The sequence below is a fragment of the Nuphar pumila genome, chromosome 7, assembly GCF_984573655.1.
Source record: "Nuphar pumila chromosome 7, dmNupPumi1.hap1.1, whole genome shotgun sequence".
NCBI classification, from domain to species: domain Eukaryota; kingdom Viridiplantae; phylum Streptophyta; class Magnoliopsida; order Nymphaeales; family Nymphaeaceae; genus Nuphar; species Nuphar pumila.
This window is the reverse complement of record NC_143255.1, coordinates 14,917,917-15,062,095: the sequence shown is the minus strand read 5'-3', so window position 1 is coordinate 15,062,095 and position 144,179 is coordinate 14,917,917. Positions and strand designations below refer to the sequence as shown.

Sequence of the window (144,179 nt, the reverse complement as noted above, 5' to 3'; positions counted from 1 at the left end):
AACTGATGACTATCCATATCAGAACTTCAGGAAACTTAGATGGACCCATATCCAGATCTTGAGAATAATGGCCTAATTGTTTTGTCCCAAAAAAAATCATCTAAAATGGATTGGACCAGGTTTCTGCATTAGAAATACCCAGACTGGATCCAAGTGTATTCTGGGCACCTTCTTAATTACATGATCCAAAATTTTATATTGCCAATATAGCGAGCATCACACCGCATTTGAACCGATTTCCAGCGCTAATCAAGAATGCAGATAGATCAAGTACTGTTTGAGGACCAGATCCAAGTTTGAATAATTGTTTCAATCAAAAGCCTGCATGTTTGAGTGGCAGTAAGTCCCAGTTTGATCCAGGACATTTACACAGAGAAAGGGTCCAGGTCTGAGAGTGGGCTTAGACCCTACAACCCACTATGCCCTTCCAACTTCTGCTTGGAAATATACCATACCACATCTCGCTGCCAAGACCGAGGATGCAGGACCTGCCCAGTGGGTCGGAATAACTTTGTTAGGTTGAGTATGAAAAGGATTTAGGCCCACTAGACCCAGTTTTTATTCATCATTGGCCCATATTGGACTTGGATTTAGACCCACACAAATCCGACCAACTATTTAACTTCTATCTCTTTCTCTCTAAAACATTTGGTATATCTCTAGCTTAACTTTGGGGAAACATGGCATACTTGAATTGTTATTTTTTCTTTAGCCAGAGAAGTATGCAACCAGAAAATCATTAAGGGAATCATCATTGATCCTAGCTGAGCAAATGTAGTTGGTCATGAACACAACATAGTGGACCAACTGATGAGAAACTTCAAAAGACTTAAGAGAAACTTCAAAAGGACAAACCTTAGTGTGATCACTGGCAACATCCAACCAAAGTATGATGAGCACCAATCCAAGCAAAAACCCTATAACCCTAAAAACCCTAGAAGTCCCAAGAGTCAAATCAGCACCAACCAACCATTATCCTTTTCTCCCTTCCCTCCCAAGTCTCTCAAGAAGCCCCCTCCATTATCTTTAATTCTTTGCAGAATGTGGGGAAAGTTGGGGGGAGAAAAAAGCAATTGACTTTTCTATTTTTCAGAGGTTGACATACTTTCACTATCAAAAGAGGGCATCCCAAGCACAAGCTGTCTGCTTAGCTTGGCTTCTCCTCAATACAATTAATGGGTTATGATGGGTTTTCCCAAGGAGTCAAATAGGCTACACACTCTGCATCAAGTAATAAGAGTGGTCTCCTTGTCTCCTTGCTGTCATGATGAAGCTTGGGGTCCTTTTTCCTCCCCTTTAACCATTACCTTTTCCCTATACAATGCAAGTGAGGGTGCTTCTATAGCCCCACCAAGCCTATGACAAAGTTATGACAAAGGGACCCAAGGCATGCATGCCTTTAGGCCCACCACATGATTTTGTGATACTAGCAGGGGTGGGGGTCACTCTCAACTCTACAGGCTCAATCCCCTGGGTGGAGAGTGGGCTCACTTGCCAATCTTCTTAGAGGGTATGGGTATATCTAGGAGTGGGTCCATGCACTCATGGAGAGAAAGGCCTATCTTACTAGGAACATCACCTTTACTTGCATCTCACACCACAACAGCTGCATGTTACTTTGACTCCCCTTTTCTCTCTCTATCTTGAAAGCAAATGTAGGGGAAGACGTAGTATTCTTGATATGGACAACTACTAAGTAGCGTATATAAGCAAAATGAATTATGTGGTATTTCTTTCTTTGGTCCCCGGTGGACCCCACGTACTAGAATTAATTGGTTAATTGAGATGTAGAATGATAAGCTAATCCATGCAGACGTACAATTCTTAGAACTAGTTTCAAATTCATAACTACAAACTATTGCCAAGTTAGAGGTCAGTCAAGGTCAGTGTGAAATGATTTCATGATACCGATTAAGATCAGAGAAATCTGTGAATAGATTGAGGGCGGTGACTTAATGGAGTTTATCAGGCCTTCTAACGCCAAACAAATTGATCAAGATCAAGGGCATATGGTCAAAGATGGAACACAAGATCAGGATACTTTTTTTTTTGTACAATCCAACGAAAAAATCCCCCATCACGGACTGCGCTCATTGGCTGGCCTCCCGTTGATAAAACCTTTGAGACCCCCTCTGCTCACCGGAGAGTACACTCAGCCTCGACCTTGCAGCAAGGAACGCCACCCATGGTTTCAAACTTGTGATGTTCGGTCAACTTGATGACATTCACAACTCGCCCCTACCAGATGAGCGGAGACCTAGTGGGAAAGGTCAAAATATACTTAACCAAACAACCACACAGTCTACTATGCAATGGGTCAATGGTGTTTCGACATTGTCATCATTTGTTTCCTTCACCACCGTTCATCGTACAAATAAGGGGCTCACAATGCTGGGCCCTGCTGTTGATCTCTTGAAATGACAGTGGTGATGCCAAAGCACCATTTATTCATGATCTAAAATATCACATCATCTACTCGCACATACGTGCATACACACAAAGTCAAATGCATCTCACCATTGGGTGGTATCAAACTATGCCTACGGTGTGGAGGGTATGGATGATTCTTGTGGGATTTTTTGTACAAACATAATATGGAGAGTATGGACTATGATTCTTGTGGTATTTCTCTCTACAAACATAATATAAAAAATGATCGAAGTGTAATGATAAATTTGACATGTTTTTCAAAATGCTCTATAATTTACCAAATTGGTCAAATGAACAATTTCGTAGGTTTTTAATTTTTTTTATGCTTTTACCCTTCTCATGTGCGAACCTCATGAATATCGCAACCCCATGCGAATTTTCTTATAAATCTACAGAATAATCTCTGTTCTCGTATTTATATCTCAGTCATCTGATATCGAAAACCCACATTTTTATAACCATTGAAAAGCTGAGACACATATTGCAAACTTTTCTGTTTTGAGTTAAAACCGAAAACCCATCTAGGGTTCTTGTTTCTAAGATCTAAAATCAGAATAAAAAACTGTTTTGCAGACTGTTATAACTGAACAGTCTGTGTTTCAGAAGGTGTTTCTTTTCAACTGTTCATCAAATCAATGTAATCTTAGTAACGTTAGAAAGTTAACGTCTTGATCTTCCTCCATTATGTTTTTCTATTTTCTCGAATTCTTGGCACAGGTGGCCAGAAAATAGCATATAATCATCGGGATAAGCACAACTATGTTTGTTCATCTCCTATTTTAAGAACGTTCTTGGGGTTGTATCTCAACAACCATTCATCATTTTTCAGTGAATAAAATATCTTTGAAAAAATATTTTCGTCTAAAAGCTCTATTCTTTTTTGTATTTTTTATATCCCTTCATTTTTTGGGGTCAAAAATTAGTGATAAAATAAAGTATCACCGATAAAGTGTTGTTGATGTGTGTTTCACCAAAAATAGTCATCGGAAATGAAACACCACATTTAATGCACCAATAATTTTGCATGCTGAAAAAGAATTTTGTATCATCTTACGCAAAACTTTGTGAATTCCGCAAACATTTCAGAAATTTCACAACCAACAATGTGAAACTGTTTACAAACTTCAAAGTAGTGTTGCAATTTTTGTGCTATAAATGCAAAAATCGTAAGGAATTTCGCAACCCCGTGTAAATTTCTGAATTTCACGCAATGGTTGCAAAATTTTCTATAAATTTTGCATATGGGTTGCAATTTTTTTTTCAAAATTTCCTATTCGCCTGACCCTATACATGGGAAGTATGAAATATCGTAATAATGATAAGAGGTTGATCAATTTGTTCCCTAGAAGTTTGAACAAAGAGGCCTTGAAATGGTTTGCCACCGAACCTCCAAAATGTTAGAAAGTTTAAGCAGGTCATCAACCTGTTCATGGAATGGTTTCATTTTAACGTTGAAGCCCTCCCACCATAATCCAGTTGTATGACCTAAAACAAAAAAAAGAAGAAGGTTCCCATGAGTTCATCAACAAATGACAGTCCATGGCCAACCGAATAAAAGAGTCAATATCAGACTCTCATGCCCCACTAATAATTATGATTAACTTCTCTCAACCTCTAAGGAGTCTAATCAGCATGACTGAGATTGAAACCTATGCTAAACTCATCAAGAAGGCTATTGACTTTGAGCTAGACATCAAAAGAGAAATGTTTAACGAGTTTCTAAAGCACATGGACAACAACGTCTACAAGAAGTCAAACTCATCCAAGGGTCAGGTCAATGTTGTTTGAACTTCGAGACAAACCTCCTAGAAGAATGACAATCTACGCCAAAAGTCAGGCCACGCCACAACAAAGTCGTGGATTAGCGACGACCACATTCCGTCGCTAACAGGCTTTGCGACGGATTAGCAACGACTAGGCAACGGTATGCTTACGTCGCGAATTTTTCGACGCTAACTGGCGACGGAATAAATTCGTCGTCAGGTTCGTCGCTAATTGCGACGGAATAACGAGCGATATATTCCGTCGTCAATCCGCCGGTACTAAACGACGACCACGGCTTGGCGATGGATTTACGTCCGTCGCTAAGCCATCGCTATATTTATATGCATAGCGATGGATGGTTCCATCGCAAACACGAAAAAAAATAAAAAAAAATTATTTGAAAATTAAATACCGAGAACGGTACAATTTATATTATATTTCCTATACAATTTATATTTCCTATAAATAAAAAACAAACCACACAAAAAATTCCATATAAAAGGAATCTACAACAATTAATCGTTCCACCTTAAAATTAACAAGTTCAATTAACTACAATTCAATAATTACATTTAAGAAACAAAAAAAATAGAATTTCAACACAGTTCTCTAATCATCGCCAAGATTTTGTGCGTCTTCTTCTTCATTGCCTTTATCTGTCACTTCAGCTCCGCTACGCTGATTATCGCTAGCAACCTACACAAGAAAAGAACAGTCAGTATTGATAAACAAAATATAATGAAATAAATTACACACTATATGTGATTCTATCATGTGCTCATATGTGTTCTAAGGCAATAAAAAAACTTTATATGTGATTCTATCATGATCATATGTGCTCTAAGGCAGGCAAAAAGCTATATATGCGATTCGATCATTCTCATATGTGTGATAAAGCAGTCAAAAAATTGAATATGTGATTATAGCATGCTCACATCTGTTCTAAGGCAGACAGAAAAACTCTATATGTGATTCTATCATGCTCATATGTGCTCTAAGGCAGGCAAAGTAAAAAACTTTATATATGAATATATCATGAATGATATATGTTCTAAGGCAGTAAAAAAATTCTATATGTGATTTTGGCATGCTCATATGTGTTCTCAGACAGTCAAAAAACTGAATATGTGATTATAACATGCTCGTATGTGTTCTCAGGCAGTCAAAAAACTGAATATGTGATTATAACATGCTCATATGTGTTCTAAGACAGTAAAAAAAGCTATATATGTGATTCTATCATGCTCATATGTGCTCTAAGGCAGGCAAAAAACTTTATATGTGATTATAGCATGCTCATATGTGCTCTAAGGCAGGCAAAAAACTCTATATGTGATTCTATCATGCTCATATGTGCTCTAAGGCAGTCAAAAAAACTTTATATGTGATTCTATCATGCTCATATGTGCTCTAAAGCAGACAAAAAACTTTATATGTGATTATAGCATGCTCATATGTGCTCGAAGGCAGGCAAAAAACTCTATATGTGATTCTATCATGCTCATACGTGCTCTAAGGCAGGAAAAAGTTATATATGTGATTCGATTATGCTCATATGTGTTCTAAGGCAGACAAAAAACTGAATATGTGATTATACCTAAGAGGGATCTGCAATCGAAGATCCCCTGTTCAGCACAAGATTGTTGATCTCATCTCGGAGAAAGGGGGCGATCGTGTCATGGAAGTAGTCACTCAGTGTGTCCTTAACGATCTGGCGTACATCGTCACCAGAAAGAATATGTTGCTGCTTGGAGCTTATGTCGGCGAAAGAAGTCTGTGAGCCGTAACTGGAAGAAGCAATAACTGGTGAAGTGTTCAGATTACTCCCAAACCCGAACACGCGACCTTTTTTGGGTTCACCTGCTGCAGTCACCCATGCTGCAGGATCAAATGATGGATGTTGAGTAGCGTCATTGTCATATCGCTCTACCATCTGTTGTTCATATGCCTCCTACAAAATAATGTTTAAATATGCATTAATAATTAATGATAACATTATGATAACTTGCATATTGCAATGATTATTAATAGAATAAATACATACCGTTGTCGTTCTCACCTTCTCTGATACGAAGACTCCCGTGGTCTTCCGTTTATGTGTTTCAACAAACACATCCTTATATGATACAATGTCTCCTTTTTCTGCTTTCTGCGAAGTTAAAGGACAAAAGATTTAGTTCACAAGTTTGCAACAATACTTATAAAATTAATATGATATATTGATGAGTTACCATTTTCTTCAGGTGGCTCCCAAATGTCTTAGATCCACCTGTGTGTAGATGGGCTTCAGGCATTTTTGCTCCATTTTGTGCAGCCTTCGCAGAGCGATTTCGAAATGCATCTCCCGCCCACTTATCGCACATTTCATCCCAATAATCTCTCCTGATAGTAATATGGCCATGGCCCTTCCACTGTAGTGGATCATCTATTACGCCAGATGTTTTTTTTGTTGCAGTCTTCATATTGTGCAACATGTCTGCAAATCGATTGACAACCACCTTCTGCCACACCTTCCTTGCATTATTTTCTTCCACCGTAGTTGCGAAGCGATTCGAAGCCTATAAATATTTTCAGAAAGTTTGTAGACATTACTTAAATAAATTAAATATGAAACACATTAACTATGAGAAACAACTGTATACCATGAATGAGGACCACAATCTGTCTAACACCTCCTTTGGGTACTCTTTCCATTGAGCCACTGGTCCTGGTAGATGTTGAAGAAGTGAATTCCTAATCTCTCGTACTACTTCTTGTGGCTCAAACCTTGTGCTGCACATGAATTGGTACACAATAAATATCAATATAAAATATTTATAAGATATGCAATAATTGAAAACGAAATACTTACGGTCGATTATCGATATACACTATTCGAATGGGTCTTCTTGTGCCAGACTGAGAAGACCCTGCTTCCTGTGTTGGCTCATGACTTGTGTGATCAACTGGTGTAGGTGGGCCGTGTACAAGCGAAACATCATCTGTAAAAAAAGCTATTAGACTTTCTTAGAATACGCATTTGAACTAATCAAGCATCCAATTAGTTAAATGATATATCTATCACAGGAGCCCGTGAAGATGAAGGTTGGGTCTGGCTACTACTGGATGAGCGACCACTGTAACCTCCATGAACCATATTCTAACAAATAACATATGTCATACAATACATTAAAATAATTATATCAAATATTACAATACATTCAAGTCATTCACATCAAGTATTACAATAATTCAAATCATTCGCATCAAGTATTGCAATACATTCAAATGATTCACATCAAGTATTACAATACATTCAAATCATTCATATCAGTTACTGCAATGCAGTCAAGTCATTCACATCAAGCATAACAATGCATTCAAATCATTTGCATCAAGTATTACAATGCATTCAAATAATTCACATCAAGTATTGCAATAGTTCAAATCATTCATTGCATAAATTACAATACATTCAAATAATTCAAACCATTCATATCAAGTATTGCAATACATTCGAATCATTCGTATCAAGTATTGCAATATATTCAAATAATTCAAATCATTCACATCAAGTATTACAATGCATTTAAATAATTTGTATCAAGTATTACAATACATTCAAATAAAATTTTTAATCATTCATATCAAGTATTGTAATACAACTCATTCATTCGCATCAAGTATTACAATACATTCAAATAATTCTAATCATTCACATCAAGTATTGCAATGCATTTAAATAGAGGTTTGTATTACAAGATTTTGCTCACTAGCTTGAGAATTCTTCCTCGTCACTTGTTTGACTTTCGTCTTCTTCTTCTTCTTCTTCATTGTTTGCCCATCTACTTGGTACATCATTTGGATCACATTCCTCTATGAATGTTTCATCGGTCAATGGAGAAATGACATGCATATCATGCGCAACATCGTGACCATAAGCGAAGTCATAGACATCATCTGATTGATAGTAATCGCTGTCTTCAGCTAACTCATCTTTCTGTAACTGATCATACTCAGGGTATAGTTTGGACTTCACCTTGCAAACTGCCCACTATTCATTTCTATCTGACTTTTTTATACTCGGATATGAAGTATAATAAACTTGTTGAGCTTGCGAGGCTAATATGAATGGTTCATATGTTCCAAACCTGGATTTATGATTCACCTCCACAATGCATGAAGCTTTGTTGAGTCTTGTTGCAGTTGGATCAAACTAATGACACTTGAATAAAGTTATCATATTATTTATGCCTAAGTAAGCCAACTCCATTATTTCCTCTATAACACCGTAGTAATCATGTTCATTTTCACCGTAGCTGCTACCCTTGACACACACGCCACTATTCATCGTTGATTTGTTTATACCGTAATCTTTTGTATGAAATCGATAACCATTTACGATGTACCCGTTGTAGCATTGTACAGCTTTGGTCGAACCATTTTCTAAATCACATACTCTTTGATCTTTAACATCACCACGACGGACCTACAAACAGACATAAACAATGATTGTGATCACGATCAATTAAGTAACTTAGTGTTGTTTATAAGTACAAAATTTATGACAACTTATTTACCAATTGTTTCAACCACTCCACAAACATAGTTTCACGTTCTTTTTGTACTTCTGCATCAGTGAGATGTGAAACTTCTCTTTGCAACCCCAGATCAAATCGTCTGCAAAGCACATATACTTATATTACCGAGCCATGTATCCACATATAAAACATAAAATGATTTATAATTGAGTTGCGTCTACATATACTTACTCGATGTATGGATCGATCATTGAGTAATTAAAAAGAATATAGATGTGTGTTGTGTCTTGCTCTCGATCTGTCAAGAGCCTTGATCGGCAACTACCAAATGCATGCCCAAGTGGTTGAAATATCAACAGCTTGTAAGCTACAGTTACTTGTTCTCCATCATCGTTACGGGGCGGGCATGTGTAACGTGTTGGAATATGAGGTTCGAAGTACATAGATGAGAAATTTGAAATCTCTTCTAAAGTGTACGCCTCACAAATAGAGTCTTCTACTCTTGCTTTATTACGAACCTTTTTTTTTAGGTCGAACATGCATCTGGCAAAAATATACATTTCAAATTTTAAATATCTGTCATTAAAGAGACAAATATAAAAAAACATATACATTTGAAATGGGTACATCCATCGATATTGCATAGGGCCACCAACCCTTAGTTCATATGGCATATGTATGATCAAATGTTCCATAACATCGAAAAATGTTGGCGGAAATATCTTTTCTAGCAGACAAACTGTGGTGATGACAGAGTCCTCGAGATTCTTTACATATGATACTACGATCTCCGATGCGCATAATGTTCTGAAAAATCCGCTCAACTCAGACAATACCCCCCATATAGGTTTGTCTAACATATCATGGAATGCTAGGGGTATCAATCGTTGCATAAAGATATGATAATCATGGCTCTTCAACCCATATAATTGTCCATCGTCAATCTTCACAGCCCAAGCAATGTTAGAAACATATCCATCTAGAAATCTCAATTGTCTCAACCATTGACATACATGTTTTATTTGCTCAGGTCCGAGCACGTACTTTGCCTTTGGTTTCAGTACTTTGCCATTATACTCTTTGAGTTCCAATTCTGGTCTTTTACATATTAGTTTTGAATCCATACGGGCCTTCGGATTATCCTTCATTTTTCCTTTAACATTCATTACTGTATTGAACACATTATCAAACACATTTTTCTCTACATGCATCACATCTAAATTATGTCGTATCAATAGAGTCGGCCAATATGGTAGTTCCCAAAAAATAGATTTCTTCGTTCAATTGTGATCCTTCCCAAATCCACGAAAGGGTGTAGGACTGCGGGCATCTGTTAATACATCTGGAAAATATCGCAATCTTAGAATCTCTATGCCAGACAATCTTGAGGATGGACCTTCTGTTTCAGTTTTGCGTGCTTTAAACGCATTCTCTTGTCGTCAGAACGGATGGTCGCTGGGTAGAAATCGACGATGGCACTCAAACCAGCAAGGCTTCCTTCCATGCCTCAATCTAAAAGCTTTGGAATCCTCCATGCAGTACGGACATGCCAACCTCCCATGTGTGCTCTAACCAGATAGCATACCATATGCAAGGAAGTCACTGATTGTCCATAGAACAACGGTCTTCATGTTGAAATTTTGTTTTTTGTGGGCATCATACGTGGTAACACCGTCATCCCACAATACTTTTAGTTCATCAATCAATGACCTTAAATATACATCAAGATTTTGGCCAGGTGAGGTCGGACCGGGGATTAACAGAGACAAGAAAAGATTTGGACGCTCCATACACAAGCTTGGTGGAAGGTTGTATGGAGTTACAAATACTGGCCAACATGAGTATGGAGTTGATCTACCCCTAAATGGATTAAATTCATCTATACATAGACCAAGTCTAACATTTCGCACTTCCATTGCGAAGTTGTAATGAGTACGATCAAAGTGCTTCCAAGTTTCAACGTCAACAGGATGCGTGATCTTGTTTTCATCATGTCGAACTTTATTTGCATGTCATCTCATGTGTTTAGCTGTCCTTGAAGACATATATAATTGCTGCAATCTAGGAGTGATAGGAAAGTAGCGGAGCAACTTGTATGAAATTTCCTTTGATCTCGTGCTACCATTGCCTCTTGTATTTGGCTTGAACCGAGGATGCCCACATGACGGGCATGATATGTTGTTTTCCTGCTCCTTGAAATACAACATGCAGTGATTTGGATAAGCATCAATCTTTTTATAACCCATACCCAGAGCGTTGACCATAACTTTCGCACGATAGAAATTTTGTGACTATTTCTCATCTTTGGGCAACATACTCTTCACAATCATGCACAAATGGTCAAAACATGATTGACTCAAATTATACTCGGACTTCAAATTCATTAGTTGAAGAACTGCAGATAAGATAGTGTGACTCTCGCAACCGTTCCAAAGTGGCTCATCAGCATCTCTAAGTAAATCATAAAATCTACTAGCTGCATCGTTTGGTGATTCTTCATCTACGGCAGTTCTTACATCACTAGAACTCATAGCAGAACCCAGTTCTGTTTCTGCAACATCAAATATCAAATCCGTATATGGATTATTGTGCACCACATTCACCCGTGCATCAAAATCGCTTCTAAATTCTTCTCTATAAAACGTTCAGTTCTGATAATCACTCACAAAACCCTTCCTGTATAGGTGATGTCTAATGCTATGAGGTTCTACAAATCGATTATTCTTACAAAACTTACAGGGACACCTAATTTGACCTGTGGGATCCACTGTACTGACACTTGCCATTGCAAATTCTATAAAACTGTCAACACCATTCATATATTCATGCGATAACTCATTGTCAACTATCCTACGGTACATCCATTCACGGTTTGCAGTCATTTTCTTATGATATTACGAATAATAGCCTAATGAATTAAAAGAGAACAATCAGAATGCTACGATGAAGAAAATATCAAATTTATCATACAATATATGATGTTATACAATAACAAGAATTTTGATGCATGCATTGATAACTTAATATTTTCATGTGCAAACTATTAATGACACAATACAATCATTTGAAACATGTATTCATTATATAATTTCACATGGAAGTCATAATCAAATTGAAAGTAACTACATGCAAGCATGGATACAATTACATCAAACATTGCAATATATCGTAATCATTCACATCAAACAAATGACAAACATGTACCTGCAACAAACACACTTCAATATCTCACTAACTACTACCATGCTAAGCATGGACTCCGTACTCCAAAAATAAGAACACTTCAATATTCATACATTAAAATCATGGTCAGCATGATCTCCGAACTCCAACAAAGCAACTCTAAATATCAACAACTAAGTGAGTGTGTGAACAATAAAGTGTTATACTTAATAAATTAAATAACATGTGATACACTTGCATCACTTACTTACCATGGGTATTTACCCAATTTGCATTGTTTTTGTCACTTACTTACCATAGGTGGCTAAACACGAGCTAGTTCCGTTGAAAAATTTGCACAAAAAACACAGTTTTAAAATGAAGTCACCACGAAAAAAATATATTTATATGAAGTCACCACGAAAAAAATATATTTCTATGCAAAAAACACAGTTTTAAACCCATGCCGGAAAAGCAGGGGGTCGATCCTCTGCCGGAACGGCAGGGGTTGACCCCCTGCCAGAAAACTCTGTCGTGGGTTAACCCCCAGCCGTTTCCGGCAAGGGGTTAACCCCTGCTGTTTCAGCAGGGGTTAACCCCCCTGCCGAAAACGGCATGGGTTAACCCCCTGCCAAAACAGCAAGGGGTTAACCCCCTGCCGAAACAGCAGGGGGTTAACCCTCTGCCGGAAAACGCAGGGGGTTAACCCCCTGCCGAAACAACAGGGGTTAACCCCCTGCGTTTTCCGGCAGAGGGTTGCCCCCCTGCCTGAAAACGCGGGGGGGGGGGGGGGGGGGTGCCTTCCTTTACCTGTCTCCGGGGGTTGGGACCGGCGGACGGTGGGACCGGCAAACGGCGGGAGTGGGACCGACGAACGACGGGAGCAGCGATAGAAGAAAAAGAAAAGCTGCCTGGGATTAGGGTTATTTGAAAGTTAGCGATGGCTTAGTGACGGATTAATTCTGTCGCTAAGCCAACGTAAAATCAAATTTACAGAAACAGCGATGGACGATATTTTGTCGCCACATCCATCGCTAAGTAGCGACGAACTAGATTCTGTCGCTAACGTCGTCGGTAAATGGTGCGACCGTAACGACAAAACTGTACGTCGCAAAATCCGTCGCTAAGTAGCGACATACTGGGCGACAGACTATATTCTGTCGCTATTTTCGTAAGCTTCATTAATTATAGTGATGGGTTTTTGTTGCTCGCTAATCCGTCGCTAATGAGCGACAAAAAGATTCCGTCGCTAACAAAGTATTTTCTTGTAGTGCCAGTTCTTTAAATTCTGCAGGTCCCGTCTTATAAGGTGCAATGGAAATGTGTGTCGTGCTAGGAACTAGGTCGATCTAGAACTCGACTTTTCTATCTAGTGGAAGTCTTAGTAGTTCTTTAAGAAAAATATCTACAAATTCGCTTACAATATCAGCCTCTACGATCGTAAGGTTATCACTAACTTCTTTTTTCATATAAGCCAAATACTCAAGGCAACCCTTTTGTAGGTAACAGATGACCTGAAGACATGAAATAATTGTTGGTTTTACTAGTTTTCTAACACCCTAAAAGGTGAATATCGGGGTTTTGGGGTGTTGAAAACTGACATTTTTTCTCTGACAGTTGATAGTCACATGATGGTTAGATAACAAATCCATGCCTAAGATAATGTTCATTCTCTTAAATTCTAATATCAAGAGGTCCACCAAAAAAAGACGTTCTTCAATTTTCACCATGCATCCTTTGGTAACCTTATCCATATAAACAGTTTTCCACAATAGTGTTTCTACTTGGTAATTTATGTCTAGAAGGGTAGATGAACCATGTAATAATACAACAAAAGTAGGGGTTGCAAAGCAATGTGTTGTTCTTGAGTCGAAAAGAACATGAACACAAACACCAGAGACAAGAAGTGTACCCTTCACAACGTTCGGACTATCTAGAGTTTCCTACAGAGTTGCCACATAAACTCGGTCTGGAGCGACTGGTTTGTCTTTGGGTCTTGCTCCATCTCCTTGCATTGGTTGGGGATACTTCCTAGCGATGTGTCCTGTCTGTCCACAATTATAGCACTTTATATTTTTCTCATCACAACGACCTTTATGCTTGAGGTCGCAAGTTCTACAATCGCCATTGTTTTTAGAAGGTGGCTCTTGGTGTCAGAACCTAAATAAAAATGGGTATGGTGAAAACCCGAAATAGACTAGAGAGCGAAGGTTCACAAAGTTTAAACAAGCTCGGTCACAAGTCTTAGATCTTCTATTACAAGATAGACTGATAACGTTGCCAGAAGTGTCAGAGCCACCACAGATGAAGGGTAAAGACTCATCTAACTACTACTGATATCATAGGGCAACATGATATGATATTGAAGAATGCATCGTTATCAAGCATATCATACAAGATAATATCAACAATAACGAAATCTTTGTTGATGAGGAACAACAAAATCAGAGGAACAATGGCATGAGCATCTTTAAAAAGGCATTCTCCAATCACAATATAAAAGAGGAGGTGATCCAAGCTTGTGAACAAAAAGAAAATTGGCTTCCATAAAGGCCATTGGGCAAGAACCACCTACCAACTCAGTAATCTGCATTCCCCGAGCCCTCACAAGTAATATATGTCCTCAACAACTGCTTATGGTTCGACAATTCTGTTACTAAGGAGGGATGAGGGTATAAGAAAGGCATATTACATAGAAAATACAAGAAACCTCAAAAAAGTCTCCTCAAATAGGAGTGATTTGTCTGGACCCAACAGACAACAATCACACAAAGGCTCCTCCCCAAGCATCCAAGCACAAAAACTTCATAACAAAAGAAGACAATTTTCTTGTATTGGTTACATTGTCCAAACCTATGAGGCAGACTTACAGGCCAACTGCTTGGCCAAAGAAAGAAATGATTTCATCATCAAGATCGGTCATAGTATGGCATCATTTAGTTCGGGGCAAGTATCAATCATATACTTCTCTAAAAGGCTCAAGGTCTTCAGGCTTAAAGAAAGGATATATGACTTTCAAGAGTTGCCCATCATATCAGGCTTAAAGAAAGGTTTCAAGAGTTGCCCATCATATCAATATATACAAAAACGTGTCAATGGATAAAAAATTGCCCTGCTTATAGGGTACCAACCTTCTGAGAAGTTGGGAAAAATTTAACCGGGCATAAAAGAGCCTCTCCTAGCAGTGCCAAGAGCGGAGACCCAAGGTTTTCTAGGCTATAAAGCCTTGAACCTCATAAGTTGAACAACAATCCAAGTCCTTCCTTCTCTCCTTCTAAAAAAGAACAACATGGTAAGAACAAGGAAGGCACAAGTGAGGGCAGAACTATAACAATATGGAGGAGAAAAGACCTCTTGCATGGGTTATCATCCCACAACCCTAGGTAATCCTTCAAAACCTGAACTTTGTATATAGATTTTTTTAAAAATCCAAAAAAATCCAAATATTTCAAAAATAAAAAATGTGAGAAAATCCAAAAAAAACCAAAACAATTTTCTCTCTTAAAGTCCAAGCTATCCTCTTTATCGCAGGAGCATACTATTTCTGTTGACAAGATTAAGGAAGCTCTTGTCTAACTCCCTTGATTTTATCTTCTCCAACCTAGCCTATGATGTCTTTTGTTATCAAAATCATGTGAGGGCATGTTAAATGAGTCTAAACCTATCTAAAACCCAGACATAGGGCATCATAAAGTCATCCAAAGTCAAAATCTTTTAAATAAGAAGAAACCTTTAACAACCAAGCATACAAACAATTGCTCCTGAACTTACCCAACCTCGTTCGATGAAACTCAATTGGTCTTGAAAGCCTGATTTACCTTTGGACACTAGCCTGACCTTGTTTGACAGGACCCACAATGGTCTCCATAGCACAATTGTCCTAGACATTGACTCAACCTCATTCAGCGAGACCACAAAATGGTCTCCACACCCCCATTGTCCTTGAACTAGTCCAACCTCGTTCGGTAAGACCTAAAACGGTCTTGACAATCCAGTTCACCTTGACTCCAACAGTTATAGAAAAAGAAAAGAATTTCATTATGATGCAACACATATCATTGAAATATCATTAAAAGTCAAGGATCTTGTCATAAAATAGATTCAACTATCTTCAAAAGGGTCCTTTCCTCAAGTATGTCCCTACACCCAAGAGTATACCATATAAGATATCCAAGTTTTAGGAAAATATAAGGAAGCGAGACAGTGAAGCTAAGGTACTTTAATCCAATGATTCTATCCCATGAGCATATAAGGATGAATGATTGGGGCATGATATCATTATCGATGCATAAATATAGAGTGAAAACCCACCTAGACAACCAACTCTCTAGGAAAAGAGTCAAGAGCTTAATACCTCTAATGCCGATCTGCCTTATTGGTTGATTCTCTAAAAGACCTTTCTTTTATCCTGGTAGGAGAAATATTGAAAGAGCAAAAAAAAAGAGAGTAAAAAATAAAAGAAAAAAAAGGAGACAAATATTCACCTTTGGATCTATGATTGCCTTAAGGATGGAGGTTAAAATGAAAAAATGAGAGCTAGGAGAAAGTTGATACTTACCTCTAGATCTATGACGATATGACAAGCTTCGATCATACGAATTTTAAGAGGCAGAGATTGGACAAATAGTGGCATTCCTCATGGATTGGGTAGTCATAAAACCCATTATTGTCAGGTCTCAAGTCAAAGGATGACAAAAGTGAAGAATAAGTTTGTTTTGAGATAAAAATAAAGACTTCAAAAAACTTACCTAGAGGCAGAAAATGCATCTAAATGTGTTCTCATTAAACTCTAGTCTTTTAGAGTTCAAGTCTTAGTGAGGACTATTAGACCCAACAATAATGCCTTGACACTTAATCTCATGCCCTTATAACTAGTCCTCTAATGCCAAGACAGAATTAGAAGAGAAAACTCTTAATGAAGTCGAGTTTCCCTATCTTATCTGACTTAAGAACAAAAACATTCTTAAAGGTGAGAATCTCGGGGGCATGAATTGTCTTTTGAGGAAGCATCCGATAGCCATGGGCCTCTCTCTCTCTCTCTCTCTCTCTCTCTCTCTCTCTCTCTCTCTCTCTCTCTCTCTCTCTCTCTCTCTTTCTCTCTCTCTCTCTCTCTCTTCCTTTTCATAAAGGACCCCAATGCTATGCGCTCGCTCGATCGCCCCTATGTCACAGGACCAATGCTTCTTGATTGAGGGGAGAAAGGGAAAGACTCTCTCTTTCTTTCCCTCTCTATTTTTCTTCTCTTTTGAGGGGAGAGAGGGGAAGACTCTCTTTATATCTTCCCCTCTTTCTCGTTCTACTTGATTGAGGGAAGGGAGGGGAAAACTCTCTCTTTCTCTCTCTCGTTCTTCCTGATCAAGGGGTGAGAGGGGAAGTCTCTCGCTGCCTATTGAGCCGAGCCAGCTCGGTTGGTTGTGCAGTAGCAGTGCGAAACACTGACCCGGGTTTAGGCTCAGGACAAGCTCGAGCTGAGCCTGTACATGCCAAACTTGGCTTGAACTCGACTCGTGTGCATCCCTACATTCATGTTTTTTTTTCACAAAGAATTGGAAAACCACCCCGAGATCAGAAACCTAGTCACTCTGGCTATTCCTGTCGTACTTATAGTCACTTTCGTATAAACCCATAGCGCACCCCTTACCCTCGGGGAGGCTTTGGGTATGACTCAATCCCAACCCATACCAGCTCTGATAAGATCCAGGTTGGAAATAAAGGAGACCCAATTAAGAATTTAAGTTGAACCCATAGGGTCCAATTACAATTCATAGCCGTATCTGGTTTATAAAATTTCATACTAGATCCGGACATGAGTCCCCATGAAGATCCAAAATATCTAATGTAAAAAACATACAAAATATTATTTTACTCATTGTGGATCAGATCTGGTTTATGTAGAACCCGACTATAGTTTTCCCTATAATAGGTCCCCATGGACACAGGTCCAGACCCTGCAGCCGCACTATAAAGCCAAATACGGGTTAGACCCACGTGGATCTGGTGAAGGTCAGACCTGTTGACACCCATAGTTAGATCCATAACAAATATATTAAGAAATAAAAAAGGAAATGATAGAAGAATAGTCTCGGCATTTTAAAATATATAACTTAGGTTAAGTTGGTTAACTGAGTGAAGCAAGGTAGGTTAGACCAGGCCTTTATTTTACCATTGTCAGAAAAAGATAGGTCCATGTCAGAAATATTAGAAAGGGTGGTACCTGACATGAAATTTTTGGTAAAATATGGGACCATAGTTACTGAAAGCTTCATCTTGCATGGGAAAACTCGCTTCCTGTAAGCTGGCTTCAGAAGCCAGCTTACACTTGGTTTCCCCGTCAGGGAAGCTTTGGAAAACCTACTTTTGAAATATAAGAAACTCAATTCTCTTTAGTGGGAAGCTCGCATCCTTTTCGTTTCTCCAATCAATTCTTATTCTCTTCTTTAACATTTCCCTCTCGCTTTTGTCACTTTCTACTTCCTTTTCCCTCAATTATTATATTTTTCATATTAGAAAACTAGAATTTTTTATGACAAGCTTGCATACTGATTATATATATATATATATATATATATTTTTATGTTTTGTGTTTGACGTTGTTTCTTATTTGCTTCTGCCCACACTTCATATTGTTCTTTGTGTTTTTTTTACGTGTTTGCATAATCGCTTCACAATCATATCCCGCTTCCCTCTTCATAATACTTTTTAACACTCGCTTCCCCACTTCTGCTTCACGTTTCCATTTCGTTTCCTTCAAACTATGAATAGGGCTGTATCAGGAAATTACCCTTGGTATTTTGTTAAAAAGTTCAGCCAGGATATTACCAATTTTGTAAGATTTATTTTGGCCCTTTACCTCACAAAATTTGGCCAAGATTGTAAATCTCCATGTCAAGAAATAATAAATCAGAGTTTACCCAAATACTAACAATTTGTAGCAATCCAAAAAATTAAAATTTTGATGGCTGGAGGCCTGAGGGTGGGGAGGGAGAACACAAGGAAAGAGAGAGATTACCAACAAAACAACAAGGAACAATAATCAAAAGTAAAGACCACCATATCATCCTGCCAAAATATGGGAACTGTTGAGTATTTGTCAAATCCAATCGAATGAATCCAGTTTGATATGATATCCAAACCAAACTCAAATCTAGTCAAGTGATCTTTTTTTTTTTTGAATTTATAACCCGAAGATACCACACCCGACACGAAGACCTGGTCGCACTGGCTCACCCCTGCTACACTTTGAAGCTAAGACCCCTGACCCTGGGGCCTATGCTACACATTGGCTTTCGCAGAGGGCCAATGCCCATGAGAATCGAACCTTGACTGCCTGTCTAGTAGGCAAGGCCCCACCCCACTACGCCACCCCCCCCTTGGGGCTAGTCAAGTGATCTAAAAAATGGGATCTTAAATGGTGTCTGGGGTTTAGACAAGTCTAGTTCAGCTTAACCCAAAATGGCAGGGCGAACACTGGATCAGGCTACGTTGGCCCCATTAAACCAGATGGTTTGGAGAGAAAGCCTGCCCGTCGCTAGCCCGGCCCAGTCTTATTATGCTGGAGTGATGCCCAGGTCTTATTGGGCCAATACCCATGACCTGGGCAACTTGGACTGGGACCTATACTTGGCCTAACCTAGATCCAATTGGACATGTTCCAAAATAGTGCATGGGACTTAAAGTTGTATTCCTATTCATATCCTGCACCCAGGTCGGACATGTTTATAAAGGACAGCCCAACCTCAAAGGTCCAACCCAATGTTGTCAGAATTGGTTTTATACCGGAATCAATTTTCCAAATGAATTAGACTATGTTTGGGATCCTTGAATCGGAGGTTGTGTTGTGGTTTCCCCCATGCTCCTATACTCTCTTACTGTTTGCGAGTAGTGGCGACTGGTGTTGTCAGGCCAACACCACATTTCCACACCTTTCACCAGAGGATGTTTTTGACAACTCCATCTCTCAACATCACACATTGGCAAAACAATATTTTGGCAACACACAGGAACCGCGTTTCCATCCCATTGCAAGGCTCCCAAACCTAGCCTTAGAGAATTAGCCAATTCAGGCTTGAATTGAATCTTGAATCGGTCAAGTTTTTTTTCTTGGATGATAAAGCTGGGATTAGGCAGACCTTGAATTGGTTAAGTTTTTAATTTAAAAAATCACAAAAAAATAAAAAATAAAAAATTGAAACAAAAAGACTAATTCAACCTCGATTTTGCCCAATTTTAGTTGAATTGGGTGTCAAAAGGGTTTGATTCAACCTGAAGCAAATTGTTTTTGGCCGATTCAATTCGAATTGACCGATGCTGATCCATTCGCTTGGATTCTGATAACATTGGTCCAGCCCATTTGCTTATGTTTTGGTACAGGATATGGAAACTGTGCATGTAATTGGCTGGGTTCGGATTTTTCGAAAATGAAATCTCAATCCTGGATCTGTATAATTTCAAAAGTTTATTTTTACTTAAAATATATATAAAACACTCGGGTTGGGTCAGGTACCTGACAAAAATCATAACCAATTAAAACACGGGCCGCATATTGAGTAGGTCGGATTTGGATCTTTTTTTTATGCCCATACCCAAAAATTGGGGTTCTGGTTGGGTTGGGTACCCAGTACAAACCTGACCCGTTAAACAGCCCTAGTTGAACTATCATGGTCTATAGATTTTGTGAATCAACTGTGACACAACATAGTGACAAACGTTAAAAATGGCAAAATCTCGTTCTTCAAAAACTCGCGAGAATTTGAAAAAATTTCATTTATCGCTCATTTTTGGCAAAATCTCAGCAATAAAAAAATAAATTTAAAAATACAAAAAATATTTTTTATAAGAAAATATTAATAAAAATTATTTAAAAATAAAAATACATGAGTTTTTTTTATGATAAATAGCCATTTAAAATGTAAATATCACATTTAAATCATGGTATTTATGTTTTTTCATAAAATATTGGGATATTTTGAAAATCTCGCAAGAAATTGCCATTTCAAACTTTCAAGCAATTTCTCACTATCGCAAGATTTTCATAAATCTCGCGATATTTGTCACTATGTGACACAAATGATTGCACCCCGATATTATTGATTTAGCCAATGAAATGTTGACAGATTGAGTAATCAAGTAGTTATCTTTTGTAATTGCATTTGAGAACGTTCCAACTTATTTCCCTTTTATCTATTTTCTATATATGGTATTATTCAATTTTTCTTCAATTAATCCATACTTGTTTATCATTGCAACAAACTGTTTTGATTGTAATTTGCTCATATTAGAAAATGTATCATGGTGATGCTTAGGGATGGCAATGGACCGGGGCGGGGGACAGGGTCTCCACCCCGCCCCATCTCAAGATTAGAACCTCCATCCCCGCACGGGGATGGATTTTAACCTTAATCTCTGTTTCATGTCCTCCATCTCCGGTTCAAACGGGGATGAGGCAGGGCGGGGCCCCATTTCCCTGTAGTCTATTGCCATCCTTTAGGATTGGGGATGGGGCGGGGCGGGGAAAAGTGTAAGTCCATCCCCGAACCGGGATAGATTTTAACCTTCGTTCCCACCTCCATCCCCGTTTTGTACCCTTCATCCCCGGTCCAAACGGGGTGAGGTGAGGCGGGGCCCTGCTTTCTCCGGTTCCACTGCCATCCCTAGTGATGCTTAGAGGCTCCCTCTCTTCGGCCTAATATGGAAAATTTGTTTCATATTATGAGGGGAAAAAAATATTAGAAATGCCATGTTTTACAAGTATGTTTGCCAATTTTGCTTTTCTTTCATATCAATTAATTACCATAATATATATGCATCTACCTCATCAATGCTGCGATATGCTTAGAGGATCCAATAACACTTTAAATTTTTTTTCTTTTGCTCATATTAATCTTAAATATCTTCTCATGTATCCGTTCCTAACAGTACTTCTAACTACATAAATACATCTTTTCAAACAAACAAACAAAATGTTTTCAAAATATCTACAACAGCCCATGTCATGGATTTAGGAAATTAATTGACCTCACCTCACCTTCCATCCAGTTATTGATGGGCTTGATTACAACAGCCCATGTCAAGCATTCATGAGTGTTGGATCATGAAAGGATGTTCCTGTAGCAGTGAGTCTATTAGAGGATGACATGAGAGTATTGATGGGCTTGGCACCAAGCATATTGTCCGATGTAATAACTCTGATACATATTTCTTTCGAGAGATAAGGAGACCACCATGTGTTCGAATTGCTTCGAAACCAAAGAAATAATGGAGCAGGTCGAGATCCTTTAGGGCAAAATTCTGACTTAACCTTTTAATGATAGACCGAACAAAAGTTGTAGAGCTCCTTATTATCAGTATATCATTAACATACACCAAGACATATACAGTGAGAGTAAGAGTACGTAAGATGAACAAGGAAGCATTTGTAAGTGACTCTTTAAAACCATAAGAGATTATAGGGGTACTCAAGGTTTGATACCAAGCATGAAAGGCTTGTTCGAGACTATAAAGGGTCTTGTTGAGACGACAAAAGAATCTTGAAACCCAAGAGGTTGATCCATGTAAACCTCTTCAATGAAGAAAGGTGTTGTTAACATCGAATCGATGGAGTGACCAATTGTTACTCAGAGCGACAGTTAAGACAACCCAGATGGTAAGTGGTTTGATAAATGGGCACAAGGTTTTGAAAATAATTGATTCCTTCCTTCTAGTGAACCTATGGTATGTGCTGAGTATTAGGGGGAACAAAGGAGCAATTGGTGGTGGGGTTGGGTAAGGGAAAAATGGTAAGCTTAAATCAACAACTAAATCTGGAAAGGTGGGGAATTGGGTGTAAGAAGGAGAGAAAATGGGTTGAGTAACTAAGGTAGGAGAGGGGGAGGGTGCTGGCTAACTGCGGTGTCTCATATAGTTTTGAAAAGAAACATCACCTCATCAAACACGTGTCGAAACACAATGATAGTTTTGGAATTGAGATTGAGATTGAGATAGAGATATCCATGGTGTGTGGGACTATATCCAAGAAAAATGTGAGGATGATTTGAAATCCAGTTGTGTTTGCTGTATGAGTTGTGATAAGGATAACAGACACACCCAAAAACCATGTAAAAAATTGTAGTAAGTTTTTTTTGTTAAAAATGACTTATATAGGGGATTTAAGATTAAGATTAGATGCTGACAATCGGTTAATAAGGCAAACGGCAATTGAGAAGGCATATAGCCAATATTGGATAGGAACATGAGTGTGAGCCATAAGTGAGAGCCCGATCTCCATAATATGTCAATGCTTCCTCACAATGGTCATATTTTGTTCTTGAGTGAAATGATAGAAAATTCTATGTCCAATGCTCATTTTTTGAAAAAATAAGTCCAAAGCTTTGAATTCACCCCCTCTATCTGTTTGTAAAAATTTGATTTTCTTTTCCACAATATTTTCAACATGCACCTTAATTTTTTTAAAAATCTCATACACATTAGACTTGTTACTCATCATAAATATCCAAGTAAATTTGGAAAAGTCATCAACAAAATTAATATAATACTTAAAACCTTTTATATCAGACTGGGGCAGGTCCCCAAACATCAGCAAATATCAATTCAAGAGGTTCATAAATTTATGCATGCTATCAAGAAATGGTACTTTATGATATTTCCCTTTCATGCAAGCATCACACATACCAATCAGTTTCATCAAAATAAAGTAAACTAAGCTTATAAAGGACTTCTTGGACAATCTGAATGGCTGGATCACCTAGACAATAGTGGCATTGTCGAACGGTGGTTCTTTCAGCCACATGAGCTTCCTTGATGCCACATTTATTTAAACTGACTTGATAAAGTGCATTCCTACTTGGCCCTCACAGAAGTTCTTTCTCTATTGTCAGATCTTTGATACAACAAAAATATGGATGAAATTCAAAAAACATATTATTGTCCTGAGTAAACTTCTGTATCAATAATAGTTGCCTTTTAATTTGAGGTACATGTAAAATTTTACTCAATTTAAATTGAGATCCATCATAAGAATAAACTAAATCACCAATATAAGAGATAGTCAAACATGTACCATTACCCATTTTAAAGGTGTCGCTACCTTGGAAGCATGAGTAGAGAGAAAGAGAATTCAGATCTTGTGTTATGGTGAGAAGCACCAGAATCTGAGGATCAACTATCATTGGAGTAGTTGGTTGAATGTTGAAGCATGAGTATTATCAATAGTATGTTTTTTTCCTTTGGAGGAGATAACATTGTTGATCATAGTGGCTTGGTTTGTCACAGTATTGACAAATGACATTTTGGTTATTGTTAGAGCCTTGATGATTATAAAATCAACATCCTTGTTGACCATGGTCTTTTCCTCTTGAACGACCTTGAGAAAGGTTTGTATTAAAACCATGTTCATAACCTAAATTGTTAGGTGCTCGATGATTGAAGTTAGCTTCGGGAGAAACATCATGGTTGTTCTCATTTGACTCAGCTAGGTGTGCTTCTTGAGTCAACAACAAACTATGTAGGTCATTCATAGTAGTAGGGTCTCTACGAGTAGTGATGATTATTCTAAATGCATGATACTCTACAAGTAATGCTCTAAGAATATACATCACCAAGTCTTCATCCAAGATAGGTTTATCAACCATAGATAATTGGTGTGAAATAGTTTTAGCCTTTTTAAATAGTTCATCAATGGATTTATCGCCTTTCTTAAGAGATAACAATATAAAACTCAAGACCGAGAGTGGGTTGCATGTGAATCTTTCAACGCAATCCAGACTTTAAAGGAAGTCTTTAGTTTGATAACTTGTGTATAGATAGATTCAGTTAGGGGTGAAATAATCCAGCATGGGAGAAGTTGATCTTATTGTTGCCATTTAACAAAGTCTAGATTAAGGACCTATTTATTCATAATATGAATATGTTTTCGGTAAAAGATCTTGATTGACCGATTCATGTTATCACCAAATTGGTCTGAGTCGTGTTGATTAAAAATTCTTTAGACCATATTAAGATTCGTTATTATGATTATGTGTAAGTTTATGAAACATCTACTCTACCCAAAGGTAGGTCGTTGTATTCCAAATTCACTAAGGGTGTTATAGTAGATGTGTATTACAGTCTATAAAGCATGTTCGTACCCAAATGTATAATGTTGAATTGCCTCTAATTACATGATCTACTAATTTCACCAACTGAAGTCAATTCTTTGAGAATTGAAAAGACGAAGCAATTATGAGTATTGTCATTTCCACCAAAGTGGAACGATAATGACTCAACTATGCTTGTCTCAGAAAATGCGAATAATAACAGGTCTCATATTTATCTTTTCAATATAAATCTCGTATAGAGCGATTTATCTTCCACTCATACAGAGAATAGAACAGTCGTTCTGAAGGCTGTTTATGAGAAGTGAGAGTATTTGAATATTTTTAGCCTGTTATTATTTGCAATCTCGAGTGGATCAAAATAATTGAGCTGTCATCTCTCACTGCAAGACAGTGAAGAAATTTCTGAAATTCATTGAGACAAAAATTATTGATTTTATACCAGATTTTATCTCAGGCCATTTGGATAAGAAGCTTCATTATGGATCTTGAGATTATAGATTCTATTGAGAAACTACTAAAGATCTTTTGTGATAATGAAGCAGATGTGCCATTTTCAAATAATAATAAGAGCTCAATATTGTGTCGATATATAGAGTTAAAATACTTTGTTGTTAAAGAAAGAACTGAGAATCTTCTGATATGTATTGATACAATTGGGATGAAGGAAATGACTGTGGATCTTCTTACTAAAGGGTTAGTACCGGGATTGTATTCCCAACATGTAAAGGGGATATATCTTTTTTATTTTTTCTTATGTATGACAATACATTATGTGATCACATTTAATTCTCTATGGCAATTTATAAATTATTGATTTTGCATAACGAACTCTCATATGGGTTAGAAAAAATGGCAGAATAACAATATTAAAGGACCAATAAAATAGGTAAGAGACCAACCTATTCATAAAAGTAATTTCAACATGCTTAAGCACTGAAGGTGAATTATAGTGTAGTACATGGAAATATGATATTTCATAAAGAAGTGTTCATCTTCATGACACATATGATTCATCCTTGTGATAAAGGGTAGCATGTGAACCAACATGAAAAATTGAATCGAGATAACGGTATAAATCTCGATTTAATGCACTTTTGGTGTCAATGGATCAAGTGAAAGAATGTTGGACATAATGGAACTGGGTTCAACCCATTTGGGTGACCCGATTTAACACCATTAGTGGGTCACATTAGTGGACCACATAATGGGGAGACAGTGACGGCCACTTTTCTCATTATATAAGGGGGTTGGCTGCTACGAAGATGATGAGTTTTTTCGTTGTAAGCCTACCCAAATTACACATGCAGATTACGTGGTATAGGGTCCTGCTCACCGTCGATTTAAGGTCTGGGCTCATCGTGTGTGTCAATCGGATAAGAAAAATGCCGAACACCCGCACGCGCACTCTATGGCGTCTTCAGGTATGCTTTCTGTGTATGTTGATACAAAAAACGCCAACACAGTAATCTAAGGGAGAGAGTACAGTATATTTTTTTCAAGCATGTGACAGACCAAATATGCAAATTGATAAGCACCATCTTTTTCTCTACATCTGTTTTACGTATTGTCTCTAATATTCGTCTCTCTCAACATGTTTGACAGACAAATGGAGGAGATCAGGCTGAGTTTGTAGAAAATCTTTTGCGTAAGAATGAATTCCTTGATGTAAAAGTAGTCCATGATTTTGCAGGGATCCCACGGTTTGTTACAGGATTCCATTCATAGTGCATTTGCACCACTGAAATACTAAAGTCCTGCTTGGTGCGTGCTTGAAGATATTTTCATTTTCTCCTGGAAAGCTTGTAACTTAGTTTTATTTTGTTTGTCAATTTTTTGTATGGATATAAATTTGTTAAATTTCTTTGTACATGCAAACTAGGAGAAAACACCACATTTTCACATTTTTTCCATTTTTTCAGATCTAACCTTATAGCTTCTATAGTAAAAAACAGGTTTTGGGTCATGTTTTTTAACATGTAAGTTGGCTTTCCAAGGGCTTCAAAAATCAACTGCCCACAATATACCAAAATTGCACGACTTAAATAACTATATTTTTGCAGTAAAAAAAATGACCCAAAATGGGATTCCTAACTAACAAACCGTGCTAAACACATCTATGAGGTAAGATTAGCACTTATGATTTTTCAGCTAGATTGTACATACAATAGATAATAGTATGTGACAGAGGTCGTATCTTCGTTTTATCTTGTGTGTCAATTTCTATATTCTACGTTTAACAGCATCAACGTTTATTTGCCAGTTGAGAGAGAGAGAGAGAGCATTCACCATTCAACATTACCAAAATACATCCAACAGAATATTGGATGGGAGAGAAACAAAAGAGACATAAGAGCAAAACAGCCACAATCTAGATGGTGATTGTGCATCAACCCCTCCCTCCCTTACTATGTAATTTAAGAGCCAGATACACATCAGACATGACCCATTGTCGAAGCCTTCCGAAATCGAATTTGATGCTCCTGAAGAAGAAGACGTTTCTTTCAGTCCATATGACCCACCATGCTGAAAGCAACCAAACCCGCCACAATAATCTCCATTTTTTTTGCATCGTACAATCCTGGGATCAAGCAAGTGGTCCCGAATAACGGAACACGGATGAGTTTGAAAAAATAAGTCTAGAGAGAGAGAGAGAGGTTTTGATCAGGTGTGATAACTGAGCAGGCTAAGATATTGGGGTTTTGATTTAATTATAAAAAAAGGTGTAGGATGTAAACAGTTGTTCATTATGGGCATCCATTTCTCTATTCTATTTGTAGCGAGGCTTGGGCCTGCTAAGACTAGCTTTTTTGAGTTAAAAAGGCCTTTTTTTTGCTACTTGTAATGGGGGAGAAACAGCCATCAGGATCATAAAACTAGCCATGTTGGCTTAGTCTGTCATACTTACGGTCATCATCATCTTAGTAGCATAAAACTCTGTGGGTTTACCACTTGTCCTCCAAAGAATTATCTTGCTTCGGCATATGCCAGAGAGTGATGCCCCTGGGATCTGAACCTTGACTGCCAGTCTAGCCGCCTAGGTCCCTTACAGCCGTGCCAAACTCCTTGGGGACTTGGAGTTAAAAGGCCTGCAACAATGCTCAATTTACTCCTGAAATTTCATAGAGAGCAGTGTCACAAATCTTTGTATGAGAATCATGAGACCTAAAAATTTTATTTTCTCATAAATTGATATGAAGTAATTATGATGTTCTCGAGATGGTGATATTTTGAAAATATCATGATATTTTCGTGATTATATCAACTTTTGAAAATTTCATCATAAAAAATTATGACCTATTTCAATATTTGTCATTTTTGTTATACTGATAGAGAAGGCTCAATCTTTGGGGTGGCAATCGGGTCGGGTTAACGGGTTGGCCGGTCAGAATACCTCAACAAGAACACGACCCGTTTATTAAACGGGTCGGATATAGCAAACACGAACACGACCCATTTATTAAATGGGTAACCCGACACGACACGGTTAACCCGTTTAATAAACGGATCAGGTCAACACGACAAGGTGACCCATTTATTAAACGGGTCGACCCGATAACATAGACACTATAACCGACCCGAGTAACCCGAATAACACAATTAGAAACACAAAAAAAAAATACATATTATATTTTTTTTCTGCAAATCTCAATATGGAATTCAAGCATATAAACGGGTTGCGGGTTGACGGGTTTGTGTACACGGGTTGACCCGCCCGCCTAACCCGTTTATTAAAAGGGTCAAACGGGTTGGTGGGTTGGCATACCCCTAACACGAGTATGACCCGTTTAATAAATGGGTTAGGCGGGTCGACCCGTTTATGACACGAACCCGTTTAAGCAAGACCCTAACCCGGCTAAGAAGCGGGTTGGCGGGTTGGGTCAGATTTTGCCACCCCTACTCAATCTTGGTGTAGCACTGTAGCTATCATTCACGCACAATTGTCCCCACAAATATGAATCCGAGTGTAAAAAGAGAAGCGGTTAAATGTGATAATGAAAAACTTGGGTTCTTCTTTGTGAATAGATGATAAGCAGTTTTGTTTATTTGCCCTTTTCTATTTGATTTTTTTTGGAACGTGATTCTTATTTCACCTTGATGGATGGTTGGCTTTTGGTATGATCCAGATCTGAATCTAGACTTTAAGCATTAAGTTTAAATCCAGATTCAAAATAGTTTTGACCATGTAGAGTTGAATCAAAATCTGGACGTTATATGATAATATCTTATCTAAATTAAAAGTCAGAAATATGTATTTTTTCATATAAAAAAAATGTACAAACAGGTAGGATTTGATTCGGGTCCAAATATAGATCCGGTAGAAGTTACTGATTTGAATCTAGTTCGGAATGGAAAGAGTCCGACAATACATGTCTGAATCAGATTCGAAAGCACATTCAAATTCTATTTTGAGTCAAGATCCATATTCAAGAATAATGCATCAGAATTGGATCGGAGGTCCAACTGAATCCAATCCATTGGTGAACGTGAATTAGATTAGGTTGGACACCTAACGGACCCAAATCCGATTACTTAGGTCTGACAAGCCCTGCTGGTTAGCCAAATGGTTGAACTTGGTAGCGAGATTAAACCCAATCCAAATATAGATCTTGAAATTGTACACAGTAAAAATGTAATGTAATGATGCGATTTGCGTGCAAATGAATTGGATTTGGATATACTAAAGGACCTTCTCAACTGGGCCTATATGAGATGATGTTATGTCCAATTAGGTAAGATTTGGTCATACCTGAACTCCCAACTAAATCCAACAACCCCAGCCACCACTATGCCGTGTCCTAGGATTATATGATCTGGGTTACCAAACTAGACAGTTCTTCCCTCCTTTCTTCTTCCTTTTTCTCACCTAATTCCCCATAAACAGCATTGGATCCACATTTATTTTAGTTTGTTCATCAAACACACCTATTACATAAATGCTCAAGGCGAGTCCAATAACGAACTCAAAATATCCATACCCGATAAAGATCCAAACATGATGCAAATTACACAAAAAAAAAATAGATTTGGATTTCGATCTAGTAAAGAGCATTTTAAGCTGGATCTAATATCCAAGGATTTCTCCTCCAATTAAGAGTCCAATGTTGTCAGTATTGGTATTGGACCTGAATCGATTTTCAAAATCATTAAGAGAATCGGCCCGATTCAGATTCTGAAACGAATCAAGCTGGATCGGACATTTTTTATTTTTAAATATAAAAATCATTAAAATTTAAGAAAAATATTGAAATATCAAAAATGGATTGAGGGCCGAATCAGCTTGTTGCGAATCGGTTTTGGGCCCAATACGAATCGGCCTGATACTGACTGCACTGCATGGGCCCCACCCTACGGTCCATGATCTGATTGTCATAACGAATCATATTCGATTGTTTTACTCGCGGCTCTGCTTTCTCACGTTTGCAATGATGTGAGAAAGCGAACTTTGTGAGAATAATTTTCTCACAGATACGAGAGAGAGATTTCTCAAAAGGGACCATGCAACCGTGAAATAGATGTCATAAAATGTGGAAAAAAAAAAGAAAATAACTATTATGGGCCGGGCTATGAAAGGAAGCAGCTTGCCTGACCCATTTTTTTAATTATTATTATTTAAAGAAAAATAGTCGTACAAAGATATTGAACTTTTGGATGAGACAAAACAGCTACTGTTCCAACGACCTTTTTTTTTTTACAATTAATTATTTAAATATTATTTTAATGGTTTTAACACGGGTCATGTTCTGATTGACATGTAATATTTTTAATTAGTTCTTGGCCGATTCAGAACGATTCACTTGAGAATCGGTATCGGCCCGCCTTCACCTGAATTGTTGGCCAGACGATTCGATGCCCGATACTTAAATAGATGTATCGTATGATACACCCGACCCATATCTCAATACGGATGTATATCATATCAATTTCTCTCAAAGTTAAGGTATGTATGATACAGTATGATGCTTACAACACTGATGTACATCTTTTGTATGTATTGGTTTTTAATATACATATTTTTTTGCTTGTTTTAGATATAATTTTAATCTTAGAAACATTTCTTGTTTCAAGCATCGCTACTTGATGATGCAGATCAGATAGATGATTCAAGCTGGGTCTAAAACTGACCCACTTGCACTCCTAATGCATCTTGTGATTGTGGATCAGGTGCAATGCAATATGATTGCACCCCTAAAAAAATGCAAAAAAGTGTCGGCCACACATGTAGGGGTTGGGGTGTCAATGGGTCGGGTTTGGTTTGGATTCAAGTAGAACTAGATACACCTGATTTGAGATGCCGATACCAAATCCAGACCCGGTTTCAACCGAGCCCACCATAAGAGAAACTATACCTGGATCCTATAAGGAATACATGAATCAGACCCATATCATACCCGATAAAATAATAATTTTTATTTTTTTTACATTGAAAATTTGTGGTTCTTAGCTGAAACTCGCGTCTGGTACAATGTTTCACAAACTATACCCGGGATCATATAATTGGACCCTTCGGGTCTGAGCTGAATTCTAATCGAACCTTCTTATTTATCACCAAACCCTGATTTGGTGCAAGTCAGGTCTGGGTCAAACCCAACCCGTTGACACCCCTATGTAGGGGCATTCTCAGGAGGATCAGGTGCAATGTGATTGCACACCTTTAGTCCCTTATCACACATCTATGGGGTAAAGCTTGTTAGCTGTGGGGCTCAACAACAGATGGTGGGTGATGAAAGGCAGCAGCACACCAAAAACGTGCAATTGCAATACACTTGATCTGCCCTACCACCTGTCCCATTAGCTTTGGGCCCACGGTCTGAACCAAACACGTGTCACCTGATCCGCATGACAAAGCTCTGTTCAGGATCCAGCCAAGATTTTAAGTATACTATCACTGCCTGATGATGCAGATCAGATATGAATCGAGCTAGGTCTAAAACAGACCCAATTTCAATCCTAACTCATCTAGTGGTCGCCTATCAGGTGCAATGCAATATGATTGCACAGAAAAAAGTGATGAAATACCAGCCACTTATGCAGGGCCACACATCCCGGAAGGATAAGGTGCAATGTGATTGCACACCCATCATCTTTGGGATACAGCCAATCAGCTGCAAGGCCCATCAGCAGATAGTGAGTGATTTCGGAGCAGAGCACAATAAAAGTGTGCAATCACATTGCACCTGATCTTGCCTCCCACCTCAGATTCACTTAAGAATAAGGTGTAACCGGGTTGAGTTCATCTGACTCGGGTCTAAAAGTAAGACCCAAATCCGACACAATCTAATTCGCGTTCGGGTCTAAAAGTAAGACTCACTTTTCTTTTGTTTTTTCACTCATATGTTTTCTTCTTTTTTTTCGCTCTTCTACAATCACTTCCAAAACGAATCTCGCTTCACGCTTCACGCTTCCTAGTAACTATCATCATGATCGGTTAGGGATGTAGAAATGCTGGAGTTCATACTCCGGTTCTGAACTGTATCCGGCCCATATTATCCAAGCCAGATTTTCTGAATCTGGGTCAAATTCAAAACAAGTAATGCTAGGTTTACCGGAATTTAGGTTGGGACCGGATAAACAAATAGGTTCAAAGCCCGGCTGGAATGAGATTTGACCCAAACTGTTTTATGTATTTTAAATGAAAACCAATATGCTTGACCTATTTCCTGTGGATGCAGTATGAAAGGAGGTCAAATCCCATCCTGATCCAAATGCCATCATGTGGTTTGACTTGGATCCAGATTTGTATACCGGCCCGCTCATTGAAAGTGAGATCCAGTGTTGGGCCAACCCTGACCTGACCCATATTAGATTTGGACCCGTTTGAAACAATGATTGCACACCTACCTTACTAACCCACCCATGGACCCATGTTCTGGGTAGATAGGGCTGCAAACAGATCGAATATGGTTAGATATCCAATCCGAGTTCAACGCTTTTTTTCAGATATGTATCCTTTAAGTAAAATTCGAATGCTGGTTGGGATCAGATTCAGAACTTTCAATTGGCACTTTCAGATTTGGGTCAGATTAAGATCAGCATTTTAAGTTGGATCTGAATCAAAATTTGACCCCAATACATTTTTTACATGTAAATAGCTTGTTTTTTTTTCAGATTCAGTATTATCACATGCATTTCAGATTGGGTTTCAGTCTAACCTTTTCGGATCTGATTCGTATTCGGATCCACTGTATGCTGTTTGCATTTCGGGTTAGGTTCGGATCTAACAAGATTCGTCTCGAACCCGACCCGTTTGCACCCGTACGTGCAAGGGAGTTGTTTGTCTTTGATCATGAAGTTTAGTGGCACTTTAGTCATTCTGACAATCCATCAGTTCCGGGAAACATTGGTGATACTCGTGTAATTTTAAGTAATCTGGCCGATAATTTCGTCCTTCCAGTTTTGCTCTCTCTCTCTCTCTCTAAATTCATGCGGACGCTCCATTTTCTTGAAATCGTCGATCTTCGATCTTTTTCTCCTGAGTTTCGCTGCTGAATTTTCAGGTCAGTAGTTCATCATTCCGATTCAAAGATGTCGCGATTTCTTCTTTTTCGTTATCTCGATTCATATTTTTCGCTTTTATTTTTCTTCGTGGGAGGCGAAATCTCGCATCTTCAGAAATTTCCCGGATCTATTTCTCTTCGCCCGTAATTTCATTTTTCTTAAAGCCCGTTTTGTTTACTGCAGATTATTTCTGCGTTTTTCATCGCTTCCCGTTTTTAAGGAAATATCTCTCTTTTTTTAAAGTTCTTGATGTCTTGATCTCACTAGTAGTATCCTAAATTGTTATTGCCGCCACGATTTGGGATTATGGTTTATTTTTGGTAATCCGAAACTCTTCTGATTTCCTGGAATTTTTTAAGAACTTGAACAAAAATGGGATTCGAAAAGCACCTTTTTGGGGGATTTTGGATTTGTTCCTTTTCTCTCTCGTTTTTGTGAAGTAAAAAGCGTTTTTTTTTTGTGTGTGTGTGGGGGGGGGGGGGGGGTTGACGATAATACTCTGTTTTGCTATCGATCCTTTGGGATTGGGGAGATTCTTTCGATTCGGAATTATTTTCCGGAAATCTGGATTCTTTTTGGATTTTAGTGTCGTTTGGATCAAAGGAACTCGTTCTAAGCGTAATTTTGATCGGAATTCTCGGTTCTGGTGTGGAGAGGCCACCCATGCAGGCGTGAACCTCATATAGGAGTGACGGATTTTATATTTTCCCGCACTATTCTAGATTATCTTGTTTTCGATGGTCTTGTTATTGTTGTTTTCCGGAAGTTTCTGTTTTCTCTTCTGAAAGTAGGTTATGTTTGGAATCGGAGAAGTCATTCACTTTTAGTGGAGAATTTAAGTTTTTCTTCTTAGTGGGGCGCTGGTTGTTTCTGAACTTGATCGATCTGAATTCGGATTAGGATTCTCATATTTAGTGTTGAACCAGTTTTTAGATTTTGATTTTATATAGAATTGGCACTTGATTTCGTCCTTCTGATCGTAGTCGCATTTCGTTGGTCTTTTGGGGTTTTTGCTGGTTCAATATAGGAGGAATTAGATTTTCAATTGTTTGAATTGCATGAATCTTATTTTACATTTTGGTAGCTCACATTCTTTTGAGTTTGGCCTTTACTTATCTTGTAGATAGGTGAAATTGGGTCAGCTTTGGATGATTGAAGTTTTGTAAGAAAGACATGAACCATCATCGCACGGCCTCCCCAGGTATATTAAGTGTGAAGCTTGAATGTTAATGGTGAATTGTTGATTTGAGAACTTGTGCATTGCCGTTATCTCTGAGGATTTTGGTTATAGTTGGTCGTAGAATATTACATCGTGTGTCGGAACTCTTGTTAAAAGACTGTGATTGGATTGTCATAGAAAAAATGTATACATGAAGTATTTGTATTTTTACTATGCTAGACATTTATCCCTGAATCTGGCTGTTGGTTAACTGTGCTTTGAAATTTCTGTAGTTTTTTTTAGTGCTAAAGTTAGAACTTTGAACATTTAACTGAACTGATTAAATGTTGGCTCTCTGGTTCTTTTTCTTTTCCCCTTTTTCTTTTGTTAGTAATAAAGATTTATGCTTTTCCTTTAGAAAAAAAAGACCTTATCTATTCATTTGTTTGTTCATTCACTCATTTCTACGAGTTAAGATTTCATATACCACTATCTACAGCAGTCACTTCTGGTAACTTTCCAATTTATTTTTCATTTACTGTGTTTGCATAGCAGCTTTCAATTTCAGTATTCTGATAAGAATGTGTTCATAATCATTCAAGTATATCTGCTGTCTGTTAGGGCATTGGTTATCCTGTGGGCTTTGATCTCAAAGCTGAAGGTTTGCTGAATTGTCCTTGTTTGTTCTGAAGGACCAAATGTGATTATTTCTGTCAAGGAGTCAGAGATCAAAAGGAATTTGACGTTTGATGTATAAACCATGGATGGCGTGGATACTTATGTTTTATAATGAATAATAAAGTTTCCTGCTCACTTAAGATAGTTGTAAATCATGTGGAAATACTTAAAACCACTGAGTATTGCATTTCTTCCTTTTGGGAGGGGAAGGCATTGTGTCTTCTACAAATGAGAATCTTCATTTTCATGGTTGGCCTCCAAAGGTTTGCATGGCATTTTTACTTTCTGTGCTGGTGCATGCATGCATGTATGTGTATGTGAGGCATCACATTTTGATTCTTGGTTAGTTTATATGTTTGATGAGTTATATGTATTCTGATCATACGTTTAACATTTTTAGTGACTCAAATTTGATCTACTTGGCCATTTTCCTGTATAAGACTTCAAAAAAAGGTCTTCAGTTATTTCTTGATCATTTGATTTGTTTTATTTTTTATAGAAAATTCAAGGAGATTGAAGGATTTTTTGCTTAGAAAGGATAATCAGTCTTGTGCGGATTGTGGTGCACCAGAACCAAAATGGGCGTAAGTGCACTTAACTTGAAGCTAAGTGTCTTGACATTCTGGTCTTTCTTTTGCAGTTATGCAACATAAATTCTCTTTGTATTAGAACACTTTTACATGCACTATGCTCTTGTTATAAAAGTTGTTGAAACTTCTGAAATTGTTATTTGGTGGGTCATGTAGAGCAGTGTTGTTAAAATCAGTTCACTAGGTGAATCGGTTTCTTAAAAAAAATGAAAAATTTGAATAGGCCTTGAATTGACCCCTTTTTACCATCAGAATTTGAATCGACCTTGAATTAGTCCCTTTTGAATCGTCTTTGGTTAAGAGTATTTTTTATTGGCCTATTTATTGATGAAGAAATTTAAGACTAGTAAATTCCAAATTGTGGAAGCACCTAATAAAGAAAGAATAGAAAAGAAACAAGAACAAAAATAAAGGATGGATCATATTTTTGGCTAGTACATCACATAATCAAGTATGTAGTTGACTACAAACCTAAAGGATCGTAACTACTTAGTTTGTCTCGTCGATGTCGTTGTTGTTTCTATTGTCCACTCCTGTAGTCCATAATCTTTAAAGGAGGTAAAAGGAAAAAGAAGAAGGCAATAACTGAATTTAACATAGTTTCATGTTAGCATCATCACATTCTGAGGCAGATGATGAATTGAGTTTACTATGGATTGTAGGCAAACTGTATCTACCTTATTATTATGATTAGAAAATGTTCTATTATGTCCTACTCAAAGTTATCTACTTGTTATCACATTCAAAAGATAGATAGTTTATTAATGATATTGAGTGGAATTCCATGCTTTTCCAAGTTTGAAGTCCGACAAGCATGATCCTCCTTATTCTGGTTCCCTTTCCTAGTTCCTATGTATTTTTAGGTGATCTCCCCATAAGCTCAGCGATACCAAGATTCTCCCTTCATGCTCCTTTCTTTTGTGGCACATAAACATTAGCAGGTTTTAGACCATAAAATCATCAAGCCAACAGTGTACAGGGCATCTAAAGTTTTTTAGGTGATCTATATTGATTTTTGGCTACTAGAATACCAGGAATCTCTTGCCTGGTAATATTGCAAACAAATTAAGAATGTGACTTAGGCAATGTTTAAAAACTTGTTGAGTCAACTCGATGACTCAGTTGGATCGGTTCGGTATGGCCATTCACCTCGTCAGAAAATTGAATGACCAGGTTTTCCACAAGACTTGGCGGAGTCACAAGTTGACTCAGCAGAGTCAATGAGTTTTCATATGACTCAGATATGACTCAGTCGAGTCATATGTATGTACATTTATGTAGTTGTTTATATATAACATGAGTTTACAATGTATATAGATTTTGCATAAATCTATGTACACTTATGTATCTCTGCATCATATATTTATATATGTCATTGATTTGACTCACTGAGTTTTGCGAGTCAGTCTCTGCAGAGTCGAGTCCCAAATAACTGGGTTTTAAAAAATTGGACTTAGGGGCCCTGAGTTTAAGTCTGCAGTTGCCACAAACACTACCCCCAAGTCCTCAACCACCAACAAGCACACACCCTAACCTAATGAGGAAAGATTGCTGAAATGGAACTTGTTTGCTTGACTTCTGTGTTGCATGCTAGAGTTGGACTATGGGAGTTTTGAAGTTCTATTTATCATATGGACCATGGTGGAGCATTTTTTGCCAATTTTCTTTGGTTAGCAGTTTGCTATTTGTTTTTCTCCTCATTTTCTTTGCTTAAGCTGTTTGCTACTTATATTCTTGGTTGTCACCTATGCAAATTTTCTGCATGTTTTTCCTTTCTGCAATTATATGCAGTTGTGATTTGGTGAGTGCTGGGCCTTTTCAGGTCTGCAAATATTGGAGTCTTTATATGCTTAAAATGTGGTGGTGGTCACAGAAATCTTGGTGCACATATCTCAAAGGTAGCCATCTGGAACTTTTATTGATATTAGTTTATTTCAGAGGTAGCCTTTCTGGGACTCTATTGGTCTTGATTTCAGGTGCTATTTTTTGCACTCTCCTCTGCAAAATTTCTGGATTTTCTGTTTGTTAAAAATGTACTTTCTTTTTTCTTTGTTTGGAATAAGCAGCAAACGTTCAACCTTTTTAAATGGATTTTGTTAATAGTCACAAGATGTAAAGCTTGGATTTTACATCCATTGCTAGATGAAATTCAAGGAATATCATTCATCATCAATTTTGAGGGAGTTCAATATGGCTCAGATATATGGCAATTGACTCCTTAAATTATTTTTTCCAGGTACTGTCTGTAACTTTAGATGATTGGACGGACGAGGAGATTGATTCTATGATTGAAGTCGGTGGGAATGTTTCTGCTAATGCTATTTATGAAGCTTTTATACCTGAAGGTTTTTCAAAGCCTAGACCTGATTCAACTTATGAAGAGCGGCTGAAATTCATAAGGTGGATTAATATTAGTTTTGATTCAAAATGTTTGCTGCTGCTGGCATGGACACTTTTTGAACAGGAATTTTGTGTGTATGTGTACATCTTTTCTGCAGATCTAAATATGTCCTGCAAGAGTTTTTGAAACCCAGCTTACGGATTGTTTCCTTTTCCAAGAACTCGTCTGCACAGCATTGTGATTCTGTAAAGGCATTGGATCCGGTTTTAGAGTCAAGCACATCAATGGAGATGGTACATGTTTCTCTTCAGAGTCATGTCATCCTTCAGCGAATTGGCATTGCTAGAGATATTTCATGTTTGGAATTGAATGTTCAATGTTTAATCCTGTTTATATCTTGAATTAATATGGTAACTGATTTGCGAGGTTGTGCTTGCTTTACTAGTCAATTTTTTGGCATGATGGCAGGCTGGCATGGTTGAATTCATTGGATTACTTAAAGTCAAGGTAATAAGAGGCATACATCTGGCTATTAGGGATATGCTGAGCAGCGATCCTTATGTGGTTGTATCTATTGGCCAGCAGGTGAATTGTGCATGCTAAGGCCCTCTAATTGCATAAGTTCTCATCCTGTTGTATGTCAGTATGCTTGATTTTATACCTGTGCACACTTTTGCAGAAAGCCCAGACTAAAGTAATAAAGAGTAATTTAAATCCTGTTTGGAATGAAGAGCTTATGTTATCAGTTCCAGAGGACTACCGACCCTTAAAACTGGTAATCCCATCAAACTATTATTTGCCTCTTGCTGATCCACCAGATAAGATATCCTGTAACTGATACATATATGTATTTGTTCTAATGTTTGACCAATTCTTTAGATTTAGGAGCCTACAACTTGGTGTACATGACCATTATAATAGGAATATTGCTGCATTTGGTGGTTGTGGTTGTGGCTATTATTGCAAATGAGCACCAAGAGCCTTTGAGAAATCAATAATGTTCTAATTAAAATGATGGCTTTTATGAGTCAAATGAAACCATTGCATCATATCATGATGTACTATCTTCTCATCTTTCACCAGTTATGGAGACATCTTGATGAGTTGTGGCAACTGTCATTTATCTGAAATTTGGCTAGGGTTTCATAAGTCATTTATTCTTTATGCAAAAACTAGTGGTGATTGAGTAGCAATTACACGTATTGCTGATAAATTAAATTTGAAATTTGTATAAAAATGTGATGAATCCAATTTGTTGTTATTTTTAATTCATTATAATTTTGTTGGCTTTATTAAGATTCAAAATAAGTTTGTGATTTTCAATGTTCTACAAGTATTTTATGTTTGTGGAGTTTTCAACATTTGACTGAACATAGAAAAATGGAAAAGACTTCATTTCAATTTTATATCAAGAATAAACATTTTTCTTTAAACAATTCAAACTTTAAAGGCCACTTTGAGACTGGGCTTAAAGAAGATGTAGATGTGATGGACAAAAGACAGCTTGCCTTTCATGATGTAGGACTAGAGGACTGATGTCTACTCTAAAACTAAAGAGGGGACAGAACATGTTTTAATCTCTCTCTCTCTCTTTCAGAATGTGCACCTGTTTGACCCCTCAATTTTCCAGCGGTTACCTGGAGAATTCTCTAAAGTGAGGGTTCTCATCTTATCTCCCCCACCATCATTGAATATATTAATTTTAATATAAAAATATGTGAATTCTGTGCATCGCTACCCCACCATATCATTTAAGAAATTAATTTTAATATTAAAACATGTGAAAGAACATATTGTGTTTTGTCTTAGTCTTTGCATGGATGTTTTTAGCATTTCCCTTTTATTAATTTGGTTGAGTTTTTTCAAGAGAAACAAGTTACCAAAAATATCTCAAGATATTCCATTGCCGAGAATATCATGAGAGCAATATTTGTGACTAGAATGAGTAGTCCAATAGCATATAATGTGTGATTCCCTGTTAACGCTGATCCCTGTTTTATATTGAAAAGGTTATTAACTATGTCACATGGGTGCGGGTGCGTGGGTGCGGCAAAATATATATATATATATATCCAAAAGTTGGTCATAAATGACCCTAGGTGTGTTGACCACATCGGGTGCCACACCAGCATCGTGTCGCGTCGACGCTGGTGCGGCACTTGGTTTGCCGAACCCGAATCCTATTAATATGTTGTTTAGCAGCATGAACCAAATAGGTGGGGCAGATTTCTAGGATAAATGGCCATGTTGATGTCTTAAATCCTATATAACATTGGTGCTTCTACAAGAGTGTCATATCCATATTGAGCCAGGCTGACACTAGTACTGGTGCTTCATGGGTACGGGTCAGGCCAGTTTCAAATTTGACCTCATTCATACCTAAGCCATTATTTTAGATCATTTCATCTATTCTTGTGTGTATATATATAGGGGGCGGGGGGCGGGTTGACCAAATCTGACTTCATGGATGTGTTTGGCATGGTCAAAATAGTAGGAATCAACTCTTGAATCATAGTTTATGGACATACAAACATGTTTTTTTAGGTTTGAAAATTTGGTACATTGTTGGCCATTGATTTTTCAAGCCTCACAAGTTCTGACATATGCATCATAAAAACATGATCCAAATGTCAGTTTCTACTAAAATTAATATATAGATCATATCTGGAAGGTTGGATGTGTAAAATAATGAAAATATTACATTTTTTCACTAAGGGGTTCCTTACCCACGAGGGTAACAAACATTACCCTTATATATAGGGTAAAATTTTTATGAGGTTTGAAAATTGATGGTGTAAAATTTTATAAATATCATAAATATCCAAGGCTTAAAAAATAATATTTTTTATCAAAAAAATACAATCCAGGTGTCTTTTGCTAGCAAATCGACCATACCGAACGCATCTGCAAGGTCTGATTTGCGAATCTGGAAATCCCCCATCCGCTCATGGTAGGTTTCAGTAGGCACAAATCGGTGTACGCAGCTACCCTCTACTATATATATCCTCATAACCATGCTTTGGATTAAGTCAATATAACAAGAAATCTTGATTTTTAGTTAATCAAGTTTTTAGTGTAATATGAACCATTGATTTTTTTTGTTGAGCTAAAAACACATCTAAACATAAAAAAACCTTTAAACCAATACATGTTTTCTACTAAATAAAGTATAGAGATCACATCTACATGTTTAAATTAAGTAAAAAACACATGTAAATATGTTTTTAAAGGGGTCTGAGACAATCTGGAAGATAAATGGTATATAACCTGCACATTTCTCTCTCTCTCTCTCTCTCTCTCTCTCTCTCTCTCTCTCTATATATATATATATATATATATATATATATATATATATATATATATATATATAAGGTAAAAAAAAAGAGCGATGTGGTAGCCATCTAGAAAGCTCCATTGGAAGAAGATGAACTTTCTTCCTTTTGGGATTGGGATGTGGTAGCCATGGCTAGCAACTTCTTCCATTTTGAACAAACCGGTTTGATATGCCCCGGTTTCTTACAAAAGTGACACACAATTTTGCTATAATCTCTTTTTCCGCCTTGCCCACTATTTTTCTTTGTTCATTGATTTTGATTTTTGAAGTGGAGAGGTTTGTAGGTTCTCAAATTGTTTCTCGGTCTTGAAACGACATTAACACCTTCACCTTCTTCTTGGTTGGAAGGTGTAGCAAGAACATTTGGATTATTTTTGCTTATACCCATATGAGTCTTTTCCCACTTAATTTAATAATTATATCTTCAAAAGAAGGGGAAGTAAATGCGGATAGAAGGGAGAATCATATTTGTTCAAATTCGGGTCTAAGCCCATTTAGACAATTAAAAAAATGATCATCTTCTAATTGTTTATGCCTAAGCTCAATGGCTTCACCACTCTATTTGGGCTCAAGCATGACAAGTTCATCCCAAATAGAGGACAACTCCGCGAAATACTCTTTAATAGTCATTTTGCCTTGTTAGAGGGTCAAAGCACTTTTTTTGAAAATAGTACTTGTGGGACAAGTCTCTTGAAGTGTACATTTTTTCAAGATATTGTCATGCTTGTGAGGCTTTTTTGGATTTGATAATGTTGGCATTGATTCTTGTTTCAACGAATGAGAAAATCCAATATAGGATTTTAAAATTTTTCATCTCCCATTCTTCATGTTTCTTACTATAGTCTTCAAGCGCTTTGATTCTCTCTTCACCTTCAAGAATCTTTATTTCTACCAAATTAATCATTGGTTTTGGTTTCGGTATTGAGCCTTGAACATATCTCCAAAGCCCTTTACCCTTGATATGAGCTTCCATATTACCGGCCCAAATATGATAATTTGAGCCATTGAGTTTGAACCAAAGAGAGAAGTGAGTCTTTTTTCCCCATTTTGAGAAGAAAAGAATATAGAGTGAAGAAGATCTTACCACAAGTTAGTCTTTAGAGCTTACTTGATGTGGTATGATTCTTTCGATATATATTGCAAGTGGTCGTCACGCCGAAGATTAAGAGAAAGGTAGGTGCATGCTTTTCGCCGCACACGATCTTCTTTAATAATTCTCAACCTTACTATGATACCATGTGAAGAATCCTTGCAAACAATCAAGTTTTCAAGTAACTTGATACTTCAAATACTCAAAACACACAATAGCATTCAAATGCTTTACACCACAAAAGAAAAAAAGTTGTATAAATGCACAATGTTTATAAGCTTAAGGAGACAAAACTCCTTAATGTAATAAGTCTATACAATGAGCTCACATAGCCCTTATTTATAAGGCTTTCCAATTCTTAAAGAGACGTTGGGCTGATTCCCAACAGCTTTAATAAGAGCCATTGGGAATAGCCCAATGTCTCTCATTTTCAAACTGTGTTGACTGTTGTACACTGTACACAGTACAAAAATATTACATAAAAAAGAACAAAAATAAAAATAAAAAATTACAAAAATAAGAAAAAATTAAAATAAAAGATAAGATTCGGAACGATAAAAGATAAGATTCGGAACGAAGAGATACGTAAGAAGGTAGGTGTTGCACCCATTGAAAATAAGATGCGAGAGAATCGTTTACGGTGGTTTGGACATATTCGGCGAAGGCCTAATGATGCTCCAGTTAGAAGGTTGGAGAAATGGGAAAATATATTAGTTAAAAGAGGTCGGGGTAGGCCTAGGAAGACTTGGATGGAGATGATAGGAAAGGATATGAATGCTTTGAACCTCACCGAGGACATGGCGTTGGATAGAAATGATTGGAGGAAAAGGATTCATGTGGAAGACCCAAAATGAATTTCTTTTTTGGTTCATATCGTTGACCCCAATTGTTTTGGGATGAAGGCGTAGTTGTTGTTGTTGTTGTTGTAAGAAAAAATTAAAAATGAAGAATTACAATCATATTAAAAAACATGAATGTGTAAAATGTAAAAATGACTATAATACCCCTACAGCTAATACAAGAAAGAAATGTATATTTTATATATATAAGTAGATGAATACATGTACATATATATGAAATATATATGTATATGTATCTTCTTTTATATATATAAAATATATATAAAAAATACATTGTCTTATGAATTACAATTTAACATTACAATTTAACAATATCACGCTGACCTAGGTGAATCAACCTGATAGAATGCTGAGTGTATGTCAATTAGGATACTGTCTAGCGGTTTCTGATACACCATCAAATGTTGGTTTGGCTAAAACTAGGGATGGCAGTGGACCGGGGGAAAGCGGGGCCCCGCCCCGCCTCGCCTCGTTTGGACCGGGGATGAAGGGTATGAAACGGGGATGGAGGCGGGGGTGGAGGATAAAATCCATCCCCGCCGCGGAGGCGGGGCGGGGGTGGACGTGCACTTTTCCCCGCCCCGCCCCGTCCCCGCCTAATCCCCGCCCCAACCCCGCCGCGACCACTTTTCCCCGCAATATCCCCGCCCCGCCCCGCCTCATCCCCGTTTGGACCGGGGATGAAGGGTATGAAACGGGGACGGAGGCGGGGGTGGAGGATAAAATTTTGAGGCGGGGCGGGGGTGGAAACCTTGTCCCCCGCCCCGCCCCACTGCCATCCCTAGCTAAAACCAAGTTGGATGGTAAGTGGACAGCATCCAATTAGGATCTGTTCCTATAGCTTACTATACTCCATCTACTCATTGCCTACCTACATTGACTGCGTCTCTTGTTGGCCTTATCCAACCTAAAACTGAACCCTTGATGTGTGAGATTCATGACTGCAGTGCTAACCACTATAAACCATTTGGAAAAAGTATTTATCCATGTTGCATCATAATTGGATGCAGTGATGATGGACCATCAATGAAACATCAGTGTTTCTTCCTTGCCCAGTGCTTTACATTGTGACCAATATGCAGAAAAGTAAATTTCATCTGCTAGCAAAAATTCATGAATTTCATATTACTTTTTACACACGTGCAAACTTTGTTGGTGGTTTTTCTATAAGATAATGGGATACAGTTTATTCATTTCAGTCGCTGCTTTTCTTATCTGATGCAGTGGTGAGGGTCGGCTGCAACTTACCGGCTGGCAGGAAGAGGAAACGTGACTCTCACGTTCAACAATGGGCAGAAATAAGAGAAACAGTCACCCAAAATGATGGTGACTGTGTTAAACCTCCTTTTATTGAAAAAGAGAACTTCAATGAACGAATAACAATATAAACTATAAATGAAAATAGCAACAATGCAAAGGAATGAGACAAAAGACTTAATACTGAAAGAAGAAGACAAAGAGGGGAATAAAAGATATGCTGAAAAGGAAAAACTGCAAGAAGGGAAAAGCTGCTGGAAGTTTCAACGTTCTCTGCCTTTCACGAAACCCTAGGCAACTTATTTAAAGGGCTTCAGTTTGGATCCGGGTCTCGGGTCCGGACCTGGACCCGAAACAATGCCTGGGTGTTGTTGGGTCTGTGATGCTTGGGCCTGCTCTGCATCATTCTCCCCGGGTTGGGAAGAAGTCGGCTCCGACGACTTGTTGTCACCACACTGTTTACAATTCCATCTAAAAGTTTGGCCAAGTTTTGGGCATGAACATTTAAAAAAGTACATTCCGCCTAAGATAATGTAGTGCTCAACGATATTCTTTGCAACTTGTAAGTGATCAAAACTCCTTCCCATAATCGCCACAAGGTATGTAAAGAGATCTAGTAGCTGCAGTGCCATTGAAGTCGCTTGAATCACTGTGGCTCCCCATAGTTGCATACTGTCCTCCAGAAAAAAAAACTCACCAGCTGATTCACCCCATAAATTATGAAAAAACTTATTCAGCTCATTTGCAAATGGATTGATTCTATCACCAAGATGTTCAACGATCAGAGATACCAAGTTTGAAACTACCACCTTCAATTCAAACATTTGCACCGCTCCAAACAACTTGAAACACAGACTCCAACACATTTGGAAACAACCAGAAGGACCTAGTTCATAATAATTATCATCATCAATAAGAGAATACAACGACCAAATTGTTGCAAGTTCAACTGCTAGATCGTTATCCTGGAGCAAGATAATCAAAGCATACCACACTGGTTTCCTTAAACCGCCTTTGATCTCTTAAACCCATTTTCCAAAAATCCATGCAACTTTTCGATGTATAATTCGCTGATTAGGATGGTTATTTGAGAGTTCAAGAGACAAAGCCCCTTCATACCAAGTCTTGAAGCTGTGATATTTTGACAGTTCGTGATATGTATGTCCAGCAGAGCCATAGGCAGCTTCCTTGAGAAACAAGGCAGTCGGTATTTCAGGTTCTATTGCTGAGAATCCAATCATTGCTGTGTGGATCCTCTGATTCGTCTGGAGCGGAGGAGGCAAATCGGAGTGGGGAGGGAGAGCCGAATTCGGACCTTTGTCTTGTACAGGCTGAACATGCATCGGCTGATCTGGGTCGACTGTCGCAACTTCAATGAGGACGACAGCATCGTCGGCCACTCTCGAACCCCTTTGACGTGTAGTCACCGTGTACGGCTCCATCCGCGACTCGATGACCGCGATCCGAGTTTCGACCCCATCGAGTCGTTTGGACATGCTAGCTACATCCCGGCTGACACACAATAGATCTTCGTTCATTTGGGTCATCATCTTCATCATACGTGACATTTGATCTTTCCTACCGGCGTCCTCCTGCTCCTTTCCGGTTACCGGATCGTTCCTCACATTTGGCAACATGCTGCCAGCGACGGAGGATACCCGGTGCTCTGATACCATTTGATGCAGTGGTGAGGGTCGGCTGCAACTTACCGGCTGGCAGGAAGAGGAAACGTGACTCTCACGTTCAGCAATGGGCAGAAATAAGAGAAACAGTCACCCAAAATGATGGTGACTGTGTTAAACCTCCTTTTATTGAAAAAGAGAACTTCAATGAACGAATAACAATGTAAACTATAAATGAAAATAGCAACAATGCAAAGGAATGAGACAAAAGACTTAATACTGAAAGAAGAAGACAAAGAGGGCAATAAAAGATATGCTGAAAAGGAAAAACTGCAAGAAGGGAAAAGCTGCTGGAAGTTTCAACGTTCTCTGCCTTTCACGAAACCCTAGGCAACTTATTTAAAGGGCTTCAGTTTGGATCCGGGTCTCGGGTCCGGACCCGGACCCGAAACAATGCCTGGGTGTTGTTGGGTCTGTGATGCTTGGGCCTGCTCTGCATCATTATCTCATGGTAACCATTGAAAAAATATGGATATTTTACTTGCCCCAATTAGTTATATATCACTTGGTAAATGTGACATCTTTGAGATACATGGTTGTGTTAAATTGTAATTCATAAGACAATGTATTATATATATATATATATCCATCTACTTATATATATAAAATATATATTTCTTTCTTGTATTAGTTGTAGGGGTATTTTAGTCATTTCTAAATTTTACGCATATTCATGTTTTTGAATATGATTGTAATTCCTCATTTTTAATTTTTCTTATTTTTTGCAATTTTTCCATTTCTTATTTTTGTTCTTTTTATGTAATATTTCTGTACACTTACGCTGACTGTGTACAGTGTACAACAGTCAGCCACTGACTGTTGTACATAGTTTAAAAAGATAGACGGGCTGATTCCCAACGTCTCTAATTAGAGCCGTTGGAAATAGCCCAACGACTCTTTAAGTGTGCCTTATGAACAAGGGCTATGTGAGCCCATTGAATACATGTATTACAGTAAGGAGTTTTGTCTCCTTAAGCTTATAAACACTGTGCATTTATTGCACTTCTTTTGTGGTGTAAAGCTTGTAAACACTGTGCATTTATTGCACTTCCTTTGTGGTGTAAAGCTTATAAACACTGTGCATATATATATATATATATATATATATGTGTGTGTGTGTAGGGCTAATGTTTGCTACCCTGTAGGTAAGGAACCCCTTAGTGGAAAAATGTAATATTTTTATTTTTTCAGTTTTTTTGGACATCTGACCCTCCAGATGTGATGAACATACTAAGTTTAGTAGCCTTTGGATCATGTTTTTCCAATGGATTTTATAAGGGTTGAAAAATCAATGGCCTACAGTATACCAAATTTTTAAACCTCAAAAAAACATATTTTTATGTTGAAAAACTACAATCCAAGGGTCGATTCCTGCTATTTTTACTCTGCTGAAGACATTCATGAGGTTAGATTTGGTCAAAACAACCTCTCCCTGTGAGTTCCAACTAGGAGGTTCTTCCTTACCCACGAGGGTAACAAATACTGTCTTGATATATATAGGGCCAATCGAATATATTAACTAGAAATATTTGAAGTAGAGTTATTAAACCAAGATTTTGATGGGGTTTTTGTTTTTCCTTAAAGTTCCATCTTATAGATGTGATGCATTTTTGGTTTTATAGGGAACGGCTCTTGGGTCATTCAATTATGATGCATAAGCATGATCTTTTAAGGCTTGAGAATCAACGGCTAAGGATTTCCATAAATATTCAAACATGCAAAATCATGCTTTTTAATCGAAAAATACAATCTCACAGTCAATTCTTGGCAAATGGACCATGCCGAACACATCTGTAGGGACAGATTTACAAAAAAAAAGTGTCAGAAATGCCTAGTTCACACTCACATATTTTCAATTAACATATTTTAGTAGCCCTATATATATGTTTAAAATTTATGTCTTACCCTACACACCTGCACCCAGACCTATCTGACATAGATTTAATTATTTTTTTCTAACAGTGGCAGCTTCTGGTAAGAAACTCTAATATAATCTCTGGAAAGGTGGTCCTTTCTTTTTGGGGGTGGTGTGGGTGTTGTGTTGGAGAATGGTGGTATTTGAACCTAAGAGCCTTTAGTTAGAATTGTGGGACGCTATCCAGTCAAAGCATCTTATTTGACCCTACAGCATGACAATTTCTGCTATGACTTCCCTATTAATTCTTTAGATATGCTTCTGGTATGCCAGACTATGGGCATTTAGAGTATTAATGCTAAAAAGAAACCAATAGTATTAACACACTTTTTCTATTTTTAAATTTGCATGTTAAAAATATACACAGTTTGAAGATCCTGTTCACATGAATTTATGCCTTGTGACTTGAGTGCAGGTATTGCAGGAGTGGATTATTTAGAATTTATCAGTCTTAATCATATCTCTTTCATTTCAGCCTTATTAAGGATGGAGGTTTTACTTTCTTCTATTATAAATAGGTTTTTCGATAATTTGAAGTGTGGGATGGATTCTGATATTGTCTCTTTCATTAGCTTGATTCCATTTAGAGTGTTGAACGATTTTTCCTTTTCTAGACTTTTTTCTCTTAGGCTTTGATAAATTATCTCCTTCGGACAGAAAATAAAAGTGGGAATTGAGGCTTCAAGTCCACAAATTTGTAGCTATCCTTTTACATGGAGATTTCGTAAAATGATAGATCCTATGCATCTTCCTTTTTTAATTCATCAATCATTCTTGGGGTTTAATTACTGAGAATTCGTGCAGAAAGTATTTGATTATGACACGTTCTCTGCCGATGACGAGATGGGAGAGGCTGAGATCGATGTGCAGCCACTGATCACAGCTGCTACAGCTTTTGATGACCCAAGTGCTCTTGACAACATGCAGATCGGGAAGTGGTTGGCTTCAAGAGACAATGCGCTTCTCGATGACAGCATCATAAACATTGTAGATGGGAGAGTGAAGCAGGATGTCCATCTGAAGCTTCAAAATGTGGAGTCTGGGGAGATAGAATTAGAACTAGAGTGGATTCCCCTGGATCAATAGCATCATGTCATGTGTAGGTGGTCTTGAATTTATCCAATTTTAACTATCCTTTTGTAATATATAATAGCTTTATTGTCAATCATCCCTGTGATGAATTTATCTTTTTCTCTCCCTTTAATTATTTTTTACTTGTTACTGTGTCTTGCCTGCTATTTTTTCTCTTGTTTGATAAATGTTCGTCCAATTTCCCTTGTATTAAATCGGTTACTCCTTTACAATGTAGTTGGCAGCAATTAATACGACTGTGTGTGTGTGTGTGTGTGTGTGTGTGTGTGAGAGAGAGAGAGAGAGGTGCTCACAAGTGTGTGTTCGGACCAGGAGTCCTTGGCTGATGGTGGGACACAAATTCAGTTCAAACCCATAAACAACAATAGCTTTTAGTTTGAATTTCAAGTTCATGATTGAATTTATGAAAAATTGGGGAAAGGGGAAAAAAACTTGAAATGATGTTTTGCTATCTATCGCCAGTACTATGAAAATTCTGACCTCTGGAAAATATTTCTGTTCACAGGAGCCATTTTGATGCTTTTGACAAGGTTATGTAGAAACCTGTACTATCAGTTTCAAGGGAAATGTCTATGTTTTTTAACATGTTTGGTCACTCCCTTGAGCGTTTAGGCACAACCCATTGGTGGTAGCTGTGGGAAACAATCTAATGAATTAGCAAACTGGAGAGCTCGTGGCATTGGATGCAACATTCTCTATTTGTACATGTTTTTATCTTTCCATTAATCTTTAGAATTTCTCTATTTTTACAAAGGGTAAAGGTTTGCTACAAGGATTATATTTATATTCGATCTGTCTTAACCTGTTTGTTCAGGTTCTTTTTTGTTAGAACAAACCTTGTAGCTGCCATTTAAATGTTCTTTTTAGCAAGAATAGGCACTGGCTTTTCTACTTAAAAAAAACATGATCCAAAGGTCGATTCGCACTAAATCAAACGAAGACATTTTGCAATGTTAACTAGGTCGTAGGTGCATTCAACTGTAGCAAATGTACATCTTTATTCAGAGGAAGATGGTTTTTGTCAGCTCCACACCCAACCTAGCAGGGCAGGCACCAAAAATGGGCCCAAACAAGACCAGGTAGTGTATACTTGATGGACTGCTCAGACCAGTACATAGTCATACTAAGCGTGTATCTTTTCTCCAAAGTCTGCTATGACAACTTGTAAACAACACCTGAGCTGGGGAAAATGATTGGCTACCCTCGAGTCTGCTAAACACAACTTGTAAGCCCTGTTCTATCACACCTTTTTGGTGGATGAAGCTTTATGAATATGATCTATGCTGTTTGTTTGGTCAAAAACATGTTTTACAGCGTCCGATCATACTGTATAAGTAGATTTTTTGAGGACTTCAAAATTCAGCAATAATGTGCAAAATTTTCACAATTGAGAAAATCATGGTTTCATGTCGAAACTACTTGATCAAAAGTGTATTCTCTAGTAAATGGACCATACTGAAAGAATCGGCTGGACCATACTAATGCAGAACTGTTCAGATTTTAAATAGTCATTTAAATCATAATCATACTAATCTTATTCTGTACAAATGGCGTCTCTTCTTCAACATTGTATAGGTATGGGCATAGACAATGGAAGCCTATGGAACAGCAATTACTTGCTTGTGAATTTTTTGTGAGATTTTCAAATTTCTTAATTTCCTGATCACTATCATCATCACCACCACCACCACCACCACCGCTACTTATTCATCACCATCACACCGTTACCATCATCACTACCACCACTACTTATCCTCCACTATTTACTACTTATCTCTGTGTGTTTTTTCATTATAGTTTAAATAGTTTGTAATCTAAACACACTTTTTTTTTGAGAAATAAACATTCACTTCATTATCAATAGAAGCAAGACTCCTCTTCTTTATAAAATGTGCTTTTGTTTATGTTTATTAAAAATAAACAAAAGCACATCCAAACACGTCGTGAGATTTTGAGGGAAAAAATAACAACAACAACAACAACTACGCCTTCATCCCAAAACAATTGGGGTCAGCGATATGAACCAAAAAAGAAATTCATTTTGGGTCTTCCACATGAATCCTTTTCCTCCAATCATTTCTATCCAACGCCATGTCCTCAGTGAGGTTCAAAGCATTCATATCCTTTCCTATCATCTCCATCCAAGTCTTCCTAGGCCTACCCCGACCTCTTTTAACTAATATATTTTCCCATTTCTCCAACCTTCTAACTGGAGCATCATTAGGCCTTCGCCGAATATGTCCAAACCACCGTAAACGATTCTCTCGCATCTTATTTTCAATGGGCGCAACACCTACCTTCTTACGTATCTCTTCGTTCCGAATCTTATCTTTTATTGTATTTCCACACATCCATCTAAGCATCCGCATCTCAGCTACACTCATGATATATTCACTTAACCAATAAAATCATAAAAGTTTTCAATGTGTTTCAATACATTAAATGTTTAAAACTTCTGCCATATATCGTGCTTATTCGTAGTCAAAACATCAGTGATATTTGTCAAAGTGGTTATAGTTTGCAAGATATATAAGCTGTTCATGGCTCGGCTCACATTCGTTTTGGAAAGAGTTTCTTCAAACTCATGAAATAGGCTCGGCAAGCCAAACATAAACAAGTATTCCTTATTTCCTTCATGTATTTCAAGGTGTTCGGTTCGTTCACCAGCCCTAATGTTAGGCAATCCACGATGCTTGTGAAAATTTTCATGTATTTGGCTTTCGTGAGATTTCATTTGAAGACCTTACTCCTTTATTTTTTTTATTTCCTTTCATATGAGATAGCTCAGTTACACCATGTCATCTGATTTGATTATCGCATTGAAAGTTTAGCCATAATGATTATATACTATCACAGTCTTGCAGTGCTTCCTATCCCTTAAGGGGGAGTTTGATTGCCCGCAGGATCGTGTAGAAAAATCCTGTCTGGACACTACTATCAAGGCGCATTGGTGTCCTAGACAAGCTGAGATCTTGTCCCAAGTGTTCTGCAAAGGTATCCTGCTGGATGCATGGAATGCCGTGTTCCAGGCATCCCATGCATAGACCGTTTGCGTAGGGCATGAACAATAGCAACTCACATATGCTATTGTCCGCGCAATCAAACACCCCCTTAATCAGATTAGATTACTAACGGTTTGGGATCAATGTAACTAACTGTTTGGGAAGTCCAAATAACCATACTCTCCTTGTAAAATGGTGTGCTTCCCGAAATGCCTACCAATTTGCCAAAATCCACCACTTATTCAAAATCTCCGATTTTTAATTTTTTAAGACATTTTTGCCATTTGCAAAAAGGAACATGCTAAGGTTCACGTGATATATAGGTACATTGTAGGAAGTTCACAACCTTTCAATAAAAAGGAGATTTGCACAATGATTTTGCGGACCTCATGAATTTCGTATAAACAAATTTGTGAACCTTCATAATTTTCATCCCAACAAAGGAGATTCACATATCAAATGTCTGCATCTCCTGAGGTTCGCAACCCTTATACGAACCTTTTTAATTGAAAGGTTTTAGCTCGACAGGTTTGCTCCATGCATTTGCGGCATTCTCAAAATTCACGTGTATGTCATGTAAACCTTCTTTAATTGAAAACTTGCGAACCTCCAAAAATATAGTATAATCCTTGCGTATATAATATGACAATCACAAAGATATCATGCAAACCTCTCTTAAGTAAATACTCCTCAAGAAGTTTCGCAAATGTGTTGACATTTGCAGTTACCTGTTACGAATGTTCTTGACTTTCACACTCTGATTCAACATTCACAAATATTGTACGACCTTTGTAAATGTAGTATGACCTTCGCAAAGAAAACCTGCGAACCTCCTTTAACTAAATAATTCTCACATACATCTGCAAATGTGTGCTAACATTCTCAAATACTTGTTGTGAATGTTCTTACCTTCACATGTTTGTTGATTCATATATAAAGTCATTGCGGTCAATTTTTCATTTTTTATTTGTTTTTCATTAGAACCCTAACACTTTTTTATTTTTCCTATAAAGTGATTCCTGTGAAATCATCTTGTAGCATTTCGATGAGGTTACAAGATTCTTTTGGTCAACTTTTGTAATGCCTCAAAATTTTAACCTAAAAATATACTTGGATTTTTTTTAAATGAATGATGCAAGAAAGGCCTTATCAATGGCAATGCCCCAACTGAACTAGGGGCATGCCTGAGCATAAGTGTGAGCGCATATTAGTCTACTATAATTAAGTTTGCAAATGCGACAACCAAGCACAAGAACATTTTTTTTTAATATAATGAAAATATTCATTTTGACTTTGGTTAGAATTTCGAGCAGTTTACAAGTATTCTAGCTCATCATTGGACTAGATCCATTTTTCGTATCAGACTTAAGTTATGGTACAAATCATGGATAGGTTCCGATCAAGAATTTGAATCTGAGATATAAATGAGACATTTCAATTTATGAACCAAATTTGAACCATTCATCAATTAAATTAATAGTTTATAAACAATTGTTAAAACAAATTAACAAGTCTTTATATTCAAAATACATCTTGGATCTAATATAATTGGTTCTTGGCACTACTTGCATTATCTCGTCATCGCACCATCTCATTTACTCATTACCCAAATATTTATAATATAGAGATCAGAATCATCAAATCTCAATAGGAACACAATAACAATGCATATATGTACAAAACTAAACATACATGAAAACATGTATTCTTTCAGAATATGTACAATACAACATAACAATCATAATGTATTGTATTGGACACTTATAATAATCAAATTCATACAGCATATTTCAAAACATGAATATATCCATGATTAAGCATTTGAATTATTATGCATGTTTTCAATATAAGTTTAATACAAAATTAATCTACTCAAATATATGGTTTTGTTTCTCTTTTTACCCTTCATGCGGGTAGTCGCAGGCCATTGTCACAAATCAGATGAGATCACTCGAGTGTTTATTATGTTATGTATTTTAATTCTTTGAGTGACTTACTGAGACAAATCCACTAAGAGCAGTTCATGACCGAGAGAAATCCTACCAATGCCCACTAAACAAAACATGATGCATCCTAAACTTCTGCAGAAGACATGGATATAACCTCACTAGGACAATAATAGTAGTATGAGCTCCTAACTTCAAAGAATAGAGACCAAATGAACATTTCTCGCTAGAAACATATAACAATCGAATAAAATTTTATATCACCTGCCCTCTCCAAGGTAAGCTCGAGTCTAAGTGGGTTATTAGGTGTTTTTATTAAGGGTGTCACTGCATTTTATCATATGTGACCCTTCTTGACCAAGTAATATGCCTGGGTACCTTTAAATCAGTCGAGCATTTATACCCCTACATCTATTCTGAGATCATTTTTAAACATTTCATTTCTTAGCATCATATCAGTCATTCTTGATTATTTTATAGTTCGTTAGCACAATTATGTTAATAATCTATTTAGTATGCTTTAGTACCATTAACCCAGTCGAGCATTCTAACCTTCGTATTGCTCCGAGGTAACTTTTTGTTATGTATGCATGTATAGTTTTTATATTATCACGCCTTAAGGCAGCACATTAGTTTTTTTCAACCATTTGCTCACTTATGAGCATTCATGTGTACATGCATGCTTTTCATGACTTATTGCACACAACAATCACATGCCACACAACATATTCATGTACTTATGACACTACATTAATTCCTTTAAACCACAAGCTCTTTCATGAGCATCCACATGTGCATGCATATTTTTCATGCCTTATAGCACATCATAATCATATTATAATATCATGACAAAATTTATACATTTACATTTAAGAAGAATTTATAAAAGATAACTTCATACCTCAGTAAGCCTACATGTTCTACATTAGTATGTCACATGTCCATCTTGTTTGCACACACTACAAGAAAATTGTCAATTAGCGATGGATATTGGCGATGGATTTTTTCTGTTGCAACGTTACGGCGGATTAGCGAGAGAAACTAATCTGTCACTAAGTCGCAACACACCTGATGCACTCTCCGGCTCGCTGCCTGTCGCTCTCCGGTCCTCCGTCCGGCCCGTCGCCCCCCGGTATGCCACCCCTCGCCCGCCGCCTGCCGCCCGACGTCTCCCAGGTAAATCCCTCTTTTTTTTTTTGGCAAGAGGGCGCCTACCCCTTTTATTTTTTCCGGCAGGGGGTCGCCCCCCCCCCCCCCCCCTGCCTCGTTTGTTATTTCTGGCAAGGGGGCGACCCCCTGTCGCGTTTTGTTTGTTATGGTAAGGGGGCGACCCCTTGCCTCGTTGTTTTATTCGAGCAGGGGGTTGCCCCTCTGCCACTTTTTTTTTCGGTGAGGGTGGGGGGGGGGGGGGGGGGTTGACCCCCCCTGCCTCGTTGTTTTAATCGGGCAGGGGGTCAGCCCCCTGCCAACTTTTTTTTTTTTTGACAGGGGGGGGGGGCGACCTCCTGCCTCATTTTTTTTCCGGCAGGGGGGCGCCCCCTGCCTCATTTTCTTATTCGGGCAGGGGGTCGCCCCCCTGCTTTTCTGGCAAGGGGTCGCCCCCTTGCCGAAAATAAAAAGAGGCACGGGGGCGACCCCTGCCTCGTTTGTTTTTTTCGGCAGGGGGTCCCCCCCCTGCCTCATTTTTTTTTTCCGGCAGGGGTTTGCCCCCCCCCCCCCTAGTTTTCCAACAGGGGGGAAGGGGCGACCCTACCTCGTTTTTTTTTTCGGCAGGGGGTCGCCCCTCCTGCCTCATTTTTTTTCCGGCAAGGGGGGCGACGAACCGAGTGGTGCCTGACAATCGTCGGGTTCATGAACCACGGCATCACCCCATGTTTGCCACTTCGGAGGACGATCACTGCCTCTGGAGACCTCATGTTGTTGTCGTACATTGCTGGCCTACTAACTGGTCGGCCAAACTCGAGGGCAGTCGGGCCAAACTGAGAGGTCGTCGATGCCCGAGAGGCGTTCTACCTCGCCGAAATCTCGTCCGACTTCGATATTTATTCAAAAAAAATTTCTTTCGGCAGAGGGTGACTTTATTTTAACACAGTATCTCTTGCAGATTTCTCAATAGATCCTGCTTGTGCCCTGTCACCCGTGGTAAGTAAGTGACAAAAATAATGCAAATCGGGTAAATACCTGTGGTGAGTAAGTGATGCAAGTGCATCACATGTTATTTAATTTATTGGATGCAACACTTTATTGTTCACACACTCACTTAGTTGTTGATATCTAGGACTGCTTTGTTGGAGTTGAGAGATCATGCTGAGCATGATTTTTAATGAATGAGAATAAAAGTATTCTTATTTTTGGAGTACGGATTCTATGCTAGGTAGGGGTGGCAAAACCTTACACGACCCGCCAACCTGCCTCTTAGGCGGGTTCGGGTTGGGCTTAAGCCAACCCATTTAATAAACGGGTCAACCCGCCTAACCCGTTTATTAAACGGGTCGGGTTCGGGTTGGGGGTATGCCAACTCGCCAACCCGGCTGACCCGTTTAATAAACGGGTTAGGTGGGCGGGTCAATCCGCCAACCCGACCCGACAACCCGCCAACCCGTCTACTAACCCGTTGACTCGTCAACCCGACCCGCCAACCTGACCCGCGAACCTCAGAACCCGTTTACCCGACCCAACCCATTTATTAAATGGGTTGGCGGGTCGTGTCGGGTTACCTGTTTATTAAACGGTCCGGGTTCGTGTTTGCCACAGCCGACCCGTTTAATAAACGGGTCGGGTTCGAGTTGAGGTATGCTGAGCCTCCAACCCGTCGGGTCGACCCACCAACCCGACACGATTGCGACCCCTAATGCTAGGCATGGTAGTAGTTAGCGGGATATTGGAGTGTGTTTGTTGCAGGTACATATTTGACACTTTTTTGATATGAATATTTTCGATGTATTACAATGTTTGATGTGATTATATTCATGCTTGCATGTAGTTACTTTCAATTTGATTATGACTTATATGTAAAATTGTATAATGAAAACATGCTTCAAATGAATGTATCGTGTTATGAATAGTTTGCACATGAAAATATTAAATTATCAATGCATGCATCATAATTCTTATGATTGTATGTCATCATATATTGCATGATAAATTTGATATTTTCTTCATTATAGCATTTTGATGATTCTCTTTTAACTGGTTAGGATACTATTCGTAACATCATACAAAAAAATGACTGCAAACTGTGAATGTATGTATCGTAGGATAGTTGTCAATGAGTTATTGCATGAATATATGGATGTTGTTGAAAGTTTTATTGAATTTATATTGGCAAATGTCAGTATAGTGGATCCTATAGGTCAGATTAATTATACCTGCAAGATTTGTAAGAATAATCGATTTGTAGAACATCATGGCGTTAGACATCACCTATACAAGAAGGGTTTTGTGAGCGATTATCAGAATTGGACGTTTCATGGTGAAGAATTTAAAAACAATTTTGATGCATGGGTAAATGTGGTGCACGATAATCCATATATGGATTTGATATTTGATTCCGCAGGAACAAAACTGAGTTCTGCTATGGGTCTTAGTGATGTAACAACTACAGTAGATGAAGAATCACCAAACGATACAGCTAGTAGATTTTATGATTTACTTAGAGATGCTGATGAGCCACTTTGGAACGGTTGCGAGAGTCACACTATCTTGTCTGCAGTTCTTCAACTAATAATGAAGTTGACTTACTTAGGCATAAATAATAGGGTAACTTTATTCAACTGCAACAAGAGTCGACAAAGTCTCAGGCATTGTGGAGGTGAATCATAAATCAAGGTTTGGAACATATGAACCATTCATATTAGCCTCACAAGCTCAACAAGTTTATTATACTTCATATCCGAGTACAAAAAAGTCAGATAGAAATGAATAGTGGGTTGTTTGCAAGGTGAAGTCCAAACTATATCCTGAGTATGATAAGTTACAGGAAGACAAGTTAACTGAAGAGAGTGATTACTATCAATCAGATGATATCTATGACTTCTCTTATGGTCATGATGTTGTGTATGATATGCATGTCATATCTTCATTGGTCGATAAAACATTCATAGAAGAATGTAATCCAAATGATATACCAAGTGGATGGGCAAACAATGAAGAAGAAGATGAAGAAGAAGAAGAAGAATATGAAAGCCAAACAAGTGATGAGGAAGAATTCTCAAGCTAGTAAGCAAAATCTTGTAATACAAACCTCTATTTGAATGTATTGCAATACTTGATGTGAATGATTTAAATGTATTGCAATACTTGATGTGAATGATTTAAATGTATTGCAATGATGTGAATGATTTGCAGGTATTCGAATGATTTGAATGATTTGAATATATTGCAATACTTGATGTGAATGATTTGAATTATTTGAATATATTGCAATACTTGATATGGATGATTTGAATGTATTGCAATACTTGATGTGAATGATTTGAATATATTGCAATGATGTGAATGATTTACAGGTATTCCAATGATTTGACTGTATTGCAATATTTGAATGTATTGAAATGTATTGCATTGATGTGAATGATTTGAAACAATTTGAATGAATTGCATGACATTTTTTATTTGTTAGAATATGGTTCATGGAGCTTACAGTGGTTGTTCATCCAGTAGTAGCCAGACTCAACCTTCATCTTCACGGGCTCCTTTGATAGGTATATCATTTAACTAATTGGATGCTTGATTAGTTGAAATGCGCATTCTGAGAATTTCTAACGTATTTTTTTATAGATGATGTTTCGCTTGTATATGACCCACCTACACCAGTTGATCATACAAGTCAAGAGCCAACACAAGATGCAGAGTCATCTCAATCTGACACAAAAAGACTCATTTGAATAGTGTGTATCGATAATCGATCATAAGTATTTCGTTTTCACTTATTGCATATCTTATAAATATTGTATATTGATATTTACTATGTACCAGTTCATGTGCAGCACGAGGTTTGAGCCACAAGAAGTAGTACGCGATATTAGGAATTCACTTCTTCAACATCTACCACGATCGGTCGCTCAATGGAAAGAGTATCCAAAAGAGGTGATAGACATATTGTGGTCCTCATTTATGATATACAATTGTTTGTCATAGTTAATGTGTTTCATATTTAATTTTTTGTTATAGACATGTCTACTAACTTTCTGAAAATATATATAGGATTTGAATCGCTTCGCGACTACGATGAAGGAACATGATGCAAGGAAGGTGTGGCAGAAAGTGGCTGCCAATCGATTTACAGACATGCTGCACAATATGAAGACTGCAGCAAAAAAAATATCTGGCGGAATAGATGATCTACTACATTGGAAGAGTCATAGCCCTATTACTATCAGGAGAGATTATTGGAAGAGAATGTGGGACAAGTGGGCAGAGGATGCATTTCAAAATCGCTCAGTGAAGGTTGCACAAAATCGAGCGAAAATGTCCGAAGCCCATCTACACCAGGTGAATCTAGGACTTTTGGGAGCCACCTGAAGAAAATGGTAACTCATCAATATATATATATATATATATATATATATATATATATATTATCAATTTTATAAGTATTGTTGCAAACTTGTTAACTAAATCTTTTATCATTTCACTTCGCAGGAAGCAGAAAAAGGAGGCATTGTGCCATACAATGATGTGTTTGTTGAAAAACATAAATGTAAGACCACAGGAGAGTTCGTATCAGAGAAGGCGAGAATGACAACGATATATAATTATTGTATTAATAATCATTGTAATATACAAGTTATCATAAACATTGTAATTCTTAATTATTAATGCATACTGTAAACATTATTTTGTAGGAGGCATATGAGCAATAGATGATAGAGCGATATGGTGATGACTCTACTCAGCATCCATCATTTGATCATGCAGCATAGGTGACTGTAGCAGGTGAACCCAAAAAGGGTCATGTGTTCGGGTTTGGGAGTAATATGAACACCTCACCAATCGTTGCTTCTTCCAGTCACGGCTCACAGACTTCTCTCATAGGCATCCGCTCCAAGCATCCTATTTTTTTTTATGATGATGTACGACAGATCGTTAAGGACACAATGTGTGACTACTTCTATGAAACAATTGTCGACGTTTTCCAAGATGAGTTCAATAGTTTTTTGCAGAACAGGGGAACTTCGATTGCAGGTGCCTCTTAAGTATGAAAGTTTCATGAATATATTGCATGTCATTAGATTTCATATAACTTTGATTGCCTTAACTTAGGTGCATTAGATATAATTTATTTCAGTATATTTGGTTTATCAATACTGACCTTTTATATAATATTTCAGTATAATATTTTTACTGCCTTTGAATACATATGAGCATGATAGAATCACATATACAGTTTTTTTACTGCCTTTGAACACATATGAGCATGATATAATCACAAAAACAATTTTTTTACTGCCTTTAGAATACATATGAGCATGATTGAATCACATATAAAGTTTTTTAACTGCCTTAGAACACATATGAGCATGGTAGAATCACATATACATTTTTTTGCGTGCCTTAGAACACATATGAGCATGATAGAATCACATATACATTTTTTTGACTGCCTTAGATCACATATGAGCATGATAAAATCACATATACAGTTTTTTGACTACCTTAAAACACATATGAGCATGATAGAATCACATATACAGTTTTTTTTACTACCTTAGATCACATATGAGCATGATATAATCACATATATAGTTTTTTGCCTGCCTTAGAACACATATGTGCATGATAGAATCACATATACAGTTTTTTTACTGCCTTAGAGCACATATAAGCATGCTAGAATCACATATACAATTTTTTTGAATGCGTTAGAACATATATGAGCATGATATAATCATATATACAGTTTTTTGCCTGCCTTAGAACACATACGAGCATGATAGAATCACATATAAAGTTTTTTGACTGCCTTAGAGCACATATGAGCATGATAGAATCATATATAAAGTTTTTTTTTCTACCTTAGAACACATGAGCATGATATAATCACATATTCAGTTTTTTGACTGCCTTAGAACACATATGAGCATGATAGAATCACATATACAGTTTTTTGACTGCCTTAGAGCACATATGAGCATGGTAGAATCACATATAAAGTTTTTTTAACTGCCTTAGAACACATATGAGCATGATATAATCACATATATAGTTTTTTGTCTGCCCTAGAACACATATGAGCATAATAGAATCACATATAAAGTTTTTTGACTGCCTTAGAGCACATATGAGCATGATAGAATCACATATACAGTTTTTTTGACTTCCTTACAACACATATGAGCATGATATAATCAAATATACAGTTGTTTACCTGCCTTAGAACACATATGAGCATGATAGAATCACATATAAAGTTTTTTTACTGCCTTAGAACACATATGAGCATGATATAATCACAAAAACAATTTTTTTACTGCCTTTAGAATACATATGAGCATGATTGGATCACATATAAAGTTTTTTAATTGCCTTAGAACACATATGAGCATGGTAGAATCACATATACATTTTTTTGCCTGCCTTAGAACACATATGAGCATGATAGAATCACATATACATTTTTTGACTACCTTAGAGCACATATGAGCATGATAAAATCACATATACAGTTTTTTGACTGCCTTAGAACACATATGAGCATGATAGAATCACATATACAGTTTTTTTGACTACCTTAGAGCACATATGAGCATGATATAATCACATATATAGTTTTTTGCCTGCCTTAGAACACATATGAGCATGATAGAATCACATGTACAGTTTTTTTACTGCCTTAGAGCACATATAAGCATGATAGAATCACATATACAATTTTTTTGAATGCGTTAGAACATATATGAGCATGATATAATCATATATACAGTTTTTTGCCTGCCCTAGAACACATACGAGCATGATAGAATCACATATAAAGTTTTTTGACTGCCTTAGAACACATATGAGCATGATAGAATCATATATAAAGTTTTTTTTACTGCCTTAGAACACATGAGCATGATAGAATCACATATTCAGTTTTTTGCCTGCCTTATAACACATATGAGCATGATAGAATCACATATACAGTTTTTTGACTACCTTAGAGCACATATGAGCATGGTAGAATTACATATAGAGTTTTTTTACTGCCTTAGAACACATATGAGCATGATATAATCACATATATAGTTTTTTGTCTGCCTTAGAACACATATGAGCATGATAAAATCACATATAAAGTTTTTTTACTGCCTTAGAGCACATATGAGCATGATAGAATCACATGTACAGTTTTTTTGACCGCCTTAGAGCACATATGAGCATGATTGAATCACATATAAGTTTTTTTTATTTCCTTAAGAACACATATGAGCATGATAGAATCACATATAAAGTTTTTTTACTGCCTTAGAACACATATGAGCATGGTAGAATCACATGTAGAGTTTTTTTTACTGTCTTAGAACACATATGAGCATGATATAATCACATATATAGTTTTTTGTCTGCCTTAGAACACATATGAGCATGATAAAATCACATATAAAGTTTTTTACTGCCTTAGAGCACATATGAGCATGATAGAATCACATATACAGTTTTTTTGATCGCCTTAGAGCACATATGAGCATGATTGAATCACATATAAGTTTTTTTTACTTCCTTAAGAACACATATGAGCATGATAGAATCACGTATATAGTTTTTTTACTGCCTTAGAACATATATGAATATGATTGAGTCATATATAAAGTTTTTTTACTGCCTTAGAACACATATGAGCATGGTAGAATCACATATACATTTTTTTGACTGCCTTAGAGCACATATGAGCATGATTGAATTACATATAAGTTTTTTTTACTGCCTTAAGAACACATATGAGCATGATAGAATCATATATACATTTTTTTACTGCCTTAAAACACATATGGGCATAATAGAATCACATATACAATTTTTTATTGCCTTAGAACACATAAGAGGATGATAGAATCACAGATAGAGTATAATTTATTTCAATATATTTTGTTTATCAATACTGACCTTTTTTTTCTTGTGTAGGTTGCTGGCGATAATCAGCGTAGTGGAGCTGAAGGGACAGATCAAGACAATGAACAAGAGGACGCACAAAATCTTGGTGATGATTAGATTCATGTGTTGAATTTGTTCTACCTTCTTTTTGTTTCAAAAATATAAATGTTAAATTGTAAATAATTAGAACTTGCGAATTTTAAAGTGGATCGATTAATTGTTTTAGTTTTCTTTTATATGTATTTTGATGCGTACTTTATTTTTTATTCAGAGAAAATATAAAATGTATCACGAGAAATTTTTTCTCGATATTTAATTTTCAAATATTTTTTTTAAATTTTTTCCTTGTTTACGACAGATTAGCGACGAATATATCCATCGCTAATTAATATTAGCATTGAATATAGCAACGGATTAGCGACGACTATAAATCCGTCGCCAAACCAAAGTCGTCGTATAGTAACGATGGCCTTGTGATGGATATTGGCATTCATTATTCCGTCACAACTTAGCGACGGAACTGGCGACAGATATAGTCTGTCGCTACTTAGCGACGGAATGGGCGACGGATATATTCCGTCGCAATTTAGCATCAAAAAAATCGTGATGAAAGATATCCGCCGCTGATCCGTCGCTAAGTTGTTTAGCGATGGATTAGCGGTGGATTAGCGACGAATTTAGGTCGTTGCTAATCCACAGGTTTCTTGTAGTGTTACTTCTAAAACCATGTCATGCATTCAAATACAATATTCTAATTCAAGACTCATCACAAAATTTACCTATCATTGTAAATTCTGTCATGAATCATCCAGAATGATTTAAGCTCTCAGAATTTAACATTAGATTCTTACATATGTTACATGCATATAGGCAAAAACCTAGACCATAGCTTATTATAAAACAAAAATTTAAATTTCTATAACATATATTGTTTTTTGTTCACAAAACAATCTTATTAAAATCTCTCTCTCCAATAAAAAATCAATTATAAATCATACAAAACGAACTAGATATTGGGATTCTTACTGTGACTGGTTTGATATGTCTGACTCAAGCCTACAAAACCTAGAATTAGATTTGATTCTAGCATAGAGCTAAAAATCCCCTAACATATGTTGTTTTTGTTATTTGACATAATGTGTTCTAGAAATTTACATATTTTGGAACAACTTCCTTGAATTTTTGCTTCTAAATCATAAAGAACCAACCTCCAAGATTTTAAGTGTACATTCTTTCATATCTAAACTAACAAACTTTAAAATCTCAGCCTAAGGTCTTAAGTATTTTGGGAGATAATTTTTACAAAAATCTATTGTCTTCACAAACTCATTATCATGGCGGGATTTCTCCAGAGAGCATATCTCTCAGTCCATGATTAGTCTAAGTTTGAGATATGAACTATGATTACTTTTATGTGTATGAAACATTCTCATAATTTTTCAGGATTTATGGGTTCACGTTTGGGAGAACCAAATTTATCATTATGACAGATCGAATCAAAATACAAAAAAAATACAGTTTTTCTTTTTCTTGATTTTACGGGTTTTGCATGATATCACTCATTTAGGAACTCCCCTTGACTTCAGAATAAGGGCACTTAAGAGGAAGTTTTTTCCCATAAAAAGACCATTATAAGAAGATTAGGCAAAAAATAACTTGCAAATTTCTACCAAATAAGCAAGTGGGGCAGAACTGATTTATGAGGAATCTAGAGACCTAGATCATGTATTTTCGATGAAAAAAGTTATATTTGGAGCCTAAAAAATTTACAAAAAGTTTGAACCATTGATTTTTCTAACATATAAAAACCACCCATGTGTCAAAATCAAACACTTCAAAAAGCTTATCCCTAAAACATCAAGTACATAGATCACATTTGTATGGTCATAATTTAAAAAAAATGAAAAACCCGAAAAACTCATTTAGCACATACCCATTACTATATATGTGTGTGTGAAAATGAAAACCTCCACAATGGAAAACCCTCCCAAACCTCTCCAATGAATGTTTTATTAGATTTTTTATATTTTTTCTTAAAATTATTACCGTACAGATTTGATCTATATGCTTGTTTTTATAGGAATAAGTTCTTGGAGCATTTGATTCTAATGAATGGATAGTTTTTTATAAGTTTCAAAATCAACGGCATACAATTTTCATAAATTTTTGAGGCTTCAAATACCATTTTTTCTATCCAAAATTCATGATCCAAGTGTCGATTTATAGTAAGTCAATCATGATGAACACATCTTTACCGTCAGAATTTTGAAAAAAGCATAAAAAAATGTTCATTGAAGAGGTTTGGGAGGGTTTTCATTGCGAAGGTTTTCATTATATATATATATATATATATATATATATATATATATATATATATATATATATATATATATATATATATATATATATATATATATACACACACCTGTGTCTAGTGTCTAGGGAGTTCAAGCATTTTGTTAAATGGACCCATTTCATTAACCAGAACCTAGGTTGATCAATTACGCTGCATCATAAAGGCAAAGTCACCCATGGGACATGCAAATAGCAAGTGTCACAACTCACAAGAGAGCCCAGCATTCCAAGGTACCAATCTGGGATTCCCTGATCTTCTAATTCATATCTTATATGTGCGCCAATCATGCAGCAGCATTTCCATTGGGGGCCCACATTTTGTTTCTGTGGGCCCATGAGATGCTGTCAATTGATTGGCTCTGTAAACACAAAAGAGATGAGTTCTTAGATCAGTGGATCCATGTTAGAGATGTAAACGGTTCAGATTCCGGTCAGATGTGTTCAATACTAGATCTGACTAATCGAATGTTGGCTAAATGGATTAGGATTCAAATTCAGATGGTGAAAAGCTAATACCATTTCTGGTTTTGTACTTGTAACTGGATTCAGATATCCATCGGATTTGGTAGCAAAAAAAACAAAACCATATCCACAAGCGACGGATATGGTTTTGGCTTATCAAATCCTACTAAATGGAATTGGTTTCAATTGGATATCAGATAAATCTGATCCACTGACATCCTAAATCCAGGTTGCCAAAGTCCAAAAAAACGGTGTTGCAAAATGATATCTTTACCGGGTCATGTACTTGAAGAGTAAGTCCTGGCAGCTACATTTTACCAACTTAGATGTAGGGATGTCAACGGATTGGATTTTAACTGGTAAATCGGACTTAGTTTAATCAGATTTGGTAAGCCAAAACTATATTCGATTATAATCAGATGTGGATATAGTTTTGGTTTTATTGCTACTGAATCAGATGGATATGCAGAGATCATGGATATCCGAATCTGTATACATGTAAGAAAAAAAACAGATTTGGTATGATCTTTCCACTACTCTAGTTGGAATCCAAATAAGAATCAGTTTAGACAACATCTGATTAGTAGAATATGATATTGGCGATATCCAATCCAAATCGGAACCGTTTACATCCCTATTTAGTTGTTCACAGCATGTGAGGGGCATGAATAAAACCACCGCTATGGTTTGGACCAGCGTTGTCAGTATCGGCTGATACGTATCGTATCGCCAGAAAATCGATACAATACTGACCTGAATTGGCTATTTTTAATAAATATAAAAAATAGTTTAAAAATAATTTTTAATATTATTTGAAACTCTTCATGTCAACTCGGTTGCTTTTATCAATAAAATCGCGACAGTCAATTAAAATTTTTGTTTCAAGGAAAATCTGAAGAAAGAACCGCATATATTAAAATAAAAAATATGTAAAACTATAAGGAAATTATGTTTCGGCTATAAAGGGGTGAAAAGATCAGGTGCAATATAATTGCACAAATATTTGTGCATTAAGTACCTGCTCACCCTCCATCTTGAGGACAGGCCTGTCATTTGTGGGGCCCAAGGCCTGATGGAGGGCAATCAGGTGCTTAATTCACAAATTTTGTGCCATGTGATTGCACATGCCAAGTCCTTTGTCTTTTTTTTTTTACTTTTATATTTTTTTCTATTATTTTGGCATGTGTGCCAGTGACGCCCCCCATTCGGATAATGAATCAAGCCCGCCAGCTTTCAATCCAGCCACCTGGATTCGATATTTCGTAGTATTTGATTTGGTGGAAAGCACTTGGATTTTTTACTTTCTATTTTTTTTGGATAATCCAAGGAAGAAAACCCCTCATCAACTGCTGCACATTGGCTGACCTCTGATTGGTAAAACCACCAGTGTCTGCTCAGGGTGGGTGAGTACGCTATCTTCATAGGCAGTTGGTCGGAGGCCGCCGAGATCCTGGCTTACATCGACAATGGCATACTGTCGTCCCTAGACATCGTCGACGAGGCCCGCTAACCGGATTGGCTGGCCTCTAATTGGTAAAACCCTTGAGGTCCTCCGCTAACCCGAAAGTACACCCATCTTCGGTCACCTGTGGATTTCAAACTTGTGATGTTATGTCAACTTGGTGTCACAAGTCGTTTGTCATTTTTTCACTATTTTAGCCACTATTGAATTGTAAAAGATTACATAAGTACATGTTTGTGTTTCAATTATTGAATTTTATAAAAAAAAATTCCATTGTGTTGTTTACTTGTAAGGGACTAATTGCTTACATATGTGAAACTTGTATAATTACAACGCTTTTCTTTTTTCTTTTTCTTTTTCTTTTATGGGTTTTGCATGATATCACTTGTTTAGGAACTCCCGGCTTCCGAATTAGGGCACTTAAGAGGAAGTTTTTACTTCACAAAAGGACAATTTTATGAAGATTTGGCTAAAAATAACTTGCAAATTTCTACCAAAATAAGCAAGTGGGGCACAACTGTGGGCACCTTTTTTTTTTTTAAAGGCAAGTTGGAGTTAGGCGGGTGTCAACGGGTCGGGTTTAGGTGGAACCAGACTTGGATCAGATTTTTGAGTATGGTATCGGGTCTGGACCTGGGTCTAATCAAATATACTATAAGAGAAATCATACCCAGATCCGATAAGGACTACAAGAACTAAACCCAGACCAAACCCAATAAAATAATACTTTTTTTTTATCATTTTTACATTGCAACTTAATTGGAACTTGGGTCAGGTCTGGGTCTGGTATAAAATTTCACAAACTATACCCAAGTCCATCTATTAATCGAACCTTCGGGTCTGGACCCAGGTCGTAATCGGGTCTTCTTATTTGTCACCATACCCGGACCCTATAGGGTTTGGTCCGGGTAAAACGGACCCGTTGACACCCCTAGGCAGATGCCTATCAGTTATACAATGATACCATTTGGGATTTGAGCTTGCAAATCCCCAACACAAGGTGACGTGCACTAGCTGCTCCTACCAGACAAGCGGAGACCCCCTTGGTACAATTGTGCGTACTTTTACAAAAATATACCGAATAAACTTTTATTATTTAAATTTATATCCAAAAGTTTTGGTATTTTTAATTCATACCTCATTTATTTATGGTTAAACAAAAGCATAAGAGGGGTTAGTTTCTAAGTTGGCTTTCATATTTTCATTCAAATTCATGATTTTAACCTTTTAAGGAAACAGTTTGTTTATCCTTTGTGGAGAGAGAGAAAATAATGAGGGTAAAATGAGCAAAGACACAAGTAAAGATGGCAGTGGGGCAGGGCGGGGGACAAGGTCTCCACCCTTGCCCCGCCTCAAGATTTTATCCTCCACCCCCGCCTCCATCCCCGGCGAGGAATGGATTTCATCCTCCATCCCCGGTTCAAACGGGGATGAGGCGGGGCGGGGATATTGCGGGGAAAAGTGGTCGGGGCGGGGTGGGGAAAAGTGCAGGTCCATCCCCGCCTCCACCCCCGGACGGGGATGGATTTTAACCTTCGTCCCCGCCTCCATCCCCGTTTCATACCCTTCATCCCCGGTCCAAACGAGGCGAGGCGGGGCCCCGCTTTCCCCCTGTCCACTGCCATCCCTAGACACAAGGATAAAACTGGTTAGTTTAACTTTATTAGCCATTAACTATGGTTAAAGGGATAATAGTTACCAACTGAAAATAAAATTACCAACAACTTTGTGAATTTAAACTGTAAAAAAAAAAAAAAAGTTTTTTTTTGTAAATGACCCTACATAATGTGTGTATGTCCATAACTATAAACTACAAAAATACCATCAGGGTTGGGAAACAAATTAAACAAACCAACCAGAGTGTGTTCAAGCTCGGCACATTTTTATGATCAACAAGCTGAGCTCAAGCTTATGGTAAGCATGAACTAAAAAATGCCTCTGCAGGATCTCTATGGTGCAGTTGTTTTGATCCAATATAATCTCATGGATGAAATCAACATGTTCAAAATAGTGGGAACTTACTTTTGGATCATGTTTAAAAAAAGAAAAGAAAACTGTATGACCTAGGAAAGTATCACACATTACAGCGGTTGATCTTTCAAGTCTTATAAAAACCTATCTATAATAGGATATTCACGAGACATTTCTCACTAAAAAAACATGTAGATTACATTGGTAAGGTTTGTTTCATAAAAAAAAAAAGAGGTGTTTGTATATAATGGTGTCATTACCAACTGTTATTCCTGTTCTATTGAAATTTTTTGTTTTGGAGGTGAGATTTCTTTTTTTGAGGTTCAAAAAACAAATCATTTGATGGTTTACCTTCTATTGTCACTTTTGGCACGTAGGACCATTGTTGCAAGAAACGGGTATGGGTATGGGTATGGGTATGGGTACTGGTACAGGTACATGAGGGCTAAAAAAAGTTTTGGGTATGTTTTTATTTAAAACGCATATTGATACAATTCCAAAAAAACTGTTTAAAACGCATATTGCATTATAGTTTTTGTAACAGACCTCACGGTAGGATCCGATGGCCATCTCCAAATTTTTTATTTTTTTTTACGACGAAGAACTGGGCCACTTAATGAGTTGATCTTCCTGAGAATTAAACCCCAAGAAGGGTCATTGATATCCAAGCCCTTATGGAACCCATCAGTTAATGACGACACCTGCACACCCGGTGGGGTCTTGTGTTTGGGTCTCACATATGGCCAATGGATCCAATTTTGTCCGACAGGTGGCCTGAATCCAACACATTATCCTAAGAGATGGACCTTAAAAACAAGATCCGAGTCTATATTTGAATCAGATTCAGACTTGATATGCTTGGACTTTTCTGTATCCAAATTTGGACTAATATACTCTGTAAATTCTACATTCAGATCTGTATTTGGTCGGATATGTTTGCACTTGTTACATGTAAAGTTCAGTGTTTTCAACCTTTTATTGGATCCATCATTATGTTTTATTTATTTTTTATCTGGATTCAACTTTATGAATACAACCCATTTAGTGGTATAAAACAAAGTTGTCAAGTAGTGGATCAGGTTAGGGCTGAAAACTTGTCGGGTCAGGGTTGACCCAGACCTGCCCATATAACTAATAACCGGGTTTGGGTTTGAGTTCAAGTTTTGTAGGGTCACGAAAATAGAATCCCAAACCCGGACCCAAATAATTTTAGATATTTAATTTTATTCAAAATATATATAAAATACTTGGGTCGGGTACCCAACAAAAATCATGACCCAAACCTGACCCACATATTGCTCGGGTTCGGATCAACCCGAATATTATTAGGGTCAACACTTTCCATGCCCATACCTGAAAATTCGGGTTCGGGTTGAGTCGGGTACCCGATACAAACTGAACCCGTTGACAGCCCTAGATGAAGTTTTTGTATTCACATTCTGAACTGCTGTACGCAATTGGAAGAAGTAATTAGTAATCATTTTCGTCACTGCCTTATTGTGGAAATTAATTTAGCTTGCTAAAATTTGGCATCAAACCACCTTATTTTTATTTTTTGCTGTGCATTAATATGATTAGGTGGACTTGTCTAATATAGTCGGGTCCACACAGGCCCTAGATTCGTATATAGAAACTAGGCAATAAGAATCTGGCTAGAACAAGCAATTAGTTTCGGATCCAAAAATGATCCGACCCGTATACGACTGGGTATGGTTCTTTGGATTTCTAGTCCGCATCTTGAAGGGCAGATGTTTGCTCAAGGTGAGTCGGTGAGGCTGAAAGAGCATGAATGGGACCCAGGTTTTGGCAAAATAAACCGTGGATTATGGATTCATTAGCTGATTCACACATACCCTGATTCCCGTGTTTGGATACAATGGAGTTGCAACTCCTTGCATTATAGTGTTCCTCCACTGATGAGATATTAGGGGGAATTCCAAGACCAGATCGCTAGGAGATACCAACTTTCCAAAAACTCAAATGGAGGTCAATTTTGGTAATATGAGAGGGACCGTCCCTGATTTGGTAATGTTCCGTTAGGGATGCAAATGGTTTGGATCGAGAACAGCTAAATACATGAGAATTCGGATTAGATTCAGATGTGTAACAACCAAAATTGTAAAACCTCCATCCTGGATCTGATCCAATTGCACCCCTTAGGGCGTGTTTTCTAGACACAGATCGGACCCCCAACGGAAAATGTTTTCACTGAAAGGCGGGTATCTGACGTTGAAAGGGATCCCCACATTTGCATTGCCAGGGTGGGCCCTCCAGTCCTACATGTGGTACCCACTAGGAATGGCAGTGGACCGGGGGACAACGGGGCTCCGCCCCACCTCGCCCCGTTTGGACTGGGGATGAAGGGCATGGAACGGGGATGAAGGTTAAAGTCTATCCCCATGCGGGGATGGACTTACGCTTTTCCCCGCCCCGCACTGTCCCCGTCTCAATCTGTAATAACCTCAATTTTTGATATTTTATTCGTTTAAGAATATGGGCATTTTTACTAATTTTGGGCCTCGGATCCGTTACCATAATCGGATCCATAAGAGAATCCGTAACTAACCCACCAATGGGGGTGTTAAATTTTGCTTAGAATATTAATTATTAATTAAATAAACAATTAATAGTATTTATAAGAAAAAATAATTTAAAATAGATTTTTATGCATAGGGTCGGACCCACAGTTGGATCCAAATGAGGATCCATCACTCGTAGGCAAACTGGGTCCATTTTAATAATGGACCCAGCGTCGCGGGTCACGGGCTCGGACCCGGACCCGACCCTCTCGATTTTAAAAAGAGGAAGTTGGGTTTTATTAAGGCAACCCTATAAGGGTTGCCCGATTTCTGTAGCAGGTGTTAGGGTTCTGAGAGAACCCTAACCCCGATCACAAGTCAAGAAAAGGGGCAGGGGGGGTTACGCAGGGCGTAACCGACCCCGTGCCTCTCGGCATGAGGGGAGGAGGTTAGCCGATAAAGGGGGAGTGGAGAGGGGGTTATTGCCCTCTTCACTCGGTCTCTCTCTCTTGGTGTGCACGCTGGAGGAAGGAGCCATCAGCAACAAAGCTTCGGCCATCCGCAACCTTCAAGGGCTTCTCGAGCTCCCTGTCACGGTAGCAGGGAAGGGCGACTCCAGCCTGCTCGTTGCTTCCGCCACGGCAGCCTCTGATCGCCGGAAGGATCGCCGAAAAAGCTCCAAAAAGGTACGGTGCTTCTTGGATTTCGGGGAAGGAATCGAACAAGGGTTCGATTCCGTGCGATGATTTGAGATGGGTTCTTGAGAAACCCTTTTCTGGGGCTATTCTTTTTCTCTAGAATCATGGGTTTTCAGTTTTTTTCGATTACTGGGGAGAATACCTTTGATTTCGTGAAAATCCAAATACGCTATGGGGTGTTTGGATTTGTTATTGAAAAAGGGGTTTGGGTAATAACCATACTCAGGTTTCAGATTTCTGTCTTTCTATGTATTAGATGCTTTGGCTCTGTTAGAATAGGCGTGAACAAATCTTTTTTTTTTTAGTTGATGTTGTCGATGGGTAGGGTGCTAATGAGATACATAAATTTCTAGTAATAAGTTTCTGTTGAATGTGCATTTTTGTGGGACAAAAGAAATCCGTGGTTCTATAACTAAAAGCTAATGTATGCATACTTCATTTGACACTTTTGGTTTAGTATTGCTACCTGTGAGCAGGAACTGTACAACAATTCTCATTCGGGTGTACTGAGTTTTTAGAAATAATCTAGAGGTGCGCCCTAAGACAGGCTGATATGGTTGCTCATGTATATAATACTTGACCTGTATTATATACATACTTTTAAATTGTAGATTTGGCATTGGAAATACATTTTTAAATTTTTCAGCTCTAGCACGATCTTAACATTTACTGTTGGTGGTATGAGTTTTGACAGCAGCTAGTATGGATTGAGTTCAATGACAGTGAAATTTTTCATGCACTGATCGTAATCAAGTTCTGTTTTGAACCCAAGAAATGCAGGGAGTCTTGTTCTGTTGAGTACAGGGCAGAAAATCCTTCGGTTCCTTTCCTCTTTCCTTGATGATATTAAATAGCATTATTAATGTAAGTAGCCAGAAAGATGTTGATAGGGCTGCAAAGCCCATTTTGTTCCTTAGCCTCCTGCAGGATTGTGAGGATCAGTAGTACATACTTCAACTGCTATCATGCTTTGGCCTTATGTTTACATACAATTTTATGGTCTTATATAATAATTTCATTTGTGTCTTGAAATGGTATATTCATGATGATAAGAGTCAGATTCTTAAGATGAACTTGAACTACAAATCAGGTTGTTGGGAACTGCATTGTGTACCCCCTAAATTAAACAACCTGTTTAAGATAATAAGATGCTAGATCGATGTTGAGTTAAATGTATCACAGGTTCCATTCTGTTTTAAATTCAGAATTTGGGTATAAATCATTCTAAGAAACTCTGGGTTCTGTCATTAAACCAGAGTTTGTATTATAATAGAAAGACTATGCTAATGTATCAGTTATACCAAATATACTCCTGTGTGATTATTAATTGATATTCAACATGAATACATATGTCTTAGTTACCTGTTATCAGACTTGAGTTCTATTCATTTTCTTAACTATTGGAATCAAGTTAATCCAAGTTCATGTGGTCATGTATGGTCTTACATAGTCTTATATCATTGAAAGCATGTATATTTTTAAAGAATGTCCTGATTTCTGTTAGAAGGGCTGATTCCCATATGTTTCCATAAGTTAGCTAAATGATGTTATTCAGACTTCCTATTCTCATAAATGAATATACAAAATCCTAAACCATTAAAACATGAATAGTGTAATACACTGCTGCTAGGTTCATGAACGGTTAAAGTCCGATAGAATCTTGCATGCATTACCTAATGTGATGTTGTAGGTTGTCTATTGACATAAGATGGTGCTTGAGTGCGGTTAAGCTCAAAGTTTGTAAGATGTAGCGTGGGATCATTGCAACATAGCCTGAAAATTTCAGTTATGCGTAATAGTGCTCATGTCACACGGGTTAGGGAGGATGGACACCTAAAACTGAAATTTTATATATAATGTATCTTGCTTGGATGTCTCTAGCTGAACATTATATTTTTGTCTAGAATCCATATGTTACTTAAAAGCCGGTGTACTGGATTATATGGAAACACTTGTCGTGGAGGTTTATGCTTTCATTTGACTGTTATGATTATGGTACTCATGGGTGTGAGCATGATTCAATTATTACTAATTCTTCCTGAACATGTACACTTGATTTATATGTGAAATTGCACATGTACACTCATACACTTAAAGAAACCATGGATTGGTTAATACCCATATGCGATGTAGGTAACACACACATATTGAAAATGCATATGAATGAATTATGACATGCATATGTTTGGGTTTATATTTGCATGAATATATATGCTTTTGGCATTTTGGCCTAGTGTTATAAATGAAACACTAATTTAGTTTTATTATGTGATGCACCGATGGCCAAATTGGACCATCATCGGCCTGAAGAGCCGTGGGTTTGGTATTCTTTTATTTATGTTTTTAAAAGCATCACTTAAACCACATAAGATGGTTTGACACATTACTACACTGTTCTAGTGGTTTATACGGGCTGGAGTCTCGAATGGTTTCCGCAAGGGAGGATGCGGGTTTTTCACTTTACTTTTGCATATTGTGTTGCAAACTTAAAGAAATGGACTTAATTAAAAATATAATGAATAAGAACAATGTAATTTACATTCTGGGATATCTCATCTGGAGTATGAGAATCCTGGATATCCGGTCTTGGGGAGACTGTGAGGATACAAAAACTCTGTGTGCGTTGTTGCCCATGAACCCGATATTGAGGTTTTTCTCCTGGCCACGGTTTTAGGGAGAGCCCACCACTTTACCCGGGAGTGGTGTGTTAGTCACAACTGTGAGTTTATGATACCAAGGAAGTGGCACTTGTGGGCGTGGGGTGTCCCTTGTGTCCCCGACATTAGATGTGGAGGTCTAATGTTCCGATGGATGGTGTTGTTTCCTGATATCGGTCGAGGGCTAAGTTGGAACCCAGTAATAAAATACAAATTGTGTGTTAAGCTACCCTGGGAACCTACTTGACCTCGAGGTTTGTACCCGTTTGGTGTATCCGCGGGCCACGGTAATTAAAAAGAGGAACTTAAAGATGTGTGCATCTAATAGGGCATGCATATAGAAAGATGGAACTTAAATGAAAGATAACCGAAGAAATCATACATTGCACATAATCATGCATTTTTTCTGTTATGCATTAGATCATGCATGTTTGAATCATTTTTTATATCATTTGGTGGTAGCATATGATTTACTTTGTGAAATCATGCTGAAAGGTTTGATTGTTTAGTTATTGATATATGACACTGTTTATTGTTATTGACTGGTGAGTATATGCAATTATTGGTAGTTATGGATATTTAAATGTTGCAAATTTTATATTTGTACTCACTCAAATCACTGCATGAAATCTTATCCATGTTCTTTCTCTCACTTGGTTTCTTTAGAAGTAGCTGTGCTCAGAATTTCGGTTCTGACACCCTACTTTGTTGGTTTTTCACAGGTAATGGTGAACAGTGAAGTTGGACATGCATCTGGGGATGGATGAGTTATACTTGGGCTTGTCAGCTTCAGTAGAGGGCACAGTGGATCTTTATTTTGTCTTTTAATTTCTGCAATTGTGGCTTTACTTTCAGTTGAAGAAAACCTTGTCTTTGAAATTTTCTTACTCATTAATACAAGAGTTTTAGTTGGTTGAGATGGATGATAATTGTAACTTCGTTTGTGGTGGATGGGCTATCCAATGAAAAGTGGAACTGTGAGGACCCCAGATCTCTGGGAGGGTTTCCGCAACTCTTAGAAAAAAAAGTATTCCGCATTTTTAAAGGGTCTGGATTAGGGTCGTTACACAATCCCCACCTAGCCCCGCCCTGTCCCTAATCCTTTAAGGGATGACTATAAATAAAGGGTAAACAGGGCCCCTCCTCGCCCCCGTTTGAACCAGGGATGGAGCCAGGGTGGAGGTTAAAATCCATCCCAAATGCATGAACGCCTATCCCAGCACCGAGATTCCAAACAGGACCATCATTTTACCTCAGGACCACCAAATGCATAAACGCTCATCCTATGGACGAGATTCCAAACATGCCCTTGGATCTGTTTTCATTGTTCAATCCACATTGCAGGAAATCAATGTTAGAAAACAGGAAATTGTGTTTTTATGGTAAAGTTAATAGCCACAGATCAGTTTTTTTAAGAGCTCACGATATTTTTTTTATATAGATTTTCTCGTGAGAATGAAGGAAAAATCTTGATACATTTATAATTTAAAAGTACAAAAAAATAAAATGCAAATCTTATAAATTTTTAAAACTTCGAAAATCGGGATATATTAAAACTTGGACAGTATCAAAACCTATGCCAAGCCTACCTGACCTAGCTTGATTCTTCTCGTCGATAGTAGATGGACCAATCGATTGTTAGAATCGGTATCAGCCTTGAATCGATTTTCAAAAGGATCGAATAATCGTCCGATTCTGATTCTAAACTGAATCGGTCATTTTTAATCAGCAGATGAAACGTGTCACAAAAATATAAAAATTCAATTTAAATATTTTAAAAATTCAAAAGTAAGCCAATCAGCCCTCTTCCCTATCGTTTTGATTCGCAACGACACTGACAACATTGAGATGGAGTCATAGACTACTTGCGTTGGAATTCCGGGGCAAAGAGATCCAACAAACCCAGATCCGATGAGGTTGGGTTACGGGTCTTTCATCAAAGGATCCGAACTGGGCTCGGATCCAAATGAATGGGATCCTGTGGGCCCCGGGATCACGGCCTGGTCCACCGTGGAGAGTCGTTGTCGCTAATCTATTACAGCCCAGGCACAGCTAGGACGAGACGTCAGAGATCGAGAGAGAGCCAGCGTGCCCATGAGCGGTTTGTTGCAAAGAAATTGACGTGACGTTTCGCAAATATTTGAAGAGTGGACGACGACGAGCGGGGGAACGTTCGAAAGGAAAGCTTGTTACGGCAAGGGCGAAGCTTCTCTCTCTCTTTCTTCTTCTTCCTTCAAACCCTAGCGTGCCGTTCCTAGCCCGATCCAGCGGTCACCTCACTCTGTGCTCCGGCGTGTTCCGGCACCGGAACAGAAGGTATGCTCTCTCTGGGACGGATCTAATAGAAAAAAGGCTGAGATCAGGGAAATCTGGCGGGATTTTGAGTTTTCCTATCATTTTAAAGCTAGATCCTGGTCAGAATTGGCAATCTGAAGAGAGGATCCGAGCGATTCTTGTTCATTTGCTATATCGAGTAAATTTGGGCGTGAATTGTGATAATTGTGGTCGATCGGTGGGTTTTTAGGTAATTTTAGATCGATTTTGGGCTCTTTTGGATGATGTACGCGGTTTGGGTGCAGAAAGGTGGGGTTTTGACGGGATTGTGAGTGTGGGGATAAGGATCGGAAGGAGGGAGAGGGGCAGGGGAGGGGGACGGAGATGAGAGGGGAAGCTGCGGCCGTGGAGGGACAATGACTGGAGGGTCATTGGGTCTACGCACGGGAAGTTATGGATCATTGCAGCAGCAGTTGCAGAACAGCGTTGTCAGGACGAATCAGACGTCACCTTTCGTCGTGCGTAAGCCCCTGAAGATGCCCCCGTTGGGTGCCAAGGAGAAGGAGAGGCGCCTTTCCTGGATATGGAAGATGGCTGGACGGAGGATGCTCCTCCTGGCTGCCGTGTCGCTGCTTCTCTTCGTCTCTCTGTTGTCCTTACTCAATAAAGGTTCGTGCTGTCGTTCCTGGAGATCTTTCCTTTTCCTACTTTGTTCTAATTCTGCTTGATTTTGTTCGTGCCAATTGCAAATTGATCGAGTAATTAATTTCACTGTCTGATTTTTTTTAGCATTTCACCGGCGGAATTGAGTGCACAAAATCGAGAATTGTGTTTTGAATTGTGAGAAACACCGTATCTGAAACTCTACGGAAGATGATGAAATGGTGCTCTTTGTTGTTAGTTACGGGACTCTGTTCGGGTATTATTTTGTCTAGAATTTGAACCTGTGGGTGTTTGAATTTGCACAGGCTGATAATGATTCTTGGCCTAGAATTGTAGCATCATGTCATTATTACCCCCTTTTCCTTTGCTTTTTCTGTTCAACTATATGGTACAACGTACACTTTTTCTGTTTGGAAAATACTGAACTCGGCAGTTCTGGTTGTGTTTATGAATTGGTGTTTCATTTCTTGGGGATTTAGTTCTTTTCCATCAACATTATTTGAACTCTTCTACAATGTTGCATTGTTATTCTTCCCTTGTTTTTGTGTAGTTTGATTCTCTGTCTTCCTCGAAAAAGGCTGCTGATAATAATTGTGGTGGTATGAATTGGGTTGTACTATTTGTCTCCAATCTTACTCCACCTTCTTGTTTTTTTCTTTCCCTCTCTTTTCCTTATTAGTTTGCTTCCTGTTATTGTTCGAGGATAATTCATATTCTTAATATAGTCTGGTTCCTGCTCGAGAAAGGCCATCCATGATGGTGGTGACTATGATTTGGGTGGTCAATTTGTTCAAATTTGGGTTGGCCTTTTTGGACAGATTAATATTGCCTATAATGGGGCCAAGAAGGTCTGGTTTGGTGCAACCACCCTTCCTGTTCTAAGTATATGGTGTATGCATTGCATGAGAACTGAGGGGGAGATTATTTTGTAATTGCTTATTTAAAGGTGTCATATGGTGTCAAAGTTACACTTTTCTTTCAGGAACATGAACCCTTTGTTTGTAGAATGGATGATATTTATCAACCAGGTCATATTTCTTCAATATGGCATTTTTTTTTTTCATTTGCTTATGTGAATTTCTGTTATTGGCATTATCTGTTTCTCCAACCTCTTCAGAAGAAGATGCTCAGGAAGTTGTCGATCCACGCAGAATGTCATCTCAACCCATTGCAAATTTTAGACATGATGACTTCACCATGATTGATTTCAAGAAAACCATGAAGGAACAAACAAATACAGCAAGTGACGAGTTGACATCATCAAGAACACTGTTACCTGCTCTTGAGAGTGACAAACACCCGACTTTTCCTGCTTCTCCTCCTCCAATTGTTCCAGCAAATGTGTTATCCACAGTCCATCCTTGTGACAAATTTGTAGTACCACCTCCACCAACTGATAGAAGAAGAATTGGTCCTAGGCGTAAGTATCCGCCTCATGTTTTATAATTAACATGCTTCTACTAACTTAATGCTCTCAATTTGATACTCATAACCATTTCTTCTCAGCATGTCCAGTTTGCTACATTCCCGTTGATCAGGCAATGGCTCTTATGCCAGCAACACCTTCAATATCTCCTGTGCTTATGAATCTGACTTATGTTGTTGAAGAGGGGGAAAGTTTGGTCCAAAACAATACATTCGGTGGTTCTACTTTTGGTGGATATCCTTCTCTTGTACAGAGAGATGATTCATACAATATAAAAGAGTCGATGACTGTCCATTGTGGGTATGACTTCTTATTCAGCAAGATCAGGGTTGAGAAGAAATTAGACTTTTGTATTCAGTGAAGGATGCAACTTTAAGTATTTATAAACTGGTTGTAGGTTGGTGTTTTTTTTAAGTTATTCAATGTCTATTGTATTTCAGATTTGTGAGAGGAAGTAAACCTGGTCACCATACTGGATTTGATATTGATGCTGATGATCTTCTTGAGATGGAGCAGTGTCATGGGGTGGTAGTTGCTTCTGCTGTGTTTGGTAAGGGATTCATAGAAATCTCAATTGACTTTTTCATGCTTTGGATCTTATATGTTCCATGCTATTTATAATTCTAAAACAGGTAACTATGATGAAATTCAACACCCAAAAAAAATCAGCGATGCTGCAAAGAGAGATGTTTGCTTTTTTATGTTCGTAGATGAAGAGACAATGTTCTTTATTAACAAGACCAATGCTTTGAATGGTACAAAGAAGGTTGGGCTGTGGAGGCTAGTTGTTGTGAATAACCCACCATATACAGATGCAAGGCGCACGGGCAAAGTAAGTCCCTTTTCTTTATACAAACAGCTTTCTATCTCTATTTAACATTTACTTTCTTAAACTCCGCTCACTTGCATATATGGGAGAAACGAGTTCTGCTGCAACATACCCATGATAATGCATATTATATATGTGCAACAATGCAATTTATCTGACTGCATGTAGGGATGACAGTGGACCGGGGCGGGGGACAAGGTCTCCACCCCCGCCCCGTTTCAAAATCCGAACCTCCATCCCTGCCTCCATCCCCGCACGGGGATGGATTTTAACCTCCACCCCCGCCTCCATCCCCGTTTCATGTCCTCCATCCCCGGTCCAAACGGGGGTGAGGCGGGGCCCCATTTCCCCTTAGTCTATAGTCATCCCTTAAAGGATTGGGAACGGGGAGGGGCTAGGCAGGGATTGGGACGAGGCGGGGCAGGGAAAAGCGTAAGTCCATCCCTGCCTCCATCCCTGCACGAGGATAGATTTTAACCTTCATCCTCGCCTCCATCCCCGGTCCAAACAGGGCGAGGCGGGGCAGAGCCCCGTTGTCCCTCTGTCCACTGCCATCCCTAACTGCATGTGGTTTTGTTAGGCATGAAAGGCAGGAACATATTTGAACCTTAAAACATATTCATGTTGACAAACTTGAAAAAGCAGTCTAAAAGTGGAGAATGCCAATGTGTAAATACTAGAGTTGCTAGTCGGGGAAGTATGAGCGAAAAGCGAATCGGGAAGCAGAAGTGGGAAGCGGGAAGCGAGGCACTTCCAAAATTTTAGGAAGCAGGAAGCTCGGGATGACTTAGAAGTGAACCAGGAATTGTCTCGGAAGCGAGAAGAGAAGTGAACCAGAAGCGACCTATGAAGTGAAAGGGAAGTGAAAAAAGAGAAAAAAAGAAAAACAAAAAAAATGAAAAAAGAAGGAGAAGCACACTTCTCAATTTTTTTGGCGCTACCCAGCCTGTTTAGGAAGCGCCACATTTCACGCTTCTGAAATGCGACATGGGGAAGCACGCTTCCCCATGTCCTATGGCGCTTCCAGTAACCCTGGTAAATACACGAGGAGAATTGTAGAGGAGCATATAGCGTTGGACTTAGGAAAGAAGTGACTTGTGAGAAATAATATGGGAAAATCTATTGCAGTTCAATGTTGGAGTAATTGATAGTTTTTTTATAAGGGTGTAAGTGGTTTGGTTAAACCTTAATAGAACTGAGGCACTAGATCGATTAGACCCGAATGATCTGGTCTGTTATAGAACTTGGACCCATTTAAGGAGCATGTCAGTTCTTGGGTATGAAATTTGAGACCTGATCCTTTTGTCCCTGACCATTTTCTATACCTAACCCAATTGGTTCTTTATAATACACACCCAAACCAACTTGAACACAAACCCAATTTATACTTGAACCATTTTGTATATAAACTGATCTATATTTATATATGTAATGCCGACATTGCTAAATAAAGGTAGAAGATTGGGAAATCAATCATGTAAAAATTTTGGCATGGTTCATGAACAATGTTGACTTAAATATATGTGCCAACATTGCTAAGTTTAGAAGCGACAATGAAACTTGATTCTTTCTTAAGGGTATGTATACCAAAAAAGATCTTGCTAGACAATATTTTTGTCACGACAAGATTAGAACCACTAAAAAATAGGACATGTGTGTTCGTGACTATTTTAGTGACTTGTTTTCTCTTTGAGACAAATTGACAGTACTTGAGCCAAAATGGATGGCTCCGAAAGATGTTGAGCTTAGAAGAAAACAAATTGAAAACGAACACTTTTTTCAATTTCTCCATGGTTCATGATCAAAATTTGAACAAGTGAGGTCCTCTCTTTTTCATAGGACCAAAGTTATACATTTTGAAAGTGCTCCTGCCGAGGTATGCCAAGAAGAAACTCGTTTTGACATAATTAATAAGAGTGATGATGTTTTGGTCATTACAAGGCCAGGTACCAATGTACGGGCTTATAAGCCCACCCCATTTTGTAAAAAATAACTATAATAATGGATATAGGAAGGGTGCCATTTATCACTATTATAATGAATTGGGACATATTAGACCGGTTTGCCCAAAGCTTAAAGCTAATATCACTTCCATTGGAGAAATCACACCCAAGAAAGAAGAATCTAGCAAGAATGAAGGAGATATCAAAGACACTCTTACTCAAATATCGGAGACACTTCAACTTCTCAAATCTTCTTCTACTTTGAGTGCTGCCATTGCATCTTCTTCCTCTCCTCTAGGTATGTGGATTCTTGACTCGGGTGCATCCTTTCATATGATCCCTCATAAGAATACCCTTTTCGAACTTTGCACTAATTCTATTTCATCTTATGTTTCAACCGTCGATGGAACTTCTTCAAAAATAAATAGTATTGAAACTGTTTATTCTAAAAATTATCAAAAGTTTCTTGTTCTAAAAATAAAGTTTGTTCCAAAATTAAATTTAAATCTATTTTTTGTCTCTCAAATTTTTTATCATGTTTGCAAACTTTCCTTCTCAACTAAAGATTGCACCGTGTCCAGTCAGGGAAGTTGACTGTGCAAGGCAATAAGAGAGACAATTTTTACTTTATGGATTTTTTGACACTTCCACCAAAGTCATTTTGTAATTATATACAAGACAAAGATATTAATACTTGGCATAAAAGACTTAGACATCTTAGTTTTTTGAAGATGTATATTTTTCGTTTTTTCGAAAATATTTGTATTAAAAAAGTTATTTATAAAAATTGTATTTTTGGAAAAATAAAAGCTATTCCCTTTCCTCATAAATCTTTTGTTTCTATTCGACCTTTTAAATTAGTGCATTCAGATGTACGGGGTCCTTCACAGGTCATATCAAAAGGAGGATACTCCTACTATGTTATTTTTGTGGATCATTTTACTAGATACACATGGGTGTATTTTCTAAATCTTAAATCTGATGTGTTCTCTTTCTTTAAAGAATTTCATATAATGATTAAAATTCAATTTCTTATTAACATATCTATACTTAGGTCAGATTCGAGAGGGGAGTATATGTTAAAAGACTTTCAAAATTACTTAAAACAAAATGGAATTTGTCATCAAAGATCTTGCCATAGAATTCCTCAACAAAATGAGTTAGCAAAAACAAAACATAAATATATAGTAGAAACCACTAGAACCCTTCTTATTTCTAGGGATATTCATTTTTTTTTGAACCGAAGTCATTTTAACTTCAACTTAATAAATAGGATACCTTCATCTTCTTTAAAAAATGTCTATTCATTTGAAAAACTTTTTAAAATGACTCCTAATTTTAAAAAACTAAGATTTTTTTGTTATAAATGTTATGTGCTTATTCATAAAATGATAAACTTTCTTCAAGAGCCATTGAATGTGTTTTCTTAGGATATGAAAAAAATAAAAAAGGTATTGTTGTTTTGACCCAATAAACAAACTCTATATTTATAAAGATGTCACCTTCCATGAACATGAAAATGGATTTAATAACCGAGGAACTAAAGAAGAAATTGATTAATGCTTTTTATTTGGTATATTGCCAAGGCATGATGAGTCTAACTCTATTGATGTGATTGACTCTTGTTTGAATGATAACTCTAGTATTGAACATCTGGTTGTGGTTGAAGTTAGTCCTCAAAATGAAAGTTTAAATTGAAATGCATCTAATGATATGTATGTATATACTCAGTGTAGTCAAGGTGACCATCAATGTTCTCTTGACAAGTTCTCCCAAAACATACCCTAAGTGGAATCCCAACTTAGGACATCTAATTGAATCTCTAATGCTCATAGTAAATTTGTATTATATGACTCATTTTCTCCAAATGTTAGAGCATATTTAATAACTCTCCACTCCTACTATGAATCAACTAATTATCTTAAAGCCAAACAATATCCTTTGGATCGAGGCAATGAAATTGGAACTTAATGCTCTTGGGAAAGCAAATACATGAGAAATAGTTGATCTTCCTCTAGGCAAGAAACCTATAGGATGTAGATGGGTGTTTATAGTCAAAACTAAAAGTGACAGATCTTTAGAAAGGTATAAAACAAGATTAGTTTCCAAAGGATATGACCAAGAATATAGAATAGATTATGATGAAACCTTTGCCCCCCATCACAAGAATGACTAGTGTTTGCACCCTAATTGTCATTGCCTCTATCCAAAAATGGTACATCTATCAATTAGATGTTAAAAATGCATTTTAAAATGGAGAACTTGGTAAAAAAGTATACATGGACCCTCCTCTCTGGGTTATTATAAATAAAAAAATTTAAAACTAAAAAAGGCCTTGTATGGTCTTAAACAAGCCCTATGGCTTGGTATGATAAATTTAGTAATGTTTTAATTAATTTGGAATTTACATCTTGTTATAATGACACTGCTCTCTTTGTCAAGAAAACAGATAAAAAAATTTGTGATTCTTCTTCTATATATTGATGATATGATCATCACAGGAAATGACAAAGGAGTTATTGAAATTAAATCTATTTTAAAGAAAAAAATTTATATGTCTGACTTGGGGGTTTTGAGATATTTTTTAGGAATTGAGGTTGCTTACTCACCTAGAGGGTATATTCTCTCCCAGATGAAATTGGCTACTGACATATATGCTAGGGCATGAGTTTCTGATGAAAAGGTGGAGACCCCAGAAGTCACAAATGCCAAGATGGTGTATTGCTCGAAGATCCTACTCCATATCGCGAATTAATTAGATCTCTTACTGATCTCTCTATCACCCGACCTGCTATCGCCCATATGGTCCACGCAACAAGTCAGTTTCAACATGCTTCTACCTTAGTGCACATTATGAGGATTGTTCGTTATATTAAAAACACAATCTCAAGAAAGATTTTCTTATCCTCTTCCTTAAGCTTAGATTTAACTGTCTATATTGATGCGGATTGAGATGGTAACCCAAATAATAGAATCTCAACTACTGGTTTTTGTGTTTTCTTATGAGATTCATTAATCTCTTGGAGGTGCAAGAAACAATAGACGGTCTCATTATCTTCAACTGAAGTAGATATCGAGCAATGACTGCAACCACAATGAAGCTGGTATGGCTAATGACTCTGCTTCAAGACATGAAAATTTTCATCTCCAAACCTTCGAAGATGTGCAATTTAGCTTAAGTTAGCAGAACAGTCGCATGTGAGGGAACTTGAAGAGTAATGGACGAAATTGAAAGGCAAGATTTTGGAGGTTAGTTTGAAGCGCTTGGAGCTTGTTGTTGGAAGGACTAGGCTTTCACCTGAAGTGTACAATGATACTGAGACAAGAGATGGGAAACTGTGATCCCCAGGAGCATTCAAAAGATGATGGATTGTTGCAACTCTTTTTATTGTTGACATGGTTTTTTTTATTTTTCTTTCATTTTTATCTTTTTGTTTAGTAAACTAAGTTTTGTTCCTAATAGAAAAGCTGATCTTCACTTTTTATTGGTCGATTGGTTGTGTGTTTCCTGTGGTAACTACCTCCTATTCTGTTGGTTATTCAATGCATCATCAAGATAACTTTTGTATGTCTTGAATGTGGACATGTTTATTCAATTTTGGAAGGTGTATTGTAAATATCCTGACAATAGTCAGTGCCAAAGTAGTCGAGATAGCTTTTTTCGATGCCACTACTGATCTGGTAAAACTCCCAAACATTGAGTATCCATGTAATTCGATTTTACCTCGAAAGGCATATGATCACCAACTATATAGGTCTTCTTCTTTGTCGTTCTTCCAACACTTGAGTTGAGGCATACATAGAAGACAAAAAAGCAAACTTTAGCATAATAAGCATGTGTACATTCAAGACATACAAGAGTTGTCCTGATGATGCATCAAACAACCGACAATAGAGGGGGTGGATATGGGGTTGTCAACGGGTGGGGTCAAGTTTGGGTCAGGGTTGACCTGGACCTGCCATATAACTAATAATCAGGTTCGGATTTTATCGGGTCATGAAAATAGAATCCTAAACCCAGGCCTACATAATTTTAGATTTGTTTATTAAAAATATATATAAATACTCATGTCGGGTCGGATACTCAATAAAAATCATGACCCAAACTCGGCTTGCATATTACTCGGGTCGACCCAAAAATTATTCGGTTTAGCATTTTCCATGCTCATACTTGGGAATTTGAGTTCGGGTCGGGTCAGACATCCGATAGAAACTAACTCTAGGTAGGTACCATAGCAAACACACAACCAACCAACCAACAAAATCTCAGAGAGACTATCTCATTACCATATGTTACTTCAGAGTATCAACTAGCTGACTTCTTCACCAAGGCGCTCCCAACTCCACGATTTATGTTTCTTCTTAGCAAACTTTCGGTCTTCTCCCCGTAAAGTTTGCGGGGGCGTGTTAAAATATGTATATATATATATATACATACATATACTTATATATATACATTCGTATATATATAAGTATATATATACATATATGTATATATATACAGTTTCCCTTTTATTGAAATACCCGATAGGGGTATTCTTGTAAAACCACAATGTAATCTTTTCTTTTTTCTTTTTTACTTTTTTCCTTTTTTTCCTTTTTCTTTTTCTTTTTTCCCTTTTTATTTTCTTCTTTTTGTAAGACCACAAGGGCCCCACACTTGTAGTCGTTGGGGCCCCAACGGTCAGATTTATGACCGTTGGGGCTCCCAACGACTACAAGGGAGCCCCTTTGTGGTCCCTTCCTTTAGACTCCCTCCTCTATAAATAGAGGAGGTATTCTCCTCTTGTAAGCATGGGGTTTTCACCCTTCTCTTCCTTTCTTCAATAAATCCAACTTATGACTTTAAGTCATTTTCTACTTTTGAGAGTTTTGTGTGTACACTTTTAGTGTTTGTGTTCTTGGCTCTTGAGGTCACTCTTAAAAAGTGCTTTTTACTCCATTGGTGCTTCCGCCTCTTTTCATTACATGGTATCAGAGCTCGGTTGGTGATTGGGCTTCTCTTTATTATCTTGGAACGTGTGCCTCTCAAATTTTAAGAAGAAAGGAAGGATATTTGGTGACGATGGAACGTGATTCTAAAGTGGAGCTTTCTTTTAAGCTAAATGGGTCCAACTATCTCATGTGGGCCTCCGCGATGGAAAATCATCTAAGAGGTAAGAAACTTTGTGGTTTTGTTATGGGAACTACTCCCGAACCCTCTCTTGTTCTCACTAAATTCGAAAATGAGGTTGAAAAAGCTTTACATGACGATGAGCACATCAAAGCTATCAATGAACATCAATCCAAAGTTGAGGATTGAGAAAGTAACCATGCCAAAATTTTGGCATGGTTTATGAACAATGTTGACCTTAAAAATTGTGCTAATATTGCCAAATTTAGAAGGGCCAATGAGGCATGGTTTTTCCTTAAGGGTATGTATCCCCAAAAGATGCTCGACAAGTTTTTTGTCAAGAAAAAATCCGTTCCACCAAACAAATGGATATGAGTGTTCGAGATTATTTTAGCTCTCTAACCCCTCTTTGGGATGAACTTGCTCTTCTTGAGCCTAAATGGGTGGCTCCGGAAGATATTGAATTAAGAAGAGAACAAATTGAAAAGGAGCACTTCTTTCAATTTCTTCATGGTCTTTGCCCGGAATTTGAACAAGTGAGGGCATCTCTTCTCCATAGAAGCAAAGCCCTACCTATTGAAGACGCCCTAGCCGAAATATGCCAAGAGGAAACTCGACTTGACTTAAGCATTAAGAATGATGAAGTTTTGGCCGTTACTAGGCCCGGATCAAATGTTAAGGCCTATAGACCTCCTCACTTTAACAAAAATAGTAATGGGCCTAGAAAGGGAATAATATGCCATTATTGTAATGAATCGAGACACATTAGACCGGTTTGTCCAAAACTTAAAGGAAAGGTAGCCGTGGTTGGAGAAAATTCTCCAAAGAAGGAAGAAGAAAATGCCAAAGAGGGAGATATCAAAGAGACTCTTAATCATATCTCCGAAGTTCTCCAACATCTTCTCAAGACTTCTTCCTCAACATCCGGAGCCGCCATCGCCTATTCTTCATCACCTCCAGGTATGTGGATACTAGACTCCGGTGCTTCCTTTCATATTGTAACGCCCCAAAATTTAACCCAAATTTTTAGGGATTTTTTTTTCAAGCGGAAACAACTAATAATTCTCGGGTTAAGCATTTCAGAACGATACAGGAAGGTAAAAGCAAACCACACCATTTATTTCCACTTCAATAATAATAAAATCCAACATCAGAGTTTTCACATTTAGTCTCAAAACAAAAATCTCAATCTAAAAGTAAGCAGAACCGCCAGGGAACAAATGGATCAAGTCTCGGTCAGCGCCTCATCTCGCATCGCTCATACAACTACTCTTCTCCTGAAAATAATAGAAATTATAGGAATTAGACTACCACGTCTAAGTAGGAAAACTGTAATTATTCTTGCAAGTAGATCATGTGTCAAGTGTGGTGTGGGTGTTGTGTTGGAATTTCAGTCTAAACATAACACATAGGGAATTCGATGCAATAGCAATAATAGACATATATCTGAATAGAAAGGTAGATTATGTAACAGTTTATACTTAAGCACAAAAAGCATTTTTTTCTCAACTACAACAATTAAACAAGGTATTAAGCAATTAAAACAGACTAGCATGAATAACATTTATATAACATCCATAATATGAATTCAATTAACTAACATATGCACAGTTAGGATGCTGTTTTATCATAAGCACCGAATATACAGCAGGATGAAAAAAGTAAACAGTTGTCTCTTTAATGACTCCAACACAGTGATACCTAACTGTTCTAGTTAATGTTTATCTTTTCTTATCCCGCGGGTACACACGGGCCAAGGCAACCATCACAGAAGAGAACGTTCGGGGGTATATTATTCAAGGTTGTTTTATTAACCCGAACATTCTAACTGTGACTGAAATCCCAAGGGAGCGGCCAGTGATCGAGAGAAACTCCCAAAGGCCAAAACCAAAACAGGATGCATCCCTAACTTCTGCAGAAAAACATGGAACTACCGCCTAGGACACAATTGGTAGTCCGGGTCCCCCGACTCTGAGGACTGGGACCAACGAGTCGCTTTACGCTCGAAACCAAACACATGTCCCCAGAGTTTTGTACCACTTACCCTCTCCAAGGTAAGCCCGAAACTGAGTGGGTTAATCTTTTCATTTAGTTAATTTCCCGGAGTATGGGGCATTTCCCCAACTTCTTTCTACTATCATAGTAGTAGGATTCTCTACCTTAGTCATTCTACCCAGGTGTATATAACAGTCTCAGTCATTTGTCATTTTAATTGCATAACCCACCCACATTGCTCCGGTGCCTTTAAACCAGTCAAGCACACAAGTTATTTTTTTAATTTCCTTACCAATATACTTGAACCAGACCACACACCTTCATTAGGTACTTAACCCGTATCGTGTAGTCCAATCTGTCTTGCCCATTAGGCAAGGCACATGTCTAACGATTGCAGCGTACACCAAGTTATGTGTTGAATCAACATCTAATATGTAACAACTTCTATGTATGCTCAGCATAATTTATTATCATGTAGGGTCTCACTATGACAATTTCCAACAAACCTGGTAATTACCAGTATCTTCAATAGTTAACATGAGTTATCATAAGCATGCCATATCTCCCAACATAATACATAGGCAAAAATAGGCTAAAGGGAATTTACCTAGACAAGTTAGGGTTTACGTAATGGAATAGTGTCAATCGGCCAGCATAAACATGCTATATTTTACAGGATGAAACCATTAGCATCAGTCAACATAAATTATGTTATGTTTAACATAGGTTTACATAATAATTTAATCAACATAGGCTAATTATAACTATGCTAAGTTCAGCATAACTTTACAGACTAAACCATCAACATTGAGCAATAACAAGAATATCAAGTGGGTGATCAGAATTAGCATGGAAGACTTATAATCACAAAGCAACAGCTGTACCAATCGGCCAGCATCAACATGCTATATTTTACAGAATGAAACCACTAGCATCAGTCAACATAAATTATGTTATGTTTAACATAGGTTTACATAATAATTTAATCAACATAGGCTGATTATAAACTATGCTAGGTTCAGCATCATTTTCCGGAATACTTTAACTATGAGAAAGAAACTTATGAGACTGTGAGATATAGAATTTCACCCAACATCATGTATACAATTATACACTCTTATACATGGCTTCAAGTACTCAGATCTGATCACATCTAACAAACTGATAGAAAACTACAGACTTAATAGAAAACCCCAAATTAACGTATTGCTCTAGTATTATAACCATCAAAATAGCATAACATCTCTATACTGTCATACACTTAGAGATTTGTTATTTCAACAAAACACACATTCCTAATTTACTATTTTAATATGTCAATCATGCAAACTCACCATTTACTGTTTAAACATGTCCCCAATTCCGATCAATCAAATCATGAATCATGCATATACAAGAAGGAAACATGAATCATCCCACAGTGATTTATCACAGTTCCTAATACGATTTATTCAGGAAAGACCCAAATCCATTTTTCTATCGAACACCCTAAGAGTTCAAACCCTGACTATATGTATGATTACCAGAAATTTCTGAAGTATACCTACTTTAATGATACACAAATGTCATCACTGTACACATGTAATCAGAGGAATTCAATTCTGATAAAAATGAATAAAGTATGGTTACAGGTAGTTAAAACATAGGTATTCAGTCTTAATAGCATTTAATAACAACATATTAATCGAGAAAATGACCGGAAAGGAAATCTGATAACCATTGTTATGAAATCTTAAATGAACCAGACTCAAGGGATCGGCTAACCTGTTATAAGTAAATTTCTATTATAACAGAGTTTCTATTATTTAGGAACCATTTCACATTTTAACAACTTGTGCATCGTAATGGCAACTCGCATAACTAAAACTCATAATATGTATTACAGTATACCACCAAGAGTTGAACCCACCCAAATCGATGTGGATTTGAGACTTTAGGGTTAGGGTTTGGGGTTTTTCTGGCGTGGGATTTACCGAAATCCCCAACTGTCACAACACCCCTCGTGATTTGGGGATTTTCGATCCCCCCCTTCCCACTCATTCACACCCCCAACACGCGAGTTACCTACAGAAAAAAAAACAGTAACCTACCATTATCCGGCGAGGTTGTTGCGGCATCCACGAGAGGGGTCGGTCGGCCTGGACAGCACCACCACCGGCGAGGTTGGCTCCTTACTGCAAGGCCTCGAGCTGCGGCTTGGGATTGGAGGGAGCTTCGAGGTTTAGAAAGGTAGAAAAGAGTGAGAGAGAGAGGATAATGGTTCGAGGTCCCTCCTTTGTAGGTGGGTGGCCTCCCGAAAAGGAAGGAGCTCCCCCTCCTCCCGGCGGCTGCGGTGTGCTCCCCCAACTCGCATCTCCTTATGTGTTAGGGTTCGGCTGAACCCTAACACCCGATAACTCAGGGGAGAGGGTTTCCCCTCTCAAAACTTTTTATCGGGCAACCCATATCGGGTTGCCCCCCCCCTTATTAACCCCTCTTTAATTTTAACAGGGGGTGGATCGGGTCCGGGTCCGAACCACGACCCGAAATGCTGGACTCAAATTTGATTTGGGTCCGGGTCGCTTAAACAGCAGTGGACCCAAGGGTTGGATCCACTTGGGTCCGAACCGAGGATTTGAAATATCTAATTTCTTAAATATTTGTTTATATAATATTACTAAAATACTCTAATATCCGAAATTTTCTTTTGGGTCCAATAACGGATCCTAGGCCCAAATCCACATAATTCTTAAGTTTTAATGTAAAATTTGTGGTTCTTACATCCTTTCCTCCTAAAAAAAAAATTTCGTCCTCGAAATTTACCTGTTGGTGTTTACTCGAACAGCCCAGGGTATTTTTCTCGCATATTAGCCTCCGGTTCCCACGTGCTTTCATCGATGCCATGGTGTTGCCATCTCACCTTAACGAGAGGAATGGTCTTTGATCTCAAGACTCGCTCACTTCGTTCCAATATCTCCACTGGTTTTTCTTCCATTGTTAGGTCTTCCCTTATATCTACGTCCTCATATTGGATGACATGTGACGGATCTTGAAGATATTTTCTCAACATAGATACATGAAATACGTTATATATCTGAGCATACTGAGGAGGTAGGGCTATACGATAGGTTGTTTCCCCAACCCCTTCCAAAATCTCAAAAGGTCCGACATATCTGGGACTCAATTTTCCTTTCTTACCAAAACGAAACACACTTTTGGTGGGTGATACCTTCACAAAGACTCGATCCCCCACATCAAAAGTGAGCTCCCTGCGCCTTTGATCTGCATAACTCTTTTGTCGACTCTGGGCTGTGAGCAGTCTATCTCTTATCATCTTTATCTGTTGGGTGTAATGTTGTAACACGATTGGTGATTCTACCGACCGTTCTCCAATTTCGTCCCAATACACAGGCGATCTACAGGGTCTTCCGTACAAAGCTTCGAAAGGAGCCATGCCGATACTCGCATGGTAACTATTATTGTAAGCATATTAGGCTAAAATAACATGCTTGTCCCACTCACCTTTCCAATCCAGCATACATGCTCGCAGCATATCTTCTAGTGTCTGGATAGTCCTCTCTGATTGTCCGTCAGTCTGGGGATGAAAAGCGGTACTCAGCTTCAGTTTCGTACCCAAGGCCTGTTGCAACTGACCCCAAAACCGAGAAGTAAATCGAGGATCTCGATCTGATATAATAGAGACTGGTACTCCATGCAGTCGAACAACCTCTCTGATGTATAAGTCTGCTAAGCTCTCGAGGGATTAATTTATTCGTATGGGTAGAAAATGAGCCGATTTAGTCAGTCGATCCACTATTACCCATATCGCGTCATGTTGTTTCCGTGTTTTCGGCAAACCCACCACGAAGTCCATGGTGATTTCTTCCCATTTCCACTGTGGAATCTCCATTTGCTGCATCATTCCACCAAGCTTCTGATGTTCCACCTTGACTTGCTGACAAGTCAAACACTTCGAGACATAACTTGCGACCTCACGCTTCATTCCATTCCACCAATACCCACGTTGTAAATCTTTAAACATTTTCGTGCGTCCTGGGTGTGTGGTGTATTTGGACCTATGTGCTTCTCCCAATAGTTCTTCTTTCAACTTGGGGTCACTAGGGACCCAAAGTCGCTTTTTCATCCAAATACTGCCATCTTCTTTGAGTGAGAAGTGTGAATTTTCTTGTTGGGCTAGTGACTTCAGTTTCTCATACTGGGGATCCTTTTTCTGACCTTCAATAATCTTGGTAAGGATCTCCGGATGAGCAGATAAATTAGATAACTTGATACTCCCCACGACATCTGAAAACGGTTTCCAATCCATGAATTCCTCCACCAAATTCCACCCTTTTGTCAATAGACTGGACAAACTGCAACCAGCTTTGCGACTGAGAGAGTCAGCTACCACATTTGCCTTTCCTGGGTGATAGGAAATGGTAAAATCGTAATCCTTTATAAACTCCAACCATCGTCGTTGTCGCATGTTCAACTCTTTCTGGGAAAACAGGTACTTGAGACTTTTGTGATTAGTAAATACCTCGAATTGTTCCCCATACAGGTAATGTCGCCATATTTTCAACGCGAACACCACGGCTGCCAATTCGAGATCATGAGTTGGGTAGTTTCGTTCATGAGTCTTTAATTGGCGAGAGGCATAAGCTATCACCTTACCATTTTGCATTAAAACACATCCCAACCCAGTACCTGATGCGTCGGAGTAGACCACAAAACCACCATGACCTGAAGGTAAAGCCAACACTGGTGCGGTGGTAAGCTTCTTCTTTAAGATTTGGAAACTCTCCTCACACTTATCCGTCCATTCGAACTTGATTCCTTTCCTCAGGAGCTTGGTCATGGGCATAGCAATCCGTGAAAAGTCCTGAATGAATCTTCTATAATAGCCTGCTAATCCCAGAAAACTCCTGATATCACTGATATTCTTCGGTTGACCCCAATTTAATACAGCTTCAACCTTAGCCGGGTCTACAGCGACTCCGTCTCGCGATATGACATGACCCAAGAACATGACCTTCTCGAGCCAGAATTCGCACTTGGAGAATTTGGCGAACAACTGGTGTTCCTTGAGAGTCCCCAATACGATCCTCAAATGTTCACGATGTTGCTCTATGCTTTCTGAGTATATGAGTATATCATCAATAAAGACAATTACAAACGTATCCAAGTATGCTCTGAATACTCGATTCATCAAGTCCATGAATGCTGCGGGAGCATTTGTCAGTCCGAATGGCATAACTACGAACTCGTAGTGACCGTACCTTGTTCTAAAGGCTGTCTTAGGAATATCATCGTCCTTGATCCGAAGTTGGTGATAACCAGATCTAAGATCGATTTTTGAAAACACTTTAGCCTTTTGCAATTGGTCGAACAAGTCTTCAATACGAGGTAGGGGATACTTATTTTTGACTGTTGCTTGATTCAACATCCGATAGTTTATACACAACCTCATAGAACCATCTTTCTTTTTCACAAAAAGAACTGGTGCTCTCCATGGTGATACGCTCGGTCTAATGAAACCTTGCTCCATCAACTCCTGGAGTTGTTTCTTCAGCTCCTCCAACTCTACTGGGGCCATACGATAAGGCGCTTTCGAGATCGGTGCCGTCCCAGGCACCAACTCGATATGAAAATCCACCTCACGCGGTGGAGGTAGTCCAGGCAAGTCATCCGGAAATACTTCCGGGAAATTACGAACCACTTCAAGTTCTTCTAATGGTGTGACTTTCGACTCGCAGGAGAATACATTTACTAGGAATGCTCGGCACCCCTGTCGCATATACTTCTGGGCCTTTAATACTGATACAATTCGGCCCTTTACTGTAGGTCTCGAGAGCCGAAACTCAACCTTTGGCAATCCTGGTCGGGACAAAACCACTTTCCCTTGGGGACAAAGAACGTTGGCATAATATTCATATAACCAATCCATCCCCAAAATGACATCATATTCAGTCATATCGAGCAAGATTAGGTCAGCAGGTAAGTTATGTCCTTCAAGTACAATTATGACATCAGGGATGTAGTTTACACATATCGAATTATATCCTATCAGATTGTACACATATAATTCATGTTTCAGAGATTCAGTATGTGCACCAAGTAATTTTGCAAATTCTACGGATATGAACGAATGTGTAGCACCACAGTCAAATAGAACAAGTGCAGCACAACCATTGACAAATACAGTACCTTGTACCAAATTTCCTTTCTCCAATCTTCCGCAGTGGTGGCATATACTCGTCCCGGCACCCTCTTCTGTGCATTTTGCTGTGGTGTTTGCTGCGGCTGAGATGGTTGATGTTGCTGTCCTCCCCCGGCATTACGTTTCTGTATATCCGCCATCTTCTTGTGGCACTGACGGGCATAATGACCCATCTTTCCACAGTAGAAACATGCTCCTGTGTCTCTAGGGCAAGGTTGTCCGTAGTGGGACCGGTTGCACTTCTGGCACACCCGATTTTGTCCTTGTTGCTGCGGAGGAAGATTTCCACCATTATACTTTTGCTTCTTGTAAGGTGGCTGGTACTTCTTGCCACTGTGATGCTGCGGCGGACCGGCTCCCCGTTTCCCCGGTGTGTCTTTTTGACTCTTCCTTGATCTCTCCCATTCTTCATTCAGCATAGTAGCCACTTCAATGGCTTGTGCGAGGGTGGATGGCAGATTTATCATCACTCGTGGTCGCAATCCGTCCTTGAGTCCGCGGACATACCTAGTTGCTCTGGCTTTATCATTCGCGAACAAATTTGGGCAATAACGCTCCAAGGTCCGAAATTTGGTAGTGTATTCCACCAAATTCATATTTCCTTGTGTAAGCTCCAAGAACTCCTGATGCTTCTGATCACGAGCGTACTGGGGGAAATATGTCTCTAGAAATGTTCGCTTGAATTCTTCCCATGGAATAGTATCCTCTCCGGCAAAGTGGATGGTTCGGGTTGTGTCCCACCATTTCTGTGCATCTTCCGTCAAGCGGTAAGTGCCGAAGTCCGTTTGCTTATCCTCAAGAACAGACAGAACCCGAAAAGCTCGTTCTGTCTCTGCAATCCAATTCTCAGCTAATTCAGGATCAGCCTTGCCTGAGAAGGTAGGCGGGTTCAACTTCAAGAACTTCTCATAGGTGATTGTGTTCGTATTATGCCTTTCACTTATGGCTGCGGCTAACTCCGCCTGATGGCGCATTTGGGTGTCCATGGTTTGAGCCAGATTACCGAGAGTTTCCATCACGAACCCCTTTGGTCCTGCCACTCGTTCGCCGTGCTCGAACTAGCTTGGGATCGACGATACATCTAATAATCATTTCAATACACACAGTTTTACTATTCCCTAAAATCATCACATGTATATACCTATACTTATATAGAAAACAATGCAATTATCATGACTAATAAAGTAAGAATGATAAAAATATACTCACAAAGCGATCTCAGGATGTGGCATGACCGTGATCCTTGATTTATTGTTCCCAGGCTCTGATACCATAACTGTAACGCCCCGAAATTTAACCCAAATTTTTAGGGATTTTTTTTTTCAAGCGGAAACAACTAATAATTCTCGGGTTAAGCATTTCAGAACGATACAGGAACGATACTTAATAGAAAACCCCAAATTAACGTATTACTCTAGTATTATAACCATCAAAATAGCATAACATCTCTATACTGTCATACACTTAGAGATTTGTTATTTCAACAAAACACACATTCCTAATTTACTATTTTAATATATCAATCATGCAAACTCACCATTTACTGTTTAAACATGTCCCCAATTCCGATCAATCAAATCATGAATCATGCATATACAAGAAGGAAACATGAATCATCCCACAGTGATTTATCACAGTTCCTAATACGATTTATTCAGGAAAGACCCAAATCCATTTTTCTATCGAACACCCTAAGAGTTCAAACCCTGACTATATGTATGATTACCAGAAATTTCTGAAGTATACCTACTTTAATGATACACAAATGTCATCACTGTACACATGTAATCAGAGGAATTCAATTCTGATAAAAATGAATAAAGTATGGTTACAGGTAGTTAAAACATAGGTATTCAGTCTTAATAGCATTTAATAACAGCATATTAATCGAGAAAATGGCCGGAAAGGAAATCTGATAACCATTGTTATGAAATCTTAAATGAACCAGACTCAAGGGATCGGCTAACCTGTTATAAGTAAATTTCTATTATAACAGAGTTTCTATTATTTAGGAACCATTTCACATTTTAACAACTTGTGCATCGTAATGGCAACTCGCATAACTAAAACTCATAATATGTATTACAGTATACCACCAAGAGTTGAACCCACCCAAATCGATGTGGATTTGAGACTTTAGGGTTAGGGTTTGGGGTTTTTCTGGCGTGGGATTTACCGAAATCCCCAACTGTCACAACACCCCTCGTGATTTGGGGATTTTCGATCCCCCCCTTCCCACTCATTCACACCCCCAACACGCGAGTTACCTACAGAAAAAAAAAAACAGTAACCTACCATTATCCGGCGAGGTTGTTGCGGCATCCACGAGAGGGGTCGGTCGGCCTGGACAGCACCACCACCGGCGAGGTTGGCTCCTCACTGCAAGGCCTCGAGCTGCGGCTTGGGATTGGAGGGAGCTTCGAGGTTTAGAAAGGTAGAAAAGAGTGAGAGAGAGAGAATAATGGTTCGAGGTCCCTCCTTTGTAGGTGGGTGGCCTCCCGAAAAGGATGGAGCTCCCCCTCCTCCCGGCGGCTTCGGTGTGCTCCCCCAACTCGCATCTCCTTATGTGTTAGGGTTCGGCTAAACCCTAACACCCGATAACTCAGGGGAGAGGGTTTCCCCTCTCAAAACTTTTTATCGGGCAACCCATATCGGGTTGCCCCCCCCTTATTAACCCCTCTTTAATTTTAACAGGGGGTGGATCGGGTCCGGGTCCGAACCACGACCCGAAATGCTGGACCCAAATTTGATTTGGGTCCGGGTCGCTTAAACAGCAGTGGACCCAAGGGTTGGATCCACTTGGGTCCGAACCGAGGATTTGAAATATCTAATTTCTTAAATATTTGTTTATATAATATTACTAAAATACTCTAATATCCGAAATTTTCTTTTGGGTCCAATAACGGATCCTAGGCCCAAATCCACATAATTCTTAAGTTTTAATGTAAAATTTGTGGTTCTTACACATATGACATCTCATAAAAACTCTCTTTCAAATGTTTTTTCCGAACCCATATCTTCTTATGTTTCAACGGCCGATGGAACATCATTGAAAATTGAAAGTATTGGAACGCTTGATTTTAAAAATTCTCAAAAATTTTTCGTTCCTAAAGTAAGAATCGTTCCAAAAATTAATTTAAATCTTTTTTCCGTTTCTCAAATCACCGATCATGGATGTCAAGTCTCTTTCTCACCTAAAGATTGCACCGTGCAGGATCTCCATTCAGGGAAGCTGATTGGGCAAGGCCATAGAAGGGGTGATCTCTATTTTATGGACTTTTTGACTCTTCCATCTAAGTCATCTTGCAATCTTGTAAAAGACAAAAGTATTGGAATTTGGCATGAGAGACTTGGTCATCCAAATTTTGTAAAAATGTCTCTTTTTCCGTTTTTGAACAATACTTGTAAAGACAATCACATGACTTGTAAAGATTGCATTTTTGAGAAATCTAAAGCTACTCCATTTCCTCAAAGAAAATACTTTACCACTCGGCCATTTGAACTTGTTGATTCCGATGTGTGGGGACCTTCCCCTATTTTGTCTAAAGGAGGATTTTCGTATTATGTGGTCTTTATTGATGACTTCACTCGATTCACGTGGATTTACTTCCTAAGTCGCAAATCCGAAGTTTTCTCCTTCTTTAAAGAATTCCATGCAATGGTTAAAAATCAATTTTTGGGAAATCTATCTATTCTTAGGTCCGATTCGGGAGGCGAATATATGTCCAATGATTTTCAAAGCTATTTAAAAGAAAATTGAATTTGTCATCAACGTTCTTGTCCCAACACTCCGCAACAAAATGGTCTTGCGGAAAGAAAGCATAGACACATAATAAAAACTACAAGAACGTTATTAATTTCAAAAAATATCTCAAAATCGTTTTGGGCCGAAGCGGTTCTAACCTCAACGTATCTTATCAATAGAACTCCTTCATCCTCTTTGAAAATTCTTTCTCCATTTGAAAAACTTTACAATATGTCTCCCGATTATAAAAGATTAAGGATTTTTGGATGTAAATGCTTTGTTCTAACTCACAAAAATGATAAACTTTCTCCTAGGGTTATTGAATGTATTTTCTTGGGATATGGCGAAAAATAAAAATGTAATCTTTGTTTTGACATACTAAAAAACAAACTTTATATCTCAAAAGATGTCACATTTCTAGAAGAAGAAAATGGTTTTTCGCACCAACCAAATGAAAATATTGATCATTCCTTTTTATTTGACTTATTGCCTCAAGAAAACATCATAGATGATCATATTGATCCTAGTGAACCCCTTCGTGAAGATCATTCTGATCATCCAAACGATGATCAAAACTTCGAAGAAAATGTTTCAAGACAAATACAAGTCTACTCTAGAAGGAATGAAAGAAATCCTCCTTGTGCCCTTGAAAATTTTTCTCAAAGTGAGTCAATCGAAGAAACCTCTCAAAGAAAATCAAATCGGATTTCCAAAATACCCAATAGATTTGTTTCTTATGATTCTTTTTCTCTTAACTTTCGAGCATGCCTACTTGCTATTCACTCCTTTCATGAACCATCTCATTACAATGATGCTAAACAATATGCTCATTGGAATAAAGCTATGGAACTAGAACTTAATGCTCTTAAAAGGGCGTAAACTTGGGAACTCATTGATCCTCCCAATGGCAAGAAACCCATTGGATGTAGATGGGTTTTTAAAGTAAAAACTAAGAGTGATGGTTCATTGGAAAGATATAAGGTTAGGTTGGTAGCCAAAGGATATGCCCAAGAGTATGGGGTAGATTATGATGAAACTTTTGCCTCAGTTGCTCGAATGACTAGTGTTCGGACTCTTATTGCTATAGCCTCTATTAAAAAATGGCCAATCTTTCAACTTGATGTCAAAAATGCATTTTTGAATGATAATTTAAATGAAGAAGTTTATATGGAACCGCCTCTAGGTATGAATTTAAATGGAAAAATTTTGAAATTAAAAAAAGGCTTTATATGGACTTAAGCAAGCTCCTAAAGCTTGGTATGATAGGTTTAGTAATGTATTAATCAATTTAGGTTTTTCTTGTTGCTATACTGACGCTGCTCTTTTTGTTAAAAGGACAGGTGACTCCATTATTATGCTTCTGCTGTATGTTGATGATATGATCATCACTGGGAATGACAAAAAGGGAGTAAATGATGTAAAGTCTATGTTAAAAGAAACTTTTGATATGTCTGATCTTGGATATTTGAGATATTTTTTAGGAATTGAAGTGGCTTATTCCGCGTAAGGATACATCCTATCTCAAATGAAATTACCTGCAGAAATTTGTACCAAATCAGGAATATCTGATGAAAAGAAAGTTGAGACTCCCGAAGTTATTAATGTGAAACTAAGACTTGAAGATGGTGTTCTTCTTGAGGATCCAACCCCCTACCGTCAATTAATCAGATCTCTCACCTATCTATCCATCACACGTCCAGATATAGCTCATGCGGTTCATGCAGCAAGCTAGTTTCAGCATGCACCTACTTCGGTTCATATGATGGCCGTAATGAGAATTGTGCGATACATCAAAAATACTATATCCAAGGGACTCTTCTTATCCTCTTTCTCATCTCTTGACTTAACTGCTTTTACTGATGCTGACTGGGAAGAAAATCCCAATGATCGTATCTCAATAACGGGTCTTTGTATTTTTTTAGGTGAATCCCTCATTTCGTGGAGATGCAAGAAGCAGCAGAAGGTTTCACTGTCATCTACTGAAGCTGAATATCGGGCCATGGCAATGACAACTATGGAAATCGTATGGCTCAGGAGTCTCCTTGGTGACATGGGCGTCTCCATTTCCTCTCCCACCAAGCTCTGCCGTGATAACAAAAGTGCGATATGCATTGCCAGCAATCACACTTTTCATGAGCGGACCAAGCATATCGAAATGGATTGCCATTATGTTTGAGACAAATATCTCAGAGGGACTATCTCATTACCATATGTTACTTCAGAGTATCAACTAGCTGATTTCTTCACCAAGGCGCTCCCAACTCCACGATTTATGTTTCTTCTTAGCAAACTTTCAGTCTTCTCCTCGTAAAGTTTGAGGGGGCGTGTTAAAATATGTATATGTATATACATATACTTATATATATATATTCATATATATATATATTCATATATATATAAGTATATATATACATATATGTATATATATACAGTTTCCCTTTTATTGAAATACCCGATAGGGGTATTCTTGTAAAACCACAATGTAATCTTTTCTTTTTTTCTTTTTTCCTTTTTCTTTTTCTTTTTTCCCTTTTTATTTTCTTCTTTTTATAAGACCACAAGGGCCCCACACTTGTAGTCGTTGGGGCCCCAACGGTCAGATTTATGACCGTTGGGGCTCCCAACGACTACAAGGGAGCCCCTTTGTGGTCCCTTCCTTTAGACTCCCTCCTCTATAAATAGAGGATGTATTCTCCTCTTGTAAGCATGGGGTTTTCACCCTTCTCTTCCTTTCTTCAATAAATCCAACTTATGACTTTAAGTCATTTTCTACTTTTGAGAGTTTTGTGTGTACACTTTTAGTGTTTGTGTTCTTGGCTCTTGAGGTCACTCTTAAAGAGTGTTTTTTACTCTATTGGTGCTTCCGCCTCTTTTCATTACAATTCTCATCCCTTGGAACAATCGAGTTTGATCCTCTCCCATGATTTTCAGTTTTTTGGCAAGTCAGTACTTGACCATCACAAGAAGATTCCTCCTCTGTTTCCTTCTCGTCTCCCTTCACCTTCTCCCCCCAGATCTCCTTTGAGATTAATAAGGCCCCTTCATGAGACATCTTGAATATTTGTGACTTCTTTGTTTTAAACTCCTTGGCGAATTTGTTGTCATACTTTTTCCTCAGCCTTCGTACCTTCTCCTTCAGCTAAGTCTTGTTGAATTTTTTCATCTTCTTTGAAAACTAAATGAAGCCTCTCATGTCGTTTAGAGCCTCATGTCTCTTTTGCGAGTAATCCTGAAGTACCTTCCGGAGTCGTCTCTTCTTCATACTCTCAAACCCTTTCAAACAACTTCCTATGGTACTTCTTGGTGCTGCTACCACGGGCTTATACAAATTTAGGGCAAGTATGCACAAATAGAGAGAGAAGAGAGGAAGAAGCAATAGACTTTCGTTAGCTTCAAAAGAATGGGAGAATACAACATATAGGAGACATTTCCTTTGGTTACACAAGAAGACATAAATAGTTGACTATGGCCCCTATAGTTATGTTACAAAAATACCCCTCTAGAATAAACATACGTACAAGATAAAGAGGGTAGCACACACACATGTAATATAAGCATTACATTCCTTAACACTCTTCCTCAAACTTGGGATAATGAGAACACAATCATTCCAAGTTTGAAAAGAAAGGGTTGAAATGTCTTTAAAGGTAAACTCTTGGTGAAGCAATCCACTATTCGACTAGTGGGACGGTCCCAGTGTATGATAATGATATGATTTCTTCCAAGTAAGCTCTACGAGTGAAGTGACAATCTATCTCAATGTGCTTAGTTCTCATGAAATTTTTGGATTTTTTGGCTATATAAATAGCACTTTGATTGTCACAATACAAGATAGGTGTACCCTAAAGAGTAACTCCCATATCTTGCAACAACCATCTCAACCATGTAATATCTGCAGTGACTTGAGCCATCACACAATATTCTACTTTTATTGTGGACATAACAACTCTGCTACATTTTGCACTTCTACGATATCAAGGAGTCCCCCAAAAATATACAAAAGTCAGTGGTGGAGTGCCTATCCTATGATACTCCCCCAAAGTTTGCATCACAATATACTTTCAATTCTAATGTTGATGAAGCAAGGAAGAGCATAGCATAATACATTGTGCTCTTAATATATCTAATAATCCTTAGTACAACTGCCAAGTGAGAAGGTCTAGGAGCACTCATGAACTGTCTCAACACATATACAACAAAAGTAATATCCAGTCTTGAAATGGTCAAGTAAATCAAAATCCCTACCAACTGCCTATATACAATAAGATCATCAAAAAGTTCATCATCTGAATGCTTTAACTTGCAATTGGCTTCTATAGTTGTATCTACATGGTTCCTACTTTAATTAGCCTTGCTTTGCCAATCAAATGATCTCTCTGAAAGTATGCAACCTCTAGTCCCAAGAAAGATTTCAATTTGCCCAAATCTTTCATCTCAAACTTTCTGCCAACTGAGATTTCACATTCTTAATCATGACTTTGTCATCCCTCACAATTATCATATCATCTACATACAACAAAAGTATACACTGCCCTTAGCAAGGGATGCAATAAACAATGCATGATCATGAAAGCTTTGCTTGGACCCCCAATCTCATAATTGCAGTAGTGAATTCGTCAAACCAAGTTCTTGGAGCTTGCTTCAAAGTTCAAAGTAAGAATGAATGACGATAAGACATGATCTATGTTTAGGAGAGAATGAGTCATAAGACAAATTTATTTGGGATCCTTGAGGTTCGTTCAGATCTACGAATAATTGTTTGTTGTGAGGGAATTTCTAAAGCTTCATGATTACTTTGATTTACACCTTTATTGGTTGTATTTTGATTCTTTCTAGTGTATACTATTGGTTCATCTGTTGTTATATTCTCAATAGGAGGTTCTACGTAAATATTTTCATCATTAGACCACAGTTTAAACAAGAGTAAATAATCAAAATTTGTCTTCCAACATGTTTTCTTCAAATCCACTTTCATTTTCAACAAAATTGACATTCTTTGATACGAGAAGTTCATCATTTTTTATACATAACATCTGAATCCCTTTTGTGTTTCTGAATAGCCAATGAATGTGCAGGGAGTAGCCTTAGAGGATAGTTTATCTCATTTATCATTTAAAACATAACATTTGCAACCAAAGATTCTCAGTCTTTGATAGTCAGGTTGATATTTAAATAATTTTTCAAAGGGAATTTCATTGGACAATGTTTTTGAAGGCATCCTATTTATAAGACATACTGAAGTTAATGCAGCTTGCCCAAAGATTTTTTGGAACATTTTTAGCAATAAGAAGAGTCCTTGTAGTTTCCATAATGTGCCTGTGTTTTCTTTCTGAAATTTCGTTTTGTTGTGGAGTTCTAGGACACAATCTTTGATGTAGGATTCCTTCATTTTCTAAAAATTGTTTAAATTCATTTGACAAATATTCTCCTCCAGAGTCAGTTCTGAGGATTTTGAGTTTACTTTCAATTTGTTTTTTAATCATGTTATGGAATATTTTGAAGATTGCGAATATATCGAATTTAAACTTAAGAAAGTAAATCCAACAATATCTAGTGAAATCATCAATAAACACAACATAGTAGGAGAATCCTCCTTTAGAAGCTACAGGTGCAGGACCCCACACATCCTGAATGAACTAATTCAAAAGGCATTGAACAATAAAAAGTTCTTTGACCATAAGGCAAGGCTGTCCTTTTACCAAGTAAACATTATTTACATTCAAAAATTTCCTTACAAATATTTTTGGTAACTGGTATAAAATTTAATTTCTTTATATTTGGATGCCCAAGTCTATGATGCCAAGTCCGTATATCTTTTGTTTGGGCAATGTTACAAAATGATTCCTTTGGAATACAAAGAGAATCTATATAATAGAGATCTCCTTGCATAGAACCTTCCTCAATCAATTTCTCGGACTGGCGATCCTGCACCCAACATTTATTTGATGAGAAAATGACATCACATCCATGATCCGAGATTTGCGAAACTGAAAGTTGGTTAAGATATAGTTTAGGTATAAATCTTATTTTCGGAATATAAAATTTGCTATTATTTTTAAAACTTCCAACACCTTCTATTTCTAAAGCAATACCATCAGCAGTGGAAACAAAGGATGTATTTGAATTAGATTGATATTCAGATAATATAGACTTATGTGGAGTCATGAAAAGAAGCTCCTGAATCTAGAAGCCAAGAGCCCATACCAGGAGTAGAAGATGATGCAATGGCCGCTCCTGACGTTGATCCTTTAAGCAATGGTTATAATGCTTTCGTCAGTTGAGATAATGATTTGGTGAGGTCCTTGAGATTCAGAGTATCTTCATCTTGTTTTGACGGTGCAGCAGCAACACGTTTTTTTTAGGCCTATATTTGTATTTAGGACATTGAGGCCTAATGTGATCGGGTTCATTACAGTTGTGGCAAATGATTTTTTATTCACCTTTATTCCTATTGAAGTGGGGTGGTTTATATGGTTTAATATAATGTTCTGGTTTTGATGCGGCAAGAGCGCGGTCCTCTTCTTGACCATTGTTAGAAGTAGCAAGTACACTAACATTCTTACTTATGTTTAGCCTAGTTTCTTTTCCATTAAGTTTAGTGAGAATCTCATGAATAAGCGGGGGTGATAAAGATGATAGCAGTGAGGCCCTTGTTTGTTCCAATTCGGGTCTCAAACCATAGAGGAAGGCGAAGAGTCTATCTTTTTCAACTTGAACTCTTCACATTTCTATACACTTACCTTCCCATTTGGGTTCAAATTGAGCAAGTTGGGTCCAAATTGAAGATAACTTCATAAAGTAATCTCTTACATTTTTATCTACTTGTTTGATATTTCTAACCTTTTCTTGAAGATGATACTTGTGAGCCATGTCTTTTTCGATAAACATACCTTTAAGATATTCCCACGCTTCATTTTCCTTTTTGTAGCATAATAGATTTGAGGCGATTTTTGTTTCAACTCCACTTAGCATCCATGAAAGAATTTTTGCATTTCTCATTTCTCATTCATCTAATTTCTTGTAGTATTCTTCCATGGTTTTGTTTCTTTCTTCAAGACTAGTGAATTTTCACCTAATGAATTTTTTAGAGTGGGTTCAAGAATAGTACCTCTTACGAATCCCCACAAACCTTGACCTTTGATGAATGTCTCCAAGTGTCCCGCCCAAATATTATAGTTGCTTCATTCAAGTTTGAACGGCGGAATAAAGTTGGAATTGCTTGTATTGTGTGAAAAAGATTCACCCATGGTGAATTAAAGGAGGAAAAGAAATCACCACCACGAAATAGAATAAGCATGATTTACGAGGCAGCCCACCGATGCGCCGTTGATCATACACCTAGCTCTGATACCATGTAAAGAGCCTTAGAGACAATAACTTGATATTTCAAACAAAAGAAAACATAGGCTAGCACAAAGTAGCACTCAAATGCTACACATCACAAAAGCAAGAAAGTGCATAAAATGCACTATTTTATTAACGAGCACAAGGGAATAAAAACCCTTATTGAATAATATTATAATGGGCTGGGAGGCCCTTATTTATAGAGGGATGAAAGAGTGGGAGTCGTTGGGCTGTACCCAACGGCTCTAATTAGAGCCGTTGGGTACAGTCTTAGAGCCGTTGGGTACCGTCCCAACGTCTCTTTAGTAGACAGAGACTGTGCGCACAGTCTGTAATTAACTGACAGACTGTGCTGCACACAGTCTGTTAGCTATTGACAGACTGTGCTGCACACAGTCTGTTAGCTATTGACAGACTGTGCACACAGTCTATCATTAGCTGACAGACTGTGCTGCACACAGTCTGTCATTAGCTGACAGTGTTCAGCTGATGACAGATTACATAAAAAATAAATAAAAAAGAAAAGTTACAGAATTAAAATACACATATATGTATTATTTTCTAACACCCGGCCCGCTAATGGACCAGGTTGATCGGGTCGGCCCATTTACTAACGGGCTACTCGATTCTAAATGGGCTCGGGTTTGAAGAGAAGCCCATGGTCCGGGCCAATGTGAAGTGGGCCGGGTTTGACTTGGCCCAATCTTAAAATGCATAAATGGCAAGTTCCCATGCAACTAATTAGGTAAATAGTAATAATTAACAAATAGCAAGTTCCCATGCAACTAATTAGGTAAATAATATTAGTTATCAAGTTACTATGTAGTAATTAATTTTTAAAATTTGTATCTTATTAAAAAAATGAATAAATAAATCAGGCCATCGGGCTGGCCAGTGGTTCGGCCTGAACCCGGCCCACGTATGTAACGGGCTGGGTTTTGGCCTGGTACCTAACGGGCCAAGGCCTAAAATGATGGCCCAAACCCGGCCCATGGCGGGCCGGGGTCGGCTTGGCACATCAAGCTGCCGGGCTGGTTGCCCACCCCTACTTCCAAATAACTTCTTATATGTTGATGTTCTTTCAATAATTCTTGACGTCATCCTATTTATTAGATGCACTGCAACTCCCACAGCCTCAACTCAAAACTCTTCGGGCATTTCACTACTAAACAACAACATTCTTGTATCATAGTTTCATACATGGACCCGGGTATAGCTTGTGAAATTTTATACTAGACTCAGGCCCGGCCCGAGTTCTGATTAAGACCCGCAAATTTTCAATGTAAAATTGATAAAAAATATTATTTTATAGGGTATGGCCCGGGTTTGGTTCATGTAGTTTTTATCGGGTTCGGGTATGGTTTCTCTTATAGTAGACCCGATTAGGCACAGGTCTGAACCTGATACCATACCCGAAAATCTGGTCCAAGTTTGGTTCCACATGAGTCCGAACCAAACCCGACCCATTGACATCCCCTACACACAAATGAGGGAGTCGGCTCTAAAAAGGTATTTAAAACCCAAAAGTTAAAAAATAAGTTTTGACCCCTTTTAAAGTGCGTTAATAGCCTAATACCGTATCTTACGATACACCCAATATGGGTAGATACACACTCGTATCGCAATACGAGTGTGTATCGTACAATACAATATGATACACCGAGTACAACTGCCACCTAAAACACCAGAAGATAACACATAAAAAATGTAACATTGAACTAGACACAAGACCCAACCATTGATTTCACAGGACCCAACACTTCAAAACTGCAACACCAACACTATCCCTAGCTAAGCCTCTAGGATTCTAATCGAGCTAATCAAGAAAGTAGAGATGGCCTTGTAAAAGTATCTTCAACAAGATACTATAATCGATAGAACAATATTCTTGAGAATAAATGTGTGAACATACGCACACCAAGAACACTTGGAACACTTGTGCACAAAAAGCACAAAACACGAAATCACAAATGTGCAAATGCACTCATAAGATTCATAAACAATAAAAGGTTGGGCAATAATCCCAAAAACCTTCAGAGAATACAAGAGGGAGTGTCCATATTTATGGGGCATTAGGAGACCTTGGAAGGGGCTCAACGTAGTCATTGGAGCCCCTCCAACGGTCACAAATGTGACCGTTGGAGGGGTCCAACGACTAGTGTGTTGGGCTCCTCCCAAGGTGAGTACAAGTGGTTTTATTAAAAGAAAAAGAAATAAAGAAAAGAAAAAGAAAATACAAAACATATTCACGAAAAAGAATGTGTAAAATGCCTAAACTACCCCTAAGAATAAAGATATATATATATATATATAATAGGTAGATACATATACATGTATATAATATATGTATATGTATTACCTTATATATATAAAATATATATACAAAATTACAAGTTTGATTTACATAATTTAACACCCCCTCTCAAACTTAGGGCAATATGACCGATAGTTTGCCAAGAAGGAAGTTGAACCGCGGAGCGCACAAGGCTTTAGTAAAGAAATCTGCCAACTGATATTCGGACGTGACATAAGGAAGATCAATGACTCCTCGAAGATATGCTTCATGAACATAGTGACAGTCCATTTCGATGTGTTTAGTCTGCTCATGAAAGGTGCGATTTTTCGCAATGTAGATTGCACTCTTGTTGTCGCAACACAACTTGGCGGGCCCTTCTATTGTGATCCTCATGTCTTCTAGCAGTTGATGAATCCAAACAATCTCCATGGTAGTAGTTGCCATAACACGATATTCAACTTCAGTTGAGGAGAACGACACATTTTGTTGCTTTTTGCATCTCCACGAAATTAGTGAGTCTCCTAAAAATACACAAAAACTAGTGGTGGAGTGACGGTTATTTGAGTCATCTCCCCAATCAGAATCAGTATAAGCAATTAATCTTAAATCGGAAGAAGAGGACAGAAAAACTCCCTTATTTAGAGTACCATTTATGTATCTTACGACTCGCAAGATGGCACTCATGTGAACTGATGTAGGCACATGCTGAAACTGACTTGCAGTATGGACTGCATGGGATATATCTGGTCTGGTAATACTCAGATACATCAATGATCCTACAAGCTGTCTATAGGGTGTAGGATCCGAAAGAGGAACCCCATCATCAATTTTCATTTTTGCCCCTACTACTGCAGGAGTTTCACAAAGCTTCTCATCTGTAATACCTGATCTGTCAATGATCTCAGAAGCAAGCTTAGTTTGAGATAAGAAATATCCTCTAAGAGAGTATGCTACTTCAATTCCCAAAAAATAATTAGAAAACCCAAATCAGACATTTCAAATTTATCTTTCAAGATAGATTTTATACTCTTAACCCCGTTAGAATCACTCCCAATGATGAGCATGTCATCAACATATAATAATAAAATCACAATCCTATGCATTGGATTTTCTAACAAATAGAGCAATGTCATTAAAGCAAGAGGAAAATCCATTTTCAATCATTACAGAGTTAAACCTATCATACCAAGCCTTGGGGGCTTGTTTTAGACCATAAAGTGCTTTTTGAAGACGAAACACTTTTCCCTTGGGAGTCTCCATTCCAGGTGGAGCATCCATATAAACTTCTTCGTTTAAATCGCTATTTAAAAAAGCATTTTTAACATCCTTTTGATAGATGTTCCACTTGTTGATAGAAGCAACAGTTATAAGACATCGGACAGTGACCATACGAGCTACAGGAGCAAAAGTTTCTTCATAGTCAATACCATACTCTTGACTATATCCTTTTGCAACCAATCGAGCTTTATATCTTTCAAGGGATCCATCACTTTTAGTCTTTACTTTGAAAACCCATCTGCACCCTATTGTTTTCTTACATTTGGGAAGATTTTGAAACTCCCAAGTGTTGGCTTTTCTCAGAACTTCAAGTTCATTGTTCATTGCACTAATCCATTCAGGGCACTTTTGTGCTTCTTCAAAATTTCTAGGTTCTATATAAGAGTGAATGGCACTAAGACATGCCCTATATTTAGGTGAAAAAGAGTCATAGGAAATGAACCTAGAAGGAGTCTTCCTACTTCTTTCGGTTCTACGAGGGATCACTTCGCTCTGAGGAGCACTTGGACTAGCATCATCATATCTTTCAAGAGCACTTCTAAAACTGTTTTGATCTCTATGAGTATAGGTGATAGGGTCTCTAGATAAACCTTCATCAATATGTTGATGTGATGAAGGGAGCAAGGGGATGTTTTCCTCAGTTTCAAATTCATTTGAGTTACTTTGATCTGACTCATCATCACTAGTATCATCGTCTTTATTCAATAAATCAAATAGAAAAGAATAATCCACATTCTTATTATGAGATTCACAACGTTCGAATCCACTAAGATTTTCCAAAAAACTCACATTTCTGGAAACATACAGTTTATCATTTTTGACATCATAACAACGAAAACCCTTTTGGGTTTCAGAATAGCCAAGAAAGGCACAAGGAATGGCCTTAGGAGAAAGTTTGTCATTCTTATCAGTAAGAACAAAACATTTACACCCAAAGACCCTTAACCTGCTATAATCAGGTTCATTTTCGTATAATTTTTCAAAAGGAGAAATTTTGCTTAAATTTTTCGATGGAAGTCTGTTAATGAGATAGACAGAGGTAAGGGCTGCCTCAGCCCAGAGATTCTTTGGAATGTTTTGTGAAATGAGTAAAGTCCTAGTTGTTTCAATGATGTGCCTATGCTTTCGTTCGGCTAACCCATTTTGTTGGGGGGTTTTCGGACAAGATTTTTGGTGAAGAATACCAAAGTTTTCAAGATAACTTTTGAATTCATTTGAAAGGTATTCTCCTCCAGAGTCGGACCTAAAGATTTTTAGGCATCCATTGAATTGATTTAAAATCATCATATGAAAACTTTTAAAAGTTGAAAAAACTTCATGTTTATGTTTAAGAAAATAAATCTAATAAAACCTAGTGTAGTCATCCACAAAAATCACATAGTATGAAATCCCCCCTTTGACATCACAGGAGCCAGACCCCATACATCGGAATGGACAATTTCAAATGGTTTTGTCGTAAACATGGATCTTTGAGGAAAAGGCAAACATTTCATTTTCCCAAGAATACATTCATTACATAGAAAATCACTTTTACAAAGATGTTTAATAAAAGGCAAATAGGAGATTTTAACAATATTGAGATGACCCAATCTCTTATGCCATACATGAATATCTTTGTTTTGAACAACATTACAAAATTGACTCTTGGGAACTTGAAGAAAATCAACGTAGTAGAGGTCTCCTCTTCTAGAGCCTTCCCCAATCAATTTCCCGGACTGGCAATCCTGTATCCAACATTTATTAGAAGAGAATTTTATATCGCAACCATGGTCCGAGAGTTGGGAGACGGAAAAAAGATTTAAATTAAGTTTTGGGATAAGACGAATTTTTGGAATAAAGAAGTCTTGTTTTTCAAAATTGTCTATTCCTTTAATCTCAAGAGGTGTTCCATTCGCGGTTGAGACAAAGGATGGAAGAAAATTTTTAGAAAAATTTGAAAGAGAGCAAGTACTTGGGGTCATGTGAAAGGATGCCCCGGAATCTAAAAGCCAAGATGTCTTACCGGGGGAAGAAGATGACATAGCGGCTTCGGAAGTGCCTCCCTTGAGAAGAGGTTGCAATGCCTCTACGATTTGTTGAAGGGAAAGATATTCACTTGATGATGAAGATCGTTCTTCTGCTTGGGATGTCATAGCCGTTGCAATTAATTTCTTCCATTTAGGACACATAGGTTTGATATATCCTGGTTCTTTACAAAAGTGGCAATTTAATTTGCTAGTCTCTTTTGCCATACCGATCGTTTCCTCCTTGACCTTGGTTCTTGAAATGAGGAGGTCTATAGGTCTTCATGTTATTCCTCGGTCTTGACACGACATTAACCATTTCACCATCTTCTTGAGTAGAAGAGGTAACAAGAATGCTAGGATTATTCTTGTTAATCCCCGTACAGGTTTCTTCACTACTTAGCTTGGTGATAACATCTTCAAGTGAGGGAGATGTGAAAGCGGAGAGGAGAGATGACCAAATTTGTTCAAATTCGGGTCTAAGTCCATTTAGAAAATTGAAGAACCGGTCTTCCTCAAGTTGTTTATGCCTTAATTTGATTGCTTCTCCACTCCAAGGATGGCAAGCTCGTCCCAAATAGAGGATAATTCGGCAAAGTACTCCCGAATGGTCATTTCATTTTGTTGGAGGGTCAAAGCCCTCTTTTGGAGAAAGTACTTGTGAGATAAGTCTCTTGAAGTGTACATTTTCTCAAGATATAACCAAGCTTCAGAAGCCTTTTTAAATTTGATGATATTGACGTTTATCTTGGTCTCAACGGATGAAAAAATCCAAGATAAGATCTTGAAGTTCTTCATTTCCCAATCATCATGCTTTTTAGAATATTCTTCAAGAGCCTTTTGTCTTTCATCCCTTTCAAGGATCTTAATATCCCCTTCTTCAATGATGGTGATTTTGGGTTCCGGTTCCGGTTCCGGTATTGATCCATGAATGTAACCCCAGAGCCCTTTTCCTTTAACATGGGCTTCCATATTACCGGCCCAAACATGATTGTTTGAGCCATTAAGCTTAAACCTAAGAGAGAAATGAGTTTTTTTCGCCCATTAGAGAGGAAGGAAGACAAGAGATAATACGTACCTCAAGTATTTTTCGCGTCTTTCTTGATAAAAGAGGCTTCTAAAATATTGCCCGAAGAAGATGATCCACTTCAATCTCAAAAAGCTTAAAGGCACGCTTTTCGAGGTACTCAAATGGAGGAAAATCACAATTCTTCTTCTTCAACGAGGCTTTGATACCATGTAAAAGTATCTTCAACAAGATACTATAATCGATAGAACAATATTCTTGAGAATAAATGTGTGAACATACGCACACCAAGAACACTTGGAACACTTGTGCACAAAACACGAAATCACAAATGTGCAAATGCACTCATAAGATTCATAAACAATAAAAGGTTGGGCAATAATCCAAAAAACCTTCAGAGAATACAAGAGGGAGTGCCCATATTTATGGGGCATTAGGAGACCTTGGAAGGGGCTCCACATAGTCGTTGGAGCCCCTCCAACGGTCACAAATGTGACCGTTGGAGGGGTCCAACGACTAGTGTGTTGGGCCCCTTCCAAGGTGAGTACAGGTGGTTTTATTAAAAGAAAAAAAATAAAGAAAAAGAAAAAGAAAATACAAAACATATTCACGAAAAAGAATGTGTAAAATGCCTAAACTACCCCTAAGAATAAAGATAAAAATATATATATATATATATATATATTATATACCTATATAATAGGTAGATACATATACATATATATAATATATGTATATGTATTAGCTTATATATATAAAATATATATACGAAATTACAAGTTTAATTTACATAATTTAACAGGCCTCGCCTATGCGATCGATCCTACACAAAACAACAATCAGGGGTGAACACATCACAATTGTACTGGGTAATTTGACCAACAAAAAGTAAATTCATGGCAAGAAATGAGACTAAGAAAACTTCAGGAACATTGAGTTTTTCACCAAGATTGGAATAAAAGGTGACTAAACCAACTTTAGAGACTTTAATAAGAGATCCATTTGTAGGGTAAAAGACACTACAACATGATTTGCAATTGGTTAATATAAGTAAATTGATGGCAAGAAATGAGACTAAGAAAACTTCAGGAACATTGAGTTTTTTACCAGGATTGGAATCAAAGGTGACTAAACCAACTTTATAGACTTTAATAAGAGATCCATTTGTAGGGTAAAATACACTACAACATGATTTGCAATTGGTTAATATAGATTCATTAGCAGTCATATGGCATGATGCTCTTGAGTCCATTAACCAGTCAAAACTAATACTAGGGATACCTGCGAAGGTACAACCAGAGGTACCTGAAGGAGTCACTACAACTAAGGAGGTGGATAAGGAGAGAAGCTGCTGAATTTGCTGTTGTAACTGGTCTAGCCTTGAGTGTACGGAAGATTGTGCATCCTATATAGTCGAAAGTACCAACTAAGCACCGACTAGTCTACCTAATCGGCCTGACCGCAACTAAAACACCTAGGTTTTTGCAATTCCTAGGTGGATACCTTAAAAGGTACCAATTTTGCCGAATAGGCACTGACTAGGTGCAAGGGCAGTTTAGTCATTTATGCTTATTTTCATATATTATGTTATTTTTATATATATAATTAGATATATATATGTGTGTGTGTGTGTTTGTATGATTTGTTCTTTGAAATTATGAAAACATGCTTAGTTAATTATATATATTGGTTATGTTTTATATATATATATATGTTTGCTTTTGTTTTTTTTTTTCTATAAAACGGTGAAAGAATGCACAGTTAATTTTAGTTATGTATATTTGTGAAATCTTGTCATACCCTATGAATATGAACCAATATGAGAATTGCGTTGGGGTGTTCCCTACTGAGCGACGCACTGTACTCTATAGGCCCGGTGGTAGTGATAAATGGGCAAGGGTTGCTAGGTCGTCGCCCGGAAGCGACACGTCACACCGACGCCCGGGTGTGGTGTTAAATAGGCAAGGGTTACCTCACTTTGTTGGACGGGTGGGGGTAAAGAAGTTAGTCCAAGACCATAAAATTAGGTTAGCCACTTGGAACATAGGGTCTTTAACTGGTAAGTTGGTAGAGTTAGTAGATGTTATGTGTAGGAGAAATATTGATATTTTATGTCTACAAGAGACCAAATGGGTAGGTGAGAAGGCAAAAGTGATAGAACCTTGGGGATATAAGATTTGGTATACAAGAATAAATAGAAATAGGAATGGAGTAGGGATTGTTATGAGTCGTGAGTTTATAAATAATATAGTTGAGGTTCGTAGGAAGGGTGATAGGATTTTACTTATTAAATTAGTATTAGATACGGATATTATTAATATTATTAGTGTTTATGCACCTCAAGTAGGTTTAGATGATTCCATTAAGCATCAATTTTGGGAAGATTTAGATGGAGCAGTACAAGGGATATCTTATAGAGAAAAGCTTTTCATCGGCGGTGACCTTAATGGACATGTAGGCATTAGTAGGGATGAATTTAAGAGTATCCATAGAGGCTATGGTATAGGAGAAAGAAACAAAAGTGGAGAAAGGATTTTAGATTTTGGTTTGTCCTATGATATGATCTTAGCCAACACTTGGTTTAGAAAGAGGGAGTCTCACCTAGTAACATTTAAAAGTGGGGTTCATACGAGTCAGATAGATTTTTTCCTACTTAGAAAGAGAGATAGGGGTTGTTGCATCGATTGTAAGGTTATATCAGGAGAAAGTGTAGCTACACAACATAGAGTCTTAATTTTAGATCTTAGAATTAGACAATGCCGCAATAGGGATAGACATAGGATAGATCCTAGAATTAAGTGGTGGGCACTGAAAGGAGCTAAACAAGGAATGTTTGTAAAGCAGGTAGTTAAGGAAGCTAATTGGTGTCTCGAGGAGGATTCAGAATCAATGTGGAATAAGATAGCGGGTGGCATGAGAAAGGTGGCTAAGGAGGTATTGGGTGAGTCTAAAGGCGGTGCACCGCTTGGTAAGGATACATCATGGTGGAACGAGGATGTCAAATTAGCTATTAAGGTTAAAAGAGAGTGTTATAAAAATCTAAGTAAGAGTCGTGATAATGAGAATTTGAAGAAGTATATGATAGCAAAGAAGGAAGCTAAAAAAATAGTTCGAAACGCGAGGGATAAGGTATATAAGGAGGTTTATGACAAGTTGGATACCAAAGAGGGCGAGAAGGATATTTATAGGCTTGCAAAGATGAGAGATAGGAAATCGAGGGATCTGGGTATGGTTAGATGTATCAAAGATGAAATAGAAAGGGTTTTAGTCAAAGATGAGGAGATTAAGGAGAGATGGAAAGATTATTTTGATAAGCTATTTAATGGAAGTCATGCTCAGGATCTTGGTTTCATGAGATGAATCGTGACTTCATGCGCAAGATTCAAAAGAAAGAAATTGCAGAGGCTTTAAAGAAAATGAAATCAAGAAGGGCAGTTGGCCCAGATGGTATACCTATCGAGGCTTGAAAATGCTTGGAAGAGAAAGATTTAGAATGGTTGACAAATCTTTTTAACAAGATTTGGCGGACAAATAAGATGCCTAATAAGTGGAGGAAGAGTACTTTGGTGCTTCTATATAAGAATAAGGGTGATATACAAGATTGCACAAACTATCGTGGTATAAAACTCATGAGTCATACTATGAAACTTTGGGAGAGGGTGATTGAGTATAGGTTGAGGAAGGTTGTCATGATATCGGAGAATCAATTTGGTTTTATGCCTGGAAGATCAACTATGGAAGCTATACATCTTCTTAGACAACTTATTGAGAGAAATAGAGAGAGGAACAAAGATTTGCATATGGTTTTTATTGATTTGGAGAAGACATACGATAGAGTACCTAGGAACGTTCTCTGGTGGACAATGATGAAGAAAGGTGTTTCTCTCAAGTACATTAGTATAATTAAGGATATGTATGAAGGAGTAGTAACCAATGTCCGCACTTGTGGAGGGGTGACAACCAATTTTCCTATAGCGGTTGGGTTACATCAAGGATCTGCTTTAAGCCCTTTCCTATTTGCTATAGTGATGGATGAGCTTACGAGATCAATTCAAGAAAATGTGTCGTTGTGTATGTTGTTTGCTGATGATATTGTTTTGATTGATGAGTCTAGAGCTGAGGTTAATGCTAAGTTAGAATTATGGAGACAGACATTGGAAGCAAAAGGTTTTAAGTTGAGTAAGAGTAAGACAGTGTATATGGAATGTCGGTTTAGTAAGCAACGAAGTAGTGATGGGAGTGTAGTGAAGCTTGGTGAGCAAGAAATACCGGTGGATGATTGTTTCAAATATTTGGGATCTATCATTCAAAAATATGGAGAAATTGATGGAGATGTAAATCATAGGATAAAGGTTGGGTGGATGAAATGGAAAAGTGCAACTAGAGTGTTGTGCGATCGTAGAATGCCATTGCGGTTGAAGGAAAAGTTTTATAGGACGATTATTAGGCCCGTTTTACTATATAGTACAAAATGTTAGGCTGCCAAGAGACATCATATTCAAAAAATGAGTGTAGCTGAGATGCGTATGCTTAGATGGATGTGTGGAAATACAATAAAAGATAAGATTCAGAACGAGGAGAGACGGAAGAAGGTAGGCGTTGCACCCATTAAAAATAAGATGAGAGAGAATCGTTTATGGTGGTTTGGACATATTCGGCGAATGCCTAATGATGCTCCAGTTAGAAGGATAGAGAAATGGGAAAATATATTAGTTAAAAGATGTCGGGGTAGGCCTAGTAAGACTTGGAGGGAAATGATAGGAAGGGATATGAATGCTTTGAACCTCACCGAGGACATGGCATTGGATAGAAATGATTGGAGGAGAAGGATTCATGTGGAAGACCCATAATGATTTTCTTTGTTGGTTCATATCGCCGACCCCAATTGTTTTGGGATGAAGGCGTAGTTGTTGTATATTTGTGAAATCTTGTGGAATTTTGCACTCATGTGATAAAGACATCTTATTACTAAAAGAAGTAAACATATTTATATATATTTTATATACTTTTTATATTTTAATTGGGGTACCTACTAGTCCCGCCTAGTTCTCAACTAGTATTTTTGGGGGTCTACCAACTAGGCACCGCCTACACTTTTGACTACATAGTGCACATCAGAAGTAGAGGGCAATGCAGTTGCCAATTCACTCTTTTCATCGTATTACAACACTGGAAACTAAGGCACTTGCACCCATCCTCTCACTCTTTTTTTTAATACTGGCAATGTCTTCTTCATGTGTCCCATCTCCTTACAGTAGTGGCACCTAACGCAACTCATATCAAACTTGGCTGCCACAAACTTTGCACCACTATAACTACCACCTTGCTGATAGAATTTCATTTGTACCTGCATTAAGAGAGAAAAGAGAGAGAGAGGGAGAGAAAGAGAGAGAGACGAGAAGAGAAATCCAAAGGGGGCAACTGCGACTGTCACGATTTCTGTATATCAGAAATCGTGACCTAATGCTTTGTATAAATACACTTAAGTGTACACAGTGGGTCGGGTCTAGTGAAATATCCGAACCCAAATAAAAAAACACACTTAAAATTATACACTTATACATAAATGGAATGGACTCGGGTCTGGTATAGGATCTAGACCCGAAACACTATACACCTTTTTCACCCCCCCTCAAGTTGGTCATGGTTATGGACCATGCACAACTTGCCTTTGAGTGTCCAAAAACGATCCTTTGTTAACCCTTTCGTAAACAGGTTCGCAACTTGTTTTTCAGTATTGACGAACTCAAGCTCAATCTCTTTTTCTTCAATGTCTCACAAAATGTTGGTCAATCTCAATGTGCTTAGCACGACTGTGATGTACTGGATTGAATGACATGTTAATAGCACTTTGGTTGTCACATAGCAAGGTAGTGTGAGAGATCTTTTCTCCTACTTCAGTCAGTACATGTCTGATCCATGTGACTTCGGCAATAGCAGCAACCATAGATCTATACTCAGCCTCAGTATTTGATCTGGCCATAGCTTTTTGTTTTCTACTGCTCCAAGAGACTAAATTTCTTCAAATGAAGACACAATATCCTGATGTAGATCTTCGTTCATCAGGATCTCCAGCCCGGTCTGCATCACAATATACAGTAAGCCCATGCTCATCTTTGCCATATGACTGTGGTGAGTATGTCAATCCATCTCCAATAGTCCCTTTCACATATCTAAGGATCCTCTTAACAACTTCTATATGTCCAGTACGTGGCGCATGCATAAATTGAGATACTTGATTGACTGCATAAACAATATCAGGTCTAGTGAAGGTGAGATACTGTAATATTCCTATTATGCTTCGATACCTGGTGGGATCATCACACAGATCTCCATCATGGACACTAAGTTTGTGATGCAGGATAGTCGGAGTTCCCAGAGGTTTGTAGTCTTTCATGCCTGCCTTGCGGAGAACATCTACGGTGTATTTGTGCTGAGTGAGTGTCAAGCCATGAGTTTGATTATAAACTTCTACACCAAGAAAATAGCGTAGAGTTCCAAGATCTTTCATTTTGAACCTCTGACCTAGTAAGTCTTTCACTTCTTGGATGTGGACCGCAGAGTTTCCTGTGATAACAATATCATCAACATAAATTAATAACAGAGTGGTCACAGTCTCGCTTCTGAAAAAGAACAATGAGTGGTCCAGCATGGAACGTGAAAATCCATGTTTCTGAATCTCTAGTGAGAAGCTATCAAACCAAGAGCGAGATGCTTGCTTCAGACCATAGATAACTCTCTTTAACTTGCACACATGGGTTTTACAATTTTGTTCTTGATATCCAAGGGGTTCCTCCATATACACTTTCTCCTTCAAGTCCCCATACAAGAAGACATTCTTTACATCAAGCTGACTTAACTTCCACCCATGTTCAATAGCCAGAGAGATAATAATCCAAATTGTGCCCATTCTTACAACTGGATTAAAAGTCTCATCATAGTCTTGCCCTGCTTCTTGAGTGAATCCTTTTGCCACGAGCCTTGCCTTGTATCGCTCAATAGTTCCATCTGGCTTGTACTTTATCTTATAGACCCATTTACATCCGACAACATTTTTGTTAGGCGGTCTGGGAACAACTTCCCAAGTTCCGCATTCATGTAAAGCTTGCATTTCATCATTCATGGCTTCTACCCACTTGGTAGAAGTGGCTGCCTGGTAGTACATAGTGGGCTCATCTTCTTTATTGAGAGCAGTTAAAAACAGCTGAAGATCCAAGGAGAAGTTGTTATAGCTAACCCACCTGTCAATGGGATGTCGTATGCGGCTCGATTTTCTGATCTCAAGAGTGTGAGAAGGGGACAAATTGCTTATTGAAGTATGATCTGAATGGCTTGATGTCATCGGTCTCTGTTTGGAATAGACAATGCCTTTGTATCTGCCAGGCATCTTTTCTGAATTCTGTGGCCCCGACGTCTCAGTGTTTTCAGACATCTCTTCTTCTTGCTGCACGCAATCTGGTGAACATGCTTCGCTGGAGCTAGCAAAAAGTTCTGAACTCAACCAAGGATAATAAACTTCAGTTGGTATATTCGTTGCATCAACTTTGTCATCAAAATTTTGTTCATCAAAGACAACATTTTTTGAGATTCTGATATGTTTGTTGGTGGGATCATAACACCTATATCCTTTGTAGTCATCTGCGTATCCCACAAACCTACACTTCTGGGCCTTGTCTTGAAACTTGTTTCTCAGGGACCGATCAACATGCACGGCAGTGATAATAAGACTTATTTTCCAGAACGACCATCGGCAATTTATTTATCACATGCATGACAGAATGAAAGGCTTCTGTCCATAGGTTGGTGGGAAGATTGTTGTCATGAAGCATACTCATGACACTTTCAACGATATGTCTATGTTTTCGTTCAACAATCCCATTTTGTTGAGGAGTGTGAGGGCAGGACACTCTTCTTCCTATTCCGTTATCTCGAAGAAAAAAAATAAAATCATGGGATGAAAATTCCCCACCTCCATCACATTGGAAAAACTCAATGGACTCAGAAAATTGATTTTTGACCAAGGAAAATAAATTTTGAAACAAAGAGAAGACTTCTGACTTATTTTTAATGAAATATATCCAAGTGTATCGAGAATAGCTATCAACAAAGATTAGATAATATCTGCTTCCAGACCCAGAGACAATTGGGGCGGGTCCCCACACATCAGAACAAATGATCTCAAAAGGTTTTGAAGCTCTCTTATTAATTGAATGGAAAGGCAATACATGACTCTTGCATAAAAGACAACTGTAACATTTATGATTGCTCTCATCCCTTTTAAGACTTTCTTTTGGAATGAGATTATTAGAAACAAGTTTCTCAATAAAATGACTCCCACAATGTCCTAACCTACTATGCCATAAGGATGACTTATTACATTCAGAGATACTAAAAACACTAGCAGAAGAGGATGAACATGACTTTGATGAAGGCTTTGAAATCAGGTGAGAAGGGTGATCATCGCGACATGGAGCTTCTTCAAAGACATACATGTTGCCTCGTCTTTTTCCTTCAGCGAATGTTTCCCTCGTGCGTAGGTCCTTGACCTGCACAGAGAAGGGAGTGAATTCAATTGAAGCATTATTATCATCAATAAGTTTGGAGACAGACAATATTTTTCTTAATGTCAGGGGCATGAAGAACGTCAGAAAGAGTAAGAGTAGAATGTGACATGGGGATGACAATCTTTCCAACATGGGAAACAAGATGGTGTGATCCATCTCCAGTGACAATCTTACTTTTTCCAAAATAAGGAATAAGATTAGAAATTTTACCTGCATCGCCTGTCACATGAGTCGCTGCCCCGGAATCGACAAACCAAGTGCCTTTATCACTCTGCTTCAATTTTAACTCTGACAAGACAGATATCAGCAAATCTTTAATCTCTCCATTGTCTCTGGTACTTGTGAACTTTCTCTTGATTTCTATCTGTGGACTCTTTCCTTTATTCTCTGGATTATGCCAACAATTCGCCTTGATATGTCCCTTTTTCTTACAAAGGAAGCAAGTAGGAATAGATCTTTTTCCCTGCGCATGAGTAAACATGTTTGGAGTGGGAAGTAAACCACGCCCTCCGTGTCCACTTCGCCCTTGTCCTCCTCGTCCCCGTCCTCGTCCTCTACCATAAGTCACTCCTGTAGCAAAAACTTCTTGAGAATTTGAATGATTATGAGTTTCTTCAAAGAATCCCTTCAGAGTCATTTCATACTGGATCAATTTTGCTCGTAACTCGTCAAAGGTAGGAAGAACAGGGAGACACAATAGTGAAGTGTCTATCATATTGTAGTCAGATCCCAATCCACTCAAGGTTTGTTGCACCATGTCATTGTTACTAACGGCACACCCTATAACTGCAAGTTGATCTGTGATGGTCTTCATCTTGTTCAAATATTCCATGATGGTCATGGAATCTTTCCTTAACAACTGAAATTCCTTTTTTAGAAAAACTATTCTTGCTTGAGAAACCTGCGAATACGTTTGAACCAGTCGTTCCTAGAGTTGTAGAGCTGTACATTTGTCAGGAATGGCAAGAAGGATCTCTTGAGACAGGGTGGATGTGATGTATGCAACAACTGATTGGTCCTTTCTTTCCCAATTGAGAAATTCAGCATTTTTGACATACACGATTGAACTCGCCCCTTTATCATCTTTTTCTTCTCTCGGGCTAAATTCTGGTGGAACTGGAGTGGTTCCATCCAGGTGACCTAAGAGACCTTGGTTCCTTATGAAAGGAATAATTTGCCTCTTCCAGATCAAGAAATTTGAGGTATTCAACTTCTCAGAAACAAACTGGTTGAGAAAACTTGAAAAAAGATTTGATTGAGGGTGATAGGGATCCATAGAAAATAAGAATCAACAGACAAAAAAGTTTAACCTTCGCCCAACACCTTTTTTTTTTTGGCTGTCAGAGAATAACAGACTATTAAATTCAGAAAATGGAGAAACTTGGGTTTTTTTGTGCACCGAAAGGGGCTTGCGCGAAAAGGTAATCACTCGTTAAGTATCCCCTTTTTGTTTTTTTTGTTTTTGACAACAAAGGATAATCACAACAAAGGATAATCAAGAATAATAATGCACATCAGAACACAAGGAATCAAAGGGAAGTACTATAGCATCCAAATATGCAAAGAGACTTTGGAAAAGATGGAGTAAAAGAGGATCAAATGATTAACAGAAATAAATTTAATGTTTCACGTGAATCAGTTCACGAGTTCACGTGAAAAGTTGTTAATCCACGATCTGGGAGAAAACCGATGTTTCACGTGAACCAGTTCACATGAAATACAGCCAATCCACGATCTGGATTCACGTGAATAGAGTTCCCGTGAATCACAGATTCACAAAGATGAAACTCACGTGAGATGTGACTACACAAGAAGATTCAAAAAGAGGGACAGAAAAGAGACGAAAGAGAAAGAAAAACAGAAAGAAAGAGAGAAGCGAAAACCTCAAATACTTGATCGTTGTCACGAGCCAGAGTTTTTTTTGCCTCTAGATGGATCTACGCTCTGATACCATGATAGAATTTCATCTGTACCTGCATTAAGAGAGAAAAGAGAGAGAGAGGGAGAGAAAGAGAGAGAGACGAGAAGAGAAATCCAAAGGGGGCAATTGCGGCTGTCACGATTTCTGTATATCAGAAATCGTGACCTAATGCTTTGTATAAATACACTTAAGTGTACACAGTGGGTCGGGTCGGGTCTAGTGAAATATCCGAACCCAGATAAAAACACACACTTAAAATTATACACTTATACATAAATGGAATGGACTCGGGTCTGGTATAGGATCCAGACCCGAAACACTATACACCTTTTTCACTTGCTTAGATGCAACCATAACAGTCACTTGTAGGATAAGACTGAAGAGACTTCATCTTGGTCTCCTCAACAATAAGCTCAAATGAGTGACAGGAGGAAGGACATCTTGTGTATAATCGTACTTCTCATATTGTCAAATTTAAGATGAAACCACATCAGGAATTCTGTCATTCTCATAATCTCCTTAGACTGTGTTTCAGCTTTCATACGGGCCTTGCAATATTTGCACTTATCACATTTTTTGTTGCTCTCAATCAAGGCTAGGGAATTCCATAGTTGTTTAAACTCATAATAGAAATCTTGGATAAATTTGTCTCCTTGCCTCACGGACCTCAAGTTTTGCATTAACTGATACTGTTTTGCCCAGTTTTTTTGTATATAAATCTGCTTTAGCTAACCCCATGAATCATTGGATTCTTGAAACTTAGAGATGTTCATAGCAATCCTTTGCTCTACCGAGCCAAGAATCCACTTCAGTTTGGCATTATTCATTTTTCATTTATTTATCAACGAATCATAATTCAGGTCACCTTTTTTGGGTTTCACACTAGTCCCTTCAAGAAATCCTCCCAATCCCTTCCCATCAATAGCTGCAATGATTAAATCAGACCAGAACCCATAGTTGGTTCCATCGAGCTTCACTGGTGTGAGCTGAACCGGATCTCCCTTCTCCATGCTTCACAACCCGCAACTACAATGTTCAAAATGAAAGCTGCACGAAACCACAAAACACAAGAGATATGCTACCACAAGCCAACTATAAGACAACAATCAAAATAAGGAAGCATGATTTCAATTTGAAAAGCTACACCGAACTGTCAACTCTCAATACAAAACACAGCAGACTTGATCAAACAAGTCTAAATCTGATACTTAAACGAAGTATTTCATCACCCAAATAGACTTAGTACACTGAAACTTCAGCCCTCAAAACAAATCAGTACACCCGATAGCCAACATATCTTTAAACACAAAATGACGTCAAACAGAACCACCAAAAACTTAACAGATCTTCACAAAAACCTAATATCTCAGCACAACATCCCTATTCACAGCTTTCATTAAGACAAAAATAGTTGACTATGGCCCCTATAGCTATGTTACCAAAATACCCCTCTAGAATAAACATATGTACAAGATAATGAGGCTAGCACACACATTTGTAATATAATCCTTACATTCCTTAATTCTCTGATTTTGCTTCATTGTTCGCCTTCAAATCTTCCTCCTCCTGGACCTTCTTTTTCTTCCTCCTGTCTTCCACTTCAGAATTTTTGTTGGACGCTTTTAATTTGCAAGGGAACCCCTCCGCAGAGGGTTTCAGCATCTTTAAATTCAAGGGTTTGGCGGAGATCTGTCCAGATGCAGCGGCTTTTGACTGTGAAGCCTTCCGGGTCTTGGGCGGAGGTTCAATCTCATCGCCTTTCGTCATCTTCCTCTTCCAACGACGGCAATAATGATTTGGGTGAAGGAGAAGCGCTTGATTTGAAACCATGGCTTGGGTTTGAGGACCGGCTCTGCGATGGAGAGGTGTTCCTTCCCTCGTCTTTTTCTTCTTTGGCTTAGGTGCTTACACAAGTCGAACCAAGCCGATCACCCTTTGCTCGTGCTCGGCTTAGTTTTTGTTAGCGAGCTGCTCATGGCTCGGTTCGCCAGCTACATGAACCGAACACGAACAAATTTGTGGTGAGCCCGCAGCTTGTTTCCCAACCCTAACCATGTGCACGTGCACTTCGTGAGAGAGAGAGGTTAAATAGGTTAGTTTAGTTGAATCCATACTTTCAAACTTGACTACTAGTAGAACTTCATGGTTGTAAATAAAGATCAATATAAGAACCTGCCCACAATAATTTGCATATTGAGTGTTAGACAGTCTTGAAGATATGAAATGTGCTAACACATTGTGCCTAGAGATGTTTGTAGTAAATATATACAGAAGTTTCGATAAGGCTAATAACATGGAAAAATTGCATAAAAAGCCTGCTACGGGTTACTGTCCCGAGTTTCATGAGTCCTACAACTGCTTGACATGGTCAATGCATCAGTTACAAAAGAAATTTCAGATGCAGTCTAGTTGAAGTCTGAAAGACTACATCAACAGCTCACTCTTCTACTTGCGATGCTTAAAAGCCTCAAGTCATTGGTCCATGAAAAATTCAAGGCATCAAATTGCTTGAACACATGCCAAGTCATCAACATGTTTCTCTCGTTGAATCCTTTGTATCTGTGCATCAAGCTAAAACCATACTATATGTTAGTTATTCCACTGGTAAATAGGACAATATTCTAAGTTGGTACAACATTTTTATCAACTAACAATTTTCAGGAATGTGCTCTTTTTTTGTTGCATAAGGCATTGAAGGAACCAGGTGAATGAAGAAGAGTCCAAGAACAAAGCTTCTTTGTGTTATGTTGATGGAGCCAGGTTCTACAATTCTGAGCTTTTCTATGAAAATCAAGCCAAACCATCCCATAATTAGAGAAAATTCATGTTAAATGTGAGGTGTCTATGAAAGTTCATTAGAAACTATTCATTTTCTGATTGCCAGCATGGGTGGTCTACTCTTGAACCTTAGCCTTGTGGACAAAAGTCAAAATAATGCACTAGGCTGCAAATTTGAACAGATTCTTTAAGATTGGAAGAATGAGGAATCATATAGGAATCTCATGACATCCATTTAGTTCAAAAGTTTGTGCACACTGAGTTTAATATCATACGAGGGTACAACAGGACAATGTGGCTTATTGCTTTGATCTTTGCTTGAGAAACTTTTGCACAATCTGCAGAAACAGAGTACAGATACATCTATGAATGGTTTCAAGTTTGACTAGAACTTATCTAATTCATACTATAGTTAGGACCAAGGTTTTAAAACCCGTGACTCGGAACTCGACTCGTTCTTTATTGACTCGTGACTCGGCGGGTCAACTCGGTGACTCGGACCGGGTTTTGTTAACTTTTGATTTTAAAAGAAAAACCATATATAATTTGTCTCAAACCATGTTTTTGAGTAAACATATAGTCTCCAAATGTCTGTAAGAATATAAAAACTGCAAAGAGCTATAGAGGTTTGCTTGAATTTGATATCTATACAAGCACTTTGACTAATTCATGACTTGAATTAGAGGATGTGGTCACCATGAGTTCAGTCTGCTACTACCTACGGTTCCTAAAATGACCAATCATATATGCTAGCTTGTTTTAAAAGTTTCAATTCCCTCTCTAACAAATCCATAAATGTAAAATAGGGATATATGTGCATATTGAAAGTTTACAGAATGCCCAATATCAACATAAATAAGCATTTATATATTAATGGCACAACTATAAAAAGACTACTAATATTTGAATTTGTACAATGCTTGTTCACATAACAAATGGATAATGAAACCTAAATGTGACTTCCTATAGGCACATTTGACCCTCCATATATAGCGAGAATCATTTCTTTAAAAGATTTTGCTAGAAGCCTAGAATAAGTTGATAGCACAGGGTGAACAATAGTTCGAACTTCGAACAACATGGCGATTTTATTCTATGGATTTAAATGATTTTTATTTTCATTTTTATACAAAATCTGGTGGTAACCCTTGTTAAAATATATGTACTTATATATTTCGAAACTGTAATTTGAAACTCAAAAATATAAATTTCAAACATCCCAAAACTCGCCCGAGTCAAGCCGAGTCATGCCGAGTCAAGCCCGAGTTTTGGCAAACCGAGTTTGCCTTGCCGGGTTGACTCGCTGGAGGGGCGAGCCGAGCCGAGTCAGCGGAGTCAACGAGTTGACTCGACGAGTTTTAAAACACTGGTTAGGACCAAGGTTGTACATATCATATCTTATCTTACAATACAGTAATGCATATCATTACTATATGTGATACACACTCGTATCACGATATGAGTGTGTATCGTATGATGCAGCGAGGTATTGGCCTTCACGTACACTTGAATGTTGGAAAGAAGAGCACGACTCCACGTCGTGCGATGTGCAGAAAAATTCCAATGAATAACCACCGAAAATGATGGTATAGGTTCTTTTTATTTCAATGAAAGTTCAATCTGAACAATGGGATCAATCTTAATGAAAAGGGAAACAAATATCGACAATGCAACGGGAGCAAGAATCAAATAGCAAAGCTGCTGAAAGGGCAAAAAAAAAAGCAAATAAAAACAAAGGCTGCAGTAATCTCCCATTATCTCTTTGTGTCCTCATGCAGCCCTAAAAGAGGGTATTAATAGGGCGTGACTGGATCTGGGCCTCGGGTCCAGTCCTTGGACCCGAGGCAACTCGTCGCTGCTGATGGATCGGGGCGCTGTCAATGTGCGGTGCTGCCTCCATCCTTGGCTCGCCTTGAGTAAGTGCGCAGGGGCACCACGTCCTTGCATCGGGGCACCAGGCTCGTGATCGGATCCATTATCTGGGTCCGATCGTCTATCCCATTGATGCTGAGATCCTTGGACACGCCCGGGTCACTCGGTGCAGACCGGACCTGGTCCTGCTCTGCATCAGTTTTGTAACACACTAAAAAAAGGGCCGAATTGTAATTGTTTTTAGGTTTTAAAGACTTTTGGAGAGCAGACTCCCTCATTTATGTAGAGGCCATTAGAGGGGTATCCACACACCCTAGGAGTCGTGAGAGCGATTTGGAGAACGATTCGTGCGCAAGGGAGAGGGATTTTGTGGTTTGCTCTAGTAAGAGTGCATTTCTACCATTTTTCCACTCAAGAAAATTGATTAAGATAAAAAATATCTATTATAAGTAAAATTACAAAACTATCTTCCAATTTTTTTTTGCCTCGGGCTCCATAATCTTCTAACAAAAATGACATCAGATGATCCGGTATGACAATCAGGCACTCAATGAGTGAAAACCTATGTCACAGGGACTCAACATAGAGGCCGCCGCACCCGGTGCAGTCAATGTGACCCTGGGTGCAGTCAACCCACACCCAGGGTTATTTTTGTCCAAAATAGTTACACTAAAAAAAATTAAATTATTTAAAGTTTTGTCATACAAAGCTTTGAAAGTTTAAAAAGTTGTGCATTATATGTTTTGATCCATGTACATTCTTTTACTGGTTTTAAAAAGTTTTGTCATAAAAAGTTGAGCCATTACATTCCTTTATACTTTTATAGAGCTTTGTCATAAATGCATTAATAGAAAAAGTGAAAACTGCATTAGAATGAATTTCTATATTAAATGGGGAGAACCGAGTAGGTCCAATTTTGTATTAAATGTACTTTTGTATTAAATGGGGAGAATCGAGTAGGTCAAGCTTTTGTATTAAATGCATTAATAAAAAAGTAAAACTGCATTGGAATGGACTTTTGTATTAAATGTATATAAATCCAAATATGATTAAGCTATACTCGATTAAAAATTTGATTAAGCAATACTTCTAAATTTTTTATTGTTTCTGGTGAAAAACAAATTTTTTTATTGAGAGGTTTTTTTTGGATAAGTTATATATATACATATATTAGAATATTAAAAAATGTATATATATATATATATATATATATATATATATATACACCTTCCCGCACCCAAGTTTTTTTAAAGTGCTGCATCACCGCACCCGCACCTATGTGACAATGGTGGAAACCGATTAAAAATTGAGTGCAACTATTACCATAATATTTTTATTTATGTAATATGAAAGTATGAGTCTTGTGGCATGTTCTTAATTGCAAAATATTTAATATTTTGCATTTTTCTTGTTAGTTAGTTCATGTTTGATGATGGATTATGTAGCTCAGAGAGACATAATTGCCTCATATGTGATTTTATGGTTGTATTTTGTGCAATTCATTGTTTCATGTGTTATGATTTTTTTTTTGAATTTTTGTTTTTTTTTCTGATTTTCATGTTTTTTCTAGAATTTTTGGAAAAATTGTATTAAAAAATTATGATTTTTTACAATACATTATGATATGATACGTATCTTATTTTGGGCCCGACCGATACGGGTAACAATACGATACTTACAACCTTGGTTAGGACTATAGTTAGATGCATTTAGATTCTTTTAAGTAGGAAAAGTTAAAGGTAAGTTGAGGATTCCTAGAAATTAGAGTGAGTGAGAAAAGAAGAAATTTGTTTTTGAGAAGAAGAAAAGAAGAAATTTGTGAGTCCCATGTACTTTCACCTTTTTAGATTTGACCTTTTTTGGAAAAGTAAAACAATTGGATAGAATAGTAATTTTGTTGGAAATGCCATCCAAACATGTTAATCATGGACCTGAGTGGAATGCTCCTTTTAGTCATCTACTTTCTTCTGCATTGGCCTATTCAGCTTGATCCATATTAAAAAGGATCCTTCTGATCTGTGAGTTTATCCATTTTTACAGTATGGCTTGTGCTTTTGGTTGCCTTTTCAGCTTTTGCGATCAATATTTCATCACCTCATTTCATTGTATTAAATTTTGCAGTGTTTATCCACTGGCCCACTGGAGTTCAGTTGTTATGAGTGAAATGTTTGTTCTATTATTGCTTTCTATTTTCTGCAGAATCTGAAATAATATCTTCTTTAAGCATTAAGTTACCATTGGTTACCTGATCTTGAATGTAATACTATTGGCAGGTCCCAAAGCTGTTGCTGCATAGGCTTTTCCCCAATGTTCGCTTCTCTATATGGATAGATGGAAAGCTAAAGCTTGTTGTAGATCCTTTCCAAATTCTTGAGCGGTTTTATTCTATCCAGTGCTTTATTTTATATTTCATTAGTGTGCATGTGTGTCTGCGCACACAGTTAAGAATCAAAGCTCCAAAAATAAAGTGTTTTTTGGCTTTTTTCTTGTGAAAGAATAAAATCTCACATTATTGCATTTATGGGGTCTAATGGTGTGAACCAGAGCCCACTCCTACTATGTTTGCATGCAAAAATGCAGCTAAGGTTATGTTTGTGCCGACAACAGCTTTCAAATATGTTTTTCTGACATGCTCTTTTCTTTCTTTTTTTCATAGATTCTTGTGGAGAACAAAAGCCACTTTTGCAATATCTAGGCATTATAGACGCTTTGATGTTTTTGAGGAAGCAGCGGCTAACAAAGCTGCGGGAAAGTATGACAATGCCTCCATTGATGCGCAGATTGAATTCTATAAGGAGGAGGGGCTGACTCCATATTCTTCTGCCAAGCTTCCTATTACTAGTGGTAAGCTTGATTTTTCTTGCATGTTTTTTTTGCTTTGTCTTGCATTGCTGAAAAGCTAAATTGTGCATATCAATATGTTGCTTGTCAGATGTCCCCGAAGGATGTGTAATCATAAGAGAACATATTCCCATTACAAACCTCTTCACTTGTCTGTGGTTCAATGAGGTTGACCGATTCACCTCTAGGGACCAGCTAAGCTTTTCCACCGTAAGAGACAAGATTATGTCCAAGGTGAATTGGAGCATCACCATGTTCTTGGACTGTGAGAGACGCAATTTTGTCATCCAGGTACACTTTTTTCATGAACAGGTTATAGATAGATTGATTACTATTGGTGCATGCCTGTTTTAAGTCACGCCAATTTTGAGTGCCACCACATTGACCAGTGATTAGGTTTCATTTGTTAATGAACTCAAGTTTTTGATTTGAGGACTCCATTTTTTGGGGGGTTGATGTTAATTAGTTTCACTTCACTAATGAAGTTGATGATCTCCAACTTGAAATTGGACAAGTTGCCAAAGACGTCACCAGTGATTGATGTTGGTTTCATTGGAGGAAATCAAGCTTGTCAGAGTGATTTGTTCTGATCTCAACGAGTCCTGAGACACATCTAATCTTTACACGATATCTGCCTAATTGGTCAAGTCTGTATTGATATTGTTTTTTCAGCCATTTTCATCAAAATTGCTGAACCTATTTGATGTCCTGACTAAGCCGCTTTCAAGGCAAAACTCATGAGTTTTTTGGAGTAAGGTTTATGGTAGCATCACATTTCACAAAGTTTGTGGTAACCTGCATTGGTGACATCATTTTCTTTAGGATATACTGATTGTTTAAGATTTTTCTGGATGTTTTTATCGCCTTCTCACTGTCTAAACTAAACTTTTTAGATCTGTTGCTGAACTTGTTGTCTGAGCATTGATTAATTGGTGATTGAAGAAAGACAACATGATAGTGGCTACCTAGTAATGTTGCAAATAATGTCAATACTTCGTTTACAAGAAATTATCTGCTGTTTATAAATCTTGTTGCAGGCATACCATAGAGATGTGTTAGAGCAGAAGAACTCGATGAGAGCTGCAGCTGCACAACAGTCGCTGGTCACAACTCGTGGCACACATGTTAACCTACCGGGACCACCAATAGTGCAGCTTGTCACTGATGTGAGAAGTCCAGCTAGGAAGTTTCCAGTGAAGCGTACCAGAGAGAGGAAACCAGGCTCACGGCGTCACCGATCTAGAACTGCTGGCATTAAGGAAACCAATTTTTCTTAAATTTATTATTTTTTCAGCCTGATTTTTTTTACAAATCATTCATTGTTTAGCAACAAGGACCTGGGCAGCTAAGCGAGTTAACTGGAGGCCATGAAGAGCAGAGCTTCCCATCAGGAAATCTCAATATGTATTATTTTTTCTTATTGTTGTAAATATTTGTTTTTTTGGAAAATAAAACTAACATATGAGCTGCTGCCTTACCTCCCAAGGTTTGCCTCTGGTTCTCACTGGCTTTTTTGATTCTTTAGATGTCCACAAGTATGTAAAATTCTGGAATTTTTAAACATTGAACATTTTGTATCCAAAAGCAAATTTATATTGCTATTCGTTAATTTTGCTGTTCTGCAGCTTCTGTTTTGGAGTTCATTCCTGGGCGCAACACCGAATGGACGGCAGAAGATGCTGTATTTTGTGTGTTTCGGTTGGTGGTTTGTGACATTAAACCCAATTTGATTCAATGGATCAAATATCAAATTCGATTAGCTGTGTGTGCGTGTGTGTGCACGTTTGAGAGAGAGAGAGAGAGAGAGAGAGAGAGAGAGAGAGAGAGAGAGAGAGAGAGAGAGAGAGACTCTGTTTGGAAACTAGTAGCTGGGATGGGAAGTGGCAGCTGCCAAATCCTGGATTTGGCAGCTACCACCTCCTAGAGGTGGTAGATGTCAATTTCATGCTTTAGTGTAAATACAATGTCGCTTTCCATCCAAAATGCATTAACTCCCATCCCTGCTACCAGTTTCCAAACAGCCACCAGGTAGTAGTTTGACCAACTTTTTGCCAAATGCATTAACGGTTCCTATATTTCAAACAGGCCCTAAATTTATTTGCAAATGATTAGCATTTTCCTTGCAGTTTGAAATGCAAGTAAACCGCTTATTTCAGATGTAAATAAATCAACCTAAAAAAAACTCTCTATGAAACTTGATTGTGCAAGCAGCTGCGCTTTTGAGTTGTTGCATACTTTAGACAGTGTGTCATAGATCTCGGTATTGAGAAAATCTCAGTGATAAAATCTTGGGATAATCCAAAAACTCTGTTTTCTCAGGTAAAAACTGGTTACATTAAATATGTGAAAATATATATATTTTTTACTGCATTGAAAGTGGTGGAAATTGTTCGGGGCTGGAGAGGCCTGTTAGTACCCAAAAAGCTCAATCCAAGCCCCACCTGGATTCTTGTCTGGTTCAAGCTGGGATCAGGTCTGATCAGGTCGGGCCATTTAAGCCCGACTAGCTAATGGGGTTGGGCCAATCCAGGCCCAGGTCTGGTCTGTTCAGCTAGTTGGGCCTGACTCTTATTGGACTTGGGCTGCATTAGTCCGACTTGTTTCAGGCTGGGTACCTGAAAGCCCTCCCTATGGGTACCCAGCCTGATGCCCACCGCTATGCATTGGTATTGTGATTGCAAAATTAACAAGCCTACATGAAGCTATCTGAACCAAACATTGGTTGTTCATGCTCGAGCTTGCCAAGCCTGTTTTTCGCAAGTTTGAACAACGTTCTTTATGAGCCGAACATGAGCCGAGCCCCGAGCGGCTCATCCTGTTTCCCGGCCTAGCCTTCGCAACTACTTTCTGTCAAGTTCATTTCCTTATGTATGGCACTCCTGAAATTAACAAAAAAATTAGTGAATGCAGATTTGGGGGCAAAACTTAAAAAGTTTTTCACTAGAAAAATATATTTTTTCACAAATAAGCTAGTTGTGACCTCAAGTTTGGCTCGGCTTAACACAAGAAGCGAGCTGAGCTTGAACATCTTTTATTTGGTTCGTTCAGCTTGTTTACCAGCCCAAGCTAGGACTCTGCACCAATTCATAATTGTCAATTGCAAGCAATTTCCATTCTCATTTACTACAAAAAAAGAGTAATTACAAATATCCTATAAGAATAGTTCATTCGAACATAAAAAGTGCCTGAATTGACAAAAAAAGTGCCTTTCAAGGGGTCCAAAAATTCCCAACATACAAATATCCTAAATATCCTACAAAATATCCTAAAAAAAAGTAATTGCCTGAATTGACAAAAAAAAGTGCCTTTGAAGGGGTCCAAAAGTTCCCAACATACAAAATTGCAGTAAGGTCTGGAAACCTAAAAATCCCTATCTACTGCTGGCTGGTGCTTGGCTTGTGTTCAGCTCATAAATAGCTCATTCGAACAAGGCAAACCGAGCACGAACAACAGGTGTTTGGCTGTTGTCAAGTTCGGCTTGAGTAAGCTCATTTAGTAGTAATAGTTACATTGTATATATTGTATCATATAATATAACGTAGAAATATGATAGAAGTATTTGGTTTGCAAGCAATATGTTTAGAGCTAAAATCTTATTGCTTACAACTATGAGACAATGTATTTTTTAGTCATGTTACTTGCATCTTTTAAACAATCTATTTTTCTATAAACAAGCCACCTCGAGCTTGGTTGGTTTAGATCAGGTTCATTATAAGCTCCAACTTGGCTCGACTCACCACAAGAATGAGCCAAGCTTGAACACTTCAAGGACAACTCATTAAACTCGTTTACCAGCCATTTAGTGGCATCCCAAATTGATACTAATGGAGCTTGTAAAAGCCAATGGAAAATCAAATATTTTTGGATTTTATAATTTCCTATTAATAGCAAGATTAGGAAGGTCAATTGTTCAAGGAAGGGCTTTTATTGAAATTTCATTTCTTCTCAATTTTTTTTTTTAAGGATAATCCAAAGAAAAAACCCTTCCATCACCGACGTCACATTGACTGGCCTCTGGTTGGTAAAACCCTTAAGGTCAATCATGCCCACCAAGGAGTTCACCCAGCTTCGACCTTGTGGCACCGAAGCCCTCATGGGATTCTGTAATACCTCACCAAGCCGACCAAGTGGGCTTGAGGCCACTTGGTTCAGCTGGGTAAAAAAAAAAAAATAGAAGAAGAAAGAGAGGGGAGTCCCTTCCCCTCTCCCACGTTAAAAGAATAGTGGGGAGAGGAAGGGCCCCCAATTTATTTCATTAAGAGGTGACCCTTCCTCTCTCCCACGCATGAGGTAGTGAGGGAGAGGGAGGGATCTCCCATTAAAGAGAAGGTTAATGGAAGTGAAACCTCCATTACCCATGGGCCTATAAAAGCCCATGGGTCCCTTCTCTCAAACCCCCATTTTTGTTAGAGAGAGAAGGATAGGGAGAAAGATATTGATAGAAAGGAGATCGTGATCTGGCGCTTCTCTTCTTCTCCTTTTCTATTTCATCATTTAATAGAGTTGATCTCTCTATCTCAACCACAATGCCGGTTCTTGACCAACTTGGCTTGGGTTAACCCAGACCGAGTTAGGCCAAGGAAAGGAGGTGAGACAGAGAGTCAACACTTTCTATCTTAGTTTGTGGTGAGCAGGCCACCAGATTGATCCGGTCTGGGTGAGCTAGACCAAACCTGGTCTAGTGATGGCCAGGATGGAGAGTCGGGGCTTTCTGTCTCGGCCCAGCAATGAAAAAATATATATAAATATGTAGAGGAGGGGGATCATCTCGGTTAGGGTTCTGCCCAGACTGAGTCTAGTCAAGCTAGACCAACTCAGTCTGGGCACGCCCTGATCGAGTCGGGCCAAAAAAGGAAGGGAGATAGAATCAGTTATATGCAGATCGACTCGGTCTGGGTTTACCAGACCGAGTTTGGTCACATTCGGGCGAGACAAAGAGCCCCTGAACTCTCTGTCTCGACCTACAAAATAGACCAACTCGATATGGGTTTCCCAGATCGAGTCTGGTCGTATACAAAGCGAGACAGAGAGCCTTCACTCTTTGTCTCGGTCTGTAGTTAGACCGACTTGGCCTGGGTTCACCCAGACCGGGTTCGGTCAAAGAAGGAATGAGACAGAGAGCAAACTGCCTCTGTCTCGGTTCTAGCAGACCAACTCGGTTTGGATGAAACCAGACCGAGTATGGTCAAAATGGGGTGCAACACTCTCTATCTGGCCTAGGTGGGTTAGGATCAGATTGACTTGGTCTGGATCAGACTGAGACTGGTCTGATGTTCCCGGTCTTGATGGGCAGACTGACTCAGTCTAGGTGGACCCAGATCGAGTCCGATCAAACACGAGAGAGGGACTGAGAGATTTCTCTCTGTGTCTCAGTCCATGAGGACCTTGAACTGACTCAGTCCAGGTCTGAATCAGAATGAGTTAGCCAAGCCCCTCAATCTTGGTGCAAACCCAGATTGGGTATGAACCCAGACCATCTTGGTCTAGGTGCAGTTCGTACTCTGTATGGGTTAAACACACACACACACACACACACACACACACACACACACACACACACACACACATATATATATATATATATATATAGTGAAGAAAATACCAAGATAATAGTTGTCTCGGTTCCCTATTATAGGAAGATGGGTTTGGGTCCTTATTTGGATCAAATCTATATTTATATATGATTTGGGTCCAATTCAAATCCAAATCCATATTGGTGAAAAGACCATTTTACCATTATTTTGCCCAATCAATGAATCAGGAATAACTCTCCACCTTGATATCGGATTCAGGCAGTTTTTGGACTCCTGAACTTCTCTTCTGGAGAGGGATCCATTAATATAAGGTGGGATGACAAACTCTGAGAGTTTAAGATCAGAGTTTGGCAAAGAGAATTAGGAGTATTTTCACAATTTTATATAAGTAGAGACTTTTATGATATTTTTAGTGATTGTTTGGGATTTTTGCTCATTTCATATTAAGATTTGTAGAAAGACTAAGGTTGATCTTTAGTTTAGGATTTGGGCGATTCAATGTAAGTAAACATTTGTAAATAACTCCTTAGATAAAAAAGATACAAGATTGTTCATAAATGCATCTTGTTACGTGATTTCATGTGCTTGATAAGTATGTTTATTATTTCATAGATCGTTTGAATTGTATGCTTAAGAATCTATATTTATAATGCTTTCAATAAGATACATGAGGATTGTGATACATATTATATGTTTATTTTTCGCACTTGATCATGTCATGTAAATGTTAACTGATGATATGACATATATCATGTCTATGCTTGTTGTGGAAATGAGAAAATGGTTGGATACATGTAATATGTTGTGGAAAGTGAAAATGAATGTTAGGCTTTGAGAAAAGAAGTAGAGTTTCAGTGCTCTTAGAAAATAAATTATTTAGCAAATGTCACGCTTATACCTTGGGAGGAGTATTGTAAGTGTCGTGACATATTTGATTGAAAATGTATCTCTGTGATGGATTGTTATTCTTAGAACTGATGCATGTATTTATGATTACATGTTGAACATTAGTTAGTGAATATACATTTGATACTGTATAATATACTAACATAGAAAAAAAATGAATAATGTACATAGGGTAACAACACAAAGATTGATAAAGAACTCTCCTAGGAAGGACATGGTATAAGGTTTTGTTAGAGGTGTGTTGCTTGTTTGTGCCCATAATTTTTGAAGAATTATGAAGTAACCCTTAGGGGTTAAAAACAGAGCCTATTAGACACATGTAGGAGGTAGCAAGAACAACAAACCTTTGGAGCATGTATAGCTCATCGAACACCTTGAGGGCAAGTATACCGCATCGGACACCTTGAGAGCAGGTATAGCCTTTCTGGGTTTTCAGCTAGCTACCGATGAGCATATTAGGCTCTTTGACTTACAACCGAGCAAAGCTACAACCATTGAAAGTTCATAGTCTTGACCGGTTTGGACTATATTGTTTGTAGGTGGTTCATATATCTGGCCAACAATCATAGACTCTAGAGTTGTCTACATGGGTGGCATGCTCTGGAGGCTATTTCTGTAATAGCCGATTAGTATTGAGTGCGACATTGAGAATGTCTACACTAAGAATGAGGATGATTTCAGGAAAGGTAAAGAAAAGGTAAAAAGGGGGGATAAAATATGTAAACATGTGTACTTAGTTAGAGAACTAAACTAAGAGTAGAAGCTTAGAGCTTACTACAGTTGTAACAATCATGTCTTAAATTTGTAAATAGAATCTTATTGAGTTTTAGACGCACCCTCACTTTGTTATAACTGTAGGTTCGAGAAGCGTTGCAGTGATGGCGTAACTTTTGGACTGGCTATTGGTGTACTTGGAAGTACTTTATCTTTATTTTTGTATTTTTTATTTTGTGACTTGTAATCTGAATACCTTAATTTTATGAACATGCATGGTTAGGATGGATATTGAATTAATGTAATTGAACACTATTGAGACCTTGATATAAAAAAATATGGCTTAGTTTTCGAGGTTGTTTTGGTATTTTTTCTCTAAGAATTAATGTCCATGAACCCAGGTTCGAGCACCTCGATTCGGGTCATTATATACTCTTCTCAAAATTCCTGCCAGTAGTAAAAGTGGAAGGAATGACAATTAACGCCCCACAATTTGTCGATGAGATTTCAGGATCTCACGGTGTATGTGAACCATAAGCATCCAATGGTGTTGTGGAAAATGAATACATGGATTTTTCAGAGCTGTGGAAAATTATAAAGGATCCAACAAAAAACAAGATACTATTTCAACAAACATGTACGTAATTACACATTGAAAAATCAAAAGCAAAATTGATTGCTTTTCTAAATTATTAAAAAAGTTTGTACACAGAATTCTGGTTTAGGGTTATGATTTTTGCCAATTACTAGACTTGGCTTTTTACTAAGTATCCAACCCAATGAGTGTTTTATATGTATGTTTAGTAAAAGAACTTTAGAAATTGTACAAATCCAGGTTTAGGTTTTCATTTTCATGAACCGACAAAACCTGAACTCAATAATTTGTTATTTAGGCAAGTATGTGTGCACCCTGATAGGTCGGGTACCCAACCCATTGACAATCTAGAGAGAGAGAGAGAGATCCATAAAATTTTAGAATTTTAAATAGGAAATATTGTTAGTAATGTGAAAAAATTCTATTCCCTGTATTATTAACTTGTGTGATTGATTGTGTTTAACTGCTATGTTTTCAACTTAAATTTGACACAATGACAATTCAGGGATAACTGATAAATAAACTAAGAAAGTTGATTAGTTCGCAACTAAATTAAGTCGTTAATTTTGATTGAATTATTTAACTTGGTGGCTAATTTTCCTGATAAATCATAACTAGCTAAGTGAAATGATAAAACAATAGTCATGAGAGAGTTTTAGCTAAATATGAAATAAATAAAACTATTAATTATTCATTTGGATGGCAAATTAAATTGGTGCCTAGCTAACAATATTAGTAACTTAGTAATTGTTTTTGCTAATTAGGATTTATTAGCATATAATTGTTAGACATTAGGCATTTATTCATTAAATTGTGAGTAATTAGTGATGGTTTGCTAATTAACAAGTATATAATGTAAATTATGCTTAAGGTATTAAGTGAATTTCTAACTTTGATTTATAAACATAATTATTTTAAAAATATGACCTAAGATGTAAATGACTAACAAATAATAAAAATAAACAAAAATAAAAATGTTAGTATCCTCGTGGGTTTGGACCCATATCAGTTCTGGAATTGGACCCAAACCAGTTGGATATCCTAAGAGGTAGCCTAAGAGAATTCAAATTTTGATGGGAAGGTGTGGGAACCACACAATGTGGACAACCCATCTCTCCCCCTTCCCAAGCCTTAGGCCCTATTGGAGGGTCATAAGCTTGTCTTTGAAGGAAAGATAAGGGGTATGACATGGGGGGTTTACCTTTTTCTCTTCTTTTCATTTTGGTGAAAGAAGGAAGAAGGGTCTTAGAAGTTGGAAAAGGAGGTTGGTGTTGACTCTTGTCAACCCTTTAACCTCTCCCAACCCTCCATCCTCATCTACCCTTTCACTCTCTCCAAACAGCTATAAGAACATAATTTTAGAAAGAAACTCAAATCACTATTCACATTTTGGTGTGTATCGCCTTAAGAGTTATGATCATGTAGCACTATGCAAAAAATTATTGTAAACAATGACACATATCTGTGATTTAAAAAAAATTCAAGACTTTCGCAAAAAAAAATAAGTGTTTTTCCTCATATGCGATTTCAACACAAGATATGTGATTATAACCTAAATGTTTAACAACAAAGAGTTACGAGGATGAAAAACTTCGCAAAAAGGTTTTGCCAACACAAGAAATTTTGGGACTTTCACAAAATAGTTTTGCAAACAAAGAGTTGCGATCATGCAAAACTCTGCAAAAAATTATTATGAACAATGAGAAATATATGCAATTTAAAAGAAATCCAGGATTTTCGCAATACAAAATAAGTATTTTTCCTTATATATGATTTCAACACAAGATATGTGATTTTGCCAACATAAATAATTTTAGGACTTTCAAAAAAAAAAAATTATGAACAATGACAAATATATGCAATTTTAACACAAGATATGCGATTATGCTAATTTTCTATATTTTGGACGTCCTTTTTAAACTTCTTTAAATTTGCAGAACATTAAACCTGAAATATTTGAAAAACAATGACGAAACTCATAATTTACATCCTTAAAGAAACTCATAATTTACTTCTTTAAAGTTTGATAATTAATAAATTACAATATTAATCAATACATAGTCCCCAAAATTGTCCACAGTTTCACATCATTCATCTCTGCACCATCCGTATATGCAACCTTCATCTCCACAATATTTTTCTCCGCAATTTACATCTCTGTAGCCTTTGCCTTTTTGGTATCTATTGTTTTCTACTATAATTTTTTTTTTGTTCTTTGCCTTAGCATCCTTGCTCATTTTTTTTTATACAATGAGATCATATGGTTTTTGTACTTTGTGACATCATTCTAAAAAAAGATTATTAGCAAACAACTAATATAGCTTACCACCCATAAATATCATAAACAAGGACATATAAACATGTACTTGGGTGAAGGTCAATTCATTGTTTCTGCCCAAGTGGTACATGTACAAAAGAATAAATATATCACAAGCATAGATGTAACAAGTAATAAGATCATGTTTAAATAAGTAATCTTAACTCATTATGCGGCAAACATTCTTATATGCATAAGTTGTACTACGAATTGAATTGTACAGCTTGAACTTCTTCGCCTTTAAATTCATTTTCTAAAGAACCTGCCCTAGTTGACATAAAATAAGATCTACAACATAAGTTGAGTTTGAGGTCTCTTTGGACACCTCAAATTTATGTTTTCTACATACACAACATTGTCTAATGGATACCTTGTTAGCATTGTTACAACTTGAATTTCAAAAGATAGTGTGAATCTGAGCTCTAGAATCTCAATGCCTTTTCCTACAGACAATGAGGGTTGTCCAAACCTAGGTGGGACCCATAAGGGTGATATGGCAGCTGAGGTGTCTTCTTCACATGTGAAAAAGTCAATAAACACATATTCATACTAGAAGAAAAAAAATAGCATGACACTTATCCATGCCAGAATCAGGGAGAGCTAGTCGGTGAGGCCTACATGAGAGGGCATTAATTAAGAAGTTCAGGGTGAGACATCCCCACCTCTTTAAAGGATTCTTCTACTTTTTTAGGAATGTGATTAGGGAGAGTAATCAGGTCTTCTCAAGTCGGTTTTAATTAATACTTTTAATTAAAATAGAAGTCATGACAAAGGTAAGACTTTAGAATCCTCTCTCTACTCTAGTTCTTCTTTCATAATATGACTCTTTATGACTTATATGATTAAGTAGAGAATTTATCTCATGCCTCCTATCTATAAATAGAGGTCTGAGGTTTTCTTTTAATGCAATGGAATAATATTAAAGTTTTCTTAGAACCTCTCTTTCTCTCACTCTCTTTTTAGACATCTCTCTCTTTCCTTTTCCCTCTCTCTCTCTCATGTTTCTTCCTCTTCTCTTTGTGATTTACATGAGGCTAGACCTTTCTAAGTTGGTCCTTCATCCCTTCCAAAAGCCCAAGCCCTTCTTGTACTCTTGTCTTGCAGCAAAATGCCTCATTACTTATAAAAGCTAACGTTGAAGCCTTGTCATTCATGCTTTTGCTGATCAACCATCCTTTTAGTTTTGTCTTAAGTATTTATACACTTTTTGAACCCCTATCATACCTTAGGACCATTCTCTAACCTTCCCTAAAGTCACCTAAGTTGTCAAGACTAAGACCAGACTTGAAGGAGCAGTGCAATCCTGTTTTGCAGGTTGTTTTGTCTTTTCTAATCTTCTATATATACCATAACCACACTTAAACATGTGGACTTCTTTAGGACCCTGTAGACCTACTACACAACTGTTGAAACTGATCCCAACTTTTGTTAAGACTGTACCCATGTTTGAAATTAGAAATATAAAAAATGCAGCCTATCAATTTGACAGAACGTGTAGTTTTGCCTGTCTCACCAAGTTTAACATGCGTGACCCTAGTACCTTTTTTAGACCCCAACACACATCCCTAGGTCCCTCTAAAAGTCTTAGACTAGGTCCTTTCATATTTGAACTAAAATCTCTGATTGATTTGTGTACTGAGCCTAGTTTTGGCGTACCTGATTTAGTTGTTTGACCCTATTTTTCCTATACCTCCCAATCTGTTGAGATGTACCATAGCATAGATCTTGGGGTTACGAGTAATGGCCATATTAAGTGATATTAGAGCAGGGTATCACCTCGAATACGATGGTTGTCATGCTGTTAAAATTGTGCATGAACCTAACATCAATTATGAACTAATTGCACACAACAAGATGTGTTAAATTTAAAGATGTGTTTAGAGTTGGAAGCGCTTGTCGCATGATTTCTGCGATGTGCGAAAGACTGTGATGCAGTAGGAGCCAACACTGCTAATGAACTTGAATGTTGAACACTTGTAGTGAAAATTGTGAGAAGAAATCCCTTGAATGGGTTTTAAATTTAAACTGCGTGTTTTTGAATGGAGGCAAGTGATTGCAGATCTCTGCACTCCTTCCTATGGCAATGACTGACTATATACTCATGAGCAACACGTACTCAACACAATGTGTGTCCATAATTTTTGCACACATAGCTCTACCATAGGCCACCTATAACAATGGCCTTTGGAGGACATTGTCTCTATATCATTGTATTCAAGAGTCAACTATCCCACCAACAAAATAGCTACCGGAGGTGATTCCTTTCCTGGCGAAGTATTATACATATGTTGATGTGATGATTCACAAAATGACTATGCTATCATATTCAAGTTACATTTCTGCCTTACATGCATGCTATGTTAAAAATGGAATGATGACCTATGTATGAGATGT

General features: G+C 37.8%; 2 protein-coding genes across 3 annotated transcripts; both read left to right on the top strand.

Annotated features, from left to right (window-relative positions):
• Positions 1–33,407: 33,407 nt before the first annotated feature.
• Positions 33,408–49,590, top strand: LOC149831239 (ADP-ribosylation factor GTPase-activating protein AGD12-like). Its single transcript, XM_090012018.1, has 9 exons — positions 33,408–33,462; positions 34,587–34,664; positions 35,800–35,884; positions 37,713–37,788; positions 38,127–38,290; positions 38,389–38,524; positions 38,700–38,816; positions 38,911–39,006; positions 49,174–49,590. The coding sequence occupies exons 2-9, from the start codon at positions 34,637–34,639 to the stop codon at positions 49,453–49,455; spliced, it is 984 nt and encodes a 327-aa protein (XP_089868144.1). The 5' UTR covers positions 33,408–33,462; positions 34,587–34,636; the 3' UTR covers positions 49,456–49,590.
• A 28,165-nt stretch (positions 49,591–77,755) lies between these two features.
• On the top strand, positions 77,756–133,343 carry LOC149831238 (putative hexosyltransferase MUCI70). Of its 2 annotated transcripts, XM_090013763.1 has the most exons (10): positions 78,412–78,551; positions 78,672–78,801; positions 79,663–79,965; positions 80,052–80,271; positions 80,412–80,521; positions 80,604–80,803; positions 131,152–131,255; positions 131,535–131,722; positions 131,811–132,010; positions 132,757–133,343. In XM_090013763.1, the coding sequence occupies exons 2-10, from the start codon at positions 78,756–78,758 to the stop codon at positions 132,994–132,996; spliced, it is 1,611 nt and encodes a 536-aa protein (XP_089869889.1). In that variant the 5' UTR covers positions 78,412–78,551; positions 78,672–78,755; the 3' UTR covers positions 132,997–133,343. The 2 variants fall into 2 exon arrangements, with proteins under 2 accessions (XP_089869887.1, XP_089869889.1); XM_090013761.1 differs by lacking the exon at positions 78,672–78,801 and having other exon boundaries at positions 77,756–78,551.
• Positions 133,344–144,179: the final 10,836 nt, after the last annotated feature.

Coding starts and splice junctions, on each gene's coding strand:
- LOC149831239 (XM_090012018.1), top strand. CDS start 34,637: ATGAACCATCATCGCACGGCCTCCCCAG. Junction 35,885..37,712: donor GCACCAGAACCAAAATGGGC/GTAAGTGCACTT, acceptor GGGCCTTTTCAG/GTCTGCAAATATTGGAGTCT. Junction 38,525..38,699: donor CAAGCACATCAATGGAGATG/GTACATGTTTCT, acceptor GCATGATGGCAG/GCTGGCATGGTTGAATTCAT.
- LOC149831238 (XM_090013761.1), top strand. CDS start 78,299: ATGACTGGAGGGTCATTGGGTCTACGCACGGGAAGTTATGGATCATTG. Junction 80,272..80,411: donor TCGATGACTGTCCATTGTGG/GTATGACTTCTT, acceptor ATTGTATTTCAG/ATTTGTGAGAGGAAGTAAAC. Junction 131,723..131,810: donor CAAGCTTCCTATTACTAGTG/GTAAGCTTGATT, acceptor GTTGCTTGTCAG/ATGTCCCCGAAGGATGTGTA.